Source organism: Eurosta solidaginis, chromosome 4, assembly GCF_040869045.1.
Source record: "Eurosta solidaginis isolate ZX-2024a chromosome 4, ASM4086904v1, whole genome shotgun sequence".
NCBI classification, from domain to species: Eukaryota; Metazoa; Arthropoda; class Insecta; order Diptera; family Tephritidae; genus Eurosta; species Eurosta solidaginis.
Genome location: NC_090322.1, coordinates 236,685,542 through 236,807,437, shown reverse-complemented (window position 1 = coordinate 236,807,437; position 121,896 = coordinate 236,685,542). Strand labels below are relative to the sequence as shown.

At 37.1% G+C, this 121,896-nt stretch overlaps 4 protein-coding genes across 4 annotated transcripts; 2 read left to right on the top strand and 2 right to left on the bottom strand.

Moving 5' to 3' along the window:
• Positions 1 to 5,202: 5,202 nt before the first annotated feature.
• Positions 5,203 to 43,882, bottom strand: LOC137251097 (cell division cycle and apoptosis regulator protein 1-like). Its single transcript, XM_067785084.1, has 13 exons — positions 43,349 to 43,882; positions 36,855 to 37,104; positions 32,766 to 33,169; positions 32,177 to 32,674; positions 23,695 to 24,127; positions 20,176 to 20,278; positions 15,645 to 15,961; positions 15,384 to 15,572; positions 9,721 to 10,319; positions 9,462 to 9,655; positions 6,788 to 7,023; positions 6,001 to 6,092; positions 5,203 to 5,931 (listed from the first exon to the last, which is right to left on the bottom strand). Exons 1-13 carry the CDS (start codon positions 43,768 to 43,770, stop codon positions 5,487 to 5,489), a joined length of 4,182 nt encoding a protein of 1,393 aa, XP_067641185.1. The 5' UTR covers positions 43,771 to 43,882; the 3' UTR covers positions 5,203 to 5,486.
• Positions 43,883 to 54,154: 10,272 nt separating this feature from the next.
• Positions 54,155 to 55,253, bottom strand: LOC137248809 (putative nuclease HARBI1). The gene is made up of 3 exons (XM_067779707.1): positions 55,176 to 55,253; positions 54,896 to 55,094; positions 54,155 to 54,828 (listed from the first exon to the last, which is right to left on the bottom strand). Exons 1-3 carry the CDS (start codon positions 55,194 to 55,196, stop codon positions 54,155 to 54,157), a joined length of 894 nt encoding a protein of 297 aa, XP_067635808.1. The 5' UTR covers positions 55,197 to 55,253.
• A 7,743-nt stretch (positions 55,254 to 62,996) lies between these two features.
• LOC137249231 (stomatin-4-like) lies at positions 62,997 to 65,676 on the top strand. Its single transcript, XM_067780544.1, has 4 exons — positions 62,997 to 63,128; positions 63,193 to 63,558; positions 65,201 to 65,366; positions 65,420 to 65,676. Exons 1-4 carry the CDS (start codon positions 63,082 to 63,084, stop codon positions 65,507 to 65,509), a joined length of 669 nt encoding a protein of 222 aa, XP_067636645.1. The 5' UTR covers positions 62,997 to 63,081; the 3' UTR covers positions 65,510 to 65,676.
• A 7,977-nt stretch (positions 65,677 to 73,653) lies between these two features.
• LOC137249230 (band 7 protein AGAP004871-like) lies at positions 73,654 to 75,928 on the top strand. The gene is made up of 5 exons (XM_067780542.1): positions 73,654 to 73,693; positions 73,762 to 73,912; positions 73,979 to 74,344; positions 75,395 to 75,560; positions 75,634 to 75,928. Exons 1-5 carry the CDS (start codon positions 73,654 to 73,656, stop codon positions 75,913 to 75,915), a joined length of 1,005 nt encoding a protein of 334 aa, XP_067636643.1. The 3' UTR covers positions 75,916 to 75,928.
• Positions 75,929 to 121,896: the final 45,968 nt, after the last annotated feature.

Genomic DNA, 121,896 nt, shown 5'->3' with positions numbered 1-121,896 from the left:
GAAATCAAATCGTTTATGTTGATTATTAATTTCAAACTATGCTGGCAAAGCTGATTGATGGCGGAGTCATTAAAGGTGAAAGCATTATCCAAGCTGATTGCAACTTTTCTCATGAATTTTGACAGTACGAACATTTCTCAGAGTATTTTTGACATTACCACCAACGAATTACACAAACAAATTACATAGAGTTTGTGTGTGTATGTGCGCTCGTTGTTGCCACCTTACGGCTTCACCATGGCTATAGCATTGCCAGCACAATTCAAACATAAAGTATCACGTTTTCGTTAACGTTTTTAACGTTAACGAAAGCTTTTCGTTTCGGTTAAAAACGAGATACAATTTATCTTGATAATTTCTTTATCGATAATATTTCGAAGTGTTTCAACGGAAACGGTGGAAATTTTTTGATAAACGATTAGCTTAACGTTAAGGTGCATCCCTGAAATACAATAAGTAAAATAAGTAAAATAATCATTAAACTTAAAATTTTGAAAAAAAAAGGGATATGCATAAAATGTAAACAATAAACATATCAAGGTCAGCAAATCAGAAACAAAGCAAACAACCTCTTTCACTACAATATCAAGTTACAGTAAAATATCAAAATCATTAAAAATACGACAAAGAGTCTTATACAATTGTTCACAAAACAATTATATAACCCTCTTTTTCTAAGGCGGATGGTGTAGCATTATGCGTCATACCCACCTATGTAATACACTTGCGGCATTACGCATCATGAACTTCTATGCCAAATACATTTTAGTAATAATCATATTACAATATTATACAACATAAATTATTGAACCAACCCAGCGGTTAGCTAACATCAATGGAATGGCGAATATGAAACCCTTGTCCGTTCACAGCTAATAAATTCCGCTTATTATTTACATACAACCAATAATGGGAATTAACCAAATACTCGCATTGATCTGCTGACGTTGCAAGCAGGCATACAAATCTACATGTATGCGAGCAGGCATACAAATCTACATGTATGCAAGCATGTATACAAATCTACATGTATGCAAGCATGCATACAAATCTACATGTATAAAAAGCATGTATACAAACCTACATGTATGCATACCCCATTACCAATGTACATATTTTTAGTTTATTAGTATTTAGATAATTATGAATGTATAGGTTAAGTAAATAACTATAAAAGAGAAAGAATTTATTTAATAAAAGGAATTAATGTTTGACTACCAAACCTTTCACATCTTTTATTCCAAATCAAACATTTCATGGCGATCCTGCCAGCTTGGTCACGAATTAGCAAAACTGCTGAAGACCTTGCTGGAGGAAAATCCTGGATATAAACTAAGCAGGAATCGCCTTCTAATCGAAACATATCAATATGAGTAAACAGCAGACCCAACCCCTTCCATTAATTGAAAACTATCGGTATACACGTGAAGTATGTTCTGCCATCTATGCACCCTAGCGCAAACGATCCGGCTCAACTGTGTTCCCAAGATCTCTTTTGTGCCTAGGTACTTTTTACTATAATTTTCTTGCAAGGTTACCCCTCCAAGTTCAGGCTTAGTCCAATTAGGGACCTTACTTCCTAGTAAAAAACACTAGATCGGTTTTTTCCGCGTTTGCGGTCAACCCAACTCCAGATGCCCAGGCATGTGCATCACGAAGAGAACTGATTGTTGTTAGACATCTGCCACTTATGATGACTGGAACGTCATCTGCATGTGCCGTAAGCTTGACTCCTCCTCCGTCGAATGGCCTAAGCAATTAGCTGATGACCGACGTACACAGCGTTGATGATAAAACCCCGTCCAACAGTGTTCTTCTGTTTACAGATTTTGTTACCTCGCATTGGCCCTATTGCGACGTGATTATTCTGCAGCTTAACATGAAGACCATCCAATTTATAAAGGCGGAATGAACTTCAATTGAATTGGAATTGTCCATGATTCCTTGTTTCGAGATATTGTTGAAAGCCCCGGCAATGTCCACAAAACACCAATGGTATACTCCTGGTTCCAGGACTTTCCTCATATTCATCACTACCCTATGCAATGCAGTATAGACCTTTGGTGTAAGCAAAAGAGAATAACTCTACATTCATATTTGATCCTGTATACTTAGTCTCTCTAGGGTTTTGAGCGGAAAAGAAGTCGAACTAATTGGCCTCTAAGTTTTCGGGTCCCAGATAATCAGAAGATGTCCTTCTTAAGCGGATATATATATTCTGTGCTGGCAAACGGCGTAGACTGCGGGACGCCCTTGGGCGTGAACAGCAGGGAACCACAAAAGATTTATAAAAGTTACGAGGACGTCGGGTTTGGGATCTAGCCCAGAACAACCATCCCTTGCACGAGACACACAGACATGAGTATGACTGTCCTAAAAAGATTCTTTTGCGGCAGATGCAGCAAAACCATTTCTCAGGCCCGAGGTTAGGAAACGGACCCGGATTGGGTTCGATACGTTCCCTGAGCAAGAGAATATGGAGCAGTCCCGCTGCAAGGAGCTGCTGGGAGGATGAAAATTTATGGGAGGGACGCAACAAATTAAATGGGGCTACACTGAAATGTTGTTGTTGTTGTTGTAGCAATGCTCGCCCCACCTAATAGCCGCGACCGATCACAAATTGTCATCAATATCCTCTAACGGGAGTCCAAGGAAACTTGCCGTTTCAACAGGGGTGGACCATAAGGAAAGGGGTGTTAGAGGCGTTGGTTCCACATTATAATTAAAGAGATGGTTGGTGTCATGTGGGGACACATTGCAAGCAGGGCATACATTTTGTATGTCGGGGTTGATTCTTGATAAGTAAGAGTTTAACCTGTTACAGTATCCAGAACGAAGTTGAGCAAGAGTGACACGCGTTTCCCTGGGGAGTATGCGTTCCTCTTCTGCGAGTTCTGGATATTTTTCTTCAAGTACTGGATTCACCGGGCAATTCCCGACATAAAGGTCCGACGCCTGTCTATGGAGTTCACCAAAGACCTGCTTGTGTTTTTCCGCTTCATACGGCTGGGTTCTCAGGTGCCGTATTTCCTCAAAATGCTTACGGAGATGACTCCTTAGGCCCCTAGGCGGTGCTGGTTCGTCAATCAGATGTCTGTTGGGATGCCCAGGTTTCTGGGTATTCAACAGAAACTGTTTGGTCAGCATCTCATTTCTCTCCCTGATGGGGAGTATTCTCGCCTCATTATGCAGATGGTGTTCTGGGGACATAAGAAGACAGTCCGTGGCGATTCTGAGAGCAGTATTTTGGCAGGCCTGTAGTTTCTTCCAGTGGGTGGTTTTTAGGCTTGGCGACCATATGGGTGACGCGTAGCACGTAATCGACTGGCTAATTGCTTTGTATGTGGTCAAGAGCGTTTCTTTATCTTTTCCCCAGGTACTGCCAGCAAGGGATTTGAGGATTTTATTACGGCTCTGAATTCTTGGAACAATTGCGGTTGCGTGCGCACCAAAATGTAGATCCTGATCAAACGTCACACCCAAGATTTTGGGGTGTAGGACAGTCGGTAGCGTAGTGCCATCGACGTGGATGTTCAATATGGTCGACATTTGGGGCGTCCATGTTGTAAATAAGGTCGCGGAAGATTTAGTCGATGACAATGACAGGTTTCGCGAGGCGAAAAAACTGGAGAGATCAGGGAGATAGCCGTTTATTTTATTGCATAGCTCATCGATCTTTGGGCCTGGGCCTGTGGCCATTATTGTGCAGTCATCGGCGTAGGAAACGATTGTGACTCCTTCCGGTGGTGAAGGTAGCTTAGATATGTAGAAATTAAACAAAAGCGGGGATAGGACACCACCCTGTGGCACCCCTTGTTTAATTCTCCTTTGTTTTGATGTTTCTGAATTGCACCGATGCCTGCCGACCACCCAGATAATTTGCGGTCCACCTTTTAAGACATGGGGGAAGGGTAGACCCTTCCAGGTCTTCCAGTAATGAGCCATGGTTGACCGTATCAAAAGCTTTTGATAGGTCTAACGCTACGAGTACTGTTCTATGGTGGGGATATTGATTCAAACCGCAATTTATCTGGGTGCTAATGACATTTAGCGCGGAGGTAGTGCTATGGAGTTTTCTGAAGCAATGCTGATGAGGGGCTAGCTGCAAATGTGCTTGGAAATGAGGGAGCAAAATGGCTTCAAGCGTCTTTGCCACTGGCGATAGGAGAGATATCGGACGATATGACTCACCTACGTTAGCTGGTTTCCCAGGCTTTAGTAGCGGGACCACCTTGGCCATTTTCCATTTCTCGGGTATGACAAAGGTGGAAAGAGACAGGTTGAAGACATGCGCTAAATATTTGAAACCCTCTTTCCCTAGGTTTTTAAGCATCGGCATGGCTATGCCGTCTGGGCCCACTGCTTTGGATGGTTTAGCGCGACCAATGGCGTCCTCAACCTCTCTAGCGGTGATGGTAATTGGTGACGCGCTGAGTTTGTGTTTATGTGCACGTCTATTGGTTCTCCGTCTATCTTTGTCGACCGTAGGATGCATTATATATTGTCGGCAGAAAGCGCTCGCGCATTTTTTCGCATCCGACAGCACCTTATCGCCAAAGGCGATGGAAACTTTGTCTTTGTGCTTAGTCGGATTCGATAGGGACTTTACGGTGGACCAAAGTTTACCTACACCGGTAGAGAGGTTACAACCTCTTAGGTGCTCTTCCCATTTCGCCCGCTTGTGTTCGTCCACAAGCAATCTGATGCGTTGGTTTATATCCCTTATTTGGGGGTCGCCTGGATCAAGCTGTCTTATAAGGTCGCGTTCCCTCGCTAAGCTCGCGGCCTCCGCCGGGAAGTGGGGCCGGATTTCGGGAATTCTCCCGGCGGGAATGAAATGTGCCGAGGCGGATTCAATGACCTTACGGAAGGCACGCTCCCCTTGGGGGGCATCAGTCGGGATAGGGAGGGCAGCAAAGCTGCTGTCTGTTGCAGATTTATATTCTTCCCACTTTCCTTTTTTGAAGTTTATGAAAGTGCGTTTTTCGGTGACGATGAAGTCGGCGGTACGCTCGAACGAAATAAGTATGGGCAGGTGGTCGGATGCCAATGTTACCATCGGCTGCCAGTTGACGCAGTTTACGAGTTCTGCTACACTGAAATGACAGTCCTTGGTCGGGAAAAATCCCGAGTCGCTCCGGTACATAGAACCGACTGCCTTGGGAAGCGCCTGTTAGATCTGCTGATATTGTATCACAATCATTTTATTTTTCGGTAAGCAGCCGGATGCAGACTCTTTATTTAAAACAATTTTTTTCCAAATTAATTACTTATAACTGCAGTGTATAGCCTTCCAATGTATACATATGTATGCACTTAAGCGGTACATATATACACATCAAAAACCATACAAGTTATAAATTTGAAGTCAGAATTAGAATATTTAAGACATACAAATGTTTTTTAATGACCATATAAAATCCTGGGCATACACATAAATTCTTCATTCTTAACATACTGGGATAACTTCGGAGTTAAATACCATTTTAGTCTTCAATCATTTCTACCTCTTCAACATCGTCATCGTCTTCATCTTCTACTTCTGCTTCATCAACTTGCTCATTATCATCATATTCAGCTTCTTCTACGAGTTCGTGGTCTTCGTCTTCTTCGGCTTCTTGTTCATTCTCTACAGGGTCAGTTTCATCATCAACTACAGTTACTATTTCTTCAGCTTCTTCTTCTGCTTGTTCTGTGTCGTTTTCGACTTTGGTTTTAACATCTTCATTCTTAACCTTCACATCTACATCTTCATTTTTTTTCTCCACATTTTTACCAGACTCTTTTGTCTTGCTCTGGCATTTGTTCGTTTGCGGTTCTTTCTCATTTACTCTCTTATCCTTATCCTTCTCTTCTTTAACTTTCTTCTCTTCCTTCTCTTTATCTTTGCCCGTCTTAGTTTTATGTTTATCTGTATCCTTATCCCATGCTCTAAATTTATTTTAAAGTAGGAATGTTATTAATGAAACAAAAAAAAAAAATGTTTGTTTTTTCTATTACCCCTCAGACTTATGCTCCTTTTCACGTGTGAAATATGGTGCTACGCGTGTGTAAACCAGTGAAAGTGTGCCGTGTTCATCCCTGTACTTACGCTAAAATATGAGAGGGCAACAAAATTAGCTTAAGCCAACATTTTTCATTCCATAGTTTTTAAATATGTGACCCGGCCTATGAAAAGGTGGCTTATGACTCAAAAAACAAATTTCGAGAAACAGCTGTTAAAGATAAACAATGTATTTCCTCAGTTTCGTAGTAGTTTTTCTTTTGCATTATGAACAGTCATGCCCTAAAGACAACCAAAAAAGCAAAAGAGCATAAATGAGATAAGTTCGTGTGTGTATATAAAGAGCGATATTTTTTTTCAATGCAAAGCACAAACCAGATTCTGACCGAAAAAAATCGTGTGAGTGCTCAGATTTAAAAGCAATGCTGAACGAGTAGGAAGTGTGTCGCTTGTGAATAATGTCTGTCAAAGAAGAATTTAGCGAGGTTTTTCAAACATATTTCTGTGAAAACGAAGAGAATTATGATTCTTTCGATGATGTTGGTATCAATTAGGAGGACGAACTATAAGCATTGTTTCAAAGCTGAAGGTCAAATGGAAATGGATGAAAATATCATCTCCACAACACTTCTAAGCAAGTTTGAACTTTCTAGTTTTCACAACGTGAAAGAGCGTCTCAAAAACTATCGAAACCAGAAAAAAGTGGAAAAATTTTTTTCGAGTCATAAGCCACCTTTTCATAGGCCGGCTCACATATAAGTAATTAAATATTTATACACTTACATTTAATGCAGAGTAATCTTGATTTGCTGTGGATAGCTTGCGTCCTAAACTTTTAACTTCGCTCTGTAGATCTTTGATTTTATGACCAGCTCTAGTATGATCTCTTTGTATTTCTGAATGCTGCTTACGCAAATCATTATAGACTTTTTCTAAATCGCCATAATTCTTCTCGGAACGCTTAATTTGCTCTAATAATTTTCCAACATGAATAACGATTCCATTATAGTTAACTAGACCTATGTGTAGGAAAAAAATATATTGTTAATATTTATATGCAAGATATGTTTGTATCTTTAACATGTAGGGATTTCGGGATCCCGCTAGCCACCTGTGGATTGCTTCTCCATAGCTGGGCCTCGAGTCAGCTTAGTAAACGTTGGGCGGACACTACGTCTTGCAGGGTAGCCAGATGTTTCTGGTCGAAAGAGGATGGCAGGAGGTATGCTGAAATAATTGGGTTCACTAAAGCTCACCTATCAATGGTCATTGGGGTTTTGACAGGGCACTGTCCCATGGGTATCCATGCGTACGTCTCAATATATTGGAAACTCCATCTGGCTGCAGCTGTATGGAGGATGATGAGGTGGAATCACCTCTATGCTTGATTGCCCAGCTTTTGCCAGAACTAGGCGAAAGTACTTCGGTCGCGACTCACTTGGATCTCCCAAGTAGCTATCCAAGATTGAGATCGGTATCATTCGAAACTTTATCGTTGCTACCCAACCATTCTCTAAGTAGTTATATCTACGTCACCGTTATTTTAGTTTATTTTATTGCATGTGTTATGACAACGGACCTTCATGTTGTCCGAGTGAGCTTCCCCTATCAGGGAAGCTACCACCCAACCTAACCTAACCTTGTATCATTTAGGCTGAATAAGAATACACATTTCAAATGCTGAATGGAATATCACCATTGCTCCGCAGGGCGCTCTTCAAACAAATTATGAAATAAATAATTTTTCAAAACTATTATAAAATATGCCCTTTTCATATATGTACATATGTACCCCAATCTCAAAGACGTTTTCGAAATCATTCGAAAATTTCGAACTTTTTTTTTTGTTCTCTGAGTTGCTTTGAGCATGCAAACTGTCCCAACCAATTAGACCCCAAAGTACAAGTTATAGGTCTTTCGAAATTCCCATGGATTCATGACATTTTTTCCCAGATGTTCATCCATCTTCCATTTTTTTTACACTTTAAAATATAGGTACAGAAATTTGAATGCTTCGTGAATGCGCTCTAACATTTAGAATAATGTCGTGGGTTCGAACCGAGCTCGAAGCCTTAACAATAATTTGTTGACATTATTATCTTATAACTTTAAACGAGCAATTCTTGTATATTTGTATAGCCGAACGATATCGGGAACTGCTCAACCGATTTAAATAAAATTTGGCACAGAGATAATGTATCACCTTCTAAGACTTTCTACCTAGGTGTTGCCACTCAGAATGTTTCACAAGGTTGCCACCTATTCGAAATAAAAAAAAATTGCATGAGATATGCCGATATGGGTATCAAACGAAAGGTATTTCACTCCGCATTACAATTGGTACATTTTTGAGTAGGGTTGGGGTAGTTAGAAGAAATAGTCCTCTCTTTACTCATATTCTATGCTTTAAAGGAGAACATTAAAGTTAAAAATCTTCGTAAAAAAATCTTACACATGATTCGACTTAATTTTTTTGATTTCACACACGCTAATAAAATTGAAATGCAATATCAAGGCACCGTGGCAAATTCTAGCAAAAATTATTAAATGCATATTTTTGGCAAAAATGAAAAGAATAATAGAAAGATTTCTCACCATAGCAAAAAGATATCTCAGCATGGTAATTTGCTACCGTTGAACACTAGAAGCATATGTTCAATTTGAAAACGACATCTAACCATTTAAATACTTACCAACAGATGGCGCTTAGGGAAGTAAGTTGACATTTAATGAAACTTGATAGTTGTCATTCGTGAAATTTACTAGTTTTTGGAATGTAATACAATTGTGAGACTTTCACAGTGTATAACGAAAAAAATGTTTGAAATTAATAATTCGGCGCATGATGATACTCGACCTAAATAACTTAGTTCTCGATTACACTAATTGTCATAACAATCTCTTATACTATAGGCAGAAATTACCCATTTCAAATTTTTCATTCCAGTTCATTTTGCGGTTAGTGTTTGATATGTTTTTGAAATCTACTTTTAAGGAAATCAAATATTGGTAAGTAAAAATGTGTAATAGGTATAGGTACATATAAAAAAAGTAGAGTTTGATTAATGATGACATGTAGAACAAAGTATGTCATGCGGCATACTCGAAGATTGCCGAGCAAAGCTCGGTCGCCCAGGTACTTATGATATTTTTTTAATTGGAAAAATTTGTTAATTATAATAGGAGAAAGAAAATATTCAAGATAACTGCCATAGCTTGTTGTATAGACCCATTCGGCAACATTTTGGTGCCGGTGCTCTAACCATTGAGCCGTCACGGCGGTTGTTTGTCTTCATTATTTCTATTCTGTGTCCTGCTTTTGATTTTCACATTGCTGCGACATTTGTCAAAGAAACAATGTGAATGGTATTATAGTTATGGGAATGGCGCCATATTTCCATAATTGACTGTAAGATTGCGGGTTCCAATCGAATATTATTTATACTAATATATTTACCATCATTATCTTTGGCGACATTATCAGAAACATCTTCGCTGTCATCAATTTCTCCATTGCCGTTATAATCATTTTCTTTATTTAGGTACACGCCATTTCCCAGTCCAATTTTTCTTAACTCTTCAAGCGGTATGTCATCCGTGTTTTCAATTTTTGGTGGCGCGTCAACAGATTCTTCCTTATCGGTCAATTTTCTTAAAAATAGAAAAAAAAAGTTCAAAAATAGTGTTTTCTTATGATAATCACATCATATTATTACCTGTAATGAAATGCTTGCCTTAAACAAAGTTTACCAAGCAAGTGACGTATTTGTCCGCGTGATAAATGCAAACCCAACGCAGTGAATAGATCTTCTAAATCCTTTTCATATATAAATCCACAGTGTGTTGTATCGAAATATATAAATGATAGTAACAAATGAGGTTTAACAACTATCATTTTCTTATCTGCAACATGTTCTTTTTCCTTTTCTCCCTTTTCTCTCTCTTTGCCTTTGATGCCATTAGCGGCAGCAGCACCTTTTTTGTTTGGCGTTTGCTTCGATGCCTCTGTGCTTAGGAGTTCACCATCAGCGTTTCGTTTTGTAGCTTTACGATCTATTGCAGTTTTTATAGCAGCACCATCTTTGTTGTTCGAAGCTTTTGTCTCATTAGTAGTCTTGGTTGATTCTATATTAGCTTCCTTGCTTTCGACATTCTCTGCTTTATTTCCATCTGCATTGGAGGCATCGTCATTTTTATCCTTTGTGTCATCAGTGCTTTCATCATTTTCTCCCTTATACAAATATAACTCCTTGTAGATGTTGAAACCGAAGTCGCGCATTAACATTTCGTTAAATAGCTCAGCAAAAATGGACACCTAGAGTATTGCAGAGTTTTTTAAATTTTTTTTCATAGTTTTTCCCCCTCGGTGAAATTGGAAACTTTTATGGAAAATCCATACCCCCAGCGGGTTAGGGGCTCAGAATATACCCGTGTTAGGTATGCCTGTCGTAAGAGGCGACTAAAATATCAGATTCAAGGGGCTGTGTAGCGCAACCCTTTCAGGTTTCCAGCGCAATATATAGCTTCTCCAAACCCAATTGTCAACCTCACCAATCCGCGGCGAATCCTGTTTCACTAACAGACGAGGCTCTGGCGACCCCAAGCTACTCATGGAACTTGGGGGTGGGGAGGGAGGCATGGCCTGAAGGTTTAATGTGGCCATATAAATCGTTCCCGAGATGGTCGGGCTAGCAACTTAATGGTATTGTGTTACCAGAGCGTACCGGATCTGTATCCGGCAAAGGACCATCAAATCGATAACATTCAACAACAACATGGAAAATCCATTTCGAAACGCTTTAAGAAACCTTTGCATTTTCTTAGGAATAAATCTGTTACATTTTATAAACAAATCAGAAATCATTCCGATATAATCCATAAAAGAATCTTGAAACTACCATATAACAATCCCGAGACAATTTCGATAGTTCCCAAATGGTCCGTCCCAAATATAATCTCGCAATAAACCTGAATAAAATCTCGAAATGATTCAGGAGCAATCCCGAGATGGTTTCGAAAAATTTCAAAATTATCCCCATGGCCTTCCCGAAGTAACCACTAAATGATCTGGAACTTAGTCGAACCGAAATGGCCCCGAAATTATCGCTACATTGTTTCAAAATCATCCCGTATAAATTACCGATATAATGTAGATATACATAGTTTCAATATGTTCCTTAAACCATTACCAAATAGTCCAAATTTGATAACGAAACGGTTCCGAAAATAGCCCCCAAATTAACCAGGGATACTCTTATATAAAAAGGAAACCGTGTCGAAATGGTACGGAGCTATCGCGTAATGAGCCCAAATAATTCCAGTCCTAAAATCATCCCGAAATGTTCCCAATAACAAACCAAAATAATTCCGAAATTGCCTCCAAATGATTCCGAAAAGAATCCCGAAATTATTCTTAGAAAATCCACACATCTTTAGATCATCATAGATTATACTGAAAAGGTTTAAAAACAGTAGGTGATTCCAATATTGTCACCTAAGAAAATCTGATATTATTCCGAAGTGATACGAAAAGAGCTCCGGCATGATATCGAAACAGCCACGAAATAATCCCAAAACGGTCACGGAAATAATCGCTGCATGGTCTCAAACCAACACGATTAAAGCCCGAACAACAACGCCGGCCTTCTTATGACCCCTGAACAAAATGAAAAAGCTCCATATCTCGTTGTTCCCGTTCTAACGTCAGTTTTTTGTCCGGACTCGAAGACCGCTCCTTTACCGAGCGCACTTATTGCATACTACCATCGCTATCCGCATCCGAAATAGACTAAGAGGTATAACAATTTCTAAAACCGGTTCCGGAGACATCGGTCGTTTTCTAAAGTAACTTTCAAAATATGCAGCTGTAGAGATATGCTCCAATAAGTTCTATGGTACTACAAAGATTTAGACTTGACATTATTCCAAATGAGAAGTTAAATCTAGGACTAGATGTCAATCACTCGTGCAATAGCAGACAGTGCCCAGTATACATAAAGCACTTGAATGCAAAAAAACAAAGGCTAGGATACTAGCAGCGAACACCCGACGCACTGATAAGCCCGCCACAATTCAATGAGATACCGCTGAAGAAAATTCGATACAAAGAAAGACTGCAGACTAGACACAATGAACTTAAGTGCATATACTTGAATATTAACAGCATAGTATCAAACAAATGTGAACTGGAAGTGTTGGCTGAAGTACATACACCAAGTATCATATTATGTTCGGAAACGTGTACAACGAAAGATGTTGAAGACAGCGAATTAGAAATAGCATCGTATAATATGGTTAGATGCGACTCGCACAGCAGGCATACAGGAGGAGTACTAGTGTATGTTCATAGGACAGTGGAGATAAATGTAATTTATAATGCTAGTGTCAATATGAACTTATGGTGCATTATAATAAAATTGAAAAAGGTCGATAAAAAGTGGCAAATAGGGGTTCTGTATCATTCACCAAGCACAAGTGATGCAGCGTTTATCGAGTACCTAAATGAAATATTAATCGATAAATTTGAAAGAAGTAAATGTAATATACTAATCGGGGATTTTAATATAAACATGAACTACATATCAACATATAGTACAAAATTGAATGAGATATTTTCTGTGATGGGTATGACCCAAAAAGTAGAATTTAATACTCGAATTACAGATGCAAGTGCATCTAAAATTGATTTATTATATTCAAATTCAGATGAAATACAGTGCAATAATTTGCCTGCATACAAAATTTCAGATCACGAAACAATAATGTTCAATATTAAAACGTCTAAATCATACCAGATGAGAATGACCAAGAAAATCACAGCTTGGGATAAATATAATAGTGAAATCTTAATAAGCAGCCTGAGATCATGTAACTTCAACATAAATGAAAACCTACTAATTGATGAGAAAGTCGAATTAGTGAACAACATAATAATGCAAGCTATGGAAAGTTTAACGTATGAAAAAGAAGTTCATATCAAGCTTATGAATAAATGGTACGACAGAGAACTGGCGCAAATGAATAAATGCAAATATAATAATTATAAGCTTGCGATACAAACAGGTGATTGGAACGAATATAAAAATATAAATCGTATCTACAAAAAGCTAGTAAAAATAAAGAAAGTTAAATATATGGAAAATAAAGTCGAAATGAATGAAAATAACGCCAGAGAAATGTGGAAACATCTTAAGCAAGCGGTTTGCTTAACGAGAGATAACGAAGGGATTAAAAAGGCGATAATAGATGGTATGATGGTAGAAAATGAAACTGAGCTGGCAAATGGTCTAAATAGGTTCTTTATAAATAGCGTAATAGAAATTAATAACATCATAGAACCTTGCCGTATAGCACTAAGTGATGTACAAGTCAATTCTAGATTAAAGTTTGCCAAAATAACAACAGATGAAGTTATTAATATTCTGAAAGAGTTCAAATATAAAATAGGCGGCAGAAAACTTATATCTGATGGAGTACTTAAAGATTGTATATCGTATACAGGATATTTCTACGCACAAATAATCAATAACAGCCTAGAAGAGGGTCTTGTACCAGAAAAGTGGAAAACGTCAACGGTGATACCAGTGGAAAAAGTTAAAAAGACAGTAAAACCTGAAGAACTTAGACCCATAAACACCCTGCCTAGTGATTGTAAAATACTTGAAGCTTATGTTAAGAACCAGTTAACGAAATACCTTGAAGATAATAATATACTAGCCCACCAGCAGTCAGGCTTTAGAAAGAAACATTCATGTGAGACAGCTCTTAATTTGGTGATACATGACTGGAAAGAAGAGTTAAATAAAAAAAAAGTGGTTGTTTCAGTCTTCCTAGACCTCAAACGAGCTTTTGAAACAGTGGATAGGGAGATCTTAATCAAAAAAATGGAACGTATTGGTATAACTGGTATAGAACTTGACTGGTTTCGCAGCTATTTGAAGCAGAGGAGACAGAAAACGGTTATAAATACCGTGATGTCTGATGAATTGGAAGTACCCATAGGGTTACCACAAGGCTCAGTTTTGGCACCGATACTGTTCTTAATTTATATTAATGATATAGTTAACGCTATTGAAGGTTGTGAAATCAAACTATTCGCTGATGATGCATTAATAATGATTAGTGAGAATAATATTAATTCTGCACTTTCTAAAATACAACATGAACTGAATAACCTGTATAAATGGTTGTGCGGAAATAGACTGAAACTTAATATAAATAAAACGAAATTTATGATAATAACAAGGAGGAACGTTAATGAGGATATAATTGGTTTAAAAATAAATGATGAAAGCATACAAAAAGTTGACAGTATAAAATATTTGGGAATTATAATTGATAACAAACTCAAGTTTGAAGAACATATAAACTACACAGTCCAGAAAGTTGCGAAAAAAATTGGGGTTATGCAGAGAACATCCAAATATATTCAAAAAAAGTACAAAATAATTATATATAAGTCCATTATAGAACCGCACTTTGTAAACTGCCCATCTATTCTATTCATTGTGTCAGACAAAGAAATAGATAAACTTCAAAAGATGCAAAACAGATGTATGAGATTTATTCTTAAAAAACCTAGAGATACTCGTACGGCTGATATGCTGAGAAGTTTGAACTGGTTAAGTGTAAAGCAAAAGATTTTTTTTCACGCTATGAAGTTTATATTTAATATTAAAAGTGAAAATGTACCTGAATATCTAAGTAAAAACGTAGTATTAGTTAAGCAAACACATAACATTAATACAAGGAATAAACACAATTTCAAACTGCCTTTATTCAGAACTGAAATAGATCAGCAAAATATTTTTTATAAAGGTCTAAAAAGTTTCAATGAACTGCCTATAGATATAAAAAGTTGCAATGAAATCGGGGCTTTTAAAGCAAAACTTTATGAATATTGTAAAACCTTAGCAATAAGATAGTAAATTGTAATATAATTTAATTTATGAATTAGGCTTTTTTGCCGTAATAAATAAATGAAATGAAATGAAATGAAATGAAAATATACAAACTACTTTGATTTTTGTGTTCTAAAACCTTGTATTATAAAAAAAAAATTAATAAGTGTAAGGCGTGATGACCTACAAAGAGATTTAAGGCCGAGCTTCTCTGCTCGCGTCGTGCTCCTCTTATTTTTTCCTACAAATTGGCGGGATGGGACCTATTTGTTTTATGCACTGCCGAGGGGCGACCCCGCTTAGATAAATTTTATTCTTATTGAAACAACTTGTTTCTAAAATTTTGGTTGTTGCTTTCCCCGGGGCGTGAACTCAGGATCTTCTGCGTAGTTGGCGGAGCACGCTACCATCATACCACAGCGATTGCCGCGTATTTTAGTATATCTTAAATATTAGAATACACATTTTTTATAACTAACCTCAAAAAATCGTTCCTTAGTATCTTGCGGACCGTAATCCAATAACACAGACAAAGACATAATTGAACAGTCGAACATACCACCTTTGGCTGTTTTATTTGGATGTACAACAATATGCTCCCTGGTTGGTAATTTATAACGGCGTAACAGCTGATGTTTCTCTCTTTCATTCAATTCTTTAGGAGTGTCCTGCAATTCAATTCAACCAAATTTTAAAGAGCAAAATTAAACTATCAACGTGCAAGAACAATGCGAATTAACCTCTGGATTTTTGGTTGCATCATATTCATCAAGTATGACAATATCGGTCATGTCAAGGTCGATCACATCGTCTTCTTGCTCGTCATGTTCCTGCTGTTCATCAACTTTTGATTTATCCTTTTCCTCAACCTTTGTTGCTGCTTTCTTTTCTACTTCCTTCTTCGGTGTTTCGGTTGGTTTAGCTGCAGCTTTGGTTACAACTTGTTTGGGTTGTTGTGGTGTCGTCTTCGGCGGTGCCTTTTTGGCTTTATCCTTATCTTCTGTTTTCTCTGTGTTTATTGCTTTTGATAAACGCGCCATAATAATATTACGTGCACCTTTTGGGATAAATAAGAATATAAGTAAACGTTAATGCATATTAGATGAAAGATGCATATGTGGATTCGGCACAGGCCATAAAAATGAATCATATTTCAAAAGTCTCTCCTCTCTTATGGACATTAGTCATAGATGACCTTCAGTTACTGAAACCCAATATATTTGACACACAAGTGCATTCAGGTAACTCAGTATTCTGCATCAATATTACCAAAACAGTTGTTGTTATTGTTGTTGTTGTAGCAATGCTCGCCCCACCTAATAGCCTCGACCGATCACAAATTGTCATCAATATCCTCTAACGGGAGTCCAAGGAAACTTGCCGTTTCAACAGGGGTGTTAGAGGCGTTGGTTCCACATTACAATTAAAGAGATGGTTGGTGTCATGTGGGGACACATTGCAAGCGGGGCATACATTTTGTATGTCGGGGTTGATTCTGGATAGGTAAGAGTTTAACCTGTTACAGTATCCAGAACGAAGTTGAGCAAGAGTGACACGCGTTTCCCTGGGGAGTATGCGTTCCTCTTCCGCGAGTTCTGGATATTTTTCTTCAAGTACTGGATTCACCGGGCAATTCCCGACATAAAGGTCCGACGCTTGTCTATGGAGTTCACCAAGGACCTGCTTGTGTTTTTTCGCTTCATACGGCTGGGTTCTCAGGTGCCGTATTTCCTCAAAATGCTTACGGAGATGACTCCTTAGGCCCCTAGGAGGTGCTGGTTCGTCAATCAGATGTCTGTTGGGATGCCCAGGTTTCTGGGTATTCAACAGAAACTGTTTGGTCAGCATCTCATTTCTCTCCCTGATGGGGAGTATTCTCGCCTCATTATGCAGATGGTGTTCTGGGGACATAAGAAGACAGCCCGTGGCCATTCTGAGAGCAGTATTTTGGCAGGCCTGTAGTTTCTTCCAGTGGGTAGTTTTTAGGCTTGGCGACCATATGGGTGACGCGTAGCACGTAATCGGCTGGCTAATTGCTTTGTATGTGGTCATGAGCGTTTCTTTATCTTTTCCCCAGGTACTGCCAGCAAGGGATTTGAGGATTTTATTACGGCTCTGAATTCTCGGAACAATTGCGGTTGCGTGCGCACCAAAATGTAGATCCTGATCAAACGTCACACCCAAGATTTTGGGGTGTAGGACAGTCGGTAGCGTAGTGCCATCGACGTGGATGTTCAATATGGTCGACATTTGGGGCGTCCATGTTGTAAATAAGGTCGCGGAAGATTTAGTAGGTGACAATGCCAGGTTTCGCGAGGTGAAAAAACTGGAGAGATCAGGGAGATAGCCGTTTATTTTATTGCATAGCTCATCGATCTCTGGGCCTGGGCCTGTGGCCATTATTGTGCAGTCATCGGCGTAGGAAACGATTGTGACTCCTTCCGGTGGTGAAGGTAGCTTAGATATGTAGAAATTAAACAAAAGTGGGGATAGGACACCACCCTGTGGCACCCCTTGTTTAATTCTCCTTGGTTTTGATGTTTCGTTTCTGAATTGCACCGATGCCTGCCGACCACCCAGATAATTTGCGGTCCATCTTTTAAGACATGGGGGAAGGGTAGACCCTTCCAGGTCTTGCAGTAATGAGCCATGGTTGACCGTATCAAAGGCTTTTGATAGGTCTAGCGCTACGAGTACTGTTCTATGGTGGGGGCATTGATTCAAACCGCAATTTACTGGGTGTTAATGACATTTAGCGCGGAGGTAGTGCTATAGAGTTTTCTGTACAGTCCTAGTACCTTTTACCCGGAAAAGAAAACTATCCATGCCAGAACCATTCCTGGGTGGCATCAAGATCCGATTTTCAATGGCTCTCCGAGCCGTTCGAAACTAAACGAGGTTTCGGACAGGGTGACCCCCTATCGTGCGATTCCCTTAATTTGATGCCGGGGAATATTATACTAGCTGCAGAACTTAACCGCTCTGCAAGAATATTCTGTAAAATCGTGCAATTACTAGCGAGTACTGATGACATGAACGACCGCGCCGTAAGTTCTGCTTACTCCAAATTGGAAAGAGAAGCGGAAAAGATGGGTTTGTTGGTGAATAAGGACAAGACGAAGTACCTGCTGTCATCGAGCAAATAGTTAGCACACTTGCGTCTTGGCAACCACACCATAGTTACATAGTCCACCGAGTTAAAACGTAGCGGCTACGCTGGCTAGGCCATGTTATGTGAATGAAAGTTGACGCTCCGGATAAGAGAGTATTTTTATCGCCTATCGAAGCAGAGCATGAGGACGGGCGCCCAGCGGGCTAGGGGGTCAGAATATACCCGCGGTAGGTATGCCTGTCGTAAGAGGCGACTAAAATACCAGACTCAAGGGGCTGTGTAGCGCAACCCTTTCAGGTTGCCAGTGCAATATAAAGCTTCTCCAAACCCAATTGTCAACCGCACCTATCCGCGGCGAATCCTGTTTCACTAACTGACGAGGGGTTGTGTAGCGCAATATATAGCTTCTCCAACCCAATTGTCAACCTCACCTTCGAGCGGCGAATCCCGTTTCACTAACAGACGAGGCTCTGGCGACCCCAAGCTCCTTATGGAACTTGGGGGTGGGGAGGGAGGGATGGCCTGAAGGTTTAATGTGGCCATATAAATCGTTCCCGAGATGGTCGGGCCAGCACCTTAATGGTGCTGTGTTACCGGAGCGTATCGGATCTGTATCCGACAAAGGACCATCACATCGATAACACTCCCCAAAGCCCATGTAAATCGTTCCCGAGATGGTCGGGCTAGCACCTTAATGGTGCTGTGTCACCGGAGCGTACCGGATCTGTATCCAGAAAAGGACCATCACATCGATAACACTCCCCAAAGCCTGCGGAGAGAAACCTTATCGCTACAACAACAACAACGGGCGCCACTCCGGTGGAAACCGATTTAAACTCCTTTAGTGTGACCAATTGGCGCCATTTGGCAGTGCGAAGAAGCGACTGGTGCGCCTTATTGGACTGTCATAACCGTTTAAACGGCTAAGCGCCAATTAAGTAAATCTCTCTTATATGCTTCCTGTGTAAGAGGTGTTCTCTCAAGCCTATGTACCAAATGCCTTAATGCTGCATTTTTATGCTACGCATCGAACAAAAATTTACCAATCCTTGTGAAAATTGGTAGGGGTATAGATTCTATGACGATAACTGTTTTCTGTGAAAATGGGCGAAATCGGTTGAAGCCACGCCCAGTTTTTTTACACAGTCGACCGTCTGTCCTTCCACTCCGCCATTAACACGATAACTTGAGCTAATACCGATATATCTTCATTAAACTTAGTTCACGTACTTAGCTGAACTCACTTTATCTTGGTAACTATTAAAAATGGGCGAAATCCGACTATGACCACGCCCACTTTTTCGATAAAGAAAATGAAAAATATGCCATAATTCTGTACCAAATACGAAGAAAGGGATGAAACCTGGTGATTGGATTGGTTTTTTGACACAAAATATACAGAACTTTAGGAACAACTTTGCAAAATGGGTGTGACACCTACCATATTAAGTAGATGAAAATGAAAGTTCTGCAGAGCGAAATCAAAAGCCCTTGGAATCATGGCAGGAATACTGTCCGTGGTATTATATATATAAATAAATTAGCGGTACCTGACAGATGATGTTCTGGGTCACCCCGGTCCACATTTTGGTCGATATCTCGAAAACGCCTTCACATATATGACTAGGGGCCACTCCCTTTTAAAACCCTCATTAATACCCAATCGTTCTAGAGTGACCCCTGGTCCACCTTTATGGCGATTTCTCCCTCCCATACTCCCTTTTAAGATACTCTTTAATACCTTCCATTTGATACCCATGTCATACAAAGACATTGCAGGGTTACCTTAGGTTCATTTTCCTACATGACGATTTTCCCTTATTTTGTCTCCAGAGCTCTCAGCCGAGTATGTAATGTTCGGTTACAGCCAAACTTAGCCTTCCTTACTTGTTCCATTTAAATTTTTTACTTATCGACTTCCGTTATACATTCGATTAACATAAATCGGAACCGAATTCGGAAGTCCAAATCTAGCAGAGGTTCCGACGTATCGCAACCGGAATAGAAGCTCTGTTACAACCCCCTTACTTAAAAGCGTTCACATACAGTTATAGGCTGAAAGTTCAAGCACAACATATCTAAATAGAGGTCGCAGCGCATCGTGGCCTAATAAATAATAATTGTACGAATATTTTGAAATAACGCCTGTGTTTACGTACCCTTTGACGAGAGACTGCGTGCTGTTAACTCGTCGCGTATATCTTGTACCTTCATAGTTTTCACATCCAATTTGGAATAGTGCGTTGCTTCCTTTTCGTCATTCTGAAATCAGCAATATTAATTAAATTACAATGTTAAAATAAAGTGAAAAAACGTGATGTGAAATGCACTGATGCTTCACTCTTCACTCTTGCTGTCTACTGTTAATTTTAATAATACCTTTAACATATATATGTGATGTAATATGTATAAATTTATTGTAGGTCGGCAGTTTTAACAACAATTAGGAGAATAGACCAACAATGATTTATTAAAAAAATAAGAATTTAATATACAATTTACTTTTTTTTTTTAAGATGTAAATATGAAATTTAGATTCAATTAGAATGGAGGCTCATAAATATTGAGATCTTAGTTAATTGTGTTGAAATTTAAAAATTTTTAAAAGCTTCGTATTTTGTGGGACAGCATTTGCAGATTATGCAATAAATAATTTTTAGTGCACGAGATGGGCTGAAGTTAAATTATGTGATTGTTTTGTGGGAGAGGGCGCACTATGGGACATTTTGAAGAAATTTATTAAAAAAAAAAGTTTTTTAATCAAATAGAGCTGAAGTAGTATGTCAAAAGTTATTTTGGAATACACATCATTTCCAAATATATTAAAATATGAAATTGTGAAAAATAGTCACTACACCTTTCCCAGTTTAAGTTCAGAAAATTATAATTCAAGTTCAGAATTTCCAATTTAAATTCAGAAATTTACAATTCAAGTTCAGAAATTTACAATTCTAGTTCAGAAATTTACAATTCAAGTTCAGAATTTTCAATTCAAGTTCAGAAAATTACAATTCAAGTTCAGAAATTCCATTTAAATTCAGAAATTTACAATTCAAATTCAGAAATTTCCAATTCAAGTTCAGAAAATTACAATTCAAGTTCAAAATTTTCAATTCAAGTTCAGAAAATTTTTCGGGTATTTTTTTTTTCATCCAATGGAAATAAATGTATGTAAGATGGCAGTTTCGTAAAAAATTATGCCAGCTTTCCCTGTTTCGTGGTAACTGACGGCGATTGGGAGCACCATGAGAGGTCAAGTCTTCCTCCACCTTCGCAACTCTGTGGAGGTCTCTCCCTTCCACTGCTGTTTCGATTGAAGTACTTTCCTGGCCGTAGCGTCACCATGCACTTGTTGGAAAGAATTATCCTCCATTTGATTTCAAGGTTCGGGATGTACACACCTTGAAGAAAACTTGGGGTACACTATACCCAAACCACCATTTTGGCAACATGGTGAAGTGTAAAATTAATTAGTTTAAATAACTTTTGAAAATTAACATCCTACTTATAAATTTCTGAATTCGAACTGCAATTTTCTGAACTTGAAATGTAATTTTCTGAACTTGAATTGTAATTTTCTGAGCTTGAATTGTAATTTTCTGAACTTGAATTGTAGTTCTCTGAATTTAAATTGGAATTTCTGAACTTGAATTGTAAATTTCTGCATTTAAATTGCAATTTTCTGATCTTGAAATGTAAATTTCTGAACTTAAACTGGAAAAGGTGTAGAAATTTTTCCAATTATATTCAACTAATTAGCGAGCCGAATCTATACAAGGTGGTGGCAAAGCGAATGTCAATTCAAAAGGCGATTTTTAAACTGCGAAGAGTAAATGAGATGTTTGTGACAGTAATTTGTCGGATATATGTAAATCGGATACTGTCACCTCTGTTGCCCCGACCTTATCAAATTCTGATATTACCCCTTCGATGAGCACCGATCACATCACGCCATCGGAAGAGTATGACAAAATGGGGCATGACGGAGCACTACCCTTTGAGAATTCGAGAGAAACGTTTTGCAGAAGATTTATGGTCCTTCACGTCAGCGCAACATGAACCATGGAAGGAAATTTAATATTCAAAAGATGTCTTCATTTACCAGATGGATGAGCCTTGCGAAGCTGGGAACGATAAGTTCGGAGAGAAATTATGTGTAGCTGAAAAGCAGTGGAGGAAATAATCTCGGTACTTATTTATGCCCTATTCCCTCGTAGGTGCGGATCACCTGCATATGCTATAGGAGAGTCACTTTGCTGCTGTCAACGAGATGAGGATCCCTGCAAAAATCGCGAGTACTCCATGCATGCATGTATGGAGTACTCGCTATGGACCAAGCGAGTGCTCCAAAATTAACCACAATTCATACAAAAAATATGGTCCAATTAACATTGCGATGTCCTAGGACCGGACCATATACTCCAGCTCCGCATTACATCAGAGTAATCCATGGAGTACCCACAGTCCAATAAACATCGTGTAGTGATTACAATCGTTAAAAACGAGCAATGATCGGCTTACAACATGTTCGTGTAGAAACATGAGTTGGTCCATCGCTGCATTACAGTGGAGTAGAATGGTAAGTACTCCAGTGGACCACATGGTCCAACGGTTTTTGCAGGGATACAACAGATATACGAAAGTATTGATATTAATAATTATATATTTATCTACATCGGTGCATTCTTTATTGGCGCTAGACCGAAGTTTTTAAATTCAACTGCTTCATGTATTGATTTCTCCAAAAGCGCGAATCTACACAGTCAATTTAGGGCAGATTTTCAACCCCCAGCGGGTTAGGGGATCAGAATATACCCGCGGTAGGTATGCCTGTCGTAAGAGGCGCAATATATAGCTTCTCCAAACCCAATTGTCAACCTCACCTATCCGCGGCGAATCCTGTTTCATTAACAGACGAGGCTCTGGCGACCCCAAGCTCCTCATGGAATTTGGCGGTGGGGAGGGAGGGATGGCCTGAAGGTTTAATGTGGCCATATAAATCGTTCCCGAGATGGTCGGGCTGGCGCCTTAATGGTGCTATGGAACCGGAGCGTACCAGATCTGTAGCCGGCAAAGGACCATCACATCGATAGCACTCCCAAAGCCTTCGGGGAGCAACCTTATCGCTACAACAACAGGGCAGATTTTCACACTGGCAGTAGTATCTGCCAGGGATTGCCTGGTGACAGCTCTGCTAACCTTTTATTTTTACCACTGCTTTTGATGTCAGCTTTGAGCAGGTTTTTGACTTACTACTACAACTCTAACTCTCAAAAAGCGCTATAAATGAGGCGTAAAAATATATTAGTATGAGCCTATTTAAATAATAATAAAAAAATATGTATTTGTACAAAATGTTAAGAATTTTATTCTAGCGCTAGAGCTAGAATATAAAATATAAATTTCGCGCTCATATTATAAGAGAGAGGAAAAGACAGTGTGAATGAAAGATAGAGAAAGAGTAACATTTGGTACGATCACGATTACAAAGTATAAAAAAAAACCAAATCGGCGTAACAAAAAACAAGATTCTACAACGGCATACATACGAACATAGATACTGAAAAGAAAAGCCTGTAGTGGTATACATAATAACTTAAAACTATCATTTGCATGTGTGTGTGTGCCTTTTTCGGACACATCACCACATTGTTGTCACGCTCAGCGCTCAGGTCTACCTCCTCATTTGTTACACCATCCACCGATGTATCAGCATTTCCTGATGAGGCTGTAGCATGTGCAGTTGCTTGTTGTGCTACACCATCCTCATTTCCATTTGATATTACTGCATTCGAGTCACTCGCACCGCTCTTATCCAGATCGTCTTTAGCGGCATCGGCATTGTTCGTAGTATCAGCGTCGTCAGCATCGGCTTGTTCAGCACTCGATGTGCCTGAATTACTTGTAGGAGTTGCTTTGGAATTAGCACTTCTACGAGCTATAATACTATCCACAGCATTTTTGTAGACCTTATTTATATCTTGCCATTGGGTTGCATTCGGCATACATGAATGTACATCAGGTAAATATATAACAACAGTTTCTATACGTGTTGCTCCATCCTTCTTCTTGTGATCCTGTCGATGATATTTAAACTCGACAAAACGATACCTATTTGCAATCAAACAAACCGAATCAAAAAGAAACCCCATTTCAATAGCCCCAGGTATATATCAGCACAATGATCAATGTACAACGCGTTGAAGAAGTTTCATTGTTTCAAGTTGAGTGAATAGCAGTCGCAGTTGTTGTAGCAGTAGACGTTGCCAACATCGTTATTGTTGTGATAGTGTGGGTTCGACATCACGCGCACAGTATTTGAGGGTGTTGATGTGATATCATATCATCATACGGCAGCATTCCGCATAACAATGAGAGGACCAACAATCATTTTTTTATTTATAGAGAAGGAACGCAGTTACGAGTTATGATGATCCAATGATACCATTTCAAAATAAGTATGAGTTGTTTTTGTTGTGCCATAACGAATCGAGTTCGATGTTTGATGGTTGGAGACGATGTTCCGCAATGTTGGGGGTTTCATCCAAAATGTGCAGTTTGTTTGTGGGATTTGATTTATTTTGATAGTTTTTTTTTATTGTTATTGTATATAATGAATGCAAACACCAGTGAAATGGTGAAGCAAAGCAGACGCATTTACGTACATGGAAAAGAAAGAAAAAAATCATAAGGAATATGGAAAATTTGTGTGTGCTCTTAATTTTTGTTTCATGTTATCTATATATATATATATATTTTGTTTTAATGAAATGGGGGGCGAAACGTAGAATGCAATCGCTATAGAAATATTAATGTATAAAACTCAATTTAATATTTCGTAGTTTAATTTTTTTTTAACACTTCGCAACACGTAGCAAGGAATTGTACATACCTATTTCACTATGACTAATATTAATATTCTTATAACGGATATTATAACTATGTATAGTAAGCGAAAAAGAAATTTGATTTGACATAAAAAAGGTCTTAGTTATCTAAAAAAAAAAAAAAAAAAAAAAAAAACCAGGAAGATACACTTCTTATTGATTTGCCATATCTTATCAGAGTGGAACTGTAACTAGTAAATAGGCACAAATTTGTTCCCTATGTAATGGTTTAATTGTACAAAGCTTCTTTAGCGTGCCGGACTTATGGGACTGGATGCTTTGAAGCATTTCAGCAAAGCGTGCAGAAACAGAAACCATCGACGACATTAAATTGCGGTTTAAATCAATACCCCCACCATAGAACAGTTCTCGTAACGCTAGACCTATCAAAAGCTTTTGATACGGTCAACCATGGCTCGTTACTGCAAGACCTGGAAGGGTCTACCCTTCCCCCATGTCTTAAAAGGTGGACCGCAAATTATCTGGGTGGTCGGCAGGCATCGGTGCAATTTAGAAACGAAACATCAAAACCAAGGAGAATTAAACAAGGGGTGCCACAGGGTGGTGTCCTATCCCCACTTTTGTTTAATTTCTACATATCTAAGCTACCTTCACCACCGGAAGGAGTCACAATCGTTTCCTACGCCGATGACTGCACAATAATGGCCACAGGCCCAGGCCCTAAGATCGATGCGCTATGCAACAAAATAAACGGCTACCTCCCTGATCTCTCCAGTTTTTTCGCCTCGCGAAACCTGGCATTATCACCGACTAAATCTTCCGCGACCTTATTTACAACATGGACGTCCCAAATGTCGACCATTTTGAACATCCACGTCGACGGCACTACGCTACCGACTGTCCTACACCCCAAAATCCTGGGTGTGACGTTTGATCAGGATCTACATTTTGGTGAGCACGCAGCCGCAATTGTTCCAAGAATTCAGAGCCGTAACAAAATCCTCAAATCCCTCGCTGGCAGTACTTGGGGAAAAGATAAAGAAACGCTCATGACTACATACAAAGCAATTAGCCAGCCGATTACGTGCTATGCGTCACCCATATGGTCGCCAAGCCTAAAAATCACCCACTGGAAGAAACTACAGGCCTGCCAAAATACTGCTCTCAGAACCGCCACGGGCTGTCTTCTTATGTCCCCAGAACACCATCTGCATAATATGGCGAGAATACTCCCCATCAGGGAGAGAAATGAGATGCTGACCAAACAGTTCCTGTTGAATACCCAGAAACCTGGGCATCCCAACAGACATCTGATTGATGAACCAGCACCGCCTAGGGGCTTAAGGAGTCATCTCCGTAAGCATTTTGAGGAAATACGGCACCTGAGAACCCAGCCGTATGAAGTGAAAAAACACAAGCAGGTCCTTGGTGAACTCCATAAACAGGCGTCGGACCTTTATGCCGGGAATTGCCCGGTGAATCCAGTGCTTAACGAAAATTATCCAAAACTCGCGGAAGAGGAACGCATACTCCCCAGGGAAACGCGTGTCACTCTTGCTCAACTTCGTTCTGGATACTGTAACAGGTTAAACTCTTACCTATCCAGAATCAACCCCGACATACAAAATGTATGCCCCGCTTGCAATGTGTCACCACATGACACCAACCATCTCTTCAATTGTAATGTGGAACCAACGCCTCTAACACCCCTTTTCTTATGGTCCACCCTTGTTGAAACGGCAAGTTTCCTTGGACTCCCGTTAGAGGATATTGATGACAATTTGTGATCGGTCGCGGCTATTAGGTGGGGCGAGCATTGCTACAACAACAACAACAACGACGACAACGGCAGCAGCAGCCAAAATGGACGATCAAAGGAGGCGAAGGATAAATGAAAAAATAAAAAACATAATGCAGATTGTATTTTGATATTTTGTTGTATTATCTTGATTGTATGTTTTTTTAACAATAAAAATGTACGATTTAGCCTTTTCTGATTGGTAGCGAAAAATCATGTGATGCGATACAGGTCGCGTGTGACTTGCGCATTGACTTTTTTCTGCCTGTTAGAGGGTTAGCGTGCCGCAAAATTGTTCACTACCATTAAATTATTGGCTATACATGAAAATTGTTTGGCTACCACTACTTTTAGTTTAATGCAGTGTGCCCTACTATTGTCTTGATTCAAAGGCGAACTAGACGATCAGCATTTGTATCTTTGTAGACAAAAGGGAGACGATATTGTGGCGAATATTAGCATTTCTATACATAACTATGATGCTAGTAAATAAATGCACAAAAAACTCAAAGCAAGCAGTCACAAATACATGTAAACCTTAAAGCAAGCAGTCAACCATCCATGTTAATAGCGAAGCTAAGAACGAAGAACATACATACATGTAGTCAGCAGCTAAGGCCGAAGAAGAAAGAGAAACATCAGCTAACAGCAAAGATGACAATATTCACATATCTTATTTTATAACTTTAAATGAGCAATTGTATATTTGTATAGCCGAACGATCTCGGGAACGGTTCGACCGATTTAAATGAAATTTGGCACATAGATAATGCATCACCTTCTAAAAGCGTTTTCTTTTCAAAAATAAATTGTTGCCTAAGTAAATAGTAAAGCCTTAAGCGGGAGTCATTGGTGCCGTATGTCGTATCGCTGTATCCGTATCCCTAACGTAATCAGCTGTTTATCGTTACGACGGTAAAGCTGGAGACATTGGTGCTTTATCGGTAACCGTATCAGTAACCTTTTAACAGCTGATTCGACCAACCATATGAGAATCAATGCAATCGATTATTGGTGCCGCTAAGGTCGTAACCGTATCGTAGCCAACCAATTGGGTTTTGGTTTACCGTCGTAACAATAAACAGCTGATTACGTTAGGGATACGGATACAGCGATACGACATACGGCACCAATGACTCCGGGTTAAACCAAAACCCAATTGGTTGGCTACGATACGGTTACGACCTTAGCGGCACCAATAATCGATTGCATTGATTCTCATAAGGTTGGTCGAATCAGCTGTTAAAAGGTTACCGATAAAGCACCAATGTCTCCAGCATTAATAGTGTTACTCCTACCCCAGAAAATTGTCAACATTTATAGTGCATACAAAAAACATTTCATCTCACCATATACACTCATATCACAAATCACACAAGATCAATGCATTGCGCATGTAAACATTAGATCATTATGGGCAATTCTTACGTCATTTTCCTTTAGCTCTTGTTTTTTCTCTCTTTCATTCGCTCAAACAGTCAACTGTGACGTAATGCGCAGAACGAAGCAATTTTGAACTCGTGAATGCGCAATCTGGTAGGTGATCTGTGCACTCATATTAACGGAGTATATGTGGAACTCAAGAGCAAATTGAGAGTTTCACAGAGTTGCATTGCCACACCGCCATTTTATACAGGGTAAAAGTGTAACGCTTTTGCGTTGCGAGCAGGCAACAATTTTCACAAAAGAACGAAATACCCCGTAAAGGCGTTGACTGTTTTTTAGAATAGAACAACAACCCTTGCGCGGTGTACAAAAAGCGTAACACTATAGCCGGAAAAGAAAACGCTATAAGACTTCCTTTTTACCTAGGTGTTGCCACTCAAAATGTTTCACAAAGTTGCCACCTATTCGAAATTAAGAAAAAATGCATGAAATATGACGATATGGGTATCAAAGGAAAGGTATTTCACTCCGCATTACAATAGGGACATTTTTGAGTAGGGTTGCCATTTAGGGTTACCACCTATTCGAAATTAAAAAAAAAATTGCATGATATATGCCGATATGGGTATCAAACGAAAGCTATTTCACTCCGCAATACAATAGGAACATTTTTGAGTAGGGTTGCCATTTAGGGTTGGGGTAGTTAGACGAAATAGTACTCTACTTACTCATATTCTATTAAAGCTTTAAAGGAGAACATTAAAGTTAAAAATCTTCTTACACATGATTCGACTTAATTTTCTTAATTTCACACACGCTAATAAAATTGAAATGCAATATCCAGGCACCGTGCCAAATTCTAGCAAAATATATTTAAATGCATATTTTTGGCAAATATGAAATGAATAATTGGAATTTCTCACAGATTACTATTAAAAAGATTTCTCACCATAGCAAAAAGATATTTCACCATGGTATTTGCTACCGTTGAACACTAGAGGCATATGTTCAATTTAAAAACGACATCTAACCATTACTACTTACCAACAGGTGGCGCTTAGGGAAGTAAGTTGGAGTTTAATTAAACTAACTGATAGTTGTCATTCGTGAAATTTACAAGTTTTTTGAATGTAATAAAATTGTGAGATTTTCATAGTGTATAACTAAAAAAATTTTTGAAACTAATAATTCGGCGCATGAAGATACTCGACCTAAATAACTTAGTTCTCGATTTCACTAATTGTCATAACAATCCCTTATACTATAGGCTGGAATTACCCATTTAAATTTTTCATTCCAGTTCATTTTGGGGTTAGTGTTTGATATGTTTTTGAAATCTACTTTTAAGGAAATCAAATATTGGTAAGTAAAAATATATAATATATGTACATATAAAAAAAGTAGAGTTTGATTAATGATGACATGTAGAACAAAGTATGTTATGCGGCATACTCGAAGATTGCCGAGCAAAGCTCGGTAGCCCAGGTACTATACATGTATATAGCTAAATAACCAACTATGAGATACAACTATTCACCCCAGCGGGTTAGGGGGTTTAGAATATACCCACGGCAGGTAAGCCTGTCGTAAGAGGCGACAAAATACAAAATTGATTGTGTAGCGCAACCCTTTCAAGGGGGCCAGCGCAATATATAGCTTCTCCAACCCAATTGTGAACCTCACCTTCCTGTGGCGAATCCTGTTTCTTTGACAGTAGAGGCTATGTCAAACCCAAGTTCCTTATGGATCTAACTATTCACCCCATCTAGGGGTGGGAGGGCGTTATGGCCTAGAAGGTTTCATGTGGTCATACCAAATCATTCCCGAGATGGTCGGGCTAGTACCTTAATGGTGCTTGTTACCGGAACGTACCGGATCTGCATCCGGAAAAGGGCCATCAACATCGATAACACTCCCCAAGGCCTTCGGGGAGTGTTCTTATCGCTACAACAACAACAGATAAAACTATTAGACAAGGCTGTTCGTGAAAGGTAGAAATAAGCGAACGAGGCAACTGACAGTATAAAACGAATAATCAACCAGTTTGAGATTAACCCGCTATAAGTAACATCCGCGAGTAATTTAGTTGTGAGTAGAGTTGTAAATAAAGAACGTTTTGCTATAATGATTCTTTGAGTTGTTTATTCGACAGTTCAGCGATTTGAACGAGAACCGAAGAAACAAAATAATTAAGAATTTCTAAAATTCGCTACAATTGGTTTCAGAAGAATTGTTGAATAAATTCCAGAAAAGCGGAGGACAACAAGGATATGGCCAAATGGATTGAATACAACCAGCAATAAATCCAAACTTCAAGCACGAATACAAGAAGTAATGGAGTCGGAAGGAATTAATGTGGAGGAGTATGTCTCTCAACCTGATGGGGAAGAGGCAACAACAAAAATGAAAGAAAACGACGAAATAGCGCAGACAGTGACGAACACACACTTGAACATGATATTGGCTGCAATATCTGCACAAACATCGACAATGGCATCTTAACTCTAAACGCAGGAGACGCGTATAATATCTAAGATGGAAACATACCTGGAAGTACAGAAGACTTACATATCACCACAACTAGAAGAACAGAAGACATACATGGCATCCTAACTGGAATCATAGGAGACACCATCCCAGAGATGCCGTCAGAATTAACATCTAAAATTGAAGCACACGAGGCACGCATATCCCAAATGCCGGCACAAATTTTAGCACTGTTATCATCGCAGATCTCTGCACAACTGGAAGCGCATATGGAAGACAAACTAAGGCAGTTTCCGTGGTCAACAAGATAAAATGGAGGCCGAGATTGATGCTTTGAAAGATCGGATTAAGAAGTTACAATTGAACCGCCCAAACACCTTCTCTGAAGGTAAAACCCCCAACGTTTAATGGTTCAGTTGCTTTCCAGGTATTTAAACTCCAATTTAAGAAGACGAATGCCGAAGATCAACTTGCTGCATTGTTTGTGACGTTAAAAGGAATTACTACTGAGATCTTACAGACCATCCCAGAGGGAGAACGAAACAACTACGAAACATTGATGGGCGGTCTAGAAAGGGTAAAAATTCAGAGCTCCACAAAAGGAATTCGGGATGTCGAAACAAAGCGAGTTGCATAAGTAAACCCAAAACCCACATTCCCTGAAACAGTATCACATGCACTGATTCAGGAATCAACCTCGATTTTGTGTAAGCCAGCATTTAAAGTGCGCCGTGTGAAAAAAAGGCCAGGCTGGGTGGACACAATATTGGAAGCACTAAAAGGATCGCAACAGCGGAGTGGCAGAGTAATCAAATGCTTCAAGTGCGGCAAGCCAGGTCACATTGTACGCCAGTGCGGCCTCGACCATAGTGGTTACAACATGTGTGGTTTTAAGCACAAAGCTGTAGAAAATGAGCTAGAGCAAGCCATATGCAAGGAGCGGGAACTTGCTTCAGCTATTGAATTTTTATATCTGTATCACAAATCGGAAGGAAATCGAGCAGTCTTACCGTCGGTGGATGGCAAGGAGCGTTTACTGAACGTGGATACGAGCGCATAACATTCCATAATCTGATCTAATTTGGAAAATAGGAAAGTAAAGCCACTACAGGGAGCAAGGTTGCGTACGGTCACTAGCGAGTATAACCAAGGAGAAGTAGTTTCAAAGGATTATGCGATATAAGACCAAGGACGTGCCACTTAACTTCATCTCTGAGAAGGTGAAGGCAGTAGACCGGGCAAAGATTGGTGGAACGCTATCACATTTCCAACTGACTATTCTCAAGTACAAATGACGTTTTCGTATTTGCTTTTGATGCACTCTCATTTACAAGTTAATCTTCTCATATCGAAGTGAAGCTTTCACATTTACAATCGACAATACACATTTACACATACGTTTTCGCATTTACATTTGAAGCTCCGTGACCAGCCATACTAGTGCCTCAAAAAAATTTGACTCCTCATGAAATCACAATTCATTGAAAAAGGAGTGAAATCATTAACACTACAAAGCATTATTCGCATGTTGCTTAGTCTAATATAAAATGTTAAAAATATTTCATTCCGCTTTAAATATGCATGCAACTTGAATTATTTTTCATAAATATACATATGCATCTTGTGAATATATATACATACCATTGAGTACACTGTGAAAGATCGATGCCAGTCAATGCTTTACATGTACGTATAGCCGTACGTATTAATACAGCTGGATCCTTATCAGGATTTTCACCATCAAGCGACGGACTCCATGGACCACCAATTGCCATCGGTTCGTTACGTCCCCTTGTACCTACGAGAAAACTAATTAAACGTGAAGGATGAACAGTATCATTGTCATCATCTTCGAAACATTTTTGATAAAGTTCAGCGAGTGGTGGGCATGCCAAAAGCATCACTTTAGCAGAATACAAATAATTTGCATCTGATGGTTCGAGTACTATATCATCGCTGTTTTGTTGAAATGGTGAATCAACTATACGATGCATTATATGAAATTGGCATGGACGTTGTAATGAGAATGGATTTTCAGGTGTGAATACTTTAGGCCATACGATATTGGCATGAAAGAAGTCTGATGGTATATAAAGTGTCGAATAACGTTGACGTATTTCTTGATAATCGGCTGATTTACTAAATTTTTTTTTTAGAAAAGATAATGCACATTTTAATAAAAATACATAGCAAATGTAGGTAATAGATGGTAACAAAAAAGTAAACTTACAAAGTTAATATATTTTTAGGTATTTGAATGATATACCGACGTATTTTTCGGCGCTCTTTGGCGGCAGGCCGATGGGGACTGCGTTCAACGCGTTCTACTACACGCTCTCTTTCCCGTATACGCTGCTCACGTTCTCTTTCTCGCTCCCTCTCTCGGTCACGTTCGCGCTCACGCTCACGCTCCCTCTCTCGTTCACGTTCTTTTCGTTCTAATAAATGATCGATTTTGCCTTCTATGGCACGAACAACTCGTTCACGTTCACGTTCCCGTTCGCGCTCCCGCTCTCTCTCACGTTCTCGTTCACGTTCTCTCTCACGCTCACGTTCTCGATCATGTGGCCTTCCCAAAATACGTTCACGACTACGTTCCGTCTCCTCTCGACGACGTTTACGTTCCCTTTCATCCTGTATGGATAAATTTACGGGTTTGTTTTAAATAATAATTAATTTATATTGAAATATGATATTCCAAAAGCTGGCAACGGTATTTTTTCGCTTTTCCAGCAGTCAAAAAGGAAATATATTTTTTGTGAACAGCTGAAAAACTTTTAATGAAATTTGGCATACAGATAACAAAGAGTTTGGAAGGGTATGCTTTTATTTTTTTTAAGGGGCGATGTTCACTGTCCTCTGGGAAGAGTTTCTTAATTTGTTTTTAGCTCAGAGTCTATTTCATTTCATTTCTTTTCATTTATTTGCAGTCAATGGAATAAATCCTTACAGACTAAATATGTTAAATAGTTCTAAATTCAATGTAGAGCTAAAAGTATGAAACTTATATACATATATGGACCGGAGAACTTAAAATGCAGAGTTTAAAATAATTCGAAATTTAAACCTTGGTAGTGAAAAATCCAAGGAAACCGTAACGCTCAGTGAGTTAAACTCACGTATAGCACGGGCAATAGGAGCATTACAGGCATAATTAGTTCTAAGATTATCACCATAAAAGGGGTAGAAATTTCGGAGAGAACGTTGAGGGACATTAAATCGAAACCGCTCCAGCAAGTACGGGCAGTCAATAAACCCATTAATAATGTTATAAGCGAAACTTAAGCAGATAATAGATCTACGACCCAACAAGGTCTTAAGGTTTAATAGCAAGAGACGAGAAGAATAAGGAGGCATAGGTTCAGAGAAGTTTAAAGGTCGAAGAGCATATTTAAGAAAGATCTTCTGTATACGCTCTATTCTATTTACAGCTGTCTGCTGGCTTGGCCTCCAAATAAAAATTGCATATTCCAAACTCAACCTAACAAAGGTCGTGAATAATAACTTGATCGTATACGGATCTGAGAATTTTATAGTATTACGCCTAACGAAACCAAGCATAGAATATGATTTAGTAGTTATATATTTTACGTGATTGTTAAACGAGAACTTACTATCAAAGATAATACCAAGATCTTTAATCTCATTAACACACTGAAGCTTACAATTTGAAATTCTGTAAATCGTATGTAGTGTACTAGTTGTTTTCGCATAAGTTATGTGGAAACATTTGTCGGGGGTTCTATTTGACCTATAATGATAATTTCGAGACCATTTCGCGAATATTTCAGGATATTTTTTGAAACCATTATAAGATCATTTCGAAACTGTCTTCGTTGATGATATAGACATTGTTTTTTGGTACTATTTCATGATAGTTCTGGACTATTTTAACTAAGAAGGATGACTGCGAGCTTTATTCTAGGATAGTTTAGGATAACTTGGGATTCTTTCGGTATAGTTTAGGGATAATTTCATCGCTACTTGAACATATAATTTTGGGGTGGCTTTTAAGATATATTAAGGACTATTTTTGTATTGTTCTAAGATTTATTGCGGAACTATTTCAGAACTATTAGGGATTGTTTTCACGTTTATGTCGACATTATTCTAGTGATGAAGTCCTATTTACGTTTTCTGAAACCCAATTCACAATTCCAATATGCAAATGACGCCTCAAAATTCCAACCGACAGGTCTAAATTCTAAGTGAATATTCTAAAATATTATTAATTCTTTCTAAAATACAGTTCGACAATTTCAAGAATCCACCTGGAAATGGTGTAGCGTACAGATCCAGTGTAGCACTTCACCACAATTGTGGTAAGTCTACACATTTTTGGCAAATTTCCTTTTCTACCTCATCTATCTCAATTTTATTTGTTGATATCAAAAATTTTCAGAACATACTATTTTCTTCAAAACGAATTTCATATTTTTTTAATCCCGAAATTATTCTAAAAAATAAAATTTGCTTGTAATGCTCTTATAATTGGAAATTTGTATGGAAATGTCATTTTATAAAGCTTTATAAATATTTTGTATTGCTTATGAACAAGGTTTGTATTGAAAATAATACGAAAAAAAATATTTTTCGCGACAGCCGTTTACATTTGCCGGTACAACGATGCAATCATTCGACATGATAGGAATGAAGGCTTATTTTGAAAATTCTACCTTGCATTTTCAGAGGTCTACCATGGTATATTTTTATACCCAGCGTGCTTTGCACACAGAGTATATTAACTTTGATTGGATAACGGTTGGTTGTACAGGTATAAGGGAATCGAGATAGATATAGACTTCCATATATCAAAATCATCAGTATCGAAAAAAATTTGATTGAGCCATGTCCGTCCGTCTTCACCAAAATTGGTACACTAGCTTATCTGGACCCAGAACAGATTGGTATTAAAAATGAGCGAAATCGGATGATAACCACGCCCACTTTTTATATATATAAAATTTTGGAAAACACAAAAAACCTGATAATTTAGTAAATAATACACCTATAATGTTGAAATTTGACATGTGGACTGATATTGAGACTTTTGATAAAAAATTGGTGTGGCACCGCCCACTTGTGATAAAATCAATTTTATAAATATTATTAATCATAAATCAAAAACCGTTAGAGAGGTTGCCTTTACTATAAGGAATGTTTTGAAGAACACTTAACGAAATCGGTTAAGGACCACGCTCACTTTTATATAAAAGATTTTTAAAAGGGTCGTCGACGAATAAAATAAGCTATATCTTTGCAAAAGAGGTTTATATTAATGGTATTTCATTTCCCAAGTGGATTTATAACAATAAATAGGAAAAACTTCTATTTAAAAAAATGGGCGTGGCACCGCCCCTTTTATGACTAAGCAATTTTCTATGTTTCGGGAACCATAACTCGAAGAAAATTAATTAAAAATTAATAATAATAATAATAATAAAATTGGGTACACAAATTTTCCCTATTGAAGGAAATATTTCTAGAAAAAATGGACGAGATCGGGTAAAGACCATGCCCACTTTTATATAAAAGATTTTTAAAAGGGTCGTACACGAAAATAATAAGCTATATCTTAGCGAATAAAAGCTTTTTATAAATATAATTTTACTTTTTAAATTGAATTATACCATTAAATTGGAAAACACTAAAATTTTTGAAAATGGGTGTGGCACCGCCCCTTTTATGACTATGCAATTTTCTATGTTTCGGGAAACATAACTCGAAGAAAAACTAACGGATCGTAATAAAATTGGGTACACAAATTTTTCCTATAGTAGAAAATATTTCTAGTAAAAATGGACGGGATCGGTTAAAGACCATGACAACTTAGATATAAAACAAGTTTAAAAGGCTCGTAGACTAGAATAATAAGCTATAACTTAGCAAAAAATAGTTTTGAATGAATGATATTTCACTTATCAAGTTTTATTGTAAGAGGAAATGGGGAGACATTTTTTTTAAACGGGCAGTGCCACGTGTTATGTTGAAAAGTAATTTATCTGAAATGAAATGTACATTTGAAGCACATGCTGAGAATATAATGTTCAGTTACACCCTTACTTGTTTTTTTTTTTAATTTCCACAAAATTGAGTTTGGAAGTGAAGGTTTAACCATTGTTTTTTTTTTTAAATCGTTGTCATCTTCATATAAAATTGCATATTTACCTCCTTATTCATAAAAAATACGATAGGTTTATAAAACGTTTATAATTGGAAATTTGTATGGAAATGTCATTTAAAAAAGCTTTATAAACCTTTGTATTTTTTATGAATAAGGTTTTTAGTATGTATGTATATAAAAAAACTCATATATTACATCATCTCTTTCACGTGAGCGCATATTAATTTCACGATCACGACGTTCTCTTTCGCGTAAACTTAAGCGTTCTCCGCCTCGCACTGGTGAATCATGGCGCGGTGAACTATGGCGTTGTTGTTGCAGTTGTTGAGCAAGTTGATATTCGTTCGGTGGTGGTACAGCATTATAACCACTACCACTCCTACCACCAACACTTGTATTTCCCATCAATGAAGGCAATTGCTGGGCTTGATGATTTAAACTGCTCCTGTAAAATTGTGTGCGTTAGAAAATGTGTTTGGAAATAATATAGTCTAAGACGTGGACTTGAAATTGGCTCTAAATTATGTCAGGGCCCGGCAGCCGTGCGTGTAACAACTACAATTCATGCAAAAGTTCGTTCAGAGAAACAATCGACTTGTTTTTGCCTGTCCAGAATGGCCATCAATGCGGTCAGATTAAATCGTTCCCGAGATGGTCGGGCTTATGACTTAATGGTGCCTGTTACCGGAACGTCTCGGATCTATATACCGCAAAGGACCCCCAACATCGATAAAACTTCGGAGTTAGACACACTATCGCTACAACAACAACAACTGCTAATGTGCGTCCAAAAAATTGGGACAGATGTCTTGACCAGGGGCGGAAACTGTTATTCCTTTTATAGTATAATTCCTTGCAAAACTATTAATTTGGATCAAGATAAAAATTACTTTCGGATTTTTATTACCTGAGTCGAATAGAACTAGTAAAACTCGGACTTTAAAAATAAAAGTCCGGAAATAAAAGTTAAATCCGGACTCTTATTTTTTAAGGCCAAAATAAAAGTCCGGCTTGATAACAAAGAAACGGCTTATCCGAAATAAATTTAACAACAGATATCCAAAACTTTTTCACGTATTTGTCTTGGTCACACACTTCATCATATTATATGGCGCGCGGTATGGACGTACAAAATTCTGCTCGGGAAAAGTTAACTAAAATAATAGTAAAACGCTCCTAAAAAATGTTGAATATCGCTGCAATTGTGAGATAGAGACTCAATAAGTGCTTTATAATAATTTTGCTAAAAATAAAGTGTAACTATTTTATATTTAAACAATTTTAAACTATATTATTAATTTAAAAGTGCTCAAAATAAAAATAATTAAACCATAAACGCGGATAAACAAACGGGAAAGAGAAAAAGAGGCAAATTATGGGTGTGTGTGCTAAATGCAATGGTAGTATCAGAGGGGAAAGTGGTATACCGTGCGAAGGTGTGTGTGGTAAAATATACCATGATAGCGTTCAATGCTCAGGAGTTGATAAATACAGCTCAAAAATTATTGGTGAGAAAAACAATATGGTTCGGTTTATGTGTGATGAATGTGTAACATACATTCAAAACGTTGACTTGGTGTTACAAGAGATGCAGGTTAATGTGAAAAAAAATAACTCAATTCTAAGTGAGTATAAGCTTGAGTTTGAAAGTGTAATGAAAACAAGCCAAAATGAAATAAAAGCTCTATTGGAAGCAGTTGAGAGTCGTTACACTCAACGTGCTGCGATGATAGAAAAATCGCAAAAGCAATTTGAAAAGAAAATAGGAGAAATGAAAAGTTTATATTCCATGGTTGAAGAGATAAAAAACAAAACTGATTTAATTGGCAAAGGCAGTGAAAAGGTACAGAATATGGTTGAAGAAGTGAAAAAGCAGGCAGAGTTAATTGGTAAAGACAATGAAAAAGTGCATACTGAAATAAAAAAAATAAACAGCAATAATAATGAAAAGAGAGTGTCATATGCTGATGCCATAAGAAATAATAATAAAAAGAGTGAAGTACCACAGCTTAAAAAAGATGTCGCAATAATAGTGAAACCGAAAGGAAAACAAACTAGTGAAAAAACAAAGCAAGATCTGAACAACAAGGTTGATCCGAAAAACCTAAAGATTTCAAATATCGAAACAAGAAATAATGGGGTGATGGTAATCCATAGTGAAAATAATGATGAGCGTGAAAAAATAAAATTAGCAATTGAAAACAACATTGGTAGAGAATACGAAGTAAAAGTGCCTGAGCAGATTCGTCCAAGTTTTGTAGTCTCGGGCATAATTTTTAAATACGAAAATGATGTGCTAATAGACACCATAAAAAAACAAAATGAATGTGTAAGCAAGAGTTCACTAAAAATTGTAAAAAAAATCGAGAGAAAACGAGGTAACACAATGGTGCAAGATATAATTTTTGAAATTGATAAAGAGGACTTTTCCAAGATTTTGGCAGCTGAGAGAATTAACATCGGGTGGGAAAGATGCAAAGTGTATGACGCGATTAGCGTACTAATGTGCTACAAATGTAAAGGTTTCAATCATAGAGCATCAGATTGTAAAAGCGATGAAGCCTGCAATAGGTGCCATGGAAAACATAGCTCAAAAACGTGTGAAGAAACCCCCATAAATAAATGCCTAAATTGTATAAAGGCCAAAGAAAAGTTGAAGTTAGAAATAGACTTTAATCACGACACATTTGATAAAGAGTGCCCATGCTATATCAATAAACTACAAATAAAAAAACAAAAGCTCGGTTATTAGCAATTAAGAAATATTGAAGGTACCAATATAAAAGTACAAAATAAAGTGAAAGCAGAGTTGAAGTGTATATACCTCAATACTAACAGTATTACGGCAAACAAAGCCGAAGTCCAAAGAATGGTTGAAGAAGAAAATCCCAGTATTGTGTTATGTGCTGAGACCCACACCACAGAGAATATAAGTGACACAGAAATAAATATTATTGGATATAATCACGTTAGATGCGATTCGCATAGCCGACACACAGGTGGTGTCCTTATATACATTCATAAATCGATCGAATTTAAAGTAGTATTTAATAACAGTATTAATAATAACCTATGGTGTATTGTGATTAAAACCATAAAAAACACGATTAAATGGAAAATAGGTGTAGTATACCACTCACCAAACACAAGCGATGCTGAATTTATAAACCATATGGGCGAGGTGTTAGAAGAATATTTTTGTGAAACTGAAAACAATATTATTATAGGCGATTTTAACATAAATGTGAATGTACAGTCAACGTACACAAACCAGATAAATCATATATTCGCGATAGCATCAATGCACCAACTAATTAAGTTTAATACAAGGGTAACAGAAGTGTCACAGACAAAAATAGACCTCCTTTATAGTAACAATGATAAAATTGAAATAAAAAATCTAGAAAACCATAGAATATCAGACCATGAAACGATCTGCTTCAAAATGCCTGTTCAAGAAAGACACAAAATGAGAATATATGAAAACCGCGTATGCTGGGGTAATTATACAAAGGAAAGTCTGGTCGCTCTCCTTAGGAATTACAATATATCGGAACTGAATAAATGTGATATAGGACTTAAAGTTGAAACTATTAACAATATATTAGGGGATATAATGGCAACGCTTACCTACGAGAAACGAGTGCAAATTAAATTAGTAAATAAATGGTATGACCGGGAGCTTACGGAGTTAAACAAATTAAAATATGAGCTTTACAAAATAGCACAGAGTACAAATGAGTGGGATAGTTATAATTATACAAAACGTATATATAAAAGACTTGTAAAAATAAAAAAGAAGCAATACATGGAAAATAAAATAGCGCTTAATTGCAACAATCAGAAACTAATGTGGAAATGTCTTAAAGATGCCATAAACATGAGTCATGACACAGCCCAAGTAAAACGTATAGTAATAAATAGTACAGTTATTGAAGGAGACCCCGATATCGCGACCCATTTGAATCAGTTCTTTGTCGAGAGCATCACAACAATATGTAATACCATTGAACCAGCTACATCAGATGAGGCCACAGAGGATATTAGGGGGAGTGTTTTTGAACTGAAGCAAATAAATGTGGAACAGCTGTTGAGAACAGCAACTAATTTAAAAAATAAGTATGGAGGAAAAAAACTGGTAACAGAAGGTGTATATAAAGACAGTATGGAATATTTGGGATACGCTTATACATGTATTGTTAATGAGAGCTTTAGAGAAGGTGTAGTCCCAGCATGCTGGAAAACATCGACAGTGATACCAGTTGAAAAAGTTAAAGGGACTGAAAAACCAGAGGAAATACGGCCTATTAATACGTTGCCTAGTGATGAAAAGATTTTAGAGAAAATCGTAAAAGACCAGCTTCTCGATTACCTGAATAAAAATCAAATTATTATATGTGAACAATCAGGGTTCAGAACTAAACACTCTTGTGAAAGTGCTCTAAACCTGGTTATAGCGGAATGGAAACAAAGCCTATCAAACAAGTTAGTAACAGTGTCGGTCTTTCTGGACCTAAAAAGGGCATTTGAAACCATCGACAGGGTCATCCTACTAAGGAAACTGCATAATATTGGGGTACGTAATACAGCACTGCGGTGGTTTAAAAGCTACCTTACTAGCAGAAAACAGAAAACCATAATTAGAAGCACATCGTCGCCGGAAGTTGATGTTGACATAGGTCTTCCACAAGGATCTATTCTTGCTGCAATATTATTCATTGTATATATAAACGATATAAAGAGCTGTCTTAGCCACTGCAAGATACGACTCTTCGCAGATGATGCATTATTGACAATAAGTTGTTCGTCGGAGATTGAAGCTATAACTAAAATGCAAGCGGACTTGAATGCTGTTTATAATTGGTTGTGTCAAAATAAGCTTAAAATAAATATTGAAAAAACGAAATGGATGACCATGAGAAGAAAGAATGCAGAAGAAAATAATTTAGCCTTGAAAATAGCAAATAGTACCATACAAAAAGTTAAAGAAATTAAATACCTAGGAATTATAATTGATGAGAAACTTAAGTTCAATGAGCATCTTAAGTATACAGAGGCAAAGATATCAAAAAAAATTGGATTTATGTTCCGGACATGCAAGCACGTCAGCAAATATTATAAAATTATGGTTTATAGGTCCATTATAGAACCTCATTTCATATACTGCCCTACGATATTATTCATGTTAGCAGACTCGAACATCGCAAAACTACAGGTGAAACAAAATAAAGCAATGCGGTTTATTCTTAGAAAACGATATGATACCCCAATACATGAAATTTTAGAAAGTTTAAATTGGCTGAGTGTAAAGCAACTCATTGTATACTACACTCTAAAATTCATACACAACATGAAACTAGGCAACCTGCCGAAATATTTAAATGACCGAGTAACATACAACAACGAGGTTCATGACTACCACACAAGAAACAGGAATAACTTCCGTCTGCCAGCTGTTCGATCAGAATTCGACAAGAACAATATATACTACGAGGGATTGAGAGAGTACAATGATCTACCATTTGAAATAAAACAATGTCCAAATATCAATAAATTTAAGAAATTATTATATAACTATTGCAAAGCACTACCATTTAGATAATGATCTCATACATACATGTACCTAATTTAGGTCTACAAGACTGTAAATAAATAAATAAATAAATAAAATAAATAAATAAAAAACCAATATCTCCTATTTGGAGAACCAAAACCGTCTTGCCCATTCTGTCAAACGGATCTAACATTAAAACATATATTCACGGAATGCCCTGACCTCGAAGAAGCCAGAAGACGCTACCTAAAAAGCAACTGGGTTGAGTTACTAAAAATACCCACGAAAGTGAATATAACTTCAATCAATAATTTCGTCAAAGCCACTAAAGCACACATCTAACATTACTTAAAAAAAAAAAAATATATTCGATATAACAAATTTCCATCGAGCGGATAGCCCTGGCAGCTAATGCTCAATAGACATATTAACTTGTTAATTTATTTTAATAATGTTATTAAATTATTTATACTAATAATAATAACAATAATCCGAAGCCGGAAAATAAAAATTGTATATCTGTCCGGAGATATTTGCTGTTGAAGTAGGCGATGTCCATGGGGTGTACCCACAAAAAAAATTGTGAATATAAGTGTTTTGCGCGAATATAGTTTTGGTCTCCAAACCGGTGTTGGACCCACCCAGGGTAATTTTTTATAAGCGCGGCCGATCGCCGCCAAAGCAGAAAGGTGTTCTTCGCAAAAATAGTATGGCCCACCCCGGTATTGGTGCGCTCCGGGGCCATTTTTCAGTTTTTTGGAAATATCTTTATACAGAAACAAATTTTTTAATTTCCGCTTCCGGATTCGTGGTCCTGGGTTCACGACGCGTCTTTTGACACCCCTCCCGATATTTTTGGATGAGTTTTAGCAGGTGAGCTAAATTAAATTACCAAAAAAATCTGTGGATCGGGCCCCTTATTTCGGTTTCTCTCGGTACCATTTTATGGTTATTTTGTAATATCTTTCGACAAAAATAAAATTTTTAATTTTCGCTTTATAATAATAAAAACGGACGTCGTAATACTTTGGAGAGTATTATCGATGTTGATTGATCGTCGTTTGTCGGATATATATCCTCGTTAACTTCTGACAAAATGGGAACTAAGAAATATGATAGGAACGAACTCGCTTACCCCATTAATTGCAATGCCGTTGCATTCCATTTAAATTGCCCCGTATTTGAATAAGTTGCTTCAAATACGACACGGTCTCCCAATTTCGGTATTATTCCCTTGCATGCACTACGATAGAAGAACACTTCATCGTTGATTAGTCCACAATCGTTATTGATTTTTGTAACAGTGCCAATTGAATTGGTCATTGTTTGTCCACCAATATTTGGTTGTTGAAAAGCAACCGGATTCAGGCTTGCCGTACGCGGCTGTGGGTATGCCACAGACGGTGCCCCACCACCTTGCGGAAAAATGGCCGCTGCTCCACCAAACGCAGTCGGTTGTTGTTGTTGCTGCTGCAAGAACATTGCACTTTGATTGCCGCCCTGATAAAATCCAGCTTTTCTTTGCCAAGCTTGATTTGCTTGTGCACCAAATGACATTTTTTGGGTTTAAATATTCACAATTTTTCAGATTTCTACGAAAAAAATATTTCTCCACGCTTCTTCACTTTTCTGTAATGTGGAAAATTTTAGATGGCAAGTGATAATGCGGGTACAGCGTTGTATTTTGTAGCTCTGAGAACACAGAGTCGCAATTATTTACAGGTACTACATTTCTAGCACCAGATTTTACGAAATGTTTAATGCATTAAGGGCGATTTAAGGGTGACTTATAACCATAAAGCCATAACCAGATTGTTGAAATTGTAGCCATCTATGTAATTCAAGTTTATGAAAAAAAAAATGTTTTGTCATATTTTTTTCAGTCGAAGAAAAAAGATGATGAGGTTCTCGTGGCAGATGGTGTTTCTGATTGTGTTCCAGTACGCAGAGAAATTTCCAGCGAAGAGATGATACAGCAACAACAACAACAACGAAAGCCACAGCAGCAAGAACTAGAGCAGGAAAATGAAACAAATACATTTTATGACGTTGTAAATGAGAATGATGATGAAGAAATTCCTTCAGAGAATAACGATGTTCCAAATGAGCATACTCTTAGGCGTAGTGAACGAGAGCATCGAACATCACTAAAGCTGTTTGATTATTTTATTGGATATAGAGCTACTTCGGCTGCCTATACTCCTACAGATTATCCTGAAACATATAGAGAAATTGAAAGTAGAAGTGATGTGAGTTGTTGGATGAAAGCTATTGATGTGGAATTGAAATCTATTTACAAAAATAATGTCTGGGACATAGTATCTCTTCCGAAGGATGTTAAGCCACTTAAAAGTAAATGGATTTTCCGAGTAAAAGAAGATGGGAATGGCAATCCAACTCGTTACAAAGCTCGTCCCGTAGCAAAAGGTTTCTTGCAAAAGGAAGGAATTAATTACAATGAAACATATGCTCCAGTAGCCAAACTTACAACAATTAGAGTTGTGCTAGCAGTTGGTATACATGAGCATTTGTTGGTTTACCAACTAGATGTAAAAACAGCATTTTTACATGGTGAATTATAAGGAGATATTTATATGGCTATTCCAGAAGGCATTCAAGCAGTACCAGACAAAGTTTGCAAACTACGTAAATTTTTGTATGGGTTGAAATAAGCACCACGATGAACCAAAAAATTCAATAAACATATGTTAAGTATGGGATTCAAAAGATCAAATCATGGTTATTGTTTATACACTAAATTTTCTTATGGGGATTTCTTAATTGCAACAATGTATGTCGATGACCTCCTTATTGCTGGTAAGCCGATTGCTTCTATTAACTGGTTGAAAAAAACTGAATGAAAAATGTGAAATGTCAGATTGTGGTGAATTGAAATATTTTCTGGGAATTAAAATTGGGAATTTTGGTGATCATATTACTTTATCAAAAGAAGCTAGTATTGAGAAAATTTGGAATGGAAGACTGTGTTAATGTGCGAAGTCCTATGGAAAAAGGATTACAACTATTGCAAAGTAAAGAAAAATCCAGTTGTGACAAGCCCTATAGAGAACTGCTAGGAAGCCCAATGTACATTGTGCTTTGCGTAAGACCTGATATTTGTTTTCAATTGGCTACATGGGGAGATATCAGCAGAATACAAGTGAAGAGCATTGGCAATGCCTAAAGAGAGTTTTGAGGTATCTCAAAGGAACCAAAGGAAAGAAGTTGATATTCAAGGAAACTCTTAACAAGCCTCTTATTGGTTTCGCTGATGCAGATTGGGGAAGTGATGTGACCGATCGGAAATCAGTGAGCGGTTTTGTATTTCAAGTATATGGATGTACGGTTTCTTTGTCAAGTAAGAAACAACGGACCGTTGCGCTTTCTTCTAGCGAATCAGAATACATAGCATTGAGTGCGGCAGTAACTGAAGCAGTATGGTTACATAGTTTATTGAATGACCTAAAACAAATCACAGATCAAGCAATAGAAATATTTGAAGATAATAATGGATGCATTAGAATGGCAAACACTTTTGAAATTAAACGCACAAAACATATTGACATAAAACATCATTTTCTAAGAGACATGATTGCAAAGGGCATGATAAAACTGACTGCAATCAGTGACTGCTTTGCCACATCACTCATCTTCTCGGGAAAAGCAGGAGTCTTACTGTTATCTCCCTTTGGCACCTCCGAGAAAGCCGAAGTCTTAGCGTTAACTCCTTTTAGCGTCTCCGAGAAAGCCGGAGTCTTATCGTTATCTCCCTTTGGCTTATCTCCTACTTCCTTAATTCGAACTTCCCTCTGACTCGCAGCTTTCGAGGTAGTTGCTACCTCGCTATTGGAGCCCATCTGTCTTACAGCTTTGGGTCTAGGACTGGGTCCTTTCTGCCTCTTGAAAGCAGGCTTGTCGCCTTCCGCCGAACGTTGCCTCTTCATTCTGCCATTCGACGCTTTTTCCTCCTCGTACCGGTTGCAGAACCGAGGGTTTCTCGCAGCAAGCCTTTTGAACTGCCTTCGACCTACTTCTACCGCTTCATGGGCCCATTCCAAGCGCTCGATCTCCACTTCTGTTGGGTCGACCACTGCTCCCAAGCGTTGTACAATTCTTAGTGCTGCACGGTACTGCGAGAGAGCTCTTTTACTTCCTCTGCTCCGTACCCTTCTCCATTCTTCTACTCCGTTTTCATTTGTGTGCTTCTCCAACCCGCAGTTCATTGAATCAGCACTACTCTCGCTCCCCGAGTACGACGCATCGCTTAATTACTATTTGTCGTCCTTGGAGTGCGACTCAGTCCTCCTCTCTACATCGTCCTTATTACAGTCAGGTAATGAGTCGTTCATCCTGGTCGTACGACCACCTGCCCGACAAGGCGGACTCAGCGGTCCAGTATTATATACGGGGAAAGAACCGTCCGCCACAGCAGCGCCCCTTACTGTGGTAAGGCCATTAATACTTCCCGAGGTGGCCCGGTGTCGGGAAGTCTCCGTTCGAATACAGCCGAATTTATCCCCTGGCTGCAAATCGTCCAATAGGCACGGTCCGCATAACTTTGGAAAGTACTCTCACGTATGAACTCTATGGAATACTCACAAACAAAGCGAGAGTGGGATCACATACTCCTCTCCTAGGACATCGCAATTTTAATTGGAGCACATCCCTGCAAAAATAGCGAGTACTCCATGTATGCATGTATGGAGTACTCGCTATGGACCATCCGAGTGCTCCAAAATTAACCACAATTCATACAAAAAATATGGTGCAGTTAACATTGCGATGTCCTAGGACTGGACCATATACTCCAGCTCCGCATTACATCAGAGTAATCCATGGAGTACCCACAGTCCAATAAACATCATGTATTGATTACAATCGTTAAAAGCGAGCAATGATCGGCTTACAAGATGTTCGTGTAGAAACGTGAGTTGGTCCATTGCTGCATTACAGTGGAGTAGAATGGTAAGTACTCCAGAATGACATAAGTGGACCACATGATCCAACAAATTTTGCAGGGATTTTTGGTATGAATACAGATTAGTTTTGGAGCACTCCTATACTCCTAAAGGAGTATTTTTTACACTGTTTATGGAGAACTCGCGTTTTGTGAAAGGTGTACATGTACATACGCTGCAAAAATCGCGAGTACTCCATGCATGCAATTATGGAGTACTCGCTATGGACCAAGAGAGTGCTACAAAATTAATCACAATTCATACAAAAAATATGGTCCAATTAACATTGCGATGTCCTAGGACTGGACCATATACTCCAGTTCCGCATTACATCAGAGTAATCCATGGAGTACCCACAGTCCAATAAACATCGTGTACCCTGCAAAAATTGTTGGATTACGTGTTCCATTTTCTTCATGTTGGAGTACTCTAACAATACTCCTTTGCAATGCGTTTGTGGACCACCATCAGCCGATCATTGTTCGTTTTTTTACGACCGTGATCACGACACGATGACGATCGAACAGAGTTGCCAAAAGTAAAATATTGCATACAAATAACTGATAATAAAATTTTACTATGGCAACTCTGATAAAATGCGCACTGGTTTTATGTATACATACCATAGTATAGAGAAATATTAGTTTCTTTATTCACGCAAATGCTAAATAACATACGAATATTCGTAGTATAAAATATAAAAGTTGTATTGCCCCTCTTCATTTACTTTCATTTTAAATAAAATTCACTCCGATAATTCTTTCCGACACAATTCCTCTTTAGTACTTTGGCATATTATCCTCTGTGGGTGCTCCATGGAGTACAACAGTGAAAGTACTTTGGAAAGTACTCTCACGTATGTACTCTATGGAATACTCATAAACAAAGCGAGAGTGGGATCACCTACTCCTCTCCTAGGACATCGCAATGTTAATTGGAGCACATTTTTTGTATGAATACAGATTAGATTTGGAGCAGTCCTTTACTCCCAAAGAAGTATTCCTTACATTATTTATAGAGTAATCGCGTTTTTTGAAGGGTAGTGATTACAATCGTTAAAAACGAGCAATGATCGGCTGACAATATGTTCGTGTAGAAACATGAGTTGGTCCATTGCTGCATTACAGTGGACTATAATGGTATGTACTCCAGTGGACCACATGATCCAACGATTTTTGCAGGGTAAGAGTGCTGCTTGCCATAGTGATGCTAATATTCGCCACCATAGGCAACAATTTAAAATGTGAAAAAATTGCCAGAGAGCCGAATAAACGTTGAGGAAATGTTGCGAAAAATAATTCTGCTAATTTGCGCAAAATTCCAACCGTTGATCGGATCGTAACTACTCAACGGTACGTGCGGAAAGATAAGCTGCAGACATTGGTGCGTTATCGGTAACCGTAACCGTATCGTAGCCAACCAATTGGTTATTGGTTTTTCGCCATATCCATAACCTAAAAATATTTGAGTTGGTGAATTTAATAAATTTTTGTCGATTTTATTCATTGTTTTGGATACATTATGACTAAGAGACTTATTTTTGTGGAATATGTTCATATGTTCTTCATTTTTATGAAATTTTCACGATTTTTAGGTTAAGGCACCATTAATCGATAACAAGGTATCGTATAGGATTACGTAAGGGATATGACTACAGCGATACGACAAACGGCACCAATGACTCCGCTTTTATCAGTCACACCCCTTCAAAAAACGAGAGTACTCCATAAATAATGTAAGGAATACTCCTTTGGGAGTATAGGAGTGTTCCAAAACTAATCTGTATTCATACAAAAAATGTGCTCCAATTAACATTGCGATGTCCTAGGGGAGGAGTAGGTAATCCCACTCTCGCTTTGTTTGTGAGTATACTATAGAGTACATACGTGAGAGTACTTTCCAAAGTACTTTCACTGTAGTACTCCATGGAGCACCCACAGAGAATCATATGCCAAAGTACTAAAGAGGAATTGTGTCGGAAAGAATTATCGGAGTGAATTTAGTTTAAAATGAAAGTAAATGAAGAGGGGCAATACAACTTTTATATTTTTTACTACGAATATTCTTATGTTATTTAGCATTTGCGTGAATAAAGAAACTAATATGTCTCTATACTATAGTATGTATACATAAAACCAGTACGTGGTTGCATTTTATCAGAGTTGCCATAGTAAAATTTTACTATCAGTTTGCTTCTTTTAATTTTCTGACCAGTTTTTAATTATTTGAATGTTTATAGGCTTTCCTGATCTTTTCGATTTGAAATTAAAACACTAAAAACTTTAGTTTTCGTCCATTTTTACCCAACGTTTTGCCAAACTCCTTGGCATCATCAGGGGTTAAATCTTTAATTTGATAGAACAAAATTAATCAAATTTATTATCAGTTATTTGTATGCAATATTTTACTTTTGGCAACTCTGTTCATCGTGTCGTGATCACGGTCGTTAAAAAACGAGCAATGATCGGCTGATGGTGGTCCGCAAAGCATTGCAAAGGAGTATTGTTAGTGTACTCCAACATGAAGCAAATGGAACACGTAATCCAACAATTTTTGCAGGGACGATGCTCTGGATCATTGGGAGACTTGAGAAGCAGATGTCGTGATATTTTTTCACACATGAGTTGTGATAGGCAGGTGGCACTGTTGTGTCGTTTAAAGGTTCATGCACATTATACGACGCGACATGTAGCGGCAAAATATTCTTTGCATGTATTCTTATGTAGCCATGCACATCTAGCGACAGTCCTACGGCACGACACGTTCACGTTGACCAACTAGGCAAAAATGAAGCACGTGTCGCGTCGTATAATGTGCATGAACCTTAACACATAAGGAGCGTTCCATTGGACCTATCTGGATCAACTTTATGGGAGCTGACAGCTCTAATATAAAACATCTGCTTTGTTGATGGTGGTGGTCCACATTCTCCTTTCTGTAACAGTGAAATTTATTTTATTAAAGTTTAAATTATAGTAAACAATGGTTTAAATAGTTTCACACGTAAACAAACTATTTATTTTCCTTACAGCTTCTTCAAGTTGTTTACTCTTTCCGTGCGTTTGCGTTTAAATGTGGCGAAATCCTTAATGTATACACATGTACACATATTTATTTCAGTGCTACCATGGCTCAACTATATGGTTGGCTCATCTGAGCTGATTTTATTTTTTTCATTTCACTGCAGTGGGAAGGTGATGGCAAACTCAAAATGAAGCCAACACATTGACAGCAATTTCTTACTATGCACAAAAGCTGCTAAATTGATGCCGAATGTGTGTTTTTATTCCATTTCATTCGTCTAACACTAACACGCGGATTTTGACAATCTGAACAAAGGTATGTTGTTGCTGTAGAGATGAGACAACCATATAGTTCAGCCATGAGTGCTACCAACTCAAAAGTGGTTAGCTGTCAAAAAATCTACTACAGAAAACGAAACGAACAGAAGGGCCGTTCCATTGGTTTATCGAGCTCTGGCTCTGGCTCAAATCTCATTGGAACGATCTGGATCAACTTTATGAGAACTGGCAGCACTAATATAAATTGTTGAAAATAAGAAGAAACGTACCCAAAATTTTAAGATACTGATAGAATTATTAACATTTAAATAGTTTCGCACGTAAGCAAACTATTTATTTTCCTAACATCATCTTCAAATTGTTTACTCTTTCAGTGTTTTTGCTTTTAAATATGGCGAATTCTTTTATGTATACACAAATGTACACATATTTAGTTCAGTGCTACAATGGGTCAACTATATGGTTGGCTCATCTCACCAGCTGATTTTATTTTTTTCATTTCACTGTAGTAGGGATTGTCAGAAGGAGATGGCAAACTTAAAATGAAACCAACGAATTTACAACATTTTCTTACTACATACAAATGCTGCTAATTTTTATGTTTTCATTCCATTCCATTCGTCTAACAGCAACACTCTGATTTTGGCAATGTGAACAAATGTATGTTGTTGCTGTAGAGATGAACCTACCATATAGTTGAGCCATGAGTGCTACCAACTCAAAAGTGGTTAACTGTCAAAAAATCTACTACAGAAAACGAAACGAACAGAACTGCTATACGGATCAGAAATTGAACCAGATAAATATCAGGATCACAACGTTGTTGTTGCATTTGCATGTTAAATTTCTATCCGTATCTCGCTCAAGTCTCAATGGAACGTAACTAGAATCAGAAATTGAACCAGGATCAGAATCAGAAATTGAACCAGATAAATCCTCATGTTCCAATGGTACATGAACTAGATACGGATAGATACGGTTGCATGTTAAATCTCTATCCGTATCTGGTTCATGTACCATTGGAACACGAGGTATCAGGATCACAACGTTGTTGTTGCATTTACATGCTAAATATCTATCCGTATCTGGTTCACGCGTCATTGGAACGTAACTATTATCAGACTATCTGGCTCACAAATTGCACAAGATAGGTATCTATCAGCCCAATTCTAAACGAAAATTCCGTGCGAGTTTTTTCCTTTCTCCCATTCCTCGTATTCTAAATAAAAATTCCTTGTGAGTTTTTTCACTTCTCCCTTTCCTCCTATTCTGAACAATGTTCGAAAAAGCGGAAACCGGTTATGGGAGACAAGTAAGTATTATAAATGTGAGGGAGATTTCTCTGCCATTTCATAGGAGTTTTTTCACTAGTTAAATTAAAGGGAATGCATCAAAATAGTTAAAGCAAATTGGTTATTTTAAGAAAGAACACTTATTTGTAAAAATTTGTGCTAAAATATGTATTTACATTCTACCACAATATTCTCACTGTAAATACAACAACAACAACAACCACAATATTCCTTATTTTAAGCCGAAAAATATATCATAAGCAACGGAAGAGCTCTTCGCATATTTGATGCAGCCATCCAGAAATTGCGCAAGGATTTTTTAAGAAGCTTAAATAGATTTTGGCATATGGTGAAAGGTGAACTCAACTCGACTTGGTCACCAGAAAATTGCTTTGCAGAATGAATGCAGGCAACTCCGGTGGATTTGTGTTATCCCGCCGGTCTTCTTCTTATGCTCCTCTGTTGATGTTGCTGTGGGACCAATTCATTACTCATTTCAGTGAATACCACATGAAATACAATAATGTGCATTGTTTATACCTTATTTCTTAATTTCAAACAAATTGGCAACAATAATTAAACTTTACAATTTTTTAAACAAAATAAGAAATGCGCAACGAAATTTCAATTGACAAAACAACTGACTTCGAAAATTCGAAATTCCCATTCCCCTATTATTCTTCTCCATAGGAGAAAAGAATTGGAGGAATTTTTCCGCGGGAAAAAAAAAATCCGCGAGAACAAAATTCCGCGAGAATATTTAGAATTGGTCTGTATATGAATTTATCTGGCCAAAGAGGATAAATTATGATAAGAGACACCAGTCTGCTACGAGTAGCGACTAACTCGCTGGAAATCAAAAATTGATGCCGAATGTATTCTAAGAGGGATATTTTTGAATTGTCTCGCATTTATCCATGCGGTTTAGGCAAAGAGGATAAATACAATAAGAGCCGTCACTCGTTATTTTGTGGCGAGTATCTCGGTGGAAATTGAAAAAATTGATGCCGAATGTTTTCTGAGAGGGACATTTTTAATTAAAAAAAAAAAATAAATGTAAGGCGCGATAACCTCCGAAGAGATCTAAGGCCGAGCTTCTCTTCCAATTTGCGTCGTGCTCCTCTTGATTTGTCCCTACAAATTGGCCGGACGGGACCTACATGTTTTATGCCGACTCCGAACGGCATCTGCAAGGCAGATGAGTTTTCACTGAGAGCTTTTCATGGCAGAAATACAATCGGAACGCTTGCCAGACACTGCCGAGGGACGACCCCGCTTAGAAAAATTTTCTTCTAATTGAAAAATCTTATTTCTAAAATTTTGATGTTGCTTTGCCCGGGAGTTGAACCCAGGGCATACGGTGTGATAGGCGGAGCACGCTACCATCACACCACGGTGGCCATTTTTAATTGTCTCGCATTTATCCATGCCGTGTAGACCCCTTGTGCAACTGTGATCTTTGGAAAGAGAATTAAATAAGTTAATTAAATAGAGTCGAAAAATAAACACAAATACCCCACGAAATGTATAGAAGACATTTATAAACATCTCGCCCAAAAAAAAAGTAGCGACTACCTCTCAGTATACATCGAGTAAATGCCAAAAAAATAACGAGTGACGCCTCTTATTGTATTTATCCTCTTTGGTTTAGGCACCTTGTGCAACTGTGCTTTTTGGAAAGAGAATTAATTAATTAAGTACAGTCGGAAAAATAAACACATTTTCCCCATGAAAATGTATAGAAGACATTTTATGCACATCTCGCCCAAAAAAAAAACAAGCGACTACCTCTTAGAAAACATCGAGCAAATGGCTGCGAGTAACGAGTGACGTCTCTTATCATAAGCCATCATCCGGTGGCCAAATCCTGAGCCAGATAAATAATTTTGCATGTAAATGCAACAACAACGATTTGAGCCAGATAAATCCAGATAGAAGTCTGGTTCAATTTGTGAGCAGCTTTGTTTAATAGGTTTTTCGATGTTCACTTGGCAGCACTAGCTGTTTTGAGAGGTAGAACTGTCAGTTTGATGTATGCATAAACAATTTGTTAGCCATATTTAAAAGCAATTTGTTCAACTAGAAAAGAGAAAATAGACAACTTTAATAAAATGTATGTATAACAAAATAAAATTTTAACATATATTAACTATGTAAACTGTTTTAGTGAAAGAAGAATTTGGTCTAGAGAGGAGACAAGAGTTTTTAAATGCGTACCTTGCTAGGAAGGAAGAGTTTGCCTGCATTAGGAGAAAAAAATATGTCATGGAGAATGTGCTGATGATTTGGAGAGCCAAGGTGTATTGGTGAGTTTGATGTTAGCCCACGATAGATGTTTACAAAGTTTATTAATAATTTCTTCTTGCTATATTTGTATCTTAACACAGAGTCAACCAACGACGGTGGAGATGCTTTCGGCAAAACTAAAAAATTTAATAAGGGCATATAAACAGAGTGTGGACAACAAAAATCCATTATCTCGAAATGGACTTATCAACCATTCCGTATTTGCGTAAGCTGAGTCTCCAAGCAAACATGAGTGGAATGGAAAAGTGGATGTCATATCATCTAACGCTCGTTGGTATAAATTTGATCGTGTCAAAACTCGACTGTCATGTAACGAGCCCGGTTCACCAGCGAATACGTCTATAAACATTTTATCTGGGTCTACAACAGCTTGCAATTGCAGGCTATAAAAATGCTTCCGATTGAAATACGCTTCTTTGTTTGATACTGGGGCTTTAATTTTTATGTGCGAGCAGTCAATACAACCAATCACATTTGGAATGCTCTTCATGGCATAAAACTTGCGTATATTGTCCCTTGCTTTGGACAGAGAAGGCCACTGAACATATTCATGGCCAATTGACAATAGCCATTCAATCACTCGCCTTATTACTCTCCATGCAGTTGACTCAGCCATGTTGAAACGATTCGCTATTTCACGAAACGTACTGGTATTTGCCATGTACCACAAAAGCATATATATCTCTTTTGCAGCTCCAACTTTGCAAAATCCTCCATGTTCCTTTTTAGAATAAAGTGCGCTTGTATTATACCGTTCTACAAAATGGTAAAAGACATATTTTTATAAATGACTAAGAAGGGTTAATTGATGTGAAATTCTTACCAATTAAAATATGCGCAGTGGACCGATTCATTCCAAAATGTTTTCTGAAGTCCTGATCTGTATAACCATCAATTGTGTCTAAAAAATTTTCATTTGGAACATGTTCCTCTTCATTTTCCGAAGTGCTTCCAGATAAATTCATGAATTCTTCAGTCAAGCCGCTTGTATTTGCCGATTCCGATGACGATTCATACATAAACTGCAATATATTTAAATGGTAGACATGAAGGAAAACACTTATTAAAAAACAGCAATGAGTTTAAAAAATGTGTAAACTTACTTCAAACAAATATTCATCCATGTTTTTCGTTTATTTTTTCACAACGCTTTAATTATATCGGTTTGTTTACTTTTCTTCTTCTTACAACGAAAATGACGTTTTTGGTAGTGCTGCCAACTCTCTCAACAATGATCCGGACCATTCCCGTGAGAATTGAGCGTGATCCGGAGCTGTAAAACTCACTGGATGACCACAATAATTTATCCTCTTTGATCTGGCTCAAACCCTTGTCGCATTTACACATTGTAAAGGGCCCATTATTGATACTTAGCATAGACTTGACTTGGCGTAAACTTGAAATTAGCCACGATTATACTCCACTTAGCGCATACAATCTGGCATCATAATCAGCTTTGAAATTTATTTTTAAATAAATATCAATTTTTATGACCAAATGTCAAAATGAAATGGAAACAAACAAATTGCATCTCAAAATGTAACCGTCACTTAGAACTTACATATAAATTCAAAATTTAACAGACTTCTAAGTCAAGTTAAGTGTTGGTAAGTTTTGAGTAATCAGTAACATGCAATGTTCATTTAACAGAACTGTAAGTGACAGTTCTCAAGTCAAATCAAGTCTATGCTAAGTATCAGTAATGGGCCCTTAAAAGCGGAGTCATTGGTGAGTCTACAAGTAGCCCACTCAGCATTTAGATTATACAATTTTGAATTTCCTTACATATAAATACAATTTGATTACTCTTTCTGACTAAATAATGAGTTATCATACAATTGAACAAAAGAAATAATCAAATATGAATACTTTTGATGATCAAAAACTCAAAATCATTTTTCGATCACTTTTTGGAATCATTTTTGAAGTCCTTTGATGATTAAATTTTTATATTTCTTAAAAAACAACAAAAGGAATAATAAATTATGCTTACCTTTGATGATCAGAAACTAAATATGGTTTTTCAATCATATTTTGGAATTATATTTGAATCAAATGTGTTTACTTTAAGTGATCAAAAATTTATAATAATTTTTAATTCAGCTTTCTGAATCTTTTATGAATATATATGTTGACTGAATAATGAATTTTATACTTGTTAAGATTTTACTTTTCAGTGAAAATCTTATTTTTTTCACATACACATATTTTTTCAATCATGAAGCTCAGAAAAAAAATATAAAATGTTTATTATTTATACAATTATACATATTCTTCAAGACAAGAAATAATGTAAATGCTGCTCGTGACCGAAGATTTCCCCAACCATTTCTCCACCCTCGGCTTCCCCGAAAATACATAATAGTTGGACAATACAAAGGTTGTGAGCTAGTTGAACCCCAGGTAAGTGAAACTATCTTGACATACCTGGATACGGCTTCAACATCCCGTATCGTATCGTATTTTAAGATATTGACGATCATAGCTGATGTTGGATGTTGTAGTCGCAGGTGTATATCGGTCAAGTTTGTTTGCGAGTGGTTCAAATAGCTCACCTCCGCATTCTTTCTTCCCCTGATGAAATAAAATTATTATGTAGTATCTTATTTTGAATTAGATATGAAGAATAAATGCATCATAATCGCATTCAAACATGATTCAAAAATCTCAACCAAAACGATTGAAATATGTTCACGAATATGATCAGAAAATGACTGTGAAAAGCAGTCAAATATTACTCTAAAACAAAATATAGTTTAATTTTACAATGATATCAATTATGAATAAAAAGCGTTTGGAAATATGAATCATAAATGATTATCAAGAATAATCACATTTATGGTACATTTTTCTCCCGACGATACAGTTATTTTCGAACAGAAAATGCTTTTAAATTTGAACGTTTTTCATCATCTTGGGGTGATATTTAAATATTTTTTGATCAAAATTTTCAAAAAATGCTGGCTGGGTAGGATATGTAGCAGCACGCACATACACACACGCTCATCTGATAAAATGCTTGTTCTTGTTCGTTTTTTTTTTGTGGATTCTATTTGGCACAGTTGTACTTCTTAGGTCCATGAAAAGTGTAGTAGCTGATAACGAAAACTGGGTAAAATTTTTATTGTAAAATTGCAAAGAACTATCCTTATTTACTTTCAAACGAGCACTTATTACATCTTTCTTTAAAATCCATATGTTTTGAACAATTTTAATTAACAAATTGTGATTATTTATTACTGGGGACGATTGCTAAAACACGACCAAAACCGTAGGGGGAGGTATTAATATACGCGTTTTTGCCTCGCAAAACATTTTTGGATGGGTTATTGCAGTCGACCTCGGTTTCAAACTGTTTTTCGCTCAGAACTTTTGAACGGGTAGAAAAACTTAGCACCCGTATTTGTGTTAATACTGGAATAACTGCGCGTCCTCAGATACCCCAATTCAAGACTTTTGTATAATTTTCCGTAGGACCCATATAGGTGCATTACATTTTCATACTAGGTTAGGTTAGGTTGAACTGGCCGGTCCATGATGACCTCACATATACTGATTGAGTCCGTAGTGTTACCAGAAGTTTGTTTTAACGACCAAACTGAAAAACCCTATCAAAAACCAGGACCTATGTTATAAAATAACTCCGTCCTCTTGGCAAATACTAGAAGCTTCCTAGGACTTAAGCCACTTGCTGCTTCTAGATCTGACAGCTGTATCACTCCTAATAGCTGGAGTCTTAGTCTGGCAAGTGCAGGGCACGAGCACAGAACGTGCTCGATCGTTTCCTCCTCCAACCCGCACTTCCTACATCTGCTATCAATGACCAAGCCTAATTTAAAGGCATGTGACGCCAGAAGGCAGTGTCCAGTCAGAATACCCGTCATGAGTCTACAGTCCTCTCTTTTTAATGATAGAAGCAACTGTGTTAGTCTAAGGTTGTAAGACCTACACATAATTTTCGACACTTTACAGCCCCGCGCTTGAACCCACGCCTTTCCCGCTTGGTCGATCATGTGCACCACTCGCCTTCGCTTAATCTCTCCCAATCAATTGGGACGTCTACGGAGCAAACTTCAAGGGATGCGCCCTTTTTAGCTAGTTTGTCCGCTTTTTCATTACCATCTATTCCCATATGCCCTTGGACCCAATATAAATGTATGCTTCTCCCTGTCCCGATTCTCTCCAGAGACTGCTTACACTCTAACACGCATTTAGATGCCGTGCTATGCGAGATTATTGCCTTATTTGCTGCTTGACTGTCAATATCAAAGTTAACACGGTTGCAGCCTAAGCTATTCTCGTCCAGGGTTTCTACTGCTTTGGTTACGGTTAATATTTACTCTTGGAAAACGCTACAGTAATCCGGCAGCCTGTAGGATCTGCTTATTTCCGGACCAGCGCAGTATACCGAAGACCCTACTCCTTCCACTACTTTGGAACCATCGGTGTACAAATGTATCGCCTCGTCCGCCATTTGCGCACCCTTGCGCCAACCGTCCACCTCTATTGTGGCCTTAAGATCTCCCTCGAAGCGCAGATAGGGAATCAGGTAGCATGATGTAATAATGACAAGGTGGTATATGTAGTGACAGCTCATTTGAAAAGTCCCATATTAAACGAAGGATGAGAGAAAGGGGAAGAAAAGAAGGGGCCCTTTTGTGAAATAGTATTAATCTAGTACTTTTTTTAGCAAGGCACGAAACTAATATTTTGTAATTTGGTTATTAAAGAAGTGAATATAGGCCAAAGCGACTGTCGCGGTAAATAGGTAATGTGTCTTTTTACTATAACGAAATTTTTGGTATCCAGTTCAAAGTACTTTAGAAACAAATGTTTAGTATTTATATTTAACGGCGTCGTCCTTCGACAATGGTTTGATAAGCGATTCTAGTGTATTTCTGCCAAAAAAAAATAGTATAGGTCTCGTCAACTTTTGATTATGCCAAATTTTGGTTAGAGAAGGGGTATCAAAATGCTTATCCTCCAACCAATATGCATAGAGCCCAACTGTAGGCAGAGGTCCAAAGCCAAAGAGAGCTTCGGGTCTCCCTTGGTGGTATGCTTTCTTCTTCTGCAAGGATAAGATAGTGTATATTGATAACGTGGTTCACCGGCCGCGACCCAACAAAAGCGTTTACTGATTCTGTATGGATTTTGCTTAGGGCTCCATGGTATGTAGGTGCCTGATCTCATCTTATGGAGATGTTTCCTTAACCCTCTTGGAGGCCGGGATAGATCAAGCAGTTTTTTGCTAGAGTTTCCTAGTTTATGACTAAGCAAAAACTGTCCCTTCAGCATATCGGTGTGCTCTTTAATTTTGAGATATTTTGCCTTACCATATAATACTGTCAGGGGTCATAAGAAGACATCCCGTGACAGTTATGAGTGCAGCATTTTAGCAGGCCTGCAGCCTTTTCCAGTGTGAGGTTTTAAGGCTAGGCAACCAAATTGATGCCGCGTAGCGTGAGCGGCGGCAAATTGCTTTGCAAGTGGCTAGCAACGTTTCTTTATCTTTTCCCCAAGTACATCCGGTAAGCAACTTGAGAATTTTGTTGCGGCATTGTATTTGGGAGACATTTTCGGTGACATGTGACTTGAAGGTGATTTTGTTATCGAACGTTACCCCTAAGATCTTTAGGTGACTGACATTTGATAACGTAACACCAACGACGTGAAATCCAATATTTGCGTCATCTGTTCCTTCCACGTCATAAACAGAGTGGCCCTGGATATGGTCTGTGATAGTGCCAGGTCGCGCGAAGCGAAGAAACCAGAAATACAGGGGAGGGGAGATAGCGATTTATTCTATAAACTAACTCGTTTTTTGGAGGGCCAAGTCCTGTTGTCATTATCGTGCAGTCACCGGCGTAGGAAATAATGGTAACTCCTGGTGTGAAAAGGAGCTTTGATATGTAGAAATCAGTAAAACAGAATCGTGGATGGACACGAGCACCGTCCTATAATGGGGTTTTCCTGGTTCAGTCCGTAATTTATGCTCCCCTACTAGCGAAAGGAGTGATTTCGGTAGATACAACTCACCTTCGTTACCTGGTTTCCCAGGCTTTAAAAGAGGAAGTATCCTTGCCGTTTTCTATTGTGTAATCTAACACTATTGCTCCCAGATGGAAGTAGATAAGCTTAAATTTGGTGTGGGACCCGGGGGTAGTTCGTTATAACATTAATCTACGCACTACCGACGAAGCATATTGCATTGTACAAACGCTTGCAATGCACATACATACAAGCACTCCTCTGCCACTATATAACACCCTTCTACTTGTATATAACACCACACTTGCCGAACGCGAGGGTTATCAAAGGTGTACCTGGCCAAATAAAAATATAGCCTCTAGGACGATATCCCACCCAATAAATTGGCAATTAAATTTTGCAACATCTGAAATATTGGCAAAGCGATAGTTTCGTCTTCCGACTATGTTGCGACAGGCTGAAGAAGGAGTACTTTGGGAAGGAATTTTCCAGGAAAATTTATTTGCGTGGATTTTACTACGATTTTTCCTCTGAATGAGAAATTAGTTTCGCAAAGAGGCAAATTGAATTTCATAGTGGGAGTTCAAGATGGCGGATTAGAAAGAGAAGCTGCCAACGTCAGTCACCTTGTAATTGCATCATGATCAGGTAGTCGGTTCGTCTTGTGATTGATGACGCTATACTACTATGGCCATATGGTCGGCGCTCAAGCTGCCCCGAAGCACCGAGCCTGGTTGCGGTCATTAATGCTTTGTTCTTTGCTACCAGGTCTACAGGTGGAATGTGCAGAATGGCATACAGTGCAGCCGTCGGGGTTGTTTTCAGGGCTCCCGCAATGCTAAGCATCGATAGTCCTTTTGCCGGATACAGATCCAGTAGTTCCGGTAACAAGCAGCATTAAAGGACTAGCCCGACCATCTCGGGAATGATTTGGTATGACCACGTGAAACCTTCTAGGCCATCCCGCTCTCCCACCTCCTAGATCCATGAGGAACTTTGGGTCGCCAGAGCATCGGCTGTTAAAGAAACAAGATTCGCCACGGGTAGGTGAGATTGAGAATTGGGTTGGAGAAGCTATATATTGCGCTGGCAACCCCTTGACAGAATTGCGCTACACAATTCCTTGAATCAATTTGGTATTTAATCGCCTTTTACGACAGGCATGCCTGCCGCGGATATATTCTAAGCCCCCTAACCCGCTGGGGATTAGATCATACCGTCTTTGGCGTCAGCACTATTGGGAGATACATAGAGGGCCGACACATCAGCAGGGGCACACTGCGGAAACAGTTTTGTAGTCACAAAATGTTTAAAATGTTTACAATGTAAAGAGCATGATACGTTACAAACTATGAATTTATTCAAATTTAATTTAAAAGAAATATTTTATATGTCACCACATGACACCAACCATCTTTTCAATTTTAATGTGGAACCTACCCCTCTAACACCAATCTCCCTATGGTCCGCCCCTGTTGAAATTGCCAGTTTCCTTGGACTCCCGTTGGATGACTTTGATGACAGTGAGTGGTCATGCAAATTGAATGCGGCGAATCACTGTTAACACAACAACAAAAATACTTATAAAGGAATTCCGAATGATCATATTTCTGGGACTCAAATTCTTCACATATTTGGGATTCATTTTTGATTTTTAAATTATGAAGGCCCCAAAAATGTTTGAGAGGCAACACCATGAAAGGTTTCAATTCCTTTTGCAAATATTTCACAAAAATGTTGTACCTACATAATGGTTGTGTATTTGTACACAAAATTTTCAAACTAATAACTACATCTGTCAGAAAAAATAAAGAAAAAACTACCGAATGTCCAAAGAACGTAACGAAATATAACCTGAGAACTGGATGAACGAGGAACCCGAGAGTATAAAAGCAGCGCAAGCTGAGTAATAACGATTAGTTGGTTGTGAAGTACTACTCTCAAAGTAATTTAAATAAAGACCAGTTTGCAATACCGAATGTTGGAGTGATTTATTCAACAGTTTAGCGATTCGAACGTTAGCAGAAGATTTCAAATAAGCGGAATTTCCCAAAATTCGTTACAGTATTTATAAAGCACTGAAGTCGTATTAGGAGGGAGGGCACAAAAATTAAAGGGAAAACACAGGAAAAATACAAGGAAATAAAGTAGTGTCATGTAGGTATGACACTGTTGAATATGAAGATATCTGCTTTCCTCTCGGTGCAGTGATCCAAGAAGCCAAATAGATTGGTTGGTGCATCGTACACTTGAGTTCATGTTGTTGTTGTTGTTGTAGCGATAAGGTTGCTCCCCGAAGGCTTTGGGGAGTGTTATCGATGTGATGGTCCTTTGCCGGATACAGATCCGGTACGCTCCGGTAACACAGCTCCATTAAGTTGCTAGCCCGACCATCTCGGGAACGATTTATATGGCCACATTAAACCTTCAGGCCATCCCTCCCTCCCCACCGCCAAGTTCCATGGGGAGCTTGGGGTCGCCAGAGCCTCGTCTGTTAGTGAAATAGGATTCGCTGTTCGAAGGTGAGGTTGACAATTGGGTTTGGAGAAGCTATATATTGCGCTGGCAATCTGAAAAGGTTGCGCTACACAACCCCTTGAATTTGGTATTTTAGCCGCCTCTTAAGACAGGCATACCTACCGCGGGTATATTCTAACCCCCTAACCCGCTGGGGGTCACTTGAGTTCATCGTACACACCTTAATGATGAAATTGTTATTTGACAGTTAAAATTAAAAGTTTGTTTATACGTGAATATTATAATTGTTTTCTAAATTATTCGTAATGAATTCTCCGCATGGACCTCATGGTCATGCACCTGGAAGCCGTCCTGTTGAGACAAGTATGTATTTATTGTACATGGCAACGATATATGTATGTATATACGCTTATTTTTAATCCCAAATTGTTTAAAGGCGAGAATCAAAATAATTCGTTAATTGAAAAAGTTGCCTTTGTCTGCTCGTTCCTTTTGTTCCTAGTATTCTTTCCACTTTCTTTATACGTTTGTTTGGTGGTGATGGTGGAATATAAGAGAGCAGTTGTCTTTCGATTGGGGCGTTTAAGGTAACTAACAAAAATGTAAAGAACGTCAAAGACGCACTAAAATGAAAACTTCATTCCCATATAGGAAAGGCGGTCCACGTGGTCCAGGTATATTTTTCATATTACCTTGTATAGATGATCTCACTAGTGTTGACCTCCGAACTGTGGCTTTCGATGTACCACCACAAGAAGTACTTACAAAAGATTCTGTAACAGTCACGTTGGATGCCGTTATCTACTATAGAATACATGATCCATTGAGAGCAGTTATACAAGTGGCAAAAGTTGGCCCATCCACTATGTTGTTAGTACAGACAACCCTTCGAAATGTTGCTGGTACAAAAATGTTGATGGAGCTGTTGGCTGACAAGGATGCCATATCCGAAGCTATTGAACTTATTTTGGATGAGGCAACTGATCCGTGGGGCGTTAAAGTAGAGCTTGTTGAAATGTAAGAGTTTAGACTGTCATACCTAGCTACTTTTTTTAAATGAAATTTTGTATACCAGCTGCCGATTAGTCGCTTGATAATTTTAATATCAAGCCATGATTTCAGTAAAAAAAAGAGTGACGGTGAATGGGGACAAGTCTACGATATCTTGTCTGCTTATAAACCTGGGTAGACAATTTAGTAGTAAACTGCTCACTCATCCTTGGATTACTTATTCGAAAAAAAGTGAAGTACCTTTACTCCGGAGCGACTCGGGATATTTTTTACCGACCAAGGGCTGCCATTTCAGTGCAACCCTATTTAATTTGTTGCGTCCCTACTACAAAAACATGAGAATTTACAGTAACAATTGCATATCTTTTTTATGTGAGCTGTAGTTAGAACTAGAACCGATCGGGGGTTATAATGTTCTAAATCTATACAACTAAGTACGTAGCTTTTCAGAACATGTTTACAATTAGCTTATCTGTTTAAAACAGTTACCAAACTGTTTTTCCTTTTATGATGTAGGTCCTTCAGAAAACTTTATTTCCAAACTTTAAATTTTTTAGTCTGAAAGAAATTAAATTCCGACTTTTATTTTATAAGTCACGACTTTTATGTTTTAAGGACAGAATAAAAGTCCGGTTCGTCCAAATTAAAAGATTTTTTTTTTATACACAACACTTTTTGGGCGTTAAATCAAACTTCAACGCAATATCTCAATTGAATCAAATTTTATGGCGAAAAAACAGATCCAAGTTTACTATGGAAAGGTATAAGTATTGTAATGAATTTTGGGAAATTCAGCTTATTTGAAACCTTCTGCTAACGTTCGAATCGCTAAACTGTTGAATAAATAACTCCAATATTTTGTATTGCAAAATGGTCTTTATTAGACTACTTTGGGAGTAGTACAATTAAATTTCACAATTATACTTCACTTCGCAACTGATAGCGTGATAGTAAATCAAACTGATTACTGATTACTCAGCTTGCGCTGCTTTTATACTCTCAGTTTCCTCGTTCACCCATTTCTCCTAAGGTCTAGTAATTTCGCGAACTTCATGCTTGGTTATCAGCCATATACATGTACATATATTTGTAGTTTGTAGCCATATGCGTGTGTATGTGTGAGCAACTACTTCGGCTGATGACTACATGTATGTGTGAGATGAGATATCTCTTCGTCGCCTTCTACATAAGAGTGGCTGGTTTATTGTTGTTGTGCATTTATTCAGTAGCAGCTTAGTGATGCTAATATTCGTCCCAGTATAGTGAAAGGTATATGAGAGTGGCCTATGGTTTTTCGATGTTGAATTTCTATTATTGATAACATAATTTTGAAGTATTCCTACAGATTTTAAACGCAGATATTTAGGAGAATCAGATGGTAAAAAATTCGTTTCATTTGGATGAGCTGCATAGTTGTAGGGCCGGACTTTTATTCGTCTTTAAAAAATAAAAGTCTAGATTTTATTTTTATTTTCGAAAAATAAAAAGGATGTATTATTCTTCATGAAAATGCAATGGGGATCCCCAGAATTCCACAAACTGCCACCTAGGATAATTTTTTTTACACGGACTTGTTCGAGTAAAAAAAAAACTATTAAAATGGGTCCCTGGTTTAAACTCATGCCTCTTTTTATTAATATTTTCTTAGCAAAGACGTGCGTCTACCACGTTCTCTACAACGAGCAATGGCCGCAGAAGCTGAAGCTAGCCGAGAAGCTAAAGCGAAAATCGTTGCAGCTGAAGGAGAATTTAGTGCTTCGAAAACATTAAAAGAGGCTTCGGATATAATTGGAATGAATCCAATTGCACTGCAGGTGAATATATTTTTTAATAAAGGAATATCAATTAATATTTATGTTTCATTTAGTTGAGATATTTGCAAACGATGAATACAATTGCCGCTGAACATAATACAACTATAATATTTCCATTTCCAATTGAGCTAATGGATGTTTAAGATTAAACGGTGCAAATATATTTGTAAGATATTTAATAAAAAAAATAAATAAATGTAAGGCGCGATAACCTCCGAAAAGATTTTAGGCCGAGCTTCTCGTCCAATTTGCATCGTGCTCTTGATTTTTCATACAAATTGGCGCGACGCGGCCTACTTGTTTTATGCCGACTCCGAACGGCATCTGCAAGGCAGATGAGTTTTCACTGAGAGCTTTTCATGGCAGAAATACGCTCCTTGTGCTTGCCAAACACTGTCGAGGGGCGAAACCGCTTGAAAAATTTTCTTCTAATTGAAAAAACATGTTTCTAAAATTTTGATGTGGCTTTGCCAGGGGCGTGAACCGATGATCTGCGGCGTGGATGGCGGAGCACGCTACCATCACACCACGGCGGCCGCCTATTAGAGAAACTTTAAATCAGAGCCGGCCACACAAATACTAAGTGTGTGTAAAAATTGAGTGACAACTCCCCATAGTGTGCTAAAAGAAAATGTGGACTGTGAAGTTCGAAATTAAAAACGACTCTGGTTATTTGATTTCAAGCTAATCCTAACAATATTTATGTATATTCATATAACTAAAAACGTGGAGGTCGAGCTAGCCAGATAAAAATTTTTATAAAAGAAGGTATGGTGATTCTTCAATGCAAAATTTACTTAAAAAAATCACTTTTTCATTAAGAAAGAACTACAAAACAAAGTAAATGTGAAGATAGAAATATCCCACCCAGCATTTTTTGAAAATTTTGATCAAAAAATATTTAAATATCATACCCCAAGATGATTAAAAACGTTCAAATTTAAAAGCATTTTCTGTTCGAAAATTAACGTATCGTCGGGAGAAAAATGTACCATAAATGTGATTATTATTGATTAATCATTTATGATTCCTATTTCGAAACGCTTTTTATTCATATTTGATATCAATGTAAAATTGAGCTTTAATTGTTTTTAATTGCTTTTCACCGTCATTTTTTGATCATATTCGTGAATATATTTCAATCGTTTTGGTTGAGATTTTTGAATCATTTTTGAATGCCATTATAATGCATTTATTCTTCATATCTCATTCAAAATAGGATACTACATAATAATTTTATTTCATCAGGGGAAGAAAGCACGCGAAAGTGAGCTATTCGAACCACAGCTAACTCGCAAACAAATTTGACCGATATACACCTGCGACTACAACATCCAACGTCAGCTACATATGATCGTCAATATCTTAAAATACGATGCGGTACGGGATGTTGAAGACATATCCAGGTACATATGTCAAGAGAGTTTCATTTACCTGGGGTTCAAATAGCTCACAACCTTTGTATTATCCAACTATTATGTATTTTCCGGGAAGCCGAAGGTGGAGAAATGGTTGGGGAAATCTTTGGTCACAAGCAGCATTTACATTATTTCTTATCTTGAAGAATATGTATAATTATATAAATAATAAAATTTTTATATATTTTTTCTGAGCTTCATGATTGAAAAAATATGTGTATGTGAAAAAATAAGATTTTCATTGAAAAGTAAAATTTTAACAAGTCTAAAATTCATTATTCAGCCAACAAATATATTCATAAAAGTTCCAAAAAGCTGAATTAAAAATTATTATAAATTTTTGATCACCTAAAGTAAATACATTTGATTCAAATAAAATTCCAAAATGTGATTGAAAAACTATACTTAGTTTTTGATCATCAAAAGTAAGCATATTTGATTATTCCTTTTGCTGTTTTTTATGAAATATAAAAATTTAATCATCAAAGGACTTCAAAAATGATTCCAAAAAGTGATCGAGAAATTATTTTCAGTTTTTGATCATCAAAAGTATTTATATTTGATTATTTCTTTTGTTCAATTGTATGATAACTCATTATTTAGTCGGAAAGGTAATCAAATTGTATTGATATGTAGGTAAATTCAAAATTTAACCATCGAAATGCTGAGTGGGATATATTTTCAAAACATAAATTTATTGAATAAAAAAAATGTATAAAAATCAATAAAACTAAGTAGAACGTAAACAAAGTTACTTATATTAAATTGTCAATATTTATTAATAATTAATTAATTATTATTAATTATTAATATTGAAATTGTCAATATTCAAAGGAACTTAATAATACTAACTAAAACGTATTAAAAGTCACTTTAACATTGCAGCATATTGGTTTATTGGTGCTCAAAAAGTACCATGAACTGTGTGAAAATACGAACTCAAATTGCACAATGTGCAACTTTTGGCCGGCTCTGATATGTATATAGCACTCGCTGCGTTATTTAACTTCGGGCGTATGTTTATAGGTATGTATGGATGTACATCACTACATAGTATAAAAAAAAGTTGCTTTTTCTGTCCCTATGTCCCTTTGCATGCTTAAACCTTTAAAAATACGCAACGGATTTTGATGCCCTTTTTCAACAGATAAAGAGTGATTGAAGAGGAAGTAACGGATGAACATATTTGGCTGAAAATTGGTGGAGGGGTAGCTTAGAACCAGGATACAGACATAGGCTAATTTTATCCCGTTCTGGATAGGGTCTTGAGATCAAAACGTGGACCTGGGTAATCCTGGGATATGTTTGTACAATATGGGTATCGAATGTAAGCTGTTTATGAGTACTTTGATACGGGGTATTTTTAGTACCCGCGTGTAACTAGGGTCTCGAGATATAAGCGAAAACGTGGACGCGGGTACCCCTAGAATGTGTTTATAGAATATGGATAACGAATGAAAGCTGTTGATGAGTGCTTTAGTGGACCCGGGTACCCCTAGAAAGTTTTTATACAATATGGATAACAAATGAAAGCTGTTGATGAGTGCTTTAGTACAGCGTAGTTTTCATACCTATTTGTGAAGGATTTCGAGATATAGGCCAAAACGTGCATCAGGGTAACACTAGGATGTGTTTTTACATTATGGATATCAAATTGAAGCTGTTGATGAGTGCTTCAGTGCATAGTAATTTTTATGCCGCTGGGTGACTACGGTCTCAAGATATGGGCAAAACCTGGACCCGGATACCCCTAGAATGTGTATGTAATATGGATATCAAATGAAAGTTGTTGCCGAGAGCTTTAAAGTAATTTTCATTGTGATATTCGATTTAGTTGCATTAACCTGGCAAAACTGATAAATGTGCATGCGAAGCCGAAATAATAAAGACATGAATTAATAATACACACATAACTATTTACATACGTCCTATTCGATTTGCCTGGTAATAAGGGATGAAGAAGAATGGGAAAAACTTTAGAGAAGAGAAAATACGGAAGGAGAAGGAGACTGAGAAAGAGATAGAGTGAGACGAAAATAAAGATAGATGAAGCGAAAAGACGGAGGGAGGAGTGAATAAAAGGATTAACCCTTTACGGCGCCAGGTTTCAAATTTTATTAAATTTATATTTACCAACTAGTAAATACGCTGTTTTTAATAAAATCAACAATAAAAATAAATTTTTTTAAAACTTTTTATTAATTTTTCGCAAAAAGCTGTTTGTTGCAGAAATGCAACATGGCATCAATAGTGCTACATGAATAAAATCCAACTCAAGATGTGTGGAAATTTTTAAAACAGTTATTTTGTTTATTATAACACAAACTTACTCCGCATTTTTCACAGCTTGTTTGTGTAAAACCTTTGCAGCCAGGAAATTTGCACCTCATTCGCATATCCATCAAAACCTGCCAGTGTCCGTATTGGTCCAACCTCACATCTTTCGGGGGAACGTGTTGAGCCGGGCCTTTCTTCTTTTTATTTTCAATAAGACATTCAACATCACTTTTACGTTTCAAACAGTTAACTGTCTGATATTTGCATAGCGTCTCTGCTATAGCTACTCTGAATTCCGCAGAGTTTAGGACTTTAGTACCAGGCTTTTTCAGCAATAATTCTCCGGTATAAAAACCAAGAATTACACATTGCAACGTCCAGGAAGTGGTAAAAAACTCGTATATACCAATTTTTACTACGTAGTTTAATTTTGTAGTGACCCATAACAGAGTCTAAAAGGTCAACACCCCCCATATGCCGATTATATTCTGCTACGACAAAAGGACGTTCAATAGACACATATTGTTTTGCTGACTTATCCCACCTTCGTACTACAGATGCTGGGTGCGCTCCAGCAAAATTTGATGCCAGAGTAACAATTTTATTATCTCTCCAAGCTACGACAGCTACGTCAACTCCATTGCAGTTTCCCACGTATTCTATAGACATTCCGCGGGTTTTTTTTTTTTAAACTTTATCATCAGGCAGCTTGCAGTTGGGAATACGGTTTTTTCTTATTGTTCCTAGAGCCAAAACTCCTCGCTTCGACAAGTATTCAATAAGCGGGATAGAGGTGTAATAATTATCGAAAAATAACCTGTAGTTCTCATTGATGGGTACATCGCGGACAAGGCGTACAACTACATTGGATGATGCTCCTAAATCAGGCTCGCCGGATGCACATATGTTTTCCTTTCCACTATACATTTCGAATTTATATCCATACCTATATACACCACATATAACAAACAGTTTAAATCCCCATTTATGGGGCTTATCGGGTAAATACTGTTTCAAAGCATTGCGCGCTTTTGTTGAACAAATTTGTTCATCTATAGACAAATGCTCTTCAAATGGAATCTTTTTGAAATTATTATTTAGTGCATCTATCAATGGCCGGATTTTGTGCAATCGATCATAACCCATTTGTTCATATGGGACCATTTTACTATTGTCGTTGAAGTGTAATAACTGTCGAAGTAATTCAAATCATTTTGATGTCATTGTCTCTCTTATCGGCTCGAAGCTAATATTTTCAGACCAATACATTTTTACATTTGGCATACTTACAATCGACATATAATATACGATGCCAATAAATTGACGTATTTCTTGAGCAGTTACATTTACCGGCTTACTAGAATCTCTCTTCACGGAGTATAAATTAGTCTGATCCTTGATTAGATTGATAATATCATCAGTAAAGAGTCAGGAAAAAACCTCAAATGGAGTATCCAAGCAAAGTATCTCCGGCGGTAGCTTATCGGATCCACGAAAACATAGTTGATCGGCATTCAAGTTCAGGTTTTTGGATTTCCATGTATTCGATTAGAGGTCCCCTGAGGTGCTTCGGGTATATCGCTTAGCACAGCGGAGGCCAAATTTAAATGTGTTGCAGCAGAAATGGTTTCAGCGAATTTTGATAGAGTGGTGTATCCGGAACATCATTTTCGAAATCAAGTGGTAAGTTTAGTTCCTCCTCAGAAGTGTCATGATAGTTGGGTTCGATATTATACGTCGGATCAGTAATATCGTCATCATCAGAAAAATCAAGGCCATCCTCACTGTCTGCCCATTCATCTAATATCTTTTCCAGTTCCTTGGTAGTCAAATTATGCTGACCACGTTTCATTTTGATCCTCAACAAAAACCTTTGAATTTGAATATAGCACTAAAAATGTCAACCACAAAGCGCGGTGTTGCATATATGCAACAAAGAAAAATAAATAGATAAATATATAAAAAACACGACTTTGCTAAGAAAATATTACTGATTGTCAAAATATATTCTCTTACCTTTTCCTGAAACTAATTTTAATTGCAAAATATTATTTTTTTCACAAATAAATCACTTATCGTAAATGTATTATAGGAGCTCGAAACTGATTTGTACACGCGCGTCACTTAAATGCAAGAAAAATGAAAACAATTCCATGTGGTCAACCATTCTGTCATTTTACCGTTAGAATGCTTTGTAGCTAAACTACAACACATAGCAAATGTGATCTACCGTCGTGTCATATATTTTGATTTGGATTTAAATGGTATGTTGCAGAAATGCAACAAGGCGCCGTAAAGGGTTAAGAAAAAGTGAGGGGGGGAGGGGAGGGGGGCAGAGTTAGACGGAAAAAGTTTATTAAAATGTATGGAGATAGACCAAATTTAGGGCAGAACAACGTCTGACGGGTCTGCTAGTTTTTTTATAAAATTTTCCTTCACTGGCTCATATTCATAGTCAAAATAAAATATTTTCGACTTTATTTAGAACCATAAACCATGACTATGACTTCGAGTGAAGAGGGAAAGATGAGGAGGTTTTATCATCACCATCGATTAGCTCTCAACCTCCTAGACGGTTTTGGTTGCATAACAAATCACGCCAGCATCCCTGTTTCAACATAACTGACACCAAGGGAGATCAAGTCTTCTCACTGAAGGTCTCCCCCTTCGTCTGCTTCCAAATACGGGTATCGATAGGTATATTATCTGTGCCAGAGCGTCTTCATGCATTCCCACAATAAGACGTAGCGGTTGGCATCTCGGCGAGAACCATAAATCGTCGCCAGGACTTTTCTCCCGTACACTGGGCCATCCCGTTGGCTCTCGACACGGTCCATGATTCCGATCCATACATTAGAAGAGATACGATAAGAGATTTATAGAGCGTTATTGACAAGTAGCAATGCAGAGAAGGCACAATTTACTTAATAAATGTCTGCGTACAAAATGGAACATCCTGAACAAAAATTGTTCATGCTCCTTGGTACCAGAGGTTGGTTTCTCTACTACTGCTATAAATTAAACAGCAATCAACTTTTTTCGACTCGATTTAATCTATTAAATCGATTTTTTTTTTTAGAATCAAATCCAGGCATGCTTAACGAACGAAACGATATCATTTCGTTACGATAATCAACGCTAATAAACGAAACGAAGTCACTTAAATCGATTTTTTTTTTAGAATCAAATCAATCGAAAAAATTGATTTTTCAAAAAATCGAATCGAATCCAGCTCTAGTACTAAACTAAATAACAAAGTATTTTTTCCTACGGCAGGGCGCAGTGCGCGAAATAAGCTGTGGCTTTAGTTTTTGAGATAATTTTACTTTTTATTAAATAATTAAATTTGCGCAAGCGTGTAAACACATGAAAATTAAGTACTTGTTCAAACAAATGTATATTTTTATTAAAATTGTGCATTTCCTTTCTATATAGCTCAACAGTTTTGTTCTGTAGCTGCACAAAATAAGATGTGAGCCACTGTATATCATATCGAGTAAACGATTACTAACTCGCCCACCTCAAAAAGATTGTTTTGAGGGGCTGTCTATATGTTATTCGAACTCGATGGACAGGAGACGATGCAGTTTTAAGCAGGCTCCCGTTCTTACCTAGGTTCTTTCTTGAGAACACTCAAGCTCGAAGCAAACAACCCTGCTGTCTTATCCTGTAACTCGATACGAATGGAAATGCGGCTCAAAAGCTGACAAATTACATGATATTTTGTCAAATGAGAAAGAAATTTCTTTCGAGTTGAGTTACATAAAAAAGGCCCCTGAAGCTCTAGTCCAATACCGTGTTTTTGGAGGCTGTTCTGGTTTATTATTTAAGTTATCACAGCCAGTCTTGTGCGTTACTTCACCACCAAATCAACCTGTTAGATTGGAGTTAACTTTGAGCTCTGACCTTCACCTTAGTATCCAATTAAAACTCTCGGTAGTCAAAAATAATTGACTGGGTTCATATTTATATTGTAACGAATTTTGGGGAAACTCCGTTTATTTTACACCTTCTTCAAACGTTCGAATCACTAAATTGTCGAATAAATAACTCAAATATTCAATAATGCAAAATGGTCTTTATTAGATTACTTTGGGAGTAGTACAATTATACTTCACTTCGCAACTGATAGCGTGTTTAAATCAAACTGATTACTGATTACTCAGCTTGCGCTGCTTTTATACTCTCCGTCGCTTCATTCGCATATTCCTACTAAAGCCTAGACGTTTCGCCTTCTTCTGTATCTCCTGCTTGGTAATTGAGCTATATATATGCGTGTGCATGTGTGAGAACCAACTTCGGCTGATGACTACATGTGTTTGTGAGTATCTCTTCGTTGCCTTGTAGGTACATGTGTAAATGATGATTAATGTGTTTATGTAGCGTGCTTTAATGATGTTGTGCCTTTATTGAATAACCTTATGGATGTATCAATTAGTGATGCTAATATTCGTCACAATATTATAATCACATATTTATTTCATGCTGGAAGTGGAAAAACACTGCCAAAAAGAAAACATCATAAAAAATAACTTTCAAATTTAATTTATGTTTTTTGTTTTGGAAATTTAAATTTTTAGTAAAAATATTAAATGACGCGCAATCGAAGATCTGTTGGTTATTTTGCAACAAGTGAGCCTATAAATATGCACGCCTAAGCCCCAACTGGATGATTGTTTAAAAAATTATAAAATTTGCAGGTGAAATTCAGCCGCCAAGCGGTATTGAAAAAGCAATGGTTTTCTTATCTTTTCTACTCCTCCTACTTACGCTTCCCATATCAATATTTTTATCCGTGATTGTAATGTCAGAATATCAAAGGGTAGTCATATTTAGGTGTGGGCGTCTCAAGTGCGTATCAAGAAATTGCACTAAAATATCTGTCAATGTTTAATCAGTTTCGTATAATTCTTTCAGACGTGGTGGAGCCCGTGGTCCGGGTTTAGTTTTTCGTATACCATGCATCGACTTTTGCGTCAGAGTGGACTTGCGGACGGTATCTTACGATGTGCCAGCGCAGGAAATTCTCACCAAAGATCATGTGACAATAAGTTTGGATGCAGCCGTTTATTATCGAATCTACGATCCTTTGCTAGCTGTCATACAAGTGGAGAATGTTCATTTTGCTACCCGCATGCTGGCACAAGCAACTCTACGTAATATAGCTGGACAAAAACATGTTTTGGAATTGATGTCTGAGAAGGATTCGATTTCAATGGCGATGTCAGCTATTCTAAAATCTGCTACTGCACCGTGGGGGGTATATGTGGAACGTGTGGAAATGTAAGGACGTAGGGAAGTGAAAAACCCGTTACTGAGGAGCCTAGATTCTTCGGCTTCTTGTTTGATAGCTAAACTAACTTTATCACCGCAGATCGCGGTACTGTAGATCGATTCCTCGGGCGGCTGCTTGCAATGCCCACACCGCTACTTTTGTACCCTTCCTTTTCTGAACTGCAGGCTGTTAGATCCGTTTCATTCCATGTGTTATACATGTCTAGCCTCTGTAGCGCCTAATTTCCATGAATACAGCAATCTGAAAATTGTGTGCTAACTCTCTAGCTTACCTTAATATGCTCGCATCGAGGATAGTTGGAGGCTCTTCTAGTTCGCAGGACACGAAATGCTCAAGATTTAGATTTGCTCGCTTCTTTGGCTGGTTTTTATTTAACTCTACCCGGGGGATACTCCAGGTCGAAAAAGCTAACTAAAAATTTACAAGTAATTAGATGCCCGTAGACCATCTTAAATGTTCTCTTAGACTCCGTTGCTTAGAGGCTACTTAGGGACATTCGCTATGGGAAGAAGGTTTGAGGTAAATCTGGCATATTTCGATACAGATATGTATGTCGAGGTCGACTACACTACACACGATATCAAAATACGTGGAAGGTTCGTGATACCCAAAGTAAAACTCGATCGAGGATGTCCGCTGCTCTTAAAGTTTTGAGTGTTTTTTTAGATTCCACCCAAATACTATTTTGAAGTAAGAACTTGCTTCCGTTCAAAAGACTACCGATAGTATGAAACTTAGGTCGACACTTCGCGAATGATGCTTATGAAATTCGACTTCCGGCACCACGCCGCGACCGGGTAGACTTCAAACCAAATTTGACAAGGGATGATGTAAACTAAGCTTACTCCTGTTTACAGAGTGCGCATAAGCTGTGGTTGGACCATTTCTCATAATTAGATAGGTTGGGAGATGATGAAACTGATACCTCAATCTTGTAATATTCGTGTTAGGAGTCCACCGCCTACCAAATATTGGGTTATTACAGCACCTGGCGTGTCAATTAGTGAATTATGCACAAAAATTACTTTAAATTTCAGCAAAGACGTTCGCTTGCCATTGAACTTACAAAGGGCTATGGCGGCTGAGGCAGAAGCGATCCGTGAAGCCAAAGCAAAAGTGGTTTCCGCTGAAGGTGAGCTAAGTGCTTCCAAAGCTCTTAAGGCAGCATCCGATGTAATAGCCGCCAATCCGGTAGCACTGCAGGTGGGTATATATAAATTTAAAAGTACCTCACTATTCTCACTCTTTCTTTCTAACTCCAAATAATTTAATTAAGCTACGTTATCTGCAAACGTTAAGTCTAATTTCCGGTGATCAAAATAAGAATATAATATTTCCGTTCCCTGTAAATTTAATCAAACAATTGATGAAAAGTAAATGCAGCGAATGTAGTGGAGCAACAAGTCCAACAAAGAAAAAAGAGCAAGTCGCTGAAACGGATGGCGGTAATGTAGATGAGGCATTGGAGGAGGCTTACAGAAGACTTGATACCCAATTTTTGCCAACTCCGTTTGAATGTAATTCAGAGTGCCTTAAAAGGGATTATGTTAGTCGCTGAAGCTGTTCTGTGTATTGATCTCTAAAAGAAATATATAATTTAAAATGGATATGATTTGGTGTCTCTTATTCTTCTTAATACGCGCTAGATAGATCTGAGAACTTTCACACTTCAATCGTTTCATCTACTTAGCATGGGACAGGTTGAACTTTAGCGGTAGGTGCCGAAGCTGAGTTTCTGAGCTGCAGTTCGTAGCTGGGCTACGAAATTTGTTGGCTGTATACAGCTGGTGGATCGATTGGGACCGGGCAGGTTTTCGGTGACACCATCCTAGTCTTGAAATGCAAATTATCTGATAAACTTAATAAAGTGGGGCATTTTTTTCGCCGGGGCTAGGTACAATATCCATCTGCCCCAGAACAGCGAAAAACCATTCGGATTCATGGATCTGGTTCAGAGATGATAGTTTTGGTGTGGGATATGACGGACTGAAAAGGGCGATAAAGACAACCTTTAGTCAGAAAAGACCTGAGTATCTTAAGCACCATTCTTACTTTTCTACTATTTGAAGAAACACAATGGTGTAACACCTAATGAGAAAACGCTGATAAGCTTCGTCATTTTTCCAGATATGGTAATCTGCATATCTATATAGGCTCCAGCCCAAAAAGATCGATGATGCTACGCTGAGTCAGCAAACAGGTGAAAGAGGACCATCTCCCTTGGTGCTCTAAATAAGAACCAATAAAACCAGACAAGTGATCTCAGTAGTACAACAACAAAAATTGTACAGCCCTCACAATCCGGAAATGAATTTTAAAGTAGTAGGAAGGGACAATTTTTGGTACTATTTTGCTACTCTTTTACTACCTTAATAATGTAATGTGCGGAAAAGAGTGAAACTCGAAACATCTCTACATTGGAAACGGGGATATCAAAGTAGAGGACGTTGGAGGCAAGTCGGAAAAGTAAAAATAACAATAGAAGGGGGAGAGAGGGAATAAAAGTAAGATTAAGGGTAACAGGAAGATTAAGAATAAGGACAAGATTAAGGGTAATGGTGAGAGATAGACTTGGATAGGAGGAAGAATGGCATAATTAACAGGAAAGGCGAGAAGATTTACGGAATAATGAAAGGGATAGGGAAATAGAATGAGCCGAATAAAGTAAATAGAAAATGCAGATGGGAGAGGAAACAAGAAGGGAAGAAGGTTAGAGGAGAGGCAGGTGAATAGTTTGATCATACCCCAGCCAGCATTTTTTGAAAATTTTGATCAAAAAATATTTAAATATACCCCAAGATGATTAAAAACGTTCAAATTTAAAAGCATTTTCTGTTCAAAAATTAATGTATCGTCGGGCGAAAAATGTACCATAAATGTGATTATTCTTGAATAATCATTTATGATTCATATTTTGAAACACTTTTTATTCATATTTGATATAATTTTAAAATTTAGTAATATTGGACTGCTTTTCACAGTCATTTTCTGATCATAATCGTGAACATATTTCATTCGTTTTGGTTGAAATTTTTGAATCATTTTTGAATGCGATTATGGTGCATTTATTCTTCATATCCCATTCTTTCATCAGGGGAAGAAAGCATGCGGAAGTGAGCTATTTGAACAACAGGTAGCTAACTCGCAAACAAACTTGATCGATATACACCCGCGACTACAACATCCAACATCAGCTGTGATCGTCAATATCTTAAAATACGACACGGTACGGGATGTTGAAGACATATCCAGGGACATACATATGTCAAGACAGTTTCACTTACCTTGGGTTCAAATAGCTGACAACTTTTGTATTGTCCAACTATTATGTATTTTCTGGGAAGCCGAAGATCGAGAAATTGTTGGGAAATCTTCGGGCACGAGCCGCATTTGTATTAATTCATAGATTCAGAAAGCTGAATTAAAAATTATTATAAATTTTTGATCACCTAAAGTAAACACATTTGATTCAAATATGATTCCAAAATGTGATTGAAAAACTATATTCAGTTTTTGATCATCAAACGTAAGCATATTTGATTATTTCTTTTGTTCAATTGTATGATAACTAATTATTTAGTTAGAAAGAGTAATCAAATTGTATTTATATGTAGGGGGAAATTCAAAATTTAATCATCTAAATGCTGAGTGGGACGGCTGGGAGTATTTCATGTTTGTCTAAATGTTTTTTTTTTTTTCAGGGATAGCCAGAGCAGTTTAAAATAAAGTTCTGATAAGTCGAATTTTTTTTCCATCAGTTGAATTTATAAGCTCTGTTTTTTTGAAGCATCATTGCTGTCGAACCTCTGCCGCTTTTTATATTTATATCAGCCACTTCTTTTCTGCTCTGAGCCTACTTCAACGCTTTATAACCAGGCCCACTTTTTCGATATCGAAAATTTCGAAAGCGAAAAAGTGCGATAATTCATTACCAAAGATGTATAAAGCGCTGAAACATGGCAGGTGGGTTGACCTTATGACGCAGAATAAAAAATTAGTAAAATTTTGGACAATGGGCGTGGTAGCGCCCACTTTTATAAAATAAAAATAAATGTAAGGCGCGATAACCTCCGAAGAGATCTAAGGCCGAGCTTCTCTTCCAATTTGCGTTGTGCTCCTCTTGATTTTTCCCTACAAATTGGCCGGACGGGACCTACGTGTTTTATGCCGACTCCGAACGGCATCTGCAAGGCAGGTGAGTTTTCACTGAGAGCTTTTCATGGCAGAAATACACTCGGAGCGCTTGTCAGACACTGCCGAGGGGCGACCCCGCTTAGAAAAATTTTCTTCTAATTGAAAAACCTTATTTCTAAAATTTTGATGTTGCTTTGCCCGGGAGTTGAACCCAGGGCATACGGTGTGATAGGCGGAGCACGCTACCATCACACCACGGTGGCCGCCACTTTTAATAGGAGATAATTTACAAGTTTTGCAAGCTGTAATTTGGCAGTCGATGAAGATATCATGATGAAATTTGGCAGGAACGTTTCTCCTATTACTATATGTGTTGTAAATAAAAATTAGGAAAATCTCATGACGAACACGCCCAATATAAAAAAAATTTTAAAAGTAAAATTTTAACAAAAAATTTTATATCTTTACAGTGTATAAGTAAATTATGTCAAGATTAAACTCCAGTAATGATATATTGCAACAAAATAGAAAAATAAAAGAAAATTTTAAAATGGGCGTGGCTCCGCCCTTTTTCACTTAATTTGTCTAGAATACTTTTAATGCCATAAGTCGAACAAACATTCACCAATCCTTGTGAAATTTGGTAAGGGCATGGCTTCTATGATGATAACTTTTTTTCTATGAAAATGGGCGAAATCGGTTGAAGCCACGCCCAGTTTTTATACACGGTCGACCGTCTGTCCTTCCGCTCGGCGGTTAACACGATAACTTGAGCAAAAATCGATTTACCTTTACTAAACTTAGTTCACGTATTTATCTGAACTCACTTTATCTTGGTATTAAAAATTGCCGAAATCCGACTATGACCGCGCCCACTTTTTCGATATCGAAAATTTCGAAAAATGAAAAAAATACCATAATTCTATACTAAATACGAAAAAAGGTAAGAAACATTGCGATTGGATTGGTTTTTTGACGCAAAATATAACTTTAGAAAAAACTTTGTAAAATGGGTGTGACACCTACCATATTAAGTAGAAGAAAATGAAAAAGTTCTGCAGGGCGAAATCAAAAGCCTTTGGAATCATGGCTGGAATACTGTTCGTGGTATTACATATTGTAACGAATTTACTGCAAATCCTCTTATTTGCAACCTTCTGCTAAGTTTGAATCACTAAACTGTTGAATAAATAACTCCAATATTTAATAATGCAAAATGGCCTTTGTGGTAACTTGTATTAAAGCCGATGAGAGTTTTCTCTTATATATATACAACGGTTCTATGCTCTATGTACACACTGTAGGCTGCAGCTTCAATGCACTGTCGCTGTACTCAAGTTTTCAGTCGACCATTCTCCGTCGCCTTGTCGGTACCTGTTTCTTTAATAAATACAATCTATTTAAGTATCACTACTACATAACGCGAAGTGTACCGGAATTTGATTTTAAGGAAAATATATGGAATGTTTTCCATAGTCAACTTGACCAATTTTTCATTGCCAATAAAACGGCAACTGCATCAATAAACGACTGGGCGGCAAGAGTTCGATCATTAGCGGTAGGATGTTCTTTCGGCCAACACTTTGATATAGCGATTCGCGATAAATTCATTATGGGCTTGGAGGCTGGCCCAGCAAAAGACAAAATATTCCTAGAAAATGAAAGCACCCTTACATTGGAAAAGGCAATAAGCATCGCTAACGCATCACATTATATTCGGCAGCAGTACGAGGTCAAAAGGGAAGTTGAAGACAGCAGTGAGCAGCTACATTATAACCAAAGTCAAATGAAGGTCAGGCGGAGAAATGAAGACTCGAAAAAGCAGCAAAAAGAAGACAGCGACAACGTAAAACGCAGTGCCTCTCAAACAGAAACGATATAATATAGACATTGCATAGACGAAAAATCGTGTGAGGCAAGCTTCACAAAATTCTAGTAGGTCACATTCACCACTTACCACAGCAGAATTTGTTAACTACCACTGTCTGTATTTGTTATTTAATAATTATTTGTACACTTTTTATTCAGCTAATGTGTTCAGAATTTTAACTTTTACTCACTAAAACTCCAATCAGTGTATTTCTGTGCTTAAGTTATGTTAAAAATTGTGTTAAAGTTTTTGGTGTGGTGAAAGTGACCTACTAGAATTTTGTTACGCTCCGCTGCTTTCCACCGAAGTTCGCGCATGCAATATCTTTATATTCAAAAATTTTTGGCTCAAAGTCAACAGCAGCGGAGGCGGCGCGGGCCATAGCGCTAGCAAAAATGTGAACACATTAGCTGAATAAAAAGTGTACAAATAATTATTAAATAACAAATACAGACAGTGGTAGTTAACAAATTCTGCTGTGGTAAGTGGCGAATGTGACCTACTAGAATTTTGTGAAGCTTGCCTCACACGATTTTTCGTCTATGCAATGTCTATATTATATCGTTTCTGTTTGAGCGGCACTGCGTTTTACGTTGTCGCTGTCTTCTTTTTGCTGATTTTTCGAGTCTTCATTTCTCCGCCTGACCTTCATTTGACTTTGGTTATAATGTAGCTGCTCACTGCTGTCTTCAACTTCCCTTTTGACCTCGTACTGCTGCCGAATATAATGTGATGCGTTAGCGATGCTTATTGCCTTTTCCAATGTAAGGGTGCTTTCATTTTCTAGGAATATTTTGTCTTTTGCTGGGCCAGCCTCCAAGCCCATAATGAATTTATCGCGAATCGCCATATCAAAGTGTTGGCCGAAAGAACATCCTACCGCTAATGATCGAACTCTTGCCGCCCAGTCGTTTATTGATGCAGTTGCCGTTTTATTGGCAATGAAAAATTGGTCAAGTTGACTATGGAAAACATTCCATATATTTTCCTTAAAATCAAATTTCGGTACACTTCGCGTTATGTAGTAGTGATACTTAAATAGATTGTATTTATTAAAGAAACAGGTACCTACAAGGCGACGGAGAATGTTCGACTGAAAACTTGAGTACAGCGACAGTGCATTGAAGCTGCAGCCTACAGTGTGTACAAATAATTATTAAATAACAAATACAGACAGTGGTAGTTTAACAAATTCTGCTGTGGTAAGTGGTGAATGTGACCTACTAGAATTTTGTGAAGCTTGCCTCACACGATTTTTCGTCTATGCAATGTCTCTATATTATATCGTTTCTGGCGCTAGCGTGTGTAACAGGGTTGGGTTTTTCGATACAATTGTACTTTTTTGATACAATTTGACTCAAGAAAGTACTGAAGTACTACGCTGTCATTTTTGGTACAATTTTGCCTACAGCTAATATTCTAATGTAAGTAATGTATTTTGGCGCTATGGCAACCTTCTTTCGAACAAACGACAACGTTGCTTTCATTTGTGTACTTGCACTAGTAGTTCGATTAGCAATGTATTTCTATATCACATACGATTTTTCAAACAATAATTAGTTTGAAATTAATATGTAGCTACATACATATGTATGAAGCCCACCTGTTTTCACTGAAATCAAAATAACGAATTTCGAAATTCATTGCAAAGTTTCTGGTCAGCTGCTGCAAAAGGAATAAACGAAAAGAAATGTATTTAGAGAAAAGGTGAGCAATTTAATATTTCTTTTCTAACAGTTGAACCTTTCTTTTAGCAAAAACAGAAAATACGAAGTAGAATTCCGGGTTGAGTGCAAAAATAAATTTCCTTGGCTGGTGCAAGAAAATAGTCCACAGGGGAAGAAATTTGTAGTATGCAACGTTCCAATAGCTGGACGCCTGGCCCATATACAGCGTCATGCAGATTGCAAACACCACTTGCGCAATGTTAATAGGGCAAACCAAACTCCAAAATTACAAGAATTTATTGAAAATAAACAGAATAACGAGTCAACAGCGGCAGCGGCTCACTTATTGGAATTAAGGCTAAGTGTATTTATATCTGAACACAATTTGCCATTTACAGTATTAGATCACTTAAATTTGCTTTTAAAACAGTCAATTTCCGACTCGAAAATAGTAAAAATATATATAGAAAAAAGCAAAAAAAATTATTAACACTGTAACTGCACCAGAAAATGTTAAATTTATTTCCAGTTTCTGCCAGAAAAATTACTACTCTTTAGTAATAGACGAAAGCACGGATGTGTCTGTCTCGAAAAACCTTGCCGTAGTGATAAGGACATATGAAACCAAATGTATGGATCGATTTTTAGGGCTCTTTTCAATTACTAATTGCAAAGCACAAGGGAAATTCTGAAAAATAATTCAATTCCTCTGAATAACATGATTTCAATCAATGCAGATAATTGTAACGTCATGAAAATTGCAAAGAAAAGTTAAAGGAGGTAGTACCAAATCTATCTACTCTTTGCTGTGTTTGCCATAACATAAATCTGGTGTCTGCAGCTGCCTTTAAGCAAATGCCACATGAAATTGATCAGTTTATAAGACTTTTAAACTTCCCTTTTTGTAACAGTACGAACAGAAGAGAAGAATTCAAGCAGTTTCAAGAATACTTTGGAACCGAGCTTCATGTCATTGTAAAGTTCTCAGGAACACGGTGAATCACCATCTAGACAATCGTGCATTGAAAGAGTTTTAGAGCAGAGGAATGCACTAAAATATTATTTTATGCTTTCTGATTTTGAAACAAATTTAGGAAATAATAAACTAGAAAGCCAGAATATTTCGTTCATAACGTCAGTGCTTCTGAGTCCTACTTTTAAAATGTATTTTCTTTTTCTCTCCTATATTTTAAAAATAATAAACAACGTTAATATTGAAATGCAAGCAGAGGAAGCCAGGATACATATATTCTTGCCGAGAATGAAATACTTATTCCGGAATATAGCACGTAATTATTTGCAAAAAGAATATTTGGATAACACTACTATTTCTAAAATAGATGTAAACAAAAACCATATGGATATTGATAGTATATATTGCGGCGCTGAAGTAGATCTATTCATTTGTAAAAATTTATTGGAAAAACAAGATATTCAAAATTGTAAACTAAACGTCAAACTATTTTACATAGAGTTTTGTAAAAACTTACAGACGAAAATTTACTTTCATAATGAAATTTTGAATTGGGTCACAAAGCTTGCTCCTGAAACTGTTTTATCAGGAAAAGTAACTAGCATTGTTCCACTGGTTGTTAAATAATTTACTACATGTGAAATTGATAAAATCGAGGAAATTAATTCGGAATATCGAGCCCTGTCAGAACGCGAAGAATTGCGTGCTCTTAAAAATCATTCCATTTCTGAGTTTTGGGCAATTATTGAAAAATGAACTGAACGTGCCGTTTTTTGCAAATATATACAGAATTGCACAGGGGGTTTTATCAATTTCACATTCTTCAGCGAGTATTGAAAGAATATTTTCGATACAGAATATAATTAAAGCCATGTGTAGAAATCGTTTACTTGTTGAATCAGTTTCTTCTTTGATAAAAACAAAGGATTTTATTAAGGCCAGAGCGCAATGTTGTTATAATATGCAAATTGATAAGGGAGTTTGTCGTGAACAAAGCTTAATCGTTGACGAGGATGAAAACTTTTTTGATTAACAAACATACATACATATATGAAAGTATTTAAAATATACCTATGTAATAATAATATGTTTTATGTATGAGAAAATAATATTTATGTTTTTCAAAAACTTATTGAACTAAAAAAATATTTCCTTCTAAATAAAAAGAAAAATTTATTTCAAATCAATACATACATTAAGCACGTACTTTTATTTTAAATAAATAAATAAAAGTAAATGAGTAATAGTGCAATATATGTAAATCGACACACGAAAAAATCTAGTACAATTTGAACGAAAAAAGTACGATTTTTGATGTCATTTCCCAACCCTGGTGTGTAAGTTTAAAAGTTGCAAGTGTCATAAATGTCTGCGAAGAGGGCATATTAAGAGAATGTGCAAAGCAGGCAGAATAAATTGTTTGACAGAGTCGGAAGAAGAGTTACCTCTCTTTAATATATCATGCAATAAGCAGGTGCCAATTTGTTTTGATATGCTTTTAAATAATCACCCCTATTCTGCATTTCGATTACGTTCCCGTTCTACGCTCCGCTTTAATCGAAGTTTGGTATTCTGCATTACGACGGAATCGTAAAGAGAAGAGGAAGAGCACATGATTTTTCGAAATCAGCTGTTGGTACGGAATGTGTGAACATTGGAACAAAATAAATTAAAGAAAATTTGTAAAAAAACACTGAAAAACGTTTATATTTTATTATCCACGCCATGTACAAAAAAAAGCAATAGAATATATTGCCGCAGTGTTATATTTTTTTGAGTGAAGTGTTTTCATAATTGTAAGTGTGTTTTTGTCGTTCTTTTGGCCAATTCCCTGCCGTGGCCACCAAGTTTTGTTAAAACGGATTCCTGCACGAATATAGTTCACATTTTCTGAATTTTAAGGATGCTAATTTCATTGCAATGGCCTAAAATACTTTATAAAGGTTTATTCATTCTTTCCGCAAGGATTGTTTACGTTTTCGCTTCACCTTCCTCTACGCCGGCAGCTTGCTTTGGCATATAACTGGACCCAACGAACAAACACAAATTATAGCTGTCTATTATAATGGAATCAATAGCCTCGGCATTATTTATGGAGTTGGAAAGCAACGCACACGAAAATTGCCAGGCGAGAATGGAATGGCAAATATTGCGAGATTTGTGTAATCCATTTGAGATGAGTGACGTATTGTAGGAAATTTAACTTAAAAGTGGTAAAGTTTAATGACTTATTTTCTTATTTAGGTTCAAAAAAAACTTTCGACTTAACAAGGATGCTTTCAAGTATGTGTTAGATACTTTTGCGGGGCAAATAAGTCCAAGGACTTCGAAATCGACATGTTGTTTTTGACCTGGTAACATATAAAAAAAAATCTTCATCAAGCCTTCTACGTTTCTTAACAAGTTTTAGTTACATTTTTGTTAAAATTCTGTTATAAATTAATAACGAAATAAAAAGAAAATATTTTTCCGCCAACCAATTTGCAACTTAGAAAAACGGAACTACGATCGAAATGCAGAATACGCAAAATCGAACGATTCGAAGTTGGATCGAAAGAGATTGGAACCCAGAATACCAAAATTGCCAAATCGAAAAAATTCCAAATGTTCGCTTAAATATGCAATTGGACACTGGGTCAGAATATAGTATGATTTCTTTCGCAACTTTTCGTAAATATTTTAATGCCGCAGAACTTAAAAAGACAAATATAATTTTTAAATCGTATAATGGAACGCGGATTGTTCCTAAGGGAGTATGTGATATGCTGGTGAAATTTAATGGCTCGTGTAAGTGGCTACCAGTTGTTGTTATTGAGAATGGTGGCCCGCCCTTGTTAGGAAGAAATTTTGTGAATCAGTTCGGCATAAGTATTCAAAACGTTAACTTTTTATCCAAACAAAACAATATTGCCTATTATGTATTTAAAAAGTTTCACTCTTTGTTCGATGGCACATTAGGGTGTTTCAAAAAACAACAGGTAGAGCTTGTACTAGAAAAAAGTGCAACTCCTAAGTTTTGTAAACCTCGTCCCGTCCCGATAGCAACAAGGGAAAAAGTCGACAGGAAATGGCAAAGCTGGTTAAGCTTGATGTGTTAGAACCCGTAGAGTATTGTGAATGGGGCACTCCTATTGTGCCAGTGTTGAAAAAGTCAGGCGATGTAAGGATTTGTGGCGATTTTAAGGTCACCCCCTACCTTAAGGTTGAAAAATACCCTCTACCCCAAATCGAGGATTTGTTTTTAAAGCTGCATGGGGAAAAAAATTCACAAAGCTTGACTTGTCCATGGCTTACCAACAAATAGAGCTGAAGCCATCTGCGAGACCGTTGACAACAATTTCTACTAGTAAGGGGTTATATCAATATAAGCGATTAATATATGGACTTGCATCAGCGCCAGCGTTGTTCCAAAGAATTATGGAAACCCTTTTGTCAGGGCTAGAAGGTGTAGTGGTATTTTTTTAAGATGATATATTGATTACCGCCCCTAGTAGGAATCTCCATCTACAACGGCTGGAAAAGGTGCTAACTATTTTGCAGGAGTCGGGTTTCAAGCTGGCAAAAGACAAATGTTCATTTTTAAATTCTTCATCGTGTTATTTGGGCCACATTATCGACCAAAATGGTTTACACACGAACCCTGAAAAGGTTAAGGCTATTGACAGTATGGGCAACCCATCCAACGACAAAGAAATCCAAGCGTTTTTGGGAGTAGTAAACTTCTATAGGAAATTTATCCCTAATATGTCAGCTGTAGCTAACCCATTGTACGAGCTGCTTAAAAATAACAAAACGTTTATTTGGACAGCAGAATGCTCAAAATCGATTAGTGCTCTTAAGGAAGCCCTAAAGTCCGACAGATGCTTAGGTCATTTTAGTCTGAAATTGAAGACAAGGCTAACCGTCGATGCAAGCTCGATTGAATTAGGAGCAGTTTTGTCGCAAATCCATCCTAGTGGAATTAAACGGCCGATCGAATATGCGTCTAGGAAGTTGTCAAACGCTGAACAGAAGTATTCGCAGTTGGATAAGGAAGCGGTAGCAATTTTGTTTGGGGTGAAAAAATTTCACCATTATTTGTACGGTAGATTCTTCGATCTGGTGACGGATAATAAACCTTTACACTACATTTTGGGGCCAAAAAAAGGTATTCCGCAGACTGCGGCCAATAGGTTGCAAAGGATAGCGCTGACATTGTCAGCATACGATTTTAATATTAGTTATGTTAAATCTGAGGAAAACGTTCCCTACTGAAACTGTTAGCGAAAATTTTATGTTGCAAGAAATGCAAAACGGTGTTTACATGAATTATGTCTCTGAACGAGGTATTCCGGTATTAGACTTTAACATCATCCAGAAAGAGACTATGTCGGATCCAATCTTAAAAAGAGTTAAAGAATACATCAATTCGCAATCGCCAAATAAATGCAGTGAGGTAGAGTTAAATCCAAATTTCCTTCGTATGTTCGAGCTTTCAGAGGAAAATGGATATATTGGGGTTATAGAATTATAGTTCCTCATTCGCTACAAAGTAAAATAGTAAAGTATTTGCATAGTTCTCACATGGGTATAAGTAAAACCAAGTCAATAGCCAGAGAGTGTTGTCGGTGGCCTTGCCCAACTGTCGATATTGAAAAAGAAATTAAATCTTGCACCAGTTGCCTTATGACACGTCCAAACCCCCCGAAGCAAAAGTTGATTCCCTGGAACTGGCCAGTAAAACCCTGGGATAGAATCCATATAGACTTTTTGGGCCAATGATGAGTCGTTGGTGTTTGGTAGTGATGGATAGTCACAGCAAGTGGGTCGAGTGTGTAGATATGAGCACAAACACAACTAGTAGCAACACAATAACAAAATTGCGAGGTATTTTTGCTCGTTTCGGTCTTCCACGAGCTGTTGTTTCGGATAACGGCACAGGTTTGTGTCCAGAGAATTTCAAGATTTTTTAACAAATAATGGGATTAAGCATGTAACAACCCCTGTAGGCTATCCGGCTACCAATGGACTGGCGGAAAATATTGTGAAAAGTATAAAAAATGCGCTAAGGAGAATTTTGTTTGGAAAAAGTTGCGTACGATTCAATGAAGCATTAGCACGATATCATTTTGACTACCGCAATACAAAGCACATCACAACGGGTTCGTCGCCTGCTGAATTGATGGTTGGTAGGCAGCTACGAAATCGATTTGACCTAATTAATCCCAAAAAGAAGACTTGTAAAATAGAGTTAAGACAAATAGATAAAAAGGTAAAGAAACAAAAGAAAGATAAGCAGCAAGTAGTGTTAACAAAGGACTACTCAGTCGCTGGGCGCGTTTGTTGGGTGAGAGCGAAAGTAGTAAAAAAAATTGGTAAACAAACGTACTCTGTTCAGTTAGAAGAAAAAAAAACAAAACGTGGAAGCGGCATGCCAGTCAAATGTTAAAAATTGCTGATAGAACTAATGAAGAGTTTGAAAAGGAGGGCTACGTCCCAACTAAATTAAAGAACACAGAAAAATTAAAATAGTCAAATGAAAAAGAAATTGCCGCAGAGCCTGAAATTGTACAAAATAATGAGAATAGGCAAAATGAAAGTTCTGTAACTAACGATGACACTAGAACACATAGCTATAATTTAAGAAGCAACCCTAATAGAACTAAGTCATAAATTTTGTAAAGATTAAACGACTAAAAACTAAGAGGGGGATAGTTGTGGTAACTTGCATTAAAACCGATGAGAGTTTTCTCTTATATATATACAACGGTGCTATGCTCTATGTACACACTGTAGGCTGCAGCTTCAATGCACTGTCACTGTACTCAAGTTTTCAGCCGTTCATTCTCCGTCGCCATGTCGGCACCTGTTTCTTTAATAAATACTATCTATTTAAGTATCACTACTACATAACGCGTGTTTTAATTATAACAGCCTTTATTCAAGTACTTCACAATAAATAACTCTACTATTGCCCGACAGATAGCGTGCTTAATCGAAACTGATTATTGCGGCTCTACCGTTGTTGCCTTTTATACTCTCTGATTTTCTCGTTCGCATCTTCTAGGCGTTTCCATTTCCAGAATATACTAGTTGGCCATCAGCTTTAACTACAGATGCACGATTTTATAGCTTCTTTCATTGCATACTTTCGGGATTATCTCAGATATATGCATGTGGTTGTGCGTTGCTTCTCAGTTGGGTGTACGTACATATGTGTGGACATAATGATTGATTCGTTTGTGTAGATACATAATGATTGATTTATGGATGTGCATACAAGTCACTCTTAGCATCGGCTTAGAGATGACAGTACTTCTTAGTGTTGCTAATATTTGTAACACTGCCCTCCACCTAAGTCTGATCGTCCCGATCAGACAAATCTCTCGATATAAACGCTGCCAGCCTTTCCAAATGAACCACTTTCATTTTGGTTCGTGGTTTGCCAATGGTTTGTATGCGGTACACTACATCATTGATCCGTTTTACAACTTTGTATGGGCCTTCCCAATTACACTGCAATTTCGGGGACAAGCCTTTTTTTCGTTGTGGGTTGTATAACAGCACCAAATCTCCTTCCTGAAACCCTTCCAAATTAATTGCTTTATCGTACCTCGCTTTCATCTTGTCACTCATAATCTTTGCTCGTTGCCTTACCAGATCATGTATCTCTCTCAGCTCTTCTTCCAGGACACCAGTGGATTTCTTGACATTTCTCTCCACATCGGCATCTATCCCATACTTCAAATCAGCTGGCAGTCGAAGGTCATTGCCAAATATTACCTTTGCGGGAGTTTGGCCCGTTGTGTCATGTACTGCCGATCGGTAGGCCATCAAGAATAATGATATGTGTATATCCCAGTCCTTATGGTACTTGTCTACTACATTCCTTAAATGCTCCTCCAATGTTCTATTGAAACGTTCCACCATACCATCGGACTGAGGATGCAATGCAGTTGTCCGTGTTTTCCGAATGCCCAACTTCTTGCACATTTCTTGGAACACAGCTGATTCAAAATTCCTGCCTTGGTCAGAATGTAACTCCATTGGTACCCCATACCTTGCAACCCAATCGTTTGTAACCACTTCTGCTACTGTTTCTGCTTTTTGGTTTGGGATTGGGTATACCTCTGGCCATTTACTGAAATAATCCATAACCACCAGTACGTATTTGTTTCCGCGGTTGCTAGTAGGAAATGGACCTGCGACATCCATGGCGATCCTTTCAAATGGTGCACCTGAAATATACTGCTTCATCTGGCCATGACTTCGTGTTTTGGGCCCTTTCGCTCTGTTGCAAACCTCGCAGTTGGCAATCCACTCGGTGACCGACTGTCGGCAACCAACCCATTAGAATCTCTGCTTAATTTTCTCGAGCGTCTTCGTGATTCCAAGATGACCTCCACTTGGACCATTATGCAGCTCGCTGAGCACGTCTCACTCTCCCATACTCGATGAAGGCAACCGGATATCAATTCTAAACTGTTGCACTGTGCCCAATATGACTTCGCAATGGGACTCTCTGCTGACATCTCTTTTCTGTTTGGTCTTTCGTTTTGTTCGAGCCCTTGCATAACATGTGACAGATCTGTATCTTCTAGCTGACACTTCCTTAGCTGTTCCTTGTCCCATTCATCTGTACATGTTATAGTCATTAGCCGGACATCTATAATGTCTTCTTTAGCCTCGGCCTTTGAACAGTGCTTGCATTCCAAACTACATTGTCTTCGTGACATTGCATCAGCATTTCCATGGGTACTACCTTTTCGATGCTCAATGGAAAAGTCATAGCTTTGTAGTCGCTTGATCCACCGTGCCAATTGTCCTTCCGGATTACGGAACTGCAGAAGCTATTTCAACGCTGCGTGATCTGCCCTGACACGGAATCGCTGACCGTAGAAGTATTTGTGAAAATGTTTAATGCACTCTACCAATGCCAACAGCTCTCTCCGCGTAACGCAGTAGTTCCTCTCTGGTTTTCCAATCGAACGGCTGTAATATGCAACTACGTTCTCCTGTCCATCGACCAGTTGTGATAAAACGCCTCCTATAGCATATCCACTCGCATCTGTATCTAGAATAAATGTTGCTCCTGGAATCGGATATGCTAACATTGGGGCAATGCACAAACGCTCCTTCAATCCACAAATGCTCCTTCTTCCATTCAAAAGCTTTATTTTTTCTTGTAAGCTCATGGAGGCTATGGGCTACGCTGGAAAAATTTGCTACAAATCCGCGGTAATATGTGCACAGCCCAAGGAAACTTCTCAATTCATGTAGGTTCTGTGGTCTTGGCCAATCCTTTACATCCTCTATCTTTTCGTTCGCAGTGCAGATGCCCTCTGTCGTTACCTTGTGACCCAAATAATTTACTTCCTTTTTAATCAGCGCACACTTTTTGGGACTTAACTTCAGACCAGCGCCAGCTATTCTCTGGAAAACTTCCTCCAAGTTCTTAAGATGTTCATCAAAGTTCTTGCCCAATACGATGATGTCGTCCAGGTACACCAAGCATGTTTTCCAACGTAGACCTTTCAGTACCTGGTCCATGAGTCTCTCAAAAGTAGCTGGTGCATTACATAGTCCAAGGGCATTACTGTAAATTGGCAAAGATCACGCTGAAGGCTGTTTTCTCTTTGTCTTCCTCCTTCACCTCCACTTGCCAGTAGCCGCTTTTCAAGTCCATTGTGGAAAACCACTTCGTACCAGAGAGCGAGTCCAGAGTGTCGTCAATTCTTGGCAATGGGTAGCTATCCTTTTTCGTAACGTCATTCAACTTCCGGTAGTCCACGCAAAACCTCATTTTTCCATCCTTCTTCTTTACAAGTACTACCGGTGAGCTCCAGGGACTAGCTGATGGTTCGATGACGCTCATTTCTTATATAATTTGACTCACAATTTCCCGCTTCGCCAGTGGAACACTACGTGGAGCTTGACGTATCGGCCTCGCGTCTCCAGTGTCAATTTGATGTTTCACAACATTGGTGCGGCCTGGTTTGGAACCATCCTGGTCAAATATGTTTGCGTACTTTAGGAGCAGTTGCTTCGTCTTTCTCTGATAATCTTGATCTAGCCCCTTCGTCCATGCCGTGATGCCATTTGAAAGATAAGTCTTGCTAGTTGAAACGTGTTCCTGGAGCTGTTCACAGTTAAGAACTACTTCAGCCTCTTGGCATCATCCCAATATAGTTCCTTTTGTAAGTTTGAGTGGTGACTTGAACTCATTGAGTACTCTTACCGGAATACGTCCATCTTGTTTTGTCATAGCCAGGGTTTTTCATACAAGTATGTTCGGTGTTGATTTGTTTGCTGCTTCGACAACCCCCAATTTGTTTGTCCCACAATCTCCATCAACCTTTGCCCAGATGACTGCTTCTGATTTTGGTGGTATTTGCTGACTCTCTTCCACCAGCACTCGTTTACTGCTGTAGCCTCTCTCGTAGCCGAAATTGAGTGGCACATCCATGTTCTTATATCTCACCGTCTTGCTTTGCATGTTATCTTGATGCCTTGGTCGATTAAGAAGTCCACTCCAATTATGATTTCATCAACAATCTCTGCCACTATAAAATTGTGTATTACCGTGACGTTCCCAATTGCGACTTCACATGATACTTATCCTATAACCGTGGTGTCTTCTCCAGTGGCTGTACGCAATCTTGTTCCATGCAATGGTCTTATTTTCTTGTTGACTAAATCCGCTCGAATGATAGAATGAGATGCACCCGTATCTACAGTCAGTAAACGTTCCTTTCCATCCACATGTCCTCTGACAGTAAGATTGTTTGACCTTCTTCCAATTTGTGAGATAGAGATTATGGGGCTTTCAATTGAGGGAGCCAGCTGTCGCCCCTTGCGACTGACTCGCTTTAGTTTAACGATTGAGTGGACTTGGAGATTTGCTCATCTCCTTCAGCTCCGCGTTTACGGCCACCCACATTGTTGGAGCTATTGGGATCGTTGCTGCAATGTCGTGCAATATGACCTGGGTTGCCGCACTTGAAACATTAAAAACTCCGGCACTTTTCTGTTGTAATCCCTTCAGTGCTTCCAAAATTGTGTCTACCCAATATGGTCTTTCCACTTCCACACGATGAGCTTTGTATGCTGGTTTACTCAATAGTGAGGCAGTTTCCTGAGTCAATGCATGTGATACCGTTTCTGCAAATGTTGGCTTTCGGTTTTCGTATGTGGTTCGCTTCATTTCGACGTCCCGTATGCCATTTATAAAGCTCTGAATGTTTACCCTTTCGGTGTATTCCACGGGTGCGTCGGCATTCGCCAAATGTGCAAGCCTTTCGACATTTGACACAAACTCCTGCAAAGTCTCATTAGCTTTTTGGAAACGGTTTTGCAACTCTATTTGGTGTATCTGCTTCCTGTGTTCGCTTCCGTATCGCCTCTCTAGAGCGCTCATCAATGTTTCGTAGTTGTTCCGCTCTCCCTCAGGAATAGTCTGTAGGATTTCAGCAGCAGATCCTTTCAATGCCACGAATAGTGCAGCAACTTTATCTTCAGCACTCCAGTTGTTCACTGCTGCGGTCTTCTCAAACTGAATCTTAAACACCTGGAAAGGAACAGAACCGTCAAAGGATGGTGTTTTAACTGCTCCATATGACCCTTCAAATCATCGACTTCTGCCTGAAATTGAGCGATTTTTGCATCCTGCGCTTCCAGCTTTGATGTTACCCTTGCTTCCTGTGCTTCTAACTGCGAAGACATTTGTGCCACCTGCAATGATAAGCGCTCCTCTTGTTCTTCCATCTTGGATGTTATGCGTGTCTCCTGTGATTCCAGTTGGGATGCCATATATGTCTTCTGTTCTTCCAGTTGAGTTTCCATCTTGGATGTAATCTGTGTCGACATTTCTGACATACGCGTTTCTTGTGCTTCAATCTTCGAAATAATCTGTGTCGAGATGTCTGACATACGCGTTTCTTGTGCTTCGATGTTATTTCTGACGACATTTCTGTCATTTGCGACGACATTGATGTTACTGTCGATGTTTGTGCAGATATTGCAGCCAAAATCATGTTCAAGTCTGTGCTCGTAACTGTCTGCGATTGATGGCGAAAAAGAAGTTTCTGCCTCAAAAGCAGGACTGGTTTCGTTAGCAAAAGTGTGCTAAGACACGTCCAAAAAGATTTAGTGAAAATTTAGAACAGCGGTCGGCTGCTAATACGCGTCCGAAAATATCGGGATGGGTATCAAACGACGATTCTTGACACCAAGATGTTAGCTATGTATGGAGATATTTTTATTGTTGAATTTAACAGTTTTCATGTGGTTGTTGTTGAAAGAAAATTGGTGTAGAAATAGGTTTTGCACGTATTTAATTTAAATCCCAAAAAGGTGTTGGACCGACAAGTGTAATTTTTTATAAGCGCGGCCGATGGCAGCCAATGCAGAAAGATGCTCTGCTCGCAAAAACACGGAGTGGTCTGTGGTCATTTTCCGGTTTTTCGTGAACATTTTTTGATTAACATAAATTTTTTTTCCTCCTTCGGATTATTGATACTAGTGCCCTTCGATACTATCGGCGTATATCGATAGTCCGTACTATCGATAGTTTTCCACCTCTAGGCACTAGACCGGCAACGCTACGAACCATGCGCGCGTTGGCGGTGACTTGTCGGAACTGTGACCAGTGTTGCCAGGTTAGCCTTTTCGAGGCTAGATTTAGCCTTTTTTGCCTTTAGCCTCGAAATTTTGGCTTCGTGACTTTTTTCTAGCCTTTTTTACTCCGAATGTATTTTTAATAATTTCTAAAATAAAGTAATTTCAATAGTTCCTGTGAAAACCTAATACCTAATAATATGAGTTCTCTATAAGGGTTTAATTCTTTTTCTGCTGAAAATTCGTTGAAAGTTTCAAAGCCAGATATATTTTCTTACTTTGAAAAAGAGAAGTATAGTTATTCTTCAAGTCAAATAACATTAATAGAGCTGCAGTGGGAAAACTTATAACTATACAATGGAAAAATGTACACTCCACCATGAAATTTTGGTCGGAAGTCCGGGAACATAAAACTGCATTAAACGAACCTCCTTTTTTAGAACTTGTCGAATTCATATTTAGTTTTTAAGCTATTGCATAGATTTTATCGCGGGCTAGGCGACTAAATAAAAAAAAAACAGTAACGGATATTTGTCAAAAAAGGTTCGAAAATGTTCGGTGTTAGCAACAGGCCAAATACATAAAATTGGATCTCTATCATAAAGTTAAAGTTAAAGTTAAATTTAAAGTTAAAGGTAAAGTTAAAGTTAAAGTTAAAGTTAAGGTTAAAGTGAAAGTTAAAGTTAAAAGGTAAAGTTAAAGTTAATGTGAATGTTAAAGTGAAAGTGAAAGTTAAAGTTACAAATAAAGTTAAAGTTAAAAATAAAGTTAAAATTAATGTGAAAGTTAAAGGTAAAGTTAAAGTTAAAGGTAAAGTTAAAGTTAAAGTGAATGTTAAAGTGAAAGTGAAAGTTAAAGTTAAAAATAAAGTTAAAGTTAAAGTGAATGTTAAAGTTAAAGTGAAAGTTAAAGTTAAAGTTAAAATTGAAGTTAAAGTTTCTTATCGGTCACCACGCTTAAAAAGTGTAACTTGAATTAATATCAAAGACAAAACTTGAATTAATATCAAAGAAAACAAAATGTTGCATAAATATTATAATTGCACTAGCTCTACCAGACGCACGTTGTAACGCCCGAGATCGAATAGATGTTGCGTTATTTTTTCTGTTTTGTTTGTTGATAATTTAATTTATTGTTCTGTAAATTGAATTGAATTTTGTACGCATATTTGGTGAAATTTTCTGTTAAAGCATTTTATTCTTGTATCTTATTGTATCTTATTTTATCTTATTTTATATTATTGTATTGCTTTTACCGCTGATGATTGTTGCTTTGATTACATTCCGAAGAAGCATGACTGGTGAGCCAATTTTCAAAGTTGATATATGCGCAGGCATTCCTTTTGGTTCTAAGGAGTATAGAAATTCATTTGGATAATTCACAATTTTATCTTCATCTGTAACTGTGTCGATCGATTTATATTTCGTCGCTTCACCAGGAAATTGATTTTGAAAGCGATCATTGATTTTGTTAACATGATCATTTTTGGGAGCTAAGATAGTTCTTTCGCATAGCCAAAAAAACAAAAACATTTAAATTTAAAATTCTTAATTCTGAAATATGAAAAACTTTCGTCTTGATCGAAGGAACTTCGAGCCAAAATTTGGTGATGATTGAAGTATAGCAAACACGTTTTCATAGGGAACACGCACATAATTTTATTTTTATAGAAGATGTAGATAGACTGAAGCTAAACAATTTTTTTAACAGCGGCAGATTACTAAACTTCCAAAAGGAATAACAGCTAAACTCAACAATGCAGTCAAACTTTAGGTGTTAAAATAACTTAAGTTTGTACGGCAGCCATAGTTTTTCCCCATTCCACATTTTACTGGAGGTTTTAGGACTTAACGTCACATAGCTCCTTACCAATTTTAATTATCCTACCATTACGACATCCAGATATATGCAGTATAATATATTCCATTTGTATGGGAGGTGCCACGCCCCTTTTTCCCAATTCTATATTTTATTGGTGGTGTTAAGGATTGACCTCAAATAACTCCTTAGTGAATTTCAATGTTCTGGCATGTATACCTTCAAAGTTATGCAGTACCAAAGATTCCATTTGAATGGTAGGTTCCACGCCCCCTTTTTCCCAATTCCGCATTTTATTGGTGGTGTTAGGGATTCACTTCATATAACTCCTTACTGAATTTCAATGTTCTGGCATGTATACATTCAAAGTTATGCAGTACCAAAGATTCCATTTGAATGGGAGGTTCCACGCCCCCTTTTTCCCAATTCCGCCTTTTCTTGGTGGTGTCAGGGATTGACCTCATATAACTCCTTACTGAATTTCAATGTTCTGGCATGTATACCTTCAAAGTTATGCATTACTAAAGATTCCATTTGTATGGGAGGTGTCACGCCCCTTTTATATATCGAAATTATTTTTAGCCTAATACCTTCCCGTTGATCGAAGGAACCCATAACCAAAATTTGGTGATGATTGATGTGTGGGAAATACGTTTCCATAGCGAACACACACACACACACAGAATTTGATTTTTATATATATATGGCTAAACCGATTTGGGATTTCAAAATCAACTAACCATCCTCTCTCCTTCCTGTATCTTTCCAAAAAATTTCATAGCAATCTGTCGAGCCGTTCTCGAGTTATGGAGTGACAATCAAAATGTACACTTCTTTTTATATATATAGATAAGTTGATAATATACAATAGCTTTACCGCGGCCGTCCCCGAGTGCCACACGTCCTTTTTAGTATTACCACTCAGTAACGCGGAGGTTGAAAGCAATTTTAGTGTCATGAAAATTCTGACAACTAAATTAAGGAACAAAATAAAAATTAAAATGCTTAATGCGCTGCTTAATATTAGATGCTCGTTAAAACGCTTATCTAAATGTTATAATGATTTTGAAATTACCGATGATCTCATATCTATGGTAAATAGCCAAACTTTATACGCAGACTTAAGCTCTTCTGATTCTTCAGACGGGGAATATTTTTTATAAATAATTAGTTTGTAATATTTTTTTTATGTATATACACATATGCAATCATTTAAAGTAATTCCATGTGCTAGTCAAGGAAAATGTGCCTGATATGTTTTGAAACAAGAAGTTATGTTTAAGTTATGTTTATAAGTTTTTATTTACAAATGTGTAAACTAAAATATAAAAAAATTTTATGAATTAACCAAAAAAGTTTCTGGCCTTTTTTAGCTTCTTTTTTTTCTAAATTTAGCCTTTTCTAACCTTTTTTTTTTGCCAATCTAGATTCTTTTTTTTTCATCACCTGGCAACACTGACTGTGACACTACATTGTGCGCATGAAGTCATTGCGTATAGTACCAGTGTGTCAACTAAGCGATAAATGTCAAAATTACAAACAGCCTCGCTCACCTGATGCAAATCTCAGGTCTAGAGTTGCATTTTTGGTACATAAGAGTACTTTAAGCTGAGTTGCATTTGATAGTTTAATAAAACGAATATTAGGATTCGAATGAATTTGTGTTACATGTTTCAAATTCAAAACATGTTTGAAATTCAAATTCATGTTTCAAATTCAAATACTAATTAAAGTTCAATTTCGTACATAGTACATATTGTTAATTAATGCAATAATGCTTTTAGGTGTTGATCTAGGCTCTAAGAGTCGTAATAAATAAATAAATAAATAAATAAAACGAGCATGGCTCACAAACGTTACCCTTACCCAATCATAGCGAGAACACCAGCAAAAGGCCAAAATTAAATAATATTCATATAACGTTCAATGTGGCAACAAACAGCTCCACTTTTTATGTGCGAACATATCCGTAAAAACTTTTCATCCGGTTTTATATTATACTTCATATTTTAATGTGCTATATACGCCATGATATATGTGGCTTCCCTATATATTGAATTACACGCGCCCAACGCTTTTAATTTATTGTCTGATCAACGCCCTAAATTGATGAGGAGTGTGATGAATAGTACCTAGGAACTACCTAATTATTTTCTAGCTTTTAGTACTATTATTACTTAATGTAAGTATTGTTTTCAAAAAACCGTTTAACTAAACAAACTTTTTTTAATTATTTTATTACTAAATTAACGTGAGATAAGAAGCTAAATAAAACCGTTTAAAAAAAATGGGAATCTATTAATTTCAAAGGTATGTTTTATTTTTTTTAACAGGCAGAGATAGAAGTATGTATTGTAACGAATTTAGGGAAATTCCCTTTATTTGAAACCTTCTGCTAACGTTCGAATCGCTAAATTGTTGAATAAATCACTCCACTATTTAGTATTGCAAACTGGTCTTTATTTAGACCACTTGAGGGGATGTGTGGAATAACGGTATAACTCAAGAATCAACCTTTTGAGAAAAGTGAAAAAACTTAACAATGCAGGTAAAAATAAATTTATAATAATTCTACTTGGTAGGATTTTAGATAGTATGATTCTTTGATAAGAAAAAGTAACAAATTTTGTATATACATAATTTTATTGGAAAATGGATGATTTCTTTTTTTTAAGTTATACCGTTATTCCATAGATCGAATATCAAATATTTTGATTGAGATACTTTATTAAACAAAATAGTAGATACATTAATAACCATTGTTAAATACATTATATTCTATTATTTAGATGTGCTTATAACTATTTGTTATTTCCTTTTGTTATTTTTAGCAATCTTTTTTTTTACTACTTTTATCATTTTTAAACTTTTTCTATTTTTAACAATAGAGTTCTCTGTCTGCTTAGTCGTTTTTGAAACCACTTCAATTCTTTTATTTTTCAGTTCTTTCTGGTCTACGACATTAAATATATTTTCATACCATTTCGATGCTTCACTACTGCAAAATTTGATTAGAGAGTTATATCGTTTTCCCACAAATGAAGCCAATATCTTTGTTAAGTGTCACTATTATTTTCTAAGCTTAATATGGTATGTGTATGTAATCGTGCTCTTTTTATTTAGTAGATTTATGGAAAAACGGTGTAACTCGACTTATACCATTATTCCACGCATCCCCTCCATTATGCTTCACAATTATACTTCACTTTGCAACTGATAGCGTGTTTAAATCAAACTGATTCCTGACTACTCAGCTATCCCTGCTTTTATACTCTCTGTTGTCTCGTCCACCCATTTCTCCTAAGGTCTAGTAACTTCGCGAACTCCATGCCTACAGCCATATATGTACATGTATATTTGTAGTTTTATAGTGTCTCGCATAACCATATGCGTGTGTATATGTGAGTACTACTTCGGCTGATGGTGAGTATCTCTCTGCTGCCTTGTATATGTACATGTGTAAATGATGAATTATGGGTTTATGTAGCTTGCTTTAATGTTGTTGTGCCTTTATTTAATAATCTTAGGGATGTATCAATTAGTGCTCCTAATATTCGTCACAGTATAAAACATTTGGAAATATCAAGTTATATGCATAATATAATGCTGGAAGCTATATCTGCATCGACAATGATCCTTGTTATGTTTGCCATTTGGCAAATATGGCCGCAAAAATATACTTTGTGAGTACAAATTAATTACGCAAAATGGCTACTTCTCGGAAAAAAATGCTTTTTGTCCGGAATGAATAATAATGAAGAAAATTCGCAAAAAAATTCAAAAAGAAAATCCGGAAACTTGTTTCCCAGCGAATAGGAAGTCTATAAATAGTATAAGTGGATTGAGCAATGCTCTTATACCAATTTCACACAGAAACTTAACGGAATCACAATTTTATTTAATGAAATAATTAATTTATCCTTTTCACACATGGCCACCTGCTTCATTAACGAACATCCGTCAGCAGCCGCAAAGAAATATTATTGGTGTTGTTCCGATACGAAGTACTACGATACATACCTTGCTCAAGTACCGAGTCAAGTACGCCTGATAAAGAAAATATTTCCAACTTCAGCTTAGTGCACTAAGATATCCCTTCCATTCTTTGAGTGGAACATAGGAAACTTCCATTAATTCATATTTTTTCTCTCAGCTGAGTAGTAGTGAAAAAATAAAATGACTGTAATAATTTTTTCTAGTCGCAGTGGTGAAAGTGATAGTGCTGCTATCACTATGCTGGAATGCATCAAAATTTAGTGCACTACCCCCAACTATGATGTCAATGTACGCAGTCGCATACTAAATATGATTTTTATACTCAGCTGAGCAGAGCTCACAGAGTATATTAATTTTGTTCGCAGAACGGTACCCCGTAGGTTAGGTTTAAGTGGCTGCTGTCCACACCGCAGCGGCACACTTAGGCCTTTATAGGCCCATTGTGAAAACACACGGATTTGTTCCTACTCTCCTAATCTAACCACTTTGTTGAGCTTGCAAAGCTCGTTCGATGAAGTGAAAAAAAAATTCATGCTCGCTGTGAAATTTATTTTTTCATCTTATCACGTCACTTCTTCATTTTAGGCGATTCGTGTTCTTTGAAATACTCGTTGTGAAAATCTAATAAATTAATTTCTGTCAAAAAAAAAAAAAAAGTTTTTGATAAAAGTAGTAAATATTTTCAAGTTTTCAATAAGAAAAGAAGAAAATGCCCAATATACGCCTTTTGATTTCTTTGAATTCTCATTCAGAATATCAAAGGTAAGTGAAGTGCATTTATTGCAACTTATTATTTAAATGTACAATAGAGGAAGGAAAGAGGATAGAGAGAAGGATGAAAATAGGGAGAGGGAGAATGAGAAGTAGTGGGAAAGTAGGGACAGACGAGCGGTGAGGAACAGTGTGGAGGGAGATGGTCGGCGTGTGGGAGAGGAGTGGAAAAGAAGGAAAGGGAACAGGGGAAGGAAAAGGAGAGAGGAGAGGAGAGGGGGAAGACACTGCCGTAGATAGATACATAGATATGTTGTGATGTTAAGTACTGCGACCTATTGGTTTATTGTGCCCTCATTCTCTTCACAAAACCTCGTCCAAACAGAATTCTCTGAGAAAATCCAGAATGGTTCTAGGATTCAAAGAGTGTATGTGACTACTTTCTAATTTTGGTGATTCTAGGATCCTAAGTCTTCCTCTCGCGATTGCATCGCATTCCCGATAGAGGCTACTAGACGATATACCTAGTTTATGCATGTGGCTCTTTAACCTGCAGTGACCTGTGAGTATGCCTGTTAAAATTTTAAGGCTGCGTTTTGGGAGGTTAATCATAGCTTTATAATGCTTTGAGTTGTACCCTCCTATCCTGGACTTTCGCGATATTGTTGTTCTCTGAGGCATACTTCTTTTTGCCTGAACTCTTCCCTTATTGTGTGTGACCATATCGGCATGATGGGCTCGGGGCCTATTGGCTTTTCAGCCGCCGCCAACCTGGCAAGCTCGCTACCATCCACTCCTCTGTGTCCAGGTACTCAGGCTAAACGGATGGTGTTATTGGCCCCTAGACTGTTTAACCTCTCTACGCACTCAAGGACTGTTGATGATTTAACTAAACTGAAGATAGTGCCTTGAGCGCAGCCTTACTGTCGCTGAGTATAGCGATTCTCTCGTTTGTATATCCCCGCTGTAAATTTATCTCTGCACACCGGCTTATGGCGAAAACTTCTATTTTGAAGTGTTTCTCAAACTTAATTAGCTTCCTCGTGTCATCACTGGGAATGGAATGAGTGGAATATGTTCCTTCAGCTTCTCCATGTTCCGCGACAGTATCTTTTTGCCTCTTCCACATCCCTCTTTAGCTATGTTTACTAAAGTATTCCTGGCTGCCTGCTCAATTATTATGTGTAGAGTCGTTAACTTAAGCAACACCTCTATTGCCGCCGGCGGGCATGTTGTTGTTGTTTGTAGCGATAAGTTTTCTCCCCGAAGGCTTTGGGGAGTGTTATCGACGTTATGGTCCTTTGCCGGATACAGATCCGGTACGCTCCGGTACCACGGCACCATTAAGGTGCTAGCCCGACCATCTCGGGAACGATTTATATGGCCACCCTAAACCTTCAGGCCATCCCTCCCTCCCTGAAACAGGATTCGCCGCTGATAGGTGAGGTCGATAATTGGGTTTGGAAAAGCTATATATAGCGCTGGCAAGCTGAAAGGGTTGCGCTACACAGCCCCTTGAATCTGGTATTTTAGTTGCCTCTTACGACAGGCATACCTACCGCGGGTATATTCTGACCCCCTAAACCGCCGGGGGTCGGGCATGTTCGCAATGCCCTTTGCATATAGCTTAGAATTATGTCGCAAGGGGTGCTCTCAAATCAGCCTCTTACAATTATAACAATATTATCCGCGTACCCTTAAAATCGGATTCCGTTTTCTGAGAGCCTCTGTAGATGTTCATCTACTACCAGGCTCCACAGCAGGCGTGACAGGATGCCCCCTTTTGGACATCCCTTCGTTGTCTTGATCTCTACTGTACCGTCCCCACTTGAGGTTTCGTTAATCCTCGTACGCAGTAGGACGTTTATCCACATACGGATCGAACATTGTATCTCTCTTCTCTCGAGTGCCCCATTCACACTCTCGTAGGCCATGTTGTCGAATGCTGTTAACTACTTTGTACTCTTTACTTAAATTTTTAAAATAATTTTTAATTGAGTTTTCGTGTTAACTTAACAATTTTTGAATACTTTCAAAAAAAGAAAATTCTTATTAGTATGAAAATATATTAAACCCAAAAATAAATAAAAATTAATTTTTAAAAATAAAATAAATATTTGGTTTATTACCAAATATATTGGCGATCTTACCAACGATCCTGCGCAAATCTTTTATTACATTAATGACTGTAATGATTTAATTAAAATGAATTTATTATCTGAACCTATATTTGTCCGTGCTTGTATATAAAATACCTCGCGCTTGTGATAAATGATTTGTTGAACAAAAAATTTCGCAATTTTAAAGTAACTACTCTGCCATATTTACAACGACTTAAATGGTTGTGCGAAACAGACTAAACGAACAGCTGTCAGTTTGTTTACTTAAAATCAGGGATGCACCTTAACGTTAAGCTAATCGTTTATCAAAAAATTTCCACCGTTTCCGTTGAAACACTTCGAAATATTATCGATAAAGAAATTATCAAGATAAATTGTATCTCGTTTTTAACCGAAACGAAAAGCTTTCGTTAACGTTAAAAACGTTAACGAAAACGTGATACTTTATGTTTGAATTGTGCTGGCAATGCTATAGCCATGGTGAAGCCGTAAGGTGGCAACAACGAGCGCACATACACACACAAACTCTATGTAATTTGTTTGTGTAATTCGTTGGTGGTAATGTCAAAAATACTCTGAGAAATGTTCGTACTGTCAAAATTCATGAGAAAAGTTGCAATCAGCTTGGATAATGCTTTCACCTTTAATGACTCCGCCATCAATCAGCTTTGCCAGCATAGTTTGAAATTAATAATCAACATAAACGATTTGATTTCGTTTTGATATGGCAGAAAACGAAACGAAATCATTTCGTTAATTTGACGATCTTAACGTTAATAAACGAAACGAAATGACTTCGTTTCGTTTATTAACGTTGATTATCGTAACGAAATGATATCGTTTCGTTGGTTAAGCATGCCTGCTTAAAATCCAATTGAAATTGAATTGAATTGAATTGAAATACATTCGGCATCAACAAAAAAACAAAAATTATTTGAGAATCAACACTTGAAAACAGAAACAAAAAATTATGAATTTTAATGATTATAATACGAAGCTATAATTAACTTTAAAAGTATTTCTTTGTGAAAGTGCCTAAAACATTTACTATTTTGAAAATAAGTGAAACTCCATAGACATGCGTAGATGTGATCGTGTTGAAACACCCGAAAACGGAAACCAAATTGTAGCAGATTTGATGAACAAAATAGCTTAATTAATTGTTAAAACTTTTAAAGAAACAATAAAACAATTAAAAAGTAAAATCAGGGTACCATAATTGTAGATTGCACATCGATCAAAAAAAAAATTTTTACTTAAATATGCTTCAATTAATAAACAATATTTTGTGCAAATTTCATATAACAGTCGCTGTAAATTGTATATACGAAACAAAAACAAAAAATAAGTGCGGACAGTCAAATAAAAACATAAAGTACTTATAACAGAAATTTACTAGTAGACATGCTATGAGTTTTATGCAACATAAATAAAACAAAAAACATAAATTAAATTTAAAAGTTATTTTTATGATGTTTTCTTTTTGGCAGTGTTCTTCCACTTCCAGCATGAAATAAATATGTGATTATAATATTGTGACGAATATTAGCATCACTAATTGATACTCACATCCCTAAGTTTATTCAATAAGGGCACAACAACATTAACGCAAGCTACATAAACACATTAATCATCATTTACACATGTACATACAAGGCAACGAAGAGATACTCACAAACACATGTAGTCGAAGTTGGTTCTCACACATACACACGCATATATGTAGCTCAATTACCAAGCAGGAGATACAGCAGTGGGCGAGTTAGTAATCGTTTACTCGATATGATATACAGTGGCTCACATCTTATTTCATACAGCTACAGAACAAAACTGTTGAGATATATAGAAAGGAAATGCACAATTTTAATAAAAATATACATTTGCTTGAACAAATACTTAATTTTCATGTGTTTACATGCTTGTGCAAATTATTTAATAAAAAGTAAAATTATCTCAAAAACTAAAGCCACAGCTTATTTCGTGCACTGCGCCCTCCCTTAGGAAAAAATACTTTGTTATTTAGTTTAGTACTAGAGAATCGATTAAATCGAGTCGAAAAAAGTTGATTGCTGTTTAATTTATAGCAGTAGTAGAGAAACCAACCTCGGGTACCAAGGAGCACGAACAATTTTTGTTTAGGATGTTCCATTTTGTACGAGAAATTTAAGTAAATTCTGCCTTCTCTGCATTGCTATCTTGTCAATAATGCTCTATAAATCTCTCATCGTATCTCTTCTAATGTTTGGATCGGAATCATGGACCGTATCGAGAGCCAATGTGATGGCCTAGTGGCGACGATTTATGGTTCTCGCGGAGATGCTAACCGCTACGTCATATTGTGGGAATGCATTTAGCTCTGGCACATATAGTATACCTATCGATACCCGTATTTGGAAGCAGATGAAGGTAAATTTTATAAAAAATTACAATATATTTTCTGCCTATTTTGATTAATCAATATTAAATTGTATCTACTATAACTGTAAGATGATCAAAGCTTCGAAGGCTAAAAAATCGCACGATTCTTCATTCTTCGAAAAAGGTCTATTAAATCGATTAAAAATCGAATCCAAATCCAGCTCTATTTAGTACCACGTATGACCACCTTTTTATACTCAGTTGAGCAGAGCTCACAGAGTATATTAAGTTTGATTGGATAACGGTTGGTTGTACATATATAAAGGAATCGAGATAGATATAGACTTCCATATATCAAAATAATCAGGATCGAAAAAAAATTTGATTGAGCCATGTCCGTCCGTCCGTCCGTCCGCCCGTTAACACGATAACTTGAGTAAATTTTGAGGTATCTTGATGAAATTTGGTATGTAGATTCCTGAGCACTCATCTCGGATCACTATTTAAAATGAACGATATCAGACTATAACCACGCCCACTTTTTCGATATCGAAAATTTCGAAAAACCGAAAAAGTGCGATAATTCATTACAAAAGACCGATAAAGCGACGAAACTTGGTAGATGAGTTGAACTTATGACGCAAAATAGAAAATTAGTAAAATTTTGGACAATGGGCGTGGCACCGCCCACTTTTAAAAGAAGGTAATTTAAAACTTTTGCAAGCTGTAATTTGGCAGTCGTTGAAGATATCATGATGAAATTTATTTACTATATGTATGCTTAATTAAAATTAGCAAAATCGGAGAAGGTCCACGCCCACTTTAAAAAAAATTTTTTTTTAAAGTAAAACTTTAACTTTATACTCAGCTGAGCAGAGCTCACAGAGTATATTAATTTTGTTCGCAGAACGGTACCCCGTAGGTTAGGTTAGGTTAGGTTTAAGTGGCTGCTGTCCACACCGCAGCGGCACACTTAGGCCTTTATAAGCCCATTGTGAAAACACACGGATTTGTTCCTACTCTCCTAATCTAACCACTTTGTTGAGCTTGCAAAGCTCGTTCGATGAAGTGAAAAAAAAATTCATGCTCGCTGTGAAATTTATTTTTTCATCTTATCACGTCACTTCTTCATTTTAGGCGATTCGTGTTCTTTGAAATACTCGTTGTGAAAATCTAATAAATTAATTTCTGTCAAAAAAAAAAAAAAAGTTTTTGATAAAAGTAGTAAATATTTTCAAGTTTTCAATAAGAAAAGAAGAAAATGCCCAATATACGCCTTTTGATTTCTTTGAATTCTCATTCAGAATATCAAAGGTAAGTGAAGTGCATTTATTGCAACTTATTATTTTAATGTACAATAGAGGAAGGAAAGAGGATAGAGAGAAGGATGAAAATAGGGAGAGGGAGAATGAGAAGTAGTGGGAAAGTAGGGACAGACGAGCGGTGAGGAACAGTGTGGAGGGAGATGGTCGGCGTGTGGGAGAGGAGTGGAAAAGAAGGAAAGGGAACAGGGGAAGGAAAAGGTGAGAGGAGAGGAGAGGGGGAAGACACTGCCGTAGATAGATACATAGATATGTTGTGATGTTAAGTACTGCGACCTATTGGTTTATTGTGCCCTCATTCTCTTCACAAAACCTCGTCCAAACAGAATTCTCTGAGAAAATCCAGAATGGTTCTAGGATTCAAAGAGTGTATGTGACTACTTTCTAATTTTGGTGATTCTAGGATCCTAAGTCTTCCTCTCGCGATTGCATCGCATTCCCGATAGAGGCTACTAGACGATATACCTAGTTTATGCATGTGGCTCTTTAACCTGCAGTGACCTGTGAGTATGCCTGTTAAAATTTTAAGGCTGCGTTTTGGGAGGTTAATCATAGCTTTATAATGCTTTGAGTTGTACCCTCCTATCCTGGACTTTCGCGATATTGTTGTTCTCTAAGGCATACTTCTTTTTGCCTGAACTCTTCCCTTATTGTGTGTGACCATATCGGCATGATGGGCTCGGGGCCTATTGGCTTTTCAGCCGCCGCCAACCTGGCAAGCTCGCTACCATCCACTCCTCTGTGTCCAGGTACTCAGGCTAAACGGATGGTGTTATTGGCCCCTAGACTGTTTAACCTCTCTACGCACTCAAGGACTGTTGATGATTTAACTAAACTGAAGATAGTGCCTTGAGCGCAGCCTTACTGTCGCTGAGTACAGCGATTCTCTCGTTTGTATATCCCCGCTGTAAATTTATCTCTGCACACCGGCTTATGGCGAAAACTTCTATTTTGAAGTGTTTCTCAAACTTAATTAGCTTCCTCGTGTCATCACTGGGAATGGAATGAGTGGAATATGTTCCTTCAGCTTCTCCATGTTCCGCGACAGTATCTTTTTGCCTCTTCCACATCCCTCTTTAGCTATGTTTACTAAAGTATTCCTGGCTGCCTGCTCAATTATTATGTGTAGAGTCGTTAACTTAAGCAACACCTCTATTGCCGCCGGCGGGCATGTTGTTGTTGTTGTTGTAGCGATAAGTTTTCTCCCCGAAGGCTTTGGGGAGTGTTATCGACGTTATGGTCCTTTGCCGGATACAGATCCCGTACGCTCCGGTACCACAGCACCATTAAGGTGCTAGCCCGACCATCTCGGGAACGATTTATATGGCCACCCTAAACCTTCAGGCCATCCCTCCCTCCCTGAAACAGGATTCGCCGCTGATAGGTGAGGTCGATAATTGGGTTTGGAAAAGCTATATATAGCGCTGGCAAGCTGAAAGGGTTGCGCTACACAGCCCCTTGAATCTGGTATTTTAGTTGCCTCTTACGACAGGCATACCTACCGCGGGTATATTCTGACCCCCTAAACCGCCGGGGGTCGGGCATGTTCGCAATGCCCTTTGCATATAGCTTAGAATTATGTCGCAAGGGGTGCTCTCAAATCAGCCTCTTACAATTATAACAATATTATCCGCGTACCCTTAAAATCGGATTCCGTTTTCTGAGAGCCTCTGTAGATGTTCATCTACTACCAGGCTCCACAGCAGGCGTGACAGGATGCCCCCTTTTGGACATCCCTTCGTTGTCTTGATCTCTACTGTACCGTCCCCACTTGAGGTTTCGTTAATCCTCGTACGCAGTAGGACGTTTATCCACATACGGATCGAACATTGTATCTCTCTTCTCTCGAGTGCCCCATTCACACTCTCGTAGGCCATGTTGTCGAATGCTGTTAACTACTTTGTACTCTTTACTTTAATTTTTAAAATAATTTTTAATTGAGTTTTCGTGTTAACTTAACAATTTTTGAATACTTTCAAAAAAAGAAAATTCTTATTAGTATGAAAATATATTAAACCCAAAAATAAATAAAAATTAATTTTTAAAAATAAAATAAATATTTGGTTTATTACCAAATATATTGGCGATCTTACCAACGATCCTGCGCAAATCTTTTATTACATTAATGACTGTAATGATTTAATTAAAATGAATTTATTATCTGAACCTATATTTGTCCGTGCTTGTATATAAAATACCTCGCGCTTGTGATAAATGATTTGTTGAACAAAAAATTTCGCAATTTTAAAGTAACTACTCTGCCATATTTACAACGACTTAAATGGTTGTGCGAAACAGACTAAACGAACAGCTGTCAGTTTGTTTACTTAAAATCCAATTGAAATTGAATTGAATTGAATTGAAATACATTCGGCATCAACAAAAAAACAAAAATTATTTGAGAATCAACACTTGAAAACAGAAACAAAAAATTATGAATTTTAATGATTATAATACGAAGCTATAATTAACTTTAAAGGTATTTCTTTGTGAAAGTGCCTAAAACATTTACTATTTTGAAAATAAGTGAAACTCCATAGACATGCGTAGATGTGATCGTGTTGAAACACCCGAAAACGGAAACCAAATTGTAGCAGATTTGATGAACAAAATAGCTTAATTAATTGTTAAAACTTTTAAAGAAACAATAAAACAATTAAAAAGTAAAATCAGGGTACCATAATTGTAGATTGCACATCGATCAAAAAAAAATTTTTACTTAAATATGCTTCAATTAATAAACAATATTTTGTGCAAATTTCATATAACAGTCGCTGTAAATTGTATATACGAAACAAAAACAAAAAATAAGTGCGGACAGTCAAATAAAAACATAAAGTACTTATAACAGAAATTTACTAGTAGACATGCTATGAGTTTTATGCAACATAAATAAAACAAAAAACATAAATTAAATTTAAAAGTTATTTTTATGATGTTTTCTTTTTGGCAGTGTTCTTCCACTTCCAGCATGAAATAAATATGTGATTATAATATTGTGACGAATATTAGCATCACTAATTGATACTCACATCCCTAAGTTTATTCAATAAGGGCACAACAACATTAACGCAAGCTACATAAACACATTAATCATCATTTACACATGTCATACAAGGCAACGAAGAGATACTCACAAACACATGTAGTCGAAGTTGGTTCTCACACATACACACGCATATATGTAGCTCAATTACCAAGCAGGAGATACAGCAGTGGGCGAGTTAGTAATCGTTTACTCGATATGATATACAGTGGCTCACATCTTATTTCATACAGCTACAGAACAAAACTGTTGAGATATATAGAAAGGAAATGCACAATTTTAATAAAAATATACATTTGCTTGAACAAATACTTAATTTTCATGTGTTTACATGCTTGTGCAAATTATTTAATAAAAAGTAAAATTATCTCAAAAACTAAAGCCACAGCTTATTTCGTGCACTGCGCCCTCCCTTAGGAAAAAATACTTTGTTATTTAGTTTAGTACTAGAGAATCGATTAAATCGAGTCGAAAAAAGTTGATTGCTGTTTAATTTATAGCAGTAGTAGAGAAACCAACCTCGGGTACCAAGGAGCACGAACAATTTTTGTTTAGGATGTTCCATTTTGTACGAGAAATTTAAGTAAATTCTGCCTTCTCTGCATTGCTATCTTGTCAATAATGCTCTATAAATCTCTCATCGTATCTCTTCTAATGTTTGGATCGGAATCATGGACCGTATCGAGAGCCAATGTGATGGCCTAGTGGCGACGATTTATGGTTCTCGCGGAGATGCTAACCGCTACGTCATATTGTGGGAATGCATTTAGCTCTGGCACATATAGTATACCTATCGATACCCGTATTTGGAAGCAGATGAAGGTAAATTTTATAAAAAATTACAATATATTTTCTGCCTATTTTGATTAATCAATATTAAATTGTATCTACTATAACTGTAAGATGATCAAAGCTTCGAAGGCTAAAAAATCGCACGATTCTTCATTCTTCGAAAAAGGTCTATTAAATCGATTAAAAATCGAATCCAAATCCAGCTCTATTTAGTACCACGTATGACCACCTTTTTATACTCAGTTGAGCAGAGCTCACAGAGTATATTAAGTTTGATTGGATAACGGTTGGTTGTACATATATAAAGGAATCGAGATAGATATAGACTTCCATATATCAAAATAATCAGGATCGAAAAAAAATTTGATTGAGCCATGTCCGTCCGTCCGTCCGTCCGTCCGTTAACACGATAACTTGAGTAAATTTTGAGGTATCTTGATGAAATTTGGTATGTAGATTCCTGAGCACTCATCTCGGATCACTATTTAAAATGAACGATATCGGACTATAACCACGCCCACTTTTTCGATATCGAAAATTTCGAAAAACCGAAAAAGTGCGATAATTCATTACAAAAGACCGATAAAGCGACGAAACTTGGTAGATGAGTTGAACTTATGACGCAAAATAGAAAATTAGTAAAATTTTGGACAATGGGCGTGGCACCGCCCACTTTTAAAAGAAGGTAATTTAAAACTTTTGCAAGCTGTAATTTGGCAGTCGTTGAAGATATCATGATGAAATTTATTTACTATATGTATGCTTAATTAAAATTAGCAAAATCGGAGAAGGTCCACGCCCACTTTAAAAAAAAATTTTTTTTTAAAGTAAAACTTTAACAAAAAATTTAATATCTTTACAGTATATAAGTAAATTATGTCAAGATTCAACTCCAGTAATGATATGGTGCAACAAAATACAAAAATAAAAGAAAATTTTAAAATGGGCGTGGCTCCGAACTTTTTCATTTAATTTGTCTAGGATACTTTTAACGCCATAAGTCGAACAAAAATTAACCAATCCTTTTGAAATTTGGTAGAGGCATAGATTTTATGGCGTTAACTGTTTTCTGTGAAAATGGGCGAAATCGGTTAATGCCACGCCCAGTTTTTATACACAGTCGTCCGTCTGTCCTTCCGCATGGCCGTTAACACGATAACTTCAGCAAAAATCGATATATCTTTACTAAACTCAGTTCACGTACTTATCTGAACTCACTTTATCTTGGTATGAAAAATGAACGAAATCCGACTATGACCACGCCCACTTTTTCGATATCGAAAATTACGACAATTGAAAAAAATGCCTTAAATCTATACCAAATACGAAAAAAGGAATGAAACATGGTAAGGTAATTGGATTGTTTTATTGACGCGAAATATAACTTTAGAAAAAACTTTATAAAATGGTTGTGACACCTACCATATTAAGTAGAAGAAAATGAAAAAGTTCTGCAGGGCGAAATAAAAAACCCTTAAAATCTTGGCAGGTATTACATATATAAATAAATTAGCGGTATCCAACAGATGATGTTCTGGGTCACCCTGGTCCACATTTTGGTCGATATCTGGAAAACGCCTTCACATATACAACTACCACCACTCCCTTTTAAAACTCTCATTAATACCTTTAATTTGATACCCATATCGTACAAACTCATTCTAGAGTCACCCCTGGTCCACCTTTATGGCGATATTTCTAAAAGGCGAACACCTATACAACGAAGGTCCACTCCCTTTTAAAAATACTCATTAACACCTTTCATTTGATACCCATATCGTACAAACAAAGTCTAGAGTCACCCCTGGTCCAGAAAGGCCCACTCACTCTTAAAATACTCATTAACACCTTTCGTTTGATACCCATATTGCACAAACGAATTCTAGAGTCACCCCTGGCCCACCTTTATGGCGATATCTCGAAACGGCGTCCACCTATAGAACTAAGGCCCACTCCCTTTTAAAATGCTCATTAACACCTTTCATTTGATACCCATATCGTACAAACGCATTCTAGAGTCACCCCTGGTCCATCTTTACGGCGATATCTCGAAAAGGCGTCCATCTATAGAACTTAGGTCCACGCCCTTTTAAAATACTCATTAATACCTTTCATTTGATACCCATATCGTACAAACGCATTCTAGAGTCAACCCTGATCCACCTTTATGGATATATCCCTAAATGGAGTCCACCTATAGAACTATGGCCCACTCCCTCATAAAATACTCTTTAATGCCTTTCATTTGATACACATGTCATACAAACACATTCCAGGGTTTCCCTCGGTTCATTTTTGTACATGGTTATTTTCCCTTATGTTGTCACCATAGCTCTCAACTGAGTATGTAATGTTCGGTTACACCCGAACTTAACCTTCCTTACTTGTTTTAAATAACATCTTCAAGATGAATTTCCATAGATGCTATAGTGTTAACTACTTTGTACTCTTTACTTTAATTTTTAAAATAATTTCTAATTGAATTTTCGTGTTAACTTAAACATTTTTGAATAACTTCAAAAAAGAAAATTCTTATTAGTATTAAAATGTTTAAACTCAAAAATAAACAAAAATAAATTTTTAAAAATAAAATAAATATTTGGTTTATTACCAAATGTATTAGCGATCCTACCAATGATCCTACAACTTTAAAACGAACTTTAAACCGAACTTTAAAACCAAAGTCAACTTGGATCATAGACGAATTTATTTTGCTTTTATGTGATTTCGCAATATATTGTAACGTGATGTAATTAAAGAAAACTGGGATCATTAGCGTACATAATATCCCTCCATATTTGTTGTAATAAAAATAGCATAATGCAGTACGCGCTCCTAAAAAAGAACCAAATGATTGGAGACCTTGCGGAGACTATCGAGGACTTAATTTTATTACTACACCAGATCGGTATCCTTTACCACATATCCACGATTTAACAATTGATTTAAAAAACAAAAAATTGTTTTCCAAAATTGATCTTGCGCGTGCTTACCACCAAAATCCAATGGTAGAAGAATACATTCATAAAACTGCAATAACTACCCCTTTTGGTATGTTTGAATTCGTAAGAATGCCTTTCGGTTTACGAAACAGTGCTCAAATTTTCCAACGCTTTATTAATGAAGTATTTTCTGATTTCGATTTTGTATTTACATACATACATTGATGGCATTCTTATTGCCAGTGATAATGAAGATCAACATATAAATCATTTAAAATCAGTTTTCAAAAGACTTGAAGAATATAATTTAAATATCAAACCTTCAAAATGTACTCTCGGTGTAAATAAATTAAATTTCTTAAGTTACGAAACTTCAGGCGAAGGTATTAAACCATCTTTAGATCGAATTGAAATCATAACAAATTTTGAAAAACCAATTTCAATAAATAAATTACAAAAATTTTTAGGTATGATAAATTACTATCACAGATATATTAAAATGTTAGCAACAGAACTTAGTCCTCTTCATGAAATGTTAACACACGCAATTAAAAACAAACTCAAACAATTAAATTGGACAAATGAAACCACAACAGCTTTCGAAAATGTTAAAAAACGTTTTGCTAAAAATAGTTTACTTACACATTTCGACAAAAATGGTACTTTATCATTAGCAGTAGATGCATCAAATGTTGCTATTGGAGCAGTTCTTCAACAAACTAGCAATAATATATGTACTAGAACCCTTAGCTTATTTTTCAAGAAAATTAACTACAACAGAAACCAAATATTCAACATTTGATCGTGTACTTTTGGCAATTTATAATTCAATTAAATATTTTAAACATTTTCTTGAAGGTAGAACTTTTACAATTTATACTGATCATAAACCTTTAATTCATGTTCTAAATTCTAAAGTAGATAGATCTTTTCGTCAACTACGTCATCTTGAATATATTGCTCAATTTACAAATGATATTCAATATATACGTGGAAAAGACAACATAGTTGCCGACATACTTTCCCGTATTCCAGAAGTAAATGCAATTTCAACAAGATATAAATTTAGAAACTTTATATAAAGAACAACAAACTGATAAATTTTTACAAAAAACCATTTCTGATCAAAATTCTATAAATAATTTAAAAGAAATTCATATTCCAGTTAATTTAAATATATGGTGTGATGTTTCTTTACAACCTTTTAGACCTTATGTTCCACATTCTATCAGAATAATTATATTTGACAAAATTCACTCACTATCTTATCCAAGTATAAGAACAACTAGAAATTTAATTCAAAATAAATATTATTGGCCTAACATGCGTAAAGAAATTAACGATTGGACTTCATCTTGCATCAATTGTCAAAAGTCCCAAATTTCAAGATATACTAAATCTCCTATTCAAAATATTCAAATACCATCAGGTCGTTTTGAACATATTCATATGGATATTGTTGGACCTCTTCCAGTTTCAAATGAAAATTGTTATATTTTAACAATTATTGACAGATTTTCACGTTGGCCTGAAGCTTATCCACTTAAAGATATTTCAACAAATACTATAGTAAAAACTTTTATTCAAAATTATATACCACGATTTGGTATACCATTGAATATAACAGTAGATCAAGGTTCACAATTCACCTCAAAATTCTTTATGGAATTACTAAACTTTTAGGTTCTCATAAAATTCATACATCTCCTTACCATCCCCAAGCAAATGTCATGATAGAGAGATTTCATCGAACTTTGAAAGCAGCAATTATAACATCAAACGACTCGGTTTATTGGTTTGACATTTTACCATTCATTCTACTTGGTTTGCGAACTTCTATTAAAGAAGATTTAAAATGTTCATCTGCTGAACTTGTTTATGGTCAAACATTTAGAATACCTGGTGAATTAATTATTTCAAATAGTAATACAGAACATGATTTTTCTAATGACGCTCTTCATAAAATAAGAGAATATTTTTCGCTTGTTCGTTCTAAAGTTTTTCATCATAACAAAGAAAATTTTTTCGTTCCTAAAAAATTAGAAAATTGTGAGTATGTTTTTGTTAAAGTTCTTCGTAAATCTAATTTCGAATCACCTTATGAAGGAAAGTTATCTCAAAAAAACATAAAACTTTTACAATTCAATACAAAAATACTATTAAAAATATTTCAATTGATTTACATAAACCAGCAAACATACTTATTAACACTAATTTAAATACAAATACAAATACAAATACATTAAATAACAAAAAACGAAAAAATGTTACATTTAAGATTAATTAATAATTTGTTTGCTTTAAATTTTCTTGGAGGAATATATTTGGTAATAAACCAAATATTTATTTTATTTTTAAAAATTTATTTTTATTTATTTTTGAGTTTAAATATTTTCATATTAATAATGATGCCAGAAGGCTCCGCAAATGATCCCGAAATAGTCCCAAAATGTTCCGAAATGACCCTGACGGTATCCCGGAGAAAAAGTCACGAAATGACCCAGACGGGATCCCGAAAACCATCCAGAAATGATCCCGAAGGGATCCCGGAATACTTCCGAAAAAGACCAGAAATAACCCTTACGGGATCCCGAAAACTATCCAGAAATGATGCCGGAAGGATCCCCAAATGATCCCGAAGTAGTCTCGAAATAACCCTGACGGGTTCCAGAAATGATCCCGGAAGGATACCGAGAATGTCCCGAAATAACCCCGACGGGATCCCAGATGGGTACCGAAAACCATCCAGAAATGATCCCGGAGGGATCCCCAAATGACCCTGACATAGTCCCGAAAAAGTCCCAAAATAACCCCGACGGAGTCCCGGACGGATCCCGAAAGCCATCCAGACAGAATAAAAAGTATCCTATGTCCGTCTCCTGGTTCTAAGCTACATCTCGCACCAATTTTCAGCCAAATCGATTCATCCGTTCTGAGTTATAAAACCACTTTCTTTTATATATATAGATTTTTCACGGGCAAATTCAACGGTAAAAAAATATTCGTTAAATGAAAAAAATTTGACGGTAAATATCACTTTTTTTTCAAACTGAATCGCATATCAGCTGAAGTGGTGAAAAATGCTTTCCCTTCACCACCTCATAGAACGTGAATTGACCTCCTGGACACTTCTTGATGAAGTACTGTGTGAGAGTATTACCTAAATCGCCGCCTGACTATCATTTCCGCCCGAAAGGCACTGCAGTAATATAGCAGCCTGTAGGATCTACTTACATATATCTGGATCGACACAGTAAATAGCAGACAAGACACCTTCTGTTTCCAAGCGTCAGCACAACAACTTTAGGCCGACATAAAGTAGCCGTGTATCAGAGATAACGTTTTGAGCCAAGTCCTCAAACAGCTTTTATACTAGAAACACTGTTTCTAGAGCACTGGAAACGACCATTTCCAATTATTTATTTAAGTGTGTTATAACCCATTTACGCTGTACAAAGACTTATTTGCTCAAAATATTTACCAAATGTTGCCTGAAAACGTATGTATATAAGTATGCGATAAAAAGCCTAACTTTCACAGTTATAGATTAACCAGTCCCGCGCTGTACTGAGTATCAACAAAAATAAACAAATAACAAGTAAGGAAGGCTAAGTTCGGGTGTAGCAGAACATTACATACTCAGCTGAGAGCTGGAGACAAAATAAGAGAAAATCGCCATGTAGGAAAATGAACCTAGGGTAACCATGGAATGTGTTTGTATGACATGGGTATCAAATGGAAGGTAATAAATAGTATTTTAAAAAGGAGTGGGCCATAGTTCTATAGGTGGACGCCTTTTCGAGAAATCGCCATAAAGGTGGACCAGGGGTGACTCTAGAATGTGTTTGTACGATATGGGTATCAAATTAAGGTTATTAATGAGGGTTTTAAAAGGGAGTGAACTGTAGTTGTATATGTGAATGCTTTTTCGAGATATCGGACCAGGGTGACCCAGAACATCATCTGTCGGTTACCGCTAATTTATTTATATATGTAATACCACGAACAGTATTCCTGTTATGATTCCAAGGGCTTTGGATTTCGCCCTGCAGAACTTTTCCATTTTCTTCTACTTAATATGGTAGATGTCACACCCATTTTAAAAAGTTTTTCCTAAAGTTATATTTTGATTAACAAAAACCAATCCAATCACAATGCTTCATCCCTTTTTCGTATTTGGTATAGAATTATGGCATTTTTTTTCATTTTTCAAAATTTTCGATATCGAAAAAGTGGGCGCAGTCATAATCGTATTTCGCCCATTTTTAATACCAAGATAAAGTGAGTTCAGATAAGTACGTGAACTAAGTTTAGTAAAGATATATCGATTTTTAGACAAGTTATCGTGTTAACGGCTGAGCAGAAGGACAGACGGTCGACTGTGTATAAAAACTGGGCGTGGCTTCAACCGATTTCGCCCATTTTCACAGAAAACAGTTATCCTCGTAGAAGCTACGCCCTTACCAAATTTCAAAGGATTGGTAAATTTTGGTTCGACTTATGGCATTAAAAGTATTCTAGACAAATTAAAAGAAAAAGGGCGGAGCCACACCCATTTTGAAATTTTCTTTTATTTTTGTATTTTGTTGCACCATATCATTACTGGAGTTGAATGTTGACATAATTTACTTATATACTGTAAAGGTATTAAATTTTTTTTTAAAATTTGACTTAAAAATTTTTTTTTTAAAGTGGGCGTGTTTGTCATCCGATTTTGCAAATTTTTTTTAGCACACATATAGTAATAGGAGTAACGTTCCTGCCAAATTTCATTATGATATCTTCAACGACTGTCAAATTACAGCTTGCAAAACTTTTCAATTACCTTATTTTAAAAGAGGGCGGTTTTACTAATTTTCTATTTTGCCTCATAAGGTCAACCCACCTACCAAGTTTCATCGCTTGATCCGTCCTCGGTAATGAATTATTGCAGTTTTTCGGTTTTTCGAAATTTTCGATATCGAAAAAGTGGGCGTGGTTATAGTCCGATTTCGTTCATTTTAAATAGCGATCTGAGGTGAGTGCCCAGGAACGTACATACCAAGTTTCAACAAGATACCTCAAAACTTACCCAAGTTATCGTGTTTACGGACGGACGGACATGGCTAAATGAATTTCTTTTTTTGCGCAGATCATTTTGATATATAGAAGTCTATATCTATGTCGATTAGTTTATGCCGTTACAGGGTATCGTTATGCGAACAAAATTAATGTGAGTATAAAAATAAAAATGAGACGGTTTTTGATCACTCTGTTAATTTCACTTTCGGTTGCGCAAGAAGCTGCTGCACAAATTAATACTGAAGGAGGCGCGAATTTAGATTACATTTATACCCAGGATAACCCAGATGGTCTTGATCAAAAAATAAGTGTTGATACACTTGAGGTAGAACGCGATGCTCCTCCAGTTCCTGAAAATTATGGTCCGAGTATAGCAAGGGATGCTCCCCCAGTGTAGAATTAGAGAATATGCTTCCCTCTTAAAATCTGGCGCAACAGTGTTCCAATCGTATTTATATTGACTTGTTTGCTTTCAAAATTTGGTGCTGTATGAAGTGAAATATTAATATTTCAAATATAAAAATGCAACGGAGTTCGGAGCTCTGCATTACCGGGGCTCTCGGCTCCACTCCAGATTCCGTTACATACATACATGGATACATATGTAGATATATACATAGATAGATACAGGCCAAGCTAATAAAATCGTGTTAAAAAGGGCTCCAGTATGCTCTTTCGTAAATGTGCCATGCAACCACTTCTATCAGTAATAAAGGAATGCGTTTTTCGCATTATGTGCAAGGTTTCAAATCTATGGCCATTTGGGGTGGTCATAAGTTCAATTGACCATATGTCCGTTAACCTTATGTCACCCCATCATCACATTATTGCATTGTCATCGAGCCTTGATACGTGTGCAAAGTTTCAATTAAACTTATGGCCATTCAAAGTGGTAATAAGGCCAATTGACTTTATGGCCGTTGACCTTATGTCACCACACCATCACACTAATGCATTGTCATCGAACATTGATACGTCTGCAAAGTTTCTATCAAACTTATGGCCATTCAAAGTGGTAATAAGGCCAATTGACCTTATGTTCGTTGACGTTATGTCACCGCACTATCACATTAATGCATTGTCATCGAACCTTGATACGTGTGCAAAGTTTCTATCAAACTTATGGCCATTCAAAGTGGTAATAAGGCCAATTGACCTTATGGCCGTTGACCTTATGTCACCACACGATCACATTAATGCATTGTCATCGAGCCTTGATACGTATGCAAAGTTTCGAATTAATCAGACTTCTAGAAACCGGTGAAAATTAAGCTCAAAGATTCCGTTACATACAGGCCAAGCTAATAAAAGCGTGTTAAAAAGAAGAAAGGGAATCGGTCAAAGAATACTTCCATGTGGAACGCCAGAAGTGGCTTCGAAGGAATAAGACTTGACATTCTCAATTTCAACAAAAGAAATTCCAATAGAGAGATATGATCTAATCCAGTACAAAAATTTAGAATGAAAACCCATCAGTTCCAGCTCACGCAGTAATATGTTATGAGAAACAGTGTCAAAAGCCTTTGCGAAATCGGTGTAAACTTCCGTCTACTTGATTACCAATCCTAAATGCACTGACGCAAAATTGGGACAATGAGGCAAGGTTCGTAACAGCGGAGCGCCCACTGAGAAAACCGTGTTGGTACTCATCAATGGTGCCCTTTATTGAAAAGGCAAGTTTTTCTTTAATGACTTTCTCAAAGAGTTTTGAGCAAGTAGACAGTAACATAATTTTTATTGCCTGACTTAAATATTGGGGAAATCGAGGCTATTTTCCATTCGTCAATAAGATTGAAAATATAGTTTAATGGAATACAGAGAGACGAACTGCATTTCTTTAAAATAAATGAGGACAGACCATCAATGTCACTTCTTAAAGAAGATTGTAGAGCGGTTGCTTTAATTACATCTAATTCAGTAACGACCAAAGATCCAAAGTCGACCGTTTGGGCAATATCAGCATAATTATAGCTACACGAGGAGCTGGTGTCAGTTAAAAAATTTGATTTGGAGTAATCAGCGAAAAGGTTAACAGAATCCAATAATAAGCAATCCGAGGCTTTATCAAAAAACGACGTACAAGTAGGAATATTTGAGCAACCTTTTTTGGAGCGTATATAAGTCCAAAAAGCTTTTGGGTTTACTTTCAACTCATCTTCATATCGAGTAATATACTGCTTATACAAAAATTTATCTAGCGTATTAAGATTTGTCATATAATAAGTATATTTATCTTTATGAGAGCTATCTTTGGACGCCTTATACAATTTAAAATGTTTATTCCAAAAATTTTTTAGCCTTTTTAAATTTTGTGTATACCATGGGATTATTGAATACAAAAACATAAACATTTAAACAGCAATATATCGGCGCTCTGATGTTTGGGAATGTACCTAGCCTTTTGCAGCAACATAGGAGCATTACATATATCGCTCATTTACTTCAATAGTGTCATAACTCAAAAAACACAATTTTCCAGGAGAGCCATTCAAAGATTTTAACTGCCATATGTTGCCCATATAAAGGCGTATTTTCATTTTTATAGCACGTGGTAAATTTTTAACGGATCACAAAGATTTTTTTATACAACATAGATCATGATATTGGGTACGTTTATATCTTATTAACTCAAAAGTCATATTTTTTTAGTTATGACACTATTGAAGTAAATGAGCGATATGATTGAAGGTCTTATTTTTTTCACATACACACATTTTTTCAATCATGAAGTTCAGAAAAAATATATTAAAATTTTATTATTTATACAAAATATATTATTCAAGACAAGAAATAATATAGACGAGCCGCACCCGTGCGCATCTTGCGTAACCAATATAAAAGTCTCTTATCAAATATCAACAGAAATCAGCTGTTCTATCAATTAAAATTTACATCTTGCGCTGCCATCTGGCGTATGGTAGCAGCTGCCGGTAATGCAGTGTAAATATTCACAATAGTGCCATAGTACAAATAGATTTCTTTGTGTGATCACAATAGTTTATTTTTAACAAATTATTTTAATAAAATATAGCTAAACAAAAGCACTACTACCAAAATTGCCCAAAGCTCACTAATAGCCCGAATCTCCATCTTTACAACCAAAGCTTTATTTATAGATTTGGATTCCAAATAAG

Excerpts from the sequence above, each read along its gene's own strand:
- LOC137251097 (XM_067785084.1), bottom strand. The coding sequence starts at position 43,770 with ATGTCATTTGGTGCACAAGCAAATCAAGCTTGGCAAAGAAAAGCTGGA. Across the intron at positions 37,105-43,348 it reads ACGGCATTGCAATTAATGGG|GAGCAGTTTAAATCATCAAG; the intron begins GTAAGCGAGTTC and ends ACAATTTTACAG. Across the intron at positions 20,279-23,694 it reads ATGGTGTAACAAATGAGGAG|AATGACGAAAAGGAAGCAAC; the intron begins GTAGACCTGAGC and ends TGCTGATTTCAG.
- LOC137248809 (XM_067779707.1), bottom strand. The coding sequence starts at position 55,196 with ATGGATGAATATTTGTTTGAA. Across the intron at positions 55,095-55,175 it reads TGGATGAATATTTGTTTGAA|TTTATGTATGAATCGTCATC; the intron begins GTAAGTTTACAC and ends AATATATTGCAG. Across the intron at positions 54,829-54,895 it reads CACTGCGCATATTTTAATTG|AACGGTATAATACAAGCGCA; the intron begins GTAAGAATTTCA and ends ACCATTTTGTAG.
- LOC137249231 (XM_067780544.1), top strand. The coding sequence starts at position 63,082 with ATGGTGGAATATAAGAGAGCAGTTGTCTTTCGATTGGGGCGTTTAAG. Across the intron at positions 63,129-63,192 it reads TTTCGATTGGGGCGTTTAAG|GAAAGGCGGTCCACGTGGTC; the intron begins GTAACTAACAAA and ends ATTCCCATATAG. Across the intron at positions 65,367-65,419 it reads TGAATCCAATTGCACTGCAG|TTGAGATATTTGCAAACGAT; the intron begins GTGAATATATTT and ends TGTTTCATTTAG.
- LOC137249230 (XM_067780542.1), top strand. The coding sequence starts at position 73,654 with ATGACGCGCAATCGAAGATCTGTTGGTTATTTTGCAACAA. Across the intron at positions 74,345-75,394 it reads TATGTGGAACGTGTGGAAAT|CAAAGACGTTCGCTTGCCAT; the intron begins GTAAGGACGTAG and ends TTTAAATTTCAG. Across the intron at positions 75,561-75,633 it reads CCAATCCGGTAGCACTGCAG|CTACGTTATCTGCAAACGTT; the intron begins GTGGGTATATAT and ends AATTTAATTAAG.